Below are 144,179 nucleotides of genomic sequence, written 5' to 3' on the forward strand. Positions count from 1 at the left end.
GGGATGTGGGGATATGGAGATATGCAGATATGGGGATATGCGGATATGGAGATATGGGGATCTGGGGATATGGGGATATGGGGACATGGGGGATATGGAGATATGGCATATGGGGATGTGGGGACATGGGGATATGGGGATATGGAGACATGGGGATATGGGGATATGGGGATATGGGGATATGGAGATATGGGGATATGGGGATATGGGGATATGGGGACATGGGGATATGGGGAGATGGGGACATGGGGATATGGGGACATGGGGATATGGGGATATGGGGACACGGAGGCACAGGGACACGGGGACACGGGGACACGGGGACATGGGGACATGGGGATATAGGGACATGGGGACATGGGGATATGGGGACATGGGGATATGGCGACATGCGGATATGGGGATATAGGGACATGGGGACATGGGGACATGGGGATATGGGGATATAGGGACATGGGAACATGGGGACTTGTGGATATGGGGATATGCGGATATAGGGACATGGGGATATGGGGACAAGGGGATATGGGGATATGGGGACATGGGGATATGGGGATATGGGGATATGGGGATATGGGGATATGGGGAAATGGGGACACGGGGACATGAGGATATGGGGGATATGCGGATATGGGGATATTTGGATATTGGGATATGTGGATATAGGGACATGGGAACATGGGGACATGGGGATATGGGGATATGGGGATAATGGGACATGGGGATATGTGGACAAGGGGATATGGGGATAAGGGGACATGGGGATATGGGGATATGGGGATATGGGGATATGGGGATATGGGGACACGGGGGCACAGGGACACGGGGGCACGGGGACAGGAGGATTTGGGGGATATGGGGATATGGGGACACGGGGGCACAGGGACACGGGGACACGGGGGCACGAGGACATGTGGATATGGGGATTTGTGGACATGGGGACATGGGGATATGGGGACATGGGGATATGGCGACATGCGGATATGGGGATATGGGGATATGGGGATATGGGGACATGGGGATATGGGGATATGGGGATATGGGGGATATGGTGACATGGGGATATGGGGACATGGGGATATGGGGATATGGGGACATGGGGACATGGGGATATGGGTATATGGGGACATGGGGATATGGGGATATGGGGATATAGGGACATGGTGATATGGGGATATGGGGACTTGGGGATATGGGGACACGGGGTCACAGGGACACGGGTACACGGGGACATGGGGACATGGCGATATGGGGACATGGGGACATGGGGACATGGGGATATGGGGACATGGGGATATGGCGACATGCGGATATCGAGATATGGGGATATGGGGATATGGGGACATGGGGATATGGGGATATGGCGATATGGGGGATATGTGGACATGGGGGATATGGGGACATGGGGACATGGGGATATGGGGATATGGGGATATGGGGATATGGGGACATGGGGACATGGGGAGATGGGGATATGGGGACATGGGGATATGGGGATATGGGGGTATGGGGACATGGGGATATGGGGATATGGGGATATGGGGATATGGGGACATGGGGACATGGGGACATGGGGACATCGGGATATGGGGACATGGGGATATGGGGACACGGGGGCACAGGTACACGGGGACACGGGGACACGGGGACATGGGGATATAGGGACATGCGGACATGGGGATATAGGGACATGCGGACATGGGGATATGGGGACATGGGGATATGGCGAGATGCGGATATGGGGATATAGGGACATGGGGATATGGGGACATGGGGACATGGGGATATAGGGACATGGGAACATGGGGACATGGGGATATGGGGATATGGGGATATGGGGACATGGGGACATGGGGATATGGGGATATGGGGATATGGGGACATGGGGATATGGGGATATGGGGATATGGGGGCATGGGGATATGGGGATTTGGGGATGTGGGGATATGGAGATATGCAGATATGGGGATATGCGGATATGGAGATATGGGGATCTGGGGATATGGGGATATGGGGACATGGGAATATGTGGATATGGGGACATGGGGGATATGGAGATATGGCATATGGGGATGTGGGGACATGGGGATATGGGGATATGGAGACATGGGGATATGGGGATATGGGGATATGGGGATATGGAGATATGGGGATATGGGGATATGGGGATATGGGGACATGGGGATATGGGGAGATGGGGACATGGGGATATGGGGACATGGGGATATGGGGATATGGGGACACGGAGGCACAGGGACACGGGGACACGGGGACACGGGGACATGGGGATATGGGGATATAGGGACATGGGGACATGGGGATATGGGGACATGGGGATATGGCGACATGCGGATATGGTGATATAGGGACATGGGGACATGGGGACATGGGGATATGTGGATATAGGGACATGGGAACATGGGGACATGTGGATATGGGGATATGCGGATATGGGGACATGGGGATATGGGGACAAGGGGATATGGGGATATGGGGACATGGGGATATGGGGATATGGGGATATGGGGAAATGGGGACACGGGGACATGAGGATATGGGGGATATGCGGATATGGGGATATTTGGATATTGGGATATGTGGATATAGGGACATGGGAACATGGGGACATGTGGATATGGGGATATGTGGATATGGGGACATGGGGATATGGGGACAAGGGGATATGGGGATATGGGGACATGGGGATATGGGGATATGGGGATATGGGGATATGGGGATATGGGGAAATGGGGACACGGGGACATGAGGATATGGGGGATATGCGGATATGGGGATATTTGGATATTGGGATATGTGGATATAGGGACATGGGAACATGGGGACATGGGGATATGGGGATATGGGGATAATGGGACATGGGGATATGTGGACAAGGGGATATGGGGATAAGGGGACATGGGGATATGGGGATATGGGGATATGGGGATATGGGGACACGGGGGCACAGGGACACGGTGGCACGGGGACAGGAGGATTTGGGGGATATGGGGATATGGGGACACGGGGGCACAGGGACACGGGGACACGGGGGCACGAGGACATGGGGATATGGGGATTTGTGGACATGGGGACATGGGGATATGGGGACATGGGGATATGGCGACATGCGGATATGGGGATATGGGGATATGGGGATATGGGGACATGGGGATATGGGGATATGGGGATATGGGGGATATGGTGACATGGGGATATGGGGACATGGGGATATGGGGATATGGGGATATGGGGATATGAATACATGGGGATATGGGTATATGGGGATATGGGGGCAAAGGGGATATGGGGATATGGGGATATGGGGACATGGGGACATGGGGATATGGGGATATGGGGATATGGGGACATGGGGATATGGGGATATGGGGATATGGGGACATGGGGATATGGGGATATGGGGATATGGGGATATGGGGACATGGGGATATGGGGATATGGGGATATGGGGGATATGGTGACATGGGGATATGGGGACATGGGGATATGGGGATATGGGGACATGGGGACATGGGGATATGGGTATATGGGGACATGGGGATATGGGGATATGGGGATATAGGGACATGGTGATATGGGGATATGGGGACTTGGGGATATGGGGACACGGGGTCACAGGGACACGGGTACACGGGGACATGGGGACATGGCGATATGGGGACATGGGGACATGGGGACATGGGGATATGGGGACATGGGGATATGGCGACATGCGGATATCGAGATATGGGGATATGGGGATATGGGGACATGGGGATATGGGGATATGGCGATATGGGGGATATGTGGACATGGGGGATATGGGGACATGGGGACATGGGGATATGGGGATATGGGGATATGGGGATATGGGGACATGGGGACATGGGGAGATGGGGATATGGGGACATGGGGATATGGGGATATGGGGGTATGGGGACATGGGGATATGGGGATATGGGGATATGGGGATATGGGGACATGGGGACATGGGGACATGGGGACATCGGGATATGGGGACATGGGGATATGGGGACACGGGGGCACAGGTACACGGGGACACGGGGACACGGGGACATGGGGATATAGGGACATGCGGACATGGGGATATAGGGACATGCGGACATGGGGATATGGGGACATGGGGATATGGCGAGATGCGGATATGGGGATATAGGGACATGGGGATATGGGGACATGGGGACATGGGGATATAGGGACATGGGAACATGGGGACATGGGGATATGGGGATATGGGGATATGGGGACATGGGGACATGGGGATATGGGGATATGGGGATATGGGGACATGGGGATATGGGGATATGGGGATATGGGGGCATGGGGATATGGGGATTTGGGGATGTGGGGATATGGAGATATGCAGATATGGGGATATGCGGATATGGAGATATGGGGATCTGGGGATATGGGGATATGGGGACATGGGAATATGTGGATATGGGGACATGGGGGATATGGAGATATGGCATATGGGGATGTGGGGACATGGGGATATGGGGATATGGAGACATGGGGATATGGGGATATGGGGATATGGGGATATGGAGATATGGGGATATGGGGATATGGGGATATGGGGACATGGGGATATGGGGAGATGGGGACATGGGGATATGGGGACATGGGGATATGGGGATATGGGGACACGGAGGCACAGGGACACGGGGACACGGGGACACGGGGACATGGGGATATGGGGATATAGGGACATGGGGACATGGGGATATGGGGTCATGGGGATATGGCGACATGCGGATATGGTGATATAGGGACATGGGGACATGGGGACATGGGGATATGTGGATATAGGGACATGGGAACATGGGGACATGTGGATATGGGGATATGCGGATATGGGGACATGGGGATATGGGGACAAGGGGATATGGGGATATGGGGACATGGGGATATGGGGATATGGGGATATGGGGAAATGGGGACACGGGGACATGAGGATATGGGGGATATGCGGATATGGGGATATTTGGATATTGGGATATGTGGATATAGGGACATGGGAACATGGGGACATGTGGATATGGGGATATGTGGATATGGGGACATGGGGATATGGGGACAAGGGGATATGGGGATATGGGGACATGGGGATATGGGGATATGGGGATATGGGGATATGGGGATATGGGGAAATGGGGACACGGGGACATGAGGATATGGGGGATATGCGGATATGGGGATATTTGGATATTGGGATATGTGGATATAGGGACATGGGAACATGGGGACATGGGGATATGGGGATATGGGGATAATGGGACATGGGGATATGTGGACAAGGGGATATGGGGATAAGGGGACATGGGGATATGGGGATATGGGGATATGGGGATATGGGGACACGGGGGCACAGGGACACGGGGGCACGGGGACAGGAGGATTTGGGGGATATGGGGATATGGGGACACGGGGGCACAGGGACACGGGGACACGGGGGCACGAGGACATGGGGATATGGGGATTTGTGGACATGGGGACATGGGGATATGGGGACATGGGGATATGGCGACATGCGGATATGGGGATATGGGGATATGGGGATATGGGGACATGGGGATATGGGGATATGGGGATATGGGGGATATGGTGACATGGGGATATGGGGACATGGGGATATGGGGATATGGGGATATGGGGATATGAATACATGGGGATATGGGTATATGGGGATATGGGGGCAAAGGGGATATGGGGATATGGGGATATGGGGACATGGGGACATGGGGATATGGGGATATGGGGATATGGGGACATGGGGATATGGGGATATGGGGATATGGGGACATGGGGACATGGGGACATGGGGACATCGGGATATGGGGACATGGGGATATGGGGACACGGATGCACAGGTACACGGGGACACGGGGACACGGGGACATGGGGATATAGGGACATGCGGACATGGGGATATGGGGACATGGGGATATGGCGAGATGCGGATATGGGGATATAGGGACATGGGGATATGGGGACATGGGGATATGGGGATATAGGGACATGGGAACATGGGGACATGGGGATATGGGGATATGGGGATATGGGGACATGGGGACATGGGGATATGGGGATATGGGGATATGGGGACATGGGGATATGGGGATATGGGGATATGGGGGCATGGGGATATGGGGATTTGGGGATGTGGGGATATGGAGATATGCAGATATGGGGATATGCGGATATGGAGATATGGGGATCTGGGGATATGGGGATATGGGGACATGGGGATATGTGGATATGGGGACATGGGGGATATGGAGATATGGCATATGGGGATGTGGGGACATGGGGATATGGGGATATGGAGACATGGGGATATGGGGATATGGGGATATGGGGATATGGAGATATGGGGATATGGGGATATGGGGATATGGGGACATGGGGATATGGGGAGATGGGGACATGGGGATATGGGGACATGGGGATATGGGGATATGGGGACACGGAGGCACAGGGACACGGGGACACGGGGACACGGGGACATGGGGATATGGGGATATAGGGACATGGGGACATGGGGATATGGGGACATGGGGATATGGCGACATGCGGATATGGGGATATAGGGACATGGGGACATGGGGACATGGGGATATGGGGATATAGGGACATGGGAACATGGGGACTTGTGGATATGGGGATATGCGGATATAGGGACATGGGGATATGGGGACAAGGGGATATGGGAATATGGGGACATGGGGATATGGGGATATGGGGATATGGGGATATGGGGATATGGGGAAATGGGGACACGGGGACATGAGGATATGGGGGATATGCGGATATGGGGATATTTGGATATTGGGATATGTGGATATAGGGACATGGGAACATGGGGACATGGGGATATGGGGATATGGGGATAATGGGACATGGGGATATGTGGACAAGGGGATATGGGGATAAGGGGACATGGGGATATGGGGATATGGGGATATGGGGATATGGGGAATTGGGGACACGGGGGCACAGGGTCACGGGGGCACGGGGACAGGAGGATTTGGGGGATATGGGGATATGCGGACACGGGGGCACAGGGACACGGGGACACGGGGGCACGAGGACATGTGGATATGGGGATTTGTGGACATGGGGACATGGGGATATGGGGACATGGGGATATGGCGACATGCGGATATGGGGATATGGGGATATGGGGATATGGGGACATGGGGATATGGGGATATGGGGATATGGGGGATATGGTGACATGGGGATATGGGGACATGGGGATATGGGGATATGGGGACATGGGGACATGGGGATATGGGTATATGGGGACATGGGGATATGGGGATATGGGGATATAGGGACATGGTGATATGGGGATATGGGGACTTGGGGATATGGGGACACGGGGTCACAGGGACACGGGTACACGGGGACATGGGGACATGGCGATATGGGGACATGGGGACATGGGGACATGGGGATATGGGGACATGGGGATATGGCGACATGCGGATATGGGGATATGGGGATATGGGGATATGGGGACATGGGGATATGGGGATATGGCGATATGGGGGATATGTGGACATGGGGGATATGGGGACATGGGGACATGGGGATATGGGGATATGGGGATATGGGGATATGGGGACATGGGGACATGGTGAGATGGGGATATGGGGACATGGGGATATGGGGATATGGGGGTATGGGGACATGGGGATATGGGGATATGGGGATATGGGGATATGGGGACATGGGGACATGGGGACATGGGGACATCGGGATATGGGGACATGGGGATATGGGGACACGGGGGCACAGGTACACGGGGACACGGGGACACGGGGACATGGGGATATAGGGACATGCGGACATGGGGATATGGGGACATGGGGATATGGCGAGATGCGGATATGGGGATATAGGGACATGGGGATATGGGGACATGGGGATATGGGGATATAGGGACATGGGAACATGGGGACATGGGGATATGGGGATATGGGGACATGGGGACATGGGGATATGGGGATATGGGGATATGGGGACATGGGGGCATGGGGATATGGGGATTTGGGGATGTGGGGATATGGAGATATGCAGATATGGGGATATGCGGATATGGAGATATGGGGATCTGGGGATATGGGGATATGGGGACATGGGAATATGTGGATATGGGGACATGGGGGATATGGAGATATGGCATATGGGGATGTGGGGACATGGGGATATGGGGATATGGAGACATGGGGATATGGGGATATGGGGATATGGGGATATGGAGATATGGGGATATGGGGATATGGGGATATGGGGACATGGGGATATGGGGAGATGGGGACATGGGGATATGGGGACATGGGGATATGGGGATATGGGGACACGGAGGCACAGGGACATGGGGACACGGGGACACGGGGACATGGGGATATGGGGATATAGGGACATGGGGACATGGGGATATGGGGACATGGGGATATGGCGACATGCGGATATGGTGATATAGGGACATGGGGACATGGGGACATGGGGATATGTGGATATAGGGACATGGGAACATGGGGACATGTGGATATGGGGATATGCGGATATGGGGACATGGGGATATGGGGACAAGGGGATATGGGGATATGGGGACATGGGGATATGGGGATATGGGGATATGGGGAAATGGGGACACGGGGACATGAGGATATGGGGGATATGCGGATATGGGGATATTTGGATATTGGGATATGTGGATATAGGGACATGGGAACATGGGGACATGGGGATATGGGGATATGGGGATAATGGGACATGGGGATATGTGGACAAGGGGATATGGGGATAAGGGGACATGGGGATATGGGGATATGGGGATATGGGGATATGGGGACACGGGGGCACAGGGACACGGGGGCACGGGGACAGGAGGATTTGGGGGATATGGGGATATGGGGACACGGGGGCACAGGGACACGGGGACACGGGGGCACGAGGACATGGGGATATGGGGATTTGTGGACATGGGGACATGGGGATATGGGGACATGGGGATATGGCGACATGCGGATATGGGGATATGGGGATATGGGGATATGGGGACATGGGGATATGGGGATATGGGGATATGGGGGATATGGTGACATGCGGATATGGGGACATGGGGATATGGGGATATGGGGACATGGGGACATGGGGATATGGGTATATGGGGACATGGGGATATGGGGATATGGGGATATAGGGACATGGTGATATGGGGATATGGGGATATGGGGATATGGGGACACGGGGTCACAGGGACACGGGTACACGGGGACATGGGGACATGGCGATATGGGGACATGGGGACATGGGGACATGGGGATATGGGGACATGGGGATATGGCGACATGCGGATATGGGGATATGGGGAGATGGGGATATGGGGACATGGGGATATGGGGATATGGCGATATGGGGGATATGTGGAAATGGGGGATATGGGGACATGGGGACATGGGGATATGGGGATATGGGGATATGGGGATATGGGGACATGGGGACATGGGGAGATGGGAATATGGGGACATGGGGATATGGGGATATGGGGGTATGGGGACATGGGGATATGGGGATATGGGGATATGGGGATATGGGGACATGGGGATATGGGGATATGGGGATATGGGGATATGGGGATATGGGGATATGAAGACATGGGTATATGGTGATATGGGCATATGGGGGACCTGGGGATATGGGGACATGGGGGATATGGGGATATGGGAGATATGTTGATATAGGGATCTGGGGACATGGGAATATGGGGACATGGGGATATGGGGATATGGGGATATGGGGATATGTGGATATGGGGATATGGGAATATGGGGACATGGGGACATGGGGACATGGGGACATGGGGATTTGGGTATATTGGGACATGGGGATATGGGCATATGCGGATATGGGGATATGGGGACATGGGGATATGGAGATATGGGGACATGGGGATATGGGGACATGGGGACATGGGGACTTGGGTATATGGGGACATGGGTATATGGGGATATGGGGATATGGGGACATGGGGAGATGGGGATATCGGGATATGGGGACATGGGAACATGGGGATATGGGGATATGGGGATATGGGGGCATGGGGATATGGGGATATGGGGATATGGGGACATGGGGATATGGGTATATGGGGATATGGGGGATATGGGGACATGGGGAAATGGGGACTTGGGGACATGGGGACATGGGGATATGGGGATATGGGGATATGGGGATATGTGGACATGGGGATATGGGGATATGGGTATATGGGGACATGGGGATCTGGGGATATGAGGATATGGGGATATGGGGACATGGGGACATGGGGAGATGGGGGTATGGGGATATGGGGATATGGGGATATGGGGACATGTGGATATGAGGATTTGGGTATATGGGGACATGGGTATATGGGGTTATGGGGACATGGGGAAATGGGGTTATGGGGATATGGGGATATGGGGATATGGGGATATGGGGATATGGGGACATGGGGGATATGGGGACATGGGAACATGGGGATATGGGGATATGGGGAATTGGGGCATGGGGATATGGGGATATGGGGATATGGGGACATGGGGATATGGGTATATGGGGATAAGGGGATATGGGGACATGGGGAAATGGGGACATGGGGACATGGGGACATGGGGATATGGGGATATGGGGATATGGGGATATGGGAATATGGGGATATGTGGATATGGGGATATGGGGATATCGGGATATGGGGTCATGGGGGATATGGGGACATGGGAACATGGGGATAATGGGATATGGGGATATGGGGATATCGGGATATGGGGACATGGGGGATATGGGGACATGGGAACATGGGGATATGGGGATATGGGGATATGGGGACATGGGGACATGGGGATATGGGGATATGGGGATATGGGGAATTGGGGACACGGGAACATGGGGACATGGGGACCTGGGGATATGGGGATATGGGGATATGGGGATATGAGGATATGGGGATATGGGGACATGGGGACATGGGGACGTGGGGACATGGGGACATGGGGACATGGGGACATGTGGACATGGGGATATGGGGATATGGGGATATGGGGATATGGGGATATGGGGATATGGGAATATGGGGATATGGGGATATGGGGATATGGGGATATGGGGATATGGGGATATTGGGATATCGGGATATGGGGACATGGGGGATATGGGGACATGGGAACATGGGGATAATGGGATATGGGGATATGGGGATATCGGGATATGGGGACATGGGGGATATGGGGACATGGGAACATGGGGATATGGGGATATGGGGATATGGGGACATGGGGACATGAGGATATGGGGATATGGGGATATGGGGAATTGGGGACACGGGACCATGGGGACATGGGGACCTGGGGATATGGGGATATGGGGATATGGGGATATGAGGATATGGGGATATGGGGACATGGGGGCATGGGGACGTGGGGACATGGGGATATGGGGATATGGGGACATGGGGACATGGGGACATGGGGATATGGGGATATGGGGATATGGGGACATGGGGATATGGGGATATGGGGATATGAGAATATGGGGACATGGGGACATGGGGTCATGGGGACTTGGGGATATGGGGATATGGGGATATGGGGATATGGGGATATGAGGATATGGGGACATGGGGACATGGGGACATGGGGATATGGGGATATGGGGATATGGGGACATGGGGACATGGGGATATGGGGATATAGGGATATGGGGACATGGGGAATTGGGGACATGGGGACATGGGGACATGGGGAACTGGGGATATGAGGATATGGGGACATGGGGACATGGGGTCATGGGGACTTGGGGACATGGGTATATGGGGATATGGGGATATGGGGACATGGGGATATGGGTATATGGGGATATGGGGGATATGGGGACATGGGAACATGGGGATATGGGGATATGGGGACATGGGGGCATGGGGATATGGGGATATGGGGATATGGGGACATGGGGATATGGGTATATGGGGATATGGGGGATATGGGGACATGGGGAAATGGGGACTTGGGGACATGGGGACATGGGGACATGGGGATATGGGGATATGGGGATATGGGGATATGTGGACATGGGGATATGGGGATATGGGTATATGGGGACATGGGGATCTGGGGATATGAGGATATGGGGATATGGGGACATGGGGACATGGGGAGATGGGGGTATGGGGATATGGGGATATGGGGATATGGGGACATGTGGATATGAGGATTTGGGTATATGGGGACATGGGTATATGGGGTTATGGGGACATGGGGAAATGGGGTTATGGGGATATGGGGATATGGGGATATGGGGATATGGGCATATGGGGACATGGGGGATATGGGGACATGGGAACATGGGGATATGGGGATATGGGGAATTGGGGCATGGGGATATGGGGATATGGGGATATGGGGACATGGGGATATGGGTATATGGGGATAAGGGGATATGGGGACATGGGGAAATGGGGACATGGGGACATGGGGACATGGGGATATGGGGATATGGGGATATGGGGATATGGGAATATGGGGATATGTGGATATGGGGATATGGGGATATCGGGATATGGGGACATGGGGGATATGGGGACATGGGAACATGGGGATAATGGGATATGGGGATATGGGGATATCGGGATATGGGGACATGGGGGATATGGGGACATGGGAACATGGGGATATGGGGATATGGGGATATGGGGACATGGGGACATGGGGATATGGGGATATGGGGATATGGGGAATTGGGGACACGGGAACATGGGGACATGGGGACCTGGGGATATGGGGATATGGGGATATGGGGATATGAGGATATGGGGATATGGGGACATGGGGACATGGGGACGTGGGGACATGGGGACATGGGGACATGGGGACATGTGGACATGGGGATATGGGGATATGGGGATATGGGGATATGGGGATATGGGGATATGGGAATATGGGGATATGGGGATATGGGGATATGGGGATATGGGGATATGGGGATATTGGGATATCGGGATATGGGGACATGGGGGATATGGGGACATGGGAACATGGGGATAATGGGATATGGGGATATGGGGATATCGGGATATGGGGACATGGGGGATATGGGGACATGGGAACATGGGGATATGGGGATATGGGGATATGGGGACATGGGGACATGAGGATATGGGGATATGGGGATATGGGGAATTGGGGACACGGGACCATGGGGACATGGGGACCTGGGGATATGGGGATATGGGGATATGGGGATATGAGGATATGGGGATATGGGGACATGGGGGCATGGGGACGTGGGGACATGGGGATATGGGGATATGGGGACATGGGGACATGGGGACATGGGGATATGGGGATATGGGGATATGGGGACATGGGGATATGGGGATATGGGGATATGAGAATATGGGGACATGGGGACATGGGGTCATGGGGACTTGGGGATATGGGGATATGGGGATATGGGGATATGGGGATATGAGGATATGGGGACATGGGGACATGGGGACATGGGGATATGGGGATATGGGGATATGGGGACATGGGGACATGGGGATATGGGGATATAGGGATGTGGGGACATGGGGAATTGGGGACATGGGGACATGGGGACATGGGGAACTGGGGATATGAGGATATGGGGACATGGGGACATGGGGTCATGGGGACTTGGGGACATGGGGATATGGGGATATGGGGATATGGGGATATGAGGATATGGGGATATGAGGATATGGGTACATGGGGACATGGGGATATGAGGATATGGGGATATGGGGACATGGGGATATGGGGATATGTGGATATGGGGATATGGGGACATGGGGACATGGGGACATGTGGACATGGGGATATGGGGATATGGGGATATGGGGATATGGGGATATGGGGACATGGGGACATGGGGACACGGGGACACGGGGATATGGGGATATGGGGACATGGGGACATGCGGATATGGGGATATGGGGATATGGGGAAATGGGGATATGGGGACATGGGGACATGGGGACATGGGGACATGGGGATATGGGGATCTGGGGATATGGGGATATGAGGATATGGGGATATGGGGAAATGGGGACATGGGGACATGGGGACATGGGGACATGGGGATATGGTGATATGGGGATATGGGGATATAGGGATATGAGGATATGGGGATATGGGGACATGGGGACATGGGGACATGGGGATATGGGGCCATGGGGACATGGGGACATGGGGATATGGGGATATGGGGATATGGGGACATGGGGACATGGGGACATGGGGATATGGGGATGTGGGGACATGGGGATATGGGGATATGGGGATATGAGGATATGGGGACATGGGGATATGGGGATATGGGGATATGGGGATATGGGGATATCGGGATATGGGGACATGGGGATATGGGGATATGGGAACATGGGGATAATGGGATATGGGGATATGGGGATATCGGGATATGGGGACATGGGGGATATGGGGACATGGGAACATGGGGATATGGGGATATGGGGATATGGGGACATGGGGAAATGGGGACATGGGGACATGGGGACATGGGGACATGGGGACATGGGGATATTGGGATATGGGGATATCGGGATATGGGGACATGGGGACTTGGGGACATGGGGACATGGGGATATGGGGATATGGGGATATGGGGACATAGGGACATGGGGATATGGGGATATCGGGATATGGGGACATGGGGGATATGGGGATATGGGAACATGGGGATAATGGGATATGGGGATATGGGGATATCGGGATATGGGGACATGGGGGATATGGGGACATGGGAACATGGGGATATGGGGATATGGGGACATGGGGACTTGGGGACATGGGGACATGGGGACATGGGGACATGGGGACATGGGGATATTGGGATATGGGGATATGGGGATATGGGGACATGGGGACTTGGGGACATGGGGACATGGGGATATGGGGATATCGGGATATGGGGACATGGGGGATATGGGGATATGGGAACATGTGGATAATGGGATATGGGGATATGGGGATATCGGGATATGGGGACATGGGGGATATGGGGACATGGGAACATGGGGATATGGGGATATGGGGATATGGGGACATGGGGACATGGGGACATGGGGATATGGGGATATGGGGAAATGGGGATATGGATATATGGGGATATGGGGATATGGGGACATGGGGAAATGGGGACATGGGGACATGGAGACATGGGGATATGGGGATATGGGGATATGGGGATATCGGGATATGGGGACATGGGGACTTGGGGACATGGGGACATGGGGATATGGGGAAATAGGGATATGGGGATATGGGAATATGGGGACATGTGGACATGGGGACATGGGGACATGGGGAAATGGGGACATGGGGACATGGGGACATGGGGACATGGGGATATGGGGATATGGGGATATCGGGATATGGGGACATGGGGACTTGGGGACATGGGGACATGGGGATATGGGCATATGGGGATATGGGGATATGGGGATATGGGGACATGGGCACATGGGGATATGGGGATATGGGGATATCGGGATATGGGGACATGGGGGATATGGGGATATGTGAACATGGGGATAATGGGATATGGATATATGGGGATATGGGGATATGGGGACATGGGGAAATGGGGACATGGGGACATGGGGACATGGGGATATGGGGATATGGGGATATGGGGATATCGGGATATGGGGACATGGGGACTTGGGGACATGGGGACATGGGGACATGGGGACATGGGGATATGGGGATATGGGGATATCGGGATATGGGGACATGGGGATATAGGGATATGGGGATATGGGAATATGGGGACATGGGGACATGGGGATATGGGGACATGGGGATATGGGCATATGCGGATATGGGGATATGGGGACATGGGGATATGGGGATATGGGGACATGGGGATATGGGGACATGGGGACATGGGGATTTGGGTATATGGGGACATGGGTATATGGGGATATGGGGATATGGGGACATGGGGAGATAGGGAGAATGGGATATGGGGATATGGGGATATGGGGATATCGGGATATGGGGAACATGGGGGATATGGGGACATGGGAACATGGGGATATGGGGATATGGGGATATGGGAACATGGGGACATGGGGATATGGGGATGTGGGGATATGGGGATATGGGGACATGGGGACATGGGGACATGGGGATATGGGGATATGGGGATATGGGGATATCGGGATATGCGGACATGGGGACTTGGGGACATGGGGACATGGGGATATGGGGATATGGGGATATGGGGATATGGGGATATGGGGTTATGGGGACATGTGGACATGGGGACATTGGGACATGGGGACCTGGGGATATGGGGATATGGCGATATGGGGATATGAGGATATGGGGATATGGGGACATGGGGACGTGGGGACGTGGGGATATGGGGACATGGGGACATGGGGACATGGGGATATGGGGATATGGGGATATGAGGATATGGGGACATGGGGATATGGGGACATGGGGACTTGGGGACATGGGGACATGGGGATATGGGGATGTGGGGATATGGGGATATGGGGACATGGGGACATGGGGACATGGGGACATGCGGATATGGGGATATGGGGATATGGGGATATGGGGATATGAGGATATGGGAATATGGGGACATCGGGATATGGGGACATTGGGATATGGGGATATAGGGATATGGGGACATGGGAATATGGGGACATGGGGATATGGAGATATGGGGATATGGGGATATGTGGATATGGGGATATGGGGATATGGGGATATGGGGATATGGGGATATGGGGTTATGGGGACATGTGGACATGGGGACATTGGGACATGGGGACCTGGGGATATGGGGATATGGCGATATGGGGATATGAGGATATGGGGATATGGGGACATGGGGACGTGGGGACGTGGGGATATGGGGACATGGGGACATGGGGACATGGGGATATGGGGATATGGGGATATGAGGATATGGGGACATGGGGATATGGGGACATGGGGACTTGGGGACATGGGGACATGGGGATATGGGGATGTGGGGATATGGGGATATGGGGACATGGGGACATGGGGACATGGGGACATGCGGATATGGGGATATGGGGATATGGGGATATGGGGATATGAGGATATGGGAATATGGGGACATCGGGATATGGGGACATTGGGATATGGGGATATAGGGATATGGGGACATGGGAATATGGGGACATGGGGATATGGAGATATGGGGATATGGGGATATGTGGATATGGGGATATGGGAATATGGGGACATGGGGATATGGGGACATGGGGACATGGGGATTTGGGTATATGGGGACATGGGGATATGGGCATATGCGGATATGGGGATATGGGGACATGGGGATATGGGGATATGGGGACATGGGGATATGGGGATATGGGGGCATGGGGATTTGGGTATATGGGGACATGGGTATATGGGGATATGGGGATATGGGGACATGGGGAGATGGGGAGAATGGGATATGGGGATATGGGGACATGGGGACATGGGGAAATGAGGACATGGGGACATGGGGACATGGGGATATGGGGATATGGGGATATGGTGACATGGGGACATGGGGATATGGGGATATGGGGATATGGGGATATGGGGATATGGGGACATGGGGACATGGGGACATGAGGATATGGGGATATGGGGACATGGGGACATGGGGATATGGGGATATGGGGATATGGGGATATGGGGATATGGGGATATGAGGATATGGGGATATGGGGACATGGGGACATGGGGACATGAGGACATGGGGAAATGGGGACATGGGGACATGGGGATATGGGGATATAGGGATATGGGGTCATGGGGACATGGGGATATGGGGATATGGGGATATGGGGACATGGGGATATGGGGATATTGGGATATGAGGATATGGGGACATGGGGATATGGGGACATGGGGACTTGGCGACATGGGGATATGGGGATATGGGGATATGGGGATATGGGGATATGAGGATATGGGGACATGGGGACATGGGGACATGAGGACATGGGGATATGGGGGCATGGGGAGATGGGGATATGGGGATATGGGGATATGGGGACATGGGGACATGGGGACATGGGGATATGGGGATATGGGGATATGGGGACATGGGGACATGGGGATATTGGGATATGGGGATATGGGGACATGGGGATATGGGGATATGGGGATAAGAGGATATGGGGACATGGGGATATGGGGATATGAGACCATGGGGATATGGGGACATGGGGACATGGGATATGGGAATATGGTGATATGGGGACATGGGGATATGAGGATATGGGGATATGGGGACATGGCGACATGGGGATATGGGGATATGGGGACATGGGATATGGGAATATGGGGATATGGGGACATGGGGACATGATGATATGGGGATATGGGGACATGGGGACATGGGGATATGGGGATATGGGGATATGTGGATATGGGGATATCGGGACATGGGGACATGGGGACATAGGGATATGGGGACATGGGGACATGGGGATATGGGGATATGGGGACATGGGGATATGGGGATATGGGGATATGTGGATATGGGGACATGGGGACATGGGGATATGAGGATATGGGGATATGGGGACATGGAGACATGGGGATATGGGGATATGTGGATATGGGGATATGGGGATATGGGGATATGGGGACATGGGGACATGGGGACATGGGAATATGGGGACATGGGGATATGGGGAGATGGGGACATGGGGATATGGGGATATGGGGATATGAGAATATGGGGACATGGGGACCTGGGGATATGGGGATATGGGGATATGGGGACATGGGGACATGGGGACGTGGGGACATGGGGACATGGGGACATGGGGACATGTGGACATGGGGATATGGGGATATGGGGATATGGGGATATGGGGATATGGGGACATGGGGGCATGGGGACGTGGGGACATGGGGATATGGGGATATGGGGACATGGGGACATGGGGACATGGGGATATGGGGATATGGGGATATGGGGACATGGGGACATGGGGACATGGGGACATGGGGATATGGGGATATGGGGATATGAGAATATGGGGACATGGGGACATGGGGTCATGGGGACTTGGGGACATGGGGATATGGGGATATGGGGATATGGGGATATGAGGATATGGGGACATGGGGATATGGGGATATGGGGATATGGGGAATTGGGGACACGGGAACATGGGGACATGGGGACCTGGGGATATGGGGATATGGGGATATGGGGATATGAGGATATGGGGATATGGGGACATGGGGACATGGGGACGTGGGGACATGGGGACATGGGGACATGGGGACATGTGGACATGGGGATATGGGGATATGGGGATATGGGGATATGGGGATATGGGGATATGGGAATATGGGGATATGGGGATATGGGGATATGGGGATATGGGGATATGGGGATATTGGGATATCGGGATATGGGGACATGGGGGATATGGGGACATGGGAACATGGGGATAATGGGATATGGGGATATGGGGATATCGGGATATGGGGACATGGGGGATATGGGGACATGGGAACATGGGGATATGGGGATATGGGGATATGGGGACATGGGGACATGAGGATATGGGGATATGGGGATATGGGGAATTGGGGACACGGGACCATGGGGACATGGGGACCTGGGGATATGGGGATATGGGGATATGGGGATATGAGGATATGGGGATATGGGGACATGGGGGCATGGGGACGTGGGGACATGGGGATATGGGGATATGGGGACATGGGGACATGGGGACATGGGGATATGGGGATATGGGGATATGGGGACATGGGGATATGGGGATATGGGGATATGAGAATATGGGGACATGGGGACATGGGGTCATGGGGACTTGGGGATATGGGGATATGGGGATATGGGGATATGGGGATATGAGGATATGGGGACATGGGGACATGGGGACATGGGGATATGGGGATATGGGGATATGGGGACATGGGGACATGGGGATATGGGGATATAGGGATGTGGGGACATGGGGAATTGGGGACATGGGGACATGGGGACATGGGGAACTGGGGATATGAGGATATGGGGACATGGGGACATGGGGTCATGGGGACTTGGGGACATGGGGATATGGGGATATGGGGATATGGGGATATGAGGATATGGGGATATGAGGATATGGGTACATGGGGACATGGGGATATGAGGATATGGGGATATGGGGACATGGGGATATGGGGATATGTGGATATGGGGATATGGGGACATGGGGACATGGGGACATGTGGACATGGGGATATGGGGATATGGGGATATGGGGATATGGGGATATGGGGACATGGGGACATGGGGACACGGGGACACGGGGATATGGGGATATGGGGACATGGGGACATGCGGATATGGGGATATGGGGATATGGGGAAATGGGGATATGGGGACATGGGGACATGGGGACATGGGGACATGGGGATATGGGGATCTGGGGATATGGGGATATGAGGATATGGGGATATGGGGAAATGGGGACATGGGGACATGGGGACATGGGGACATGGGGATATGGTGATATGGGGATATGGGGATATAGGGATATGAGGATATGGGGATATGGGGACATGGGGACATGGGGACATGGGGATATGGGGCCATGGGGACATGGGGACATGGGGATATGGGGATATGGGGATATGGGGACATGGGGACATGGGGACATGGGGATATGGGGATGTGGGGACATGGGGATATGGGGATATGGGGATATGAGGATATGGGGACATGGGGATATGGGGATATGGGGATATGGGGATATGGGGATATCGGGATATGGGGACATGGGGATATGGGGATATGGGAACATGGGGATAATGGGATATGGGGATATGGGGATATCGGGATATGGGGACATGGGGGATATGGGGACATGGGAACATGGGGATATGGGGATATGGGGATATGGGGACATGGGGAAATGGGGACATGGGGACATGGGGACATGGGGACATGGGGACATGGGGATATTGGGATATGGGGATATCGGGATATGGGGACATGGGGACTTGGGGACATGGGGACATGGGGATATGGGGATATGGGGATATGGGGACATAGGGACATGGGGATATGGGGATATCGGGATATGGGGACATGGGGGATATGGGGATATGGGAACATGGGGATAATGGGATATGGGGATATGGGGATATCGGGATATGGGGACATGGGGGATATGGGGACATGGGAACATGGGGATATGGGGATATGGGGACATGGGGACTTGGGGACATGGGGACATGGGGACATGGGGACATGGGGACATGGGGATATTGGGATATGGGGATATGGGGATATGGGGACATGGGGACTTGGGGACATGGGGACATGGGGATATGGGGATATCGGGATATGGGGACATGGGGGATATGGGGATATGGGAACATGTGGATAATGGGATATGGGGATATGGGGATATCGGGATATGGGGACATGGGGGATATGGGGACATGGGAACATGGGGATATGGGGATATGGGGATATGGGGACATGGGGACATGGGGACATGGGGATATGGGGATATGGGGAAATGGGGATATGGATATATGGGGATATGGGGATATGGGGACATGGGGAAATGGGGACATGGGGACATGGAGACATGGGGATATGGGGATATGGGGATATGGGGATATCGGGATATGGGGACATGGGGACTTGGGGACATGGGGACATGGGGATATGGGGAAATAGGGATATGGGGATATGGGAATATGGGGACATGTGGACATGGGGACATGGGGACATGGGGAAATGGGGACATGGGGACATGGGGACATGGGGACATGGGGATATGGGGATATGGGGATATCGGGATATGGGGACATGGGGACTTGGGGACATGGGGACATGGGGATATGGGCATATGGGGATATGGGGATATGGGGATATGGGGACATGGGCACATGGGGATATGGGGATATGGGGATATCGGGATATGGGGACATGGGGGATATGGGGATATGTGAACATGGGGATAATGGGATATGGATATATGGGGATATGGGGATATGGGGACATGGGGAAATGGGGACATGGGGACATGGGGACATGGGGATATGGGGATATGGGGATATGGGGATATCGGGATATGGGGACATGGGGACTTGGGGACATGGGGACATGGGGACATGGGGACATGGGGATATGGGGATATGGGGATATCGGGATATGGGGACATGGGGATATAGGGATATGGGGATATGGGAATATGGGGACATGGGGACATGGGGATATGGGGACATGGGGATATGGGCATATGCGGATATGGGGATATGGGGACATGGGGATATGGGGATATGGGGACATGGGGATATGGGGACATGGGGACATGGGGATTTGGGTATATGGGGACATGGGTATATGGGGATATGGGGATATGGGGACATGGGGAGATAGGGAGAATGGGATATGGGGATATGGGGATATGGGGATATCGGGATATGGGGAACATGGGGGATATGGGGACATGGGAACATGGGGATATGGGGATATGGGGATATGGGAACATGGGGACATGGGGATATGGGGATGTGGGGATATGGGGATATGGGGACATGGGGACATGGGGACATGGGGATATGGGGATATGGGGATATGGGGATATCGGGATATGCGGACATGGGGACTTGGGGACATGGGGACATGGGGATATGGGGATATGGGGATATGGGGATATGGGGATATGGGGTTATGGGGACATGTGGACATGGGGACATTGGGACATGGGGACCTGGGGATATGGGGATATGGCGATATGGGGATATGAGGATATGGGGATATGGGGACATGGGGACGTGGGGACGTGGGGATATGGGGACATGGGGACATGGGGACATGGGGATATGGGGATATGGGGATATGAGGATATGGGGACATGGGGATATGGGGACATGGGGACTTGGGGACATGGGGACATGGGGATATGGGGATGTGGGGATATGGGGATATGGGGACATGGGGACATGGGGACATGGGGACATGCGGATATGGGGATATGGGGATATGGGGATATGGGGATATGAGGATATGGGAATATGGGGACATCGGGATATGGGGACATTGGGATATGGGGATATAGGGATATGGGGACATGGGAATATGGGGACATGGGGATATGGAGATATGGGGATATGGGGATATGTGGATATGGGGATATGGGGATATGGGGATATGGGGATATGGGGATATGGGGTTATGGGGACATGTGGACATGGGGACATTGGGACATGGGGACCTGGGGATATGGGGATATGGCGATATGGGGATATGAGGATATGGGGATATGGGGACATGGGGACGTGGGGACGTGGGGATATGGGGACATGGGGACATGGGGACATGGGGATATGGGGATATGGGGATATGAGGATATGGGGACATGGGGATATGGGGACATGGGGACTTGGGGACATGGGGACATGGGGATATGGGGATGTGGGGATATGGGGATATGGGGACATGGGGACATGGGGACATGGGGACATGCGGATATGGGGATATGGGGATATGGGGATATGGGGATATGAGGATATGGGAATATGGGGACATCGGGATATGGGGACATTGGGATATGGGGATATAGGGATATGGGGACATGGGAATATGGGGACATGGGGATATGGAGATATGGGGATATGGGGATATGTGGATATGGGGATATGGGAATATGGGGACATGGGGATATGGGGACATGGGGACATGGGGATTTGGGTATATGGGGACATGGGGATATGGGCATATGCGTATATGGGGATATGGGGACATGGGGATATGGGGATATGGGGACATGGGGATATGGGGATATGGGGGCATGGGGATTTGGGTATATGGGGACATGGGTATATGGGGATATGGGGATATGGGGACATGGGGAGATGGGGAGAATGGGATATGGGGATATGGGGACATGGGGACATGGGGAAATGAGGACATGGGGACATGGGGACATGGGGATATGGGGATATGGGGATATGGTGACATGGGGACATGGGGATATGGGGATATGGGGATATGGGGATATGGGGATATGGGGACATGGGGACATGGGGACATGAGGATATGGGGATATGGGGACATGGGGACATGGGGATATGGGGATATGGGGATATGGGGATATGGGGATATGGGGATATGAGGATATGGGGATATGGGGACATGGGGACATGGGGACATGAGGACATGGGGAAATGGGGACATGGGGACATGGGGATATGGGGATATAGGGATATGGGGTCATGGGGACATGGGGATATGGGGATATGGGGATATGGGGACATGGGGATATGGGGATATTGGGATATGAGGATATGGGGACATGGGGATATGGGGACATGGGGACTTGGCGACATGGGGATATGGGGATATGGGGATATGGGGATATGGGGATATGAGGATATGGGGACATGGGGACATGGGGACATGAGGACATGGGGATATGGGGGCATGGGGAGATGGGGATATGGGGATATGGGGATATGGGGACATGGGGACATGGGGACATGGGGATATGGGGATATGGGGATATGGGGACATGGGGACATGGGGATATTGGGATATGGGGATATGGGGACATGGGGATATGGGGATATGGGGATAAGAGGATATGGGGACATGGGGATATGGGGATATGAGACCATGGGGATATGGGGACATGGGGACATGGGATATGGGAATATGGTGATATGGGGACATGGGGATATGAGGATATGGGGATATGGGGACATGGCGACATGGGGATATGGGGATATGGGGACATGGGATATGGGAATATGGGGATATGGGGACATGGGGACATGATGATATGGGGATATGGGGACATGGGGACATGGGGATATGGGGATATGGGGATATGTGGATATGGGGATATCGGGACATGGGGACATGGGGACATAGGGATATGGGGACATGGGGACATGGGGATATGGGGATATGGGGACATGGGGATATGGGGATATGGGGATATGTGGATATGGGGACATGGGGACATGGGGATATGAGGATATGGGGATATGGGGACATGGAGACATGGGGATATGGGGATATGTGGATATGGGGATATGGGGATATGGGGATATGGGGACATGGGGACATGGGGACATGGGAATATGGGGACATGGGGATATGGGGAGATGGGGACATGGGGATATGGGGATATGGGGATATGAGAATATGGGGACATGGGGACCTGGGGATATGGGGATATGGGGATATGGGGACATGGGGACATGGGGACGTGGGGACATGGGGACATGGGGACATGGGGACATGTGGACATGGGGATATGGGGATATGGGGATATGGGGATATGGGGATATGGGGACATGGGGGCATGGGGACGTGGGGACATGGGGATATGGGGATATGGGGACATGGGGACATGGGGACATGGGGATATGGGGATATGGGGATATGGGGACATGGGGACATGGGGACATGGGGACATGGGGATATGGGGATATGGGGATATGAGAATATGGGGACATGGGGACATGGGGTCATGGGGACTTGGGGACATGGGGATATGGGGATATGGGGATATGGGGATATGAGGATATGGGGACATGGGGACATGGGGACATGGGGATATGGGGATATGGGGATATGGGGACATGGGGACATGGGGATATGGGGATATAGGGATATGGGGACATGGGGAATTGGGGACATGGGGACATGGGGACATGGGGAACTGGGGATATGAGGATATGGGGACATGGGGACATGGGGTCATGGGGACTTGGGGACATGGGGATATGGGGATATGGGGATATGGGGATATGAGGATATGGGGATATGAGGATATGGGGACATGGGGACATGGGGATATGAGGATATGGGGATATGGGGACATGGGGATATGGGGATATGTGGATATGGGGATATGGGGACATGGGGACATGGGGACATGTGGACATGGGGATATGGGGATATGGGGATATGGGGATATGGGGATATGGGGACATGGGGACATGGGGACACGGGGACACGGGGATATGGGGATATGGGGACATGGGGACATGCGGATATGGGGATATGGGGATATGGGGAAATGGGGATATGGGGACATGGGGACATGGGGACATGGGGACATGGGGATATGGGGATCTGGGGATATGGGGATATGAGGATATGGGGATATGGGGAAATGGGGACATGGGGACATGGGGACATGGGGACATGGGGATATGGTGATATGGGGATATGGGGATATAGGGATATGAGAATATGGGGATATGGGGACATGGGGACATGGGGACATGGGGATATGGGGCCATGGGGACATGGGGACATGGGGATATGGGGATATGGGGATATGGGGACATGGGGACATGGGGACATGGGGATATGGGGATGTGGGGACATGGGGATATGGGGATATGGGGATATGAGGATATGGGGACATGGGGATATGGGGATATGGGGATATGGGGATATGGGGATATCGGGATATGGGGACATGGGGATATGGGGATATGGGAACATGGGGATAATGGGATATGGGGATATGGGGATATCGGGATATGGGGACATGGGGGATATGGGGACATGGGAACATGGGGATATGGGGATATGGGGATATGGGGACATGGGGACATGGGGATATGGGGAAATGGGGATATGGATATATGGGGATATGGGGATATGGGGACATGGGGAAATGGGGACATGGGGACATGGGGACATGGGGACATGGGGACATGGGGATATGGGGATATGGGGATATCGGGATATGGGGACATGGGGACTTGGGGACATGGGGACATGGGGATATGGGGATATGGGGATATGGGGATATGGGGACATAGGGACATGGGGATATGGGGATATGGGGATATGGGGATATCGGGATATGGGGACATGGGGGATATGGGGATATGGGAACATGGGGATAATGGGATATGGGGATATGGGGATATCGGGATATGGGGACATGGGGGATATGGGGACATGGGAACATGGGGATGTGGGGATATGGGGACATGGGGACTTGGGGACATGGGGACATGGGGACATGGGGACATGGGGACATGGGGATATTGGGATATGGGGATATGGGGATATGGGGACATGGGGACTTGGGGACATGGGGACATGGGGATATGGGGATATCGGGATATGGGGACATGGGGGATATGGGGAAATGGGGACATGGGGACATGGAGACATGGGGATATGGGGATATGGGGATATGGGGATATCGGGATATGGGGACATGGGGACTTGGGGACATGGGGACATGGGGATATGGGGAAATAGGGATATGGGGATATGGGAATATGGGGACATGTGGACATGGGGACATGGGGACATGGGGAAATGGGGACATGGGGACATGGGGACATGGGGATATGGGGATATGGGGATATCGGGATATGGGGACATGGGGACTTGGGGACATGGGGACATGGGGATATGGGCATATGGGGATATGGGGATATGGGGATATGGGGACATGGGCACATGGGGATATGGGGATATGGGGATATCGGGATATGGGGACATGGGGGATATGGGGATATGGGAACATGGGGATAATGGGATATGGATATATGGGGATATGGGGATATGGGGACATGGGGAAATGGGGACATGGGGACATGGGGACATGGGGATATGGGGATATGGGGATATGGGGATATCGGGATATGGGGACATGGGGACTTGGGGACATGGGGACATGGGGACATGGGGACATGGGGATATGGGGATATCGGGATATGGGGACATGGGGATATAGGGATATGGGGAATTGGGAATATGGGGACATGGGGACATGGGGATATGGGGACATGGGGATATGGGCATATGCGGATATGGGGATATGGGGCCATGGGGATATGGGGATATGGGGACATGGGGATATGGGGACATGGGGACATGGGGATTTGGGTATATGGGGACATGGGTATATGGGGATATGGGGATATGGGGACATGGGGAGATGGGGAGAATGGGATATGGGGATATGGGGATATGGGGATATCGGGATATGGGGAACATGGGGGATATGGGGACATGGGAACATGGGGATATGGGGATATGGGGATATGGGAACATGGGGACATGGGGATATGGGGATGTGGGGATATGGGGATATGGGGACATGGGGACATGGGGACATGGGGATATGGGGATATGGGGATATGGGGATATCGGGATATGCGGACATGGGGACTTGGGGACATGGGGACATGGGGATATGGGGATATGGGGATATGGGGATATGGGGATATGGGGATATGGGTACATGTGGACATGGGGACATTGGGACATGGGGACCTGGGGATATGGGGATATGGCGATATGGGGATATGAGGATATGGGGATATGGGGACATGGGGACGTGGGGACGTGGGGACATGGGGACATGGGGACATGGGGACATGGGGATATGGGGATATGGGGATATGAGGATATGGGGACATGGGGATATGGGGACATGGGGACTTGGGGACATGGGGACATGGGGATGTGGGGATGTGGGGATATGGGGATATGGGGACATGGGGACATGGGGACATGGGGACATGCGGATATGGGGATATGGGGATATGGGGATATGGGGATATGAGGATATGGGAATATGGGGACATCGGGATATGGGGACATTGGGATATGGGGATATAGGGATATGGGGACATGGGAATATGGGGACATGGGGATATGGAGATATGGGGATATGGGGATATGTGGATATGGGGATATGGGAATATGGGGACATGGGGATATGGGGACATGGGGACATGGGGATTTGGGTATATGGGGACATGGGGATATGGGCATATGCGGATATGGGGATATGGGGACATGGGGATATGGGGATATGGGGACATGGGGATATGGGGACATGGGGACATGGGGATTTGGGTATATGGGGACATGGGTATATGGGGATATGGGGATATGGGGACATGGGGAGATGGGGAGAATGGGATATGGGGATATGGGGACATGGGGACATGGGGAAATGAGGACATGGGGACATGGGGACATGGGGATATGGGGATATGGGGATATGGTGACATGGGGACATGGGGATATGGGGATATGGGGATATGGGGATATGGGGATATGGGGACATGGGGACATGGGGACATGAGGATATGGGGATATGGGGACATGGGGACATGGGGACATGGGGATATGGGGATATGGGGATATGGGGATATGGGGATATGAGGATATGGGGATATGGGGACATGGGGACATGGGGACATGAGGACATGGGGAAATGGGGACATGGGGACATGGGGATATGGGGATATAGGGATATGGGGTCATGGGGACATGGGGATATGGGGATATGGGGATATGGGGACATGGGGATATGGGGATATTGGGATATGAGGATATGGGGACATGGTGATATGGGGACATGGGGACTTGGGGACATGGGGATATGGGGATATGGGGATATGGGGATATGGGGATATGAGGATATGGGGCATGGGGACATGGGGACATGAGGACATGGGGATATGGGTATATGGGGATAAGGGGATATGGGGACATGGGGAAATGGGGACATGGGGACATGGGGACATGGGGATATGGGGATATGGGGATATGGGGATATGGGAATATGGGGATATGTGGATATGGGGATATTGGGATATCGGGATATGGGGACATGGGGGATATGGGGACATGGGAACATGGGGATAATGGGATATGGGGATATGGGGATATCGGGATATGGGGACATGGGGGATATGGGGACATGGGAACATGGGGATATGGGGATATGGGGATATGGGGACATGGGGATATGAGGATATGGGGATATGGGGATATGGGGAATTGGGGACACGGGACCATGGGGACATGGGGACCTGGGGATATGGGGATATGGGGATATGGGGATATGAGGATATGGGGATATGGGGACATGGGGGCATGGGGACGTGGGGACATGGGGATATGGGGATATGGGGACATGGGGACATGGGGACATGGGGATATGGGGATATGGGGATATGGGGACATGGGGATATGGGGATATGGGGATATGAGAATATGGGGACATGGGGACATGGGGTCATGGGGACTTGGGGATATGGGGATATGGGGATATGGGGATATGGGGATATGAGGATATGGGGACATGGGGACATGGGGACATGGGGATATGGGGATATGGGGATATGGGGACATGGGGACATGGGGATATGGGGATATAGGGATATGGGGACATGGGGAATTGGGGACATGGGGACATGGGGACATGGGGAACTGGGGATATGAGGATATGGGGACATGGGGACATGGGGTCATGGGGACTTGGGGACATGGGGACATGGGGATATGGGGATATGGGGATATGAGGATATGGGGATATGAGGATATGGGGACATGGGGACATGGGGATATGAGGATATGGGGATATGGGGACATGGGGATATGGGGATATGGGGATATGGGGACATGGGGACATGGGGACACGGGGACACGGGGATATGGGGATATGGGGACATGCGGATATGGGGATATGGGGATATGGGGAAATGGGGATATGGGGACATGGGGACATGGGGACATGGGGACATGGGGATATGGGGATCTGGGGATATGGGGATATGAGGATATGGGGATATGGGGAAATGGGGACATGGGGACATGGGGACATGGGGACATGGGGATATGGTGATATGGGGATATGGGGATATAGGGATATGAGGATATGGGGATATGGGGACATGGGGACATGGGGACATGGGGATATGGGGCCATGGGGACATGGGGACATGGGGATATGGGGATATGGGGATATGGGGACATGGGGACATGGGGACATGGGGATATGGGGATGTGGGGACATGGGGATATGGGGATATGGGGATATGAGGATATGGGGACATGGGGATATGGGGATATGGGGATATGGGGATATGGGGATATCGGGATATGGGGACATGGGGATATGGGGATATGGGAACATGGGGATAATGGGATATGGGGATATGGGGATATCGGGATATGGGGACATGGGGGATATGGGGACATGGGAACATGGGGATATGGGGATATGGGGATATGGGGACATGGGGACATGGGGATATGGGGAAATGGGGATATGGATATATGGGGATATGGGGATATGGGGACATGGGGAAATGGGGACATGGGGACATGGGGACATGGGGACATGGGGACATGGGGATATGGGGATATGGGGATATCGGGATATGGGGACATGGGGACTTGGGGACATGGGGACATGGGGATATGGGGATATGGGGATATGGGGATATGGGGACATAGGGACATGGGGATATGGGGATATGGGGATATGGGGATATCGGGATATGGGGACATGGGGGATATGGGGATATGGGAACATGGGGATAATGGGATATGGGGATATGGGGATATCGGGATATGGGGACATGGGGGATATGGGGACATGGGAACATGGGGATATGGGGATATGGGGACATGGGGACTTGGGGACATGGGGACATGGGGACATGGGGACATGGGGACATGGGGACATTGGGATATGGGGATATGGGGATATGGGGACATGGGGACTTGGGGACATGGGGACATGGGGATATGGGGATATCGGGATATGGGGACATGGGGGATATGGGGATATGGGAACATGTGGATAATGGGATATGGGGATATGGGGATATCGGGATATGGGGACATGGGGGATATGGGGACATGGGAACATGGGGATATGGGGATATGGGGATATGGGGACATGGGGACATGGGGACATGGGGATATGGGGATATGGGGAAATGGGGATATGGATATATGGGGATATGGGGATATGGGGACATGGGGAAATGGGGACATGGGGACATGGAGACATGGGGATATGGGGATATGGGGATATGGGGATATCGGGATATGGGGACATGGGGACTTGGGGACATGGGGACATGGGGATATGGGGAAATAGGGATATGGGGATATGGGAATATGGGGACATGTGGACATGGGGACATGGGGACATGGGGAAATGGGGACATGGGGACATGGGGACATGGGGACATGGGGATATGGGGATATGGGGATATCGGGATATGGGGACATGGGGACTTGGGGACATGGGGACATGGGGATATGGGCATATGGGGATATGGGGATATGGGGATATGGGGACATGGGCACATGGGGATATGGGGATATGGGGATATCGGGATATGGGGACATGGGGGATATGGGGATATGGGAACATGGGGATAATGGGATATGGATATATGGGGATATGGGGATATGGGGACATGGGGAAATGGGGACATGGGGACATGGGGACATGGGGATATGGGGATATGGGGATATGGGGATATCGGGATATGGGGACATGGGGACTTGGGGACATGGGGACATGGGGACATGGGGACATGGGGATATGGGGATATGGGGATATCGGCATATGGGGACATGGGGATATAGGGATATGGGGATATGGGAATATGGGGACATGGGGACATGGGGATATGGGGACATGGGGATATGGGCATATGCGGATATGGGGATATGGGGACATGGGGATATGGGGATATGGGGACATGGGGATATGGGGACATGGGGACATGGGGATTTGGGTATATGGGGACATGGGTATATGGGGATATGGGGATATGGGGACATGGGGAGATAGGGAGAATGGGATATGGGGATATGGGGATATGGGGATATCGGGATATGGGGAACATGGGGGATATGGGGACATGGGAACATGGGGATATGGGGATATGGGGATATGGGAACATGGGGACATGGGGATATGGGGATGTGGGGATATGGGGATATGGGGACATGGGGACATGGGGACATGGGGATATGGGGATATGGGGATATGGGGATATCGGGATATGCGGACATGGGGACTTGGGGACATGGGGACATGGGGATATGGGGATATGGGGATATGGGGATATGGGGATATGGGGTTATGGGGACATGTGGACATGGGGACATTGGGACATGGGGACCTGGGGATATGGGGATATGGCGATATGGGGATATGAGGATATGGGGATATGGGGACATGGGGACGTGGGGACGTGGGGATATGGGGACATGGGGACATGGGGACATGGGGATATGGGGATATGGGGATATGAGGATATGGGGACATGGGGATATGGGGACATGAGGACTTGGGGACATGGGGACATGGGGATATGGGGATGTGGGGATATGGGGATATGGGGACATGGGGACATGGGGACATGGGGACATGCGGATATGGGGATATGGGGATATGGGGATATGGGGATATGAGGATATGGGAATATGGGGACATCGGGATATGGGGACATTGGGATATGGGGATATAGGGATATGGGGACATGGGAATATGGGGACATGGGGATATGGAGATATGGGGATATGGGGATATGTGGATATGGGGATATGGGAATATGGGGACATGGGGATATGGGGACATGGGGACATGGGGATTTGGGTATATGGGGACATGGGGATATGGGCATATGCGGATATGGGGATATGGGGACATGGGGATATGGGGATATGGGGACATGGGGATATGGGGACATGGGGGCATGGGGATTTGGGTATATGGGGACATGGGTATATGGGGATATGGGGATATGGGGACATGGGGAGATGGGGAGAATGGGATATGGGGATATGGGGACATGGGGACATGGGGAAATGAGGACATGGGGACATGGGGACATGGGGATATGGGGATATGGGGATATGGTGACATGGGGACATGGGGATATGGGGATATGGGGATATGGGGATATGGGGATATGGGGACATGGGGACATGGGGACATGAGGATATGGGGATATGGGGACATGGGGACATGGGGATATGGGGATATGGGGATATGGGGATATGGGGATATGGGGATATGAGGATATGGGGATATGGGGACATGGGGACATGGGGACATGAGGACATGGGGAAATGGGGACATGGGGACATGGGGATATGGGGATATAGGGATATGGGGTCATGGGGACATGGGGATATGGGGATATGGGGATATGGGGACATGGGGATATGGGGATATTGGGATATGAGGATATGGGGACATGGGGATATGGGGACATGGGGACTTGGCGACATGGGGATATGGGGATATGGGGATATGGGGATATGGGGATATGAGGATATGGGGACATGGGGACATGGGGACATGAGGACATGGGGATATGGGGGCATGGGGAGATGGGGATATGGGGATATGGGGATATGGGGACATGGGGACATGGGGACATGGGGATATGGGGATATGGGGATATGGGGACATGGGGACATGGGGATATTGGGATATGGGGATATGGGGACATGGGGATATGGGGATATGGGGATAAGAGGATATGGGGACATGGGGATATGGGGATATGAGACTATGGGGATATGGGGACATGGGGACATGGGATATGGGAATATGGTGATATGGGGACATGGGGATATGAGGATATGGGGATATGGGGACATGGCGACATGGGGATATGGGGATATGGGGACATGGGATATGGGAATATGGGGATATGGGGACATGGGGACATGATGATATGGGGATATGGGGACATGGGGACATGGGGATATGGGGATATGGGGATATGTGGATATGGGGATATCGGGACATGGGGACATGGGGACATAGGGATATGGGGACATGGGGATATGGGGATATGGGGACATGGGGATATGGGGATATGGGGATATGTGGATATGGGGACATGGGGACATGGGGATATGAGGATATGGGGATATGGGGACATGGAGACATGGGGATATGGGGATATGTGGATATGGGGATATGGGGATATGGGGATATGGGGACATGGGGACATGGGGACATGGGAATATGGGGACATGGGGATATGGGGAGATGGGGACATGGGGATATGGGGATATGGGGATATGAGAATATGGGGACATGGGGACCTGGGGATATGGGGATATGGGGATATGGGGACATGGGGACATGGGGACGTGGGGACATGGGGACATGGGGACATGGGGACATGTGGACATGGGGATATGGGGATATGGGGATATGGGGATATGGGGATATGGGGACATGGGGGCATGGGGACGTGGGGACATGGGGATATGGGGATATGGGGACATGGGGACATGGGGACATGGGGATATGGGGATATGGGGATATGGGGACATGGGGACATGGGGACATGGGGACATGGGGATATGGGGATATGGGGATATGAGAATATGGGGACATGGGGACATGGGGTCATGGGGACTTGGGGATATGGGGATATGGGGATATGGGGATATGGGGATATGAGGATATGGGGACATGGGGACATGGGGACATGGGGATATGGGGATATGGGGATATGGGGACATGGGGACATGGGGATATGGGGATATAGGGATATGGGGACATGGGGAATTGGGGACATGGGGACATGGGGACATGGGGAACTGGGGATATGAGGATATGGGGACATGGGGACATGGGGTCATGGGGACTTGGGGACATGGGGATATGGGGATATGGGGATATGGGGATATGAGGATATGGGGATATGAGGATATGGGGACATGGGGACATGGGGATATGAGGATATGGGGATATGGGGACATGGGGATATGGGGATATGTGGATATGGGGATATGGGGACATGGGGACATGGGGACATGTGGACATGGGGATATGTGGATATGGGGATATGGGGATATGGGGATATGGGGACATGGGGACATGGGGACACGGGGACACGGGGATATGGGGATATGGGGACATGGGGACATGCGGATATGGGGATATGGGGATATGGGGAAATGGGGATATGGGGACATGGGGACATGGGGACATGGGGACATGGGGATATGGGGATCTGGGGATATGGGGATATGAGGATATGGGGATATGGGGAAATGGGGACATGGGGACATGGGGACATGGGGACATGGGGATATGGTGATATGGGGATATGGGGATATAGGGATATGAGAATATGGGGATATGGGGACATGGGGACATGGGGACATGGGGATATGGGGCCATGGGGACATGGGGACATGGGGATATGGGGATATGGGGATATGGGGACATGGGGACATGGGGACATGGGGATATGGGGATGTGGGGACATGGGGATATGGGGATATGGGGATATGAGGATATGGGGACATGGGGATATGGGGATATGGGGATATGGGGATATGGGGATATCGGGATATGGGGACATGGGGATATGGGGATATGGGAACATGGGGATAATGGGATATGGGGATATGGGGATATCGGGATATGGGGACATGGGGGATATGGGGACATGGGAACATGGGGATATGGGGATATGGGGATATGGGGACATGGGGACATGGGGATATGGGGAAATGGGGATATGGATATATGGGGATATGGGGATATGGGGACATGGGGAAATGGGGACATGGGGACATGGGGACATGGGGACATGGGGACATGGGGATATGGGGATATGGGGATATCGGGATATGGGGACATGGGGACTTGGGGACATGGGGACATGGGGATATGGGGATATGGGGATATGGGGATATGGGGACATAGGGACATGGGGATATGGGGATATGGGGATATGGGGATATCGGGATATGGGGACATGGGGGATATGGGGATATGGGAACATGGGGATAATGGGATATGGGGATATGGGGATATCGGGATATGGGGACATGGGGGATATGGGGACATGGGAACATGGGGATGTGGGGATATGGGGACATGGGGACTTGGGGACATGGGGACATGGGGACATGGGGACATGGGGACATGGGGATATTGGGATATGGGGATATGGGGATATGGGGACATGGGGACTTGGGGACATGGGGACATGGGGATATGGGGATATCGGGATATGGGGACATGGGGGATATGGGGATATGGGAACATGTGGATAATGGGATATGGGGATATGGGGATATCGGGATATGGGGACATGGGGGATATGGGGACATGGGAACATGGGGATATGGGGATATGGGGATATGGGGATATGGGGATATCGGGATATGGGGACATGGGGACTTGGGGACATGGGGACATGGGGATATGGGGAAATAGGGATATGGGGATATGGGAATATGGGGACATGTGGACATGGGGACATGGGGACATGGGGAAATGGGGACATGGGGACATGGGGACATGGGGACATGGGGATATGGGGATATGGGGATATCGGGATATGGGGACATGGGGACTTGGGGACATGGGGACATGGGGATATGGGCATATGGGGATATGGGGATATGGGGATATGGGGACATGGGCACATGGGGATATGGGGATATGGGGATATCGGGATATGGGGACATGGGGGATATGGGGATATGGGAACATGGGGATAATGGGATATGGATATATGGGGATATGGGGATATGGGGACATGGGGAAATGGGGACATGGGGACATGGGGACATGGGGATATGGGGATATGGGGATAGGGGGATATCGGGATATGGGGACATGGGGACTTGGGGACATGGGGACATGGGGACATGGGGACATGGGGATATGGGGATATCGGGATATGGGGACATGGGGATATAGGGATATGGGGAATTGGGAATATGGGGACATGGGGACATGGGGATATGGGGACATGGGGATATGGGCATATGCGGATATGGGGATATGGGGCCATGGGGATATGGGGATATGGGGACATGGGGATATGGGGACATGGGGACATGGGGATTTGGGTATATGGGGACATGGGTATATGGGGATATGGGGATATGGGGACATGGGGAGATGGGGAGAATGGGATATGGGGATATGGGGATATGGGGATATCGGGATATGGGGAACATGGGGGATATGGGGACATGGGAACATGGGGATATGGGGATATGGGGATATGGGAACATGGGGACATGGGGATATGGGGATGTGGGGATATGGGGATATGGGGACATGGGGACATGGGGACATGGGGATATGGGGATATGGGGATATGGGGATATCGGGATATGCGGACATGGGGACTTGGGGACATGGGGACATGGGGATATGGGGATATGGGGATATGGGGATATGGGGATATGGGGATATGGGGACATGTGGACATGGGGACATTGGGACATGGGGACCTGGGGATATGGGGATATGGCGATATGGGGATATGAGGATATGGGGATATGGGGACATGGGGACGTGGGGACGTGGGGACATGGGGACATGGGGACATGGGGACATGGGGATATGGGGATATGGGGATATGAGGATATGGGGACATGGGGATATGGGGACATGGGGACTTGGGGACATGGGGACATGGGGATATGGGGATGTGGGGATATGGGGATATGGGGACATGGGGACATGGGGACATGGGGACATGCGGATATGGGGATATGGGGATATGGGGATATGGGGATATGAGGATATGGGAATATGGGGACATCGGGATATGGGGACATTGGGATATGGGGATATAGGGATATGGGGACATGGGAATATGGGGACATGGGGATATGGAGATATGGGGATATGGGGATATGTGGATATGGGGATATGGGAATATGGGGACATGGGGATATGGGGACATGGGGACATGGGGATTTGGGTATATGGGGACATGGGGATATGGGCATATGCGGATATGGGGATATGGGGACATGGGGATATGGGGATATGGGGACATGGGGATATGGGGACATGGGGACATGGGGATTTGGGTATATGGGGACATGGGTATATGGGGATATGGGGATATGGGGACATGGGGAGATGGGGAGAATGGGATATGGGGATATGGGGACATGGGGACATGGGGAAATGAGGACATGGGGACATGGGGACATGGGGATATGGGGATATGGGGATATGGTGACATGGGGACATGGGGATATGGGGATATGGGGATATGGGGATATGGGGATATGGGGACATGGGGACATGGGGACATGAGGATATGGGGATATGGGGACATGGGGACATGGGGATATGGGGATATGGGGATATGGGGATATGGGGATATGAGGATATGGGGATATGGGGACATGGGGACATGGGGACATGAGGACCTGGGGAAATGGGGACATGGGGACATGGGGATATGGGGATATAGGGATATGGGGTCATGGGGACATGGGGATATGGGGATATGGGGATATGGGGACATGGGGATATGGGGATATTGGGATATGAGGATATGGGGACATGGGGATATGGGGACATGGGGACTTGGGGACATGGGGATATGGGGATATGGGGATATGGGGATATGGGGATATGAGGATATGGGGCATGGGGACATGGGGACATGAGGACATGGGGATATGGGGGCATGGGGAGATGGGGATATAGGGATATGGGGTCATGGGGACATGGGGATATGGGGATATGGGGATATGGGGACATGGGGATATGGGGATATTGGGATATGAGGATATGGGGACATGGGGATATGGGGACATGGGGACTTGGGGACATGGGGATATGGGGATATGGGGATATGGGGATATGGGGATATGAGGATATGGGGCATGGGGACATGGGGACATGAGGACATGGGGATATGGGGGCATGGGGAGATGGGGATATGGGGATATGGGGATATGGGGACATGGGGACATGGGGACATGGGGATATGGGGATATGGGGATATGGGGACATGGGGACATGGGGATATTGGGATATGGGGATATGGGGACATGGGGATATGGGGATATGGGGATAACAGGATATGGGGACATGGGGATATGGGGATATGAGACTATGGGGATATGGGGACATGGGGACATGGGATATGGGAATATGGTGATATGGGGACATGGGGATATGAGGATATGGGGATATGGGGACATGGCGACATGGGGATATGGGGATATGGGGACATGGGATATGGGAATATGGGGATATGGGGACATGGGGACATGATGATATGGGGATATGGGGACATGGGGACATGGGGATATGGGGATATGGGGATATGTGGATATGGGGATATCGGGACATGGGGACATGGGGACATAGGGATATGGGGACATGGGGACATGGGGATATGGGGATATGGGGACATGGGGATATGGGGATATGGGGATATGTGGATATGGGGACATGGGGACATGGGGATATGAGGATATGGGGATATGGGGACATGGAGACATGGGGATATGGGGATATGTGGATATGGGGATATGGGGATATGGGGATATGGGGACATGGGGACATGGGGACATGGGAATATGGGGACATGGGGATATGGGGAGATGGGGACATGGGGATATGGGGATATGGGGATATGAGAATATGGGGACATGGGGACCTGGGGATATGGGGATATGGGGATATGGGGACATGGGGCCATGGGGACATGGGGATATGGGTATATGGGGATATGGGGATATGGGGACATGGGGACATGGGGACATGGGATATGGGAATATGGGGATATGGGGACATGGGGATATGGGGATATGGAGATATGGGGATATGGGGACATGGGGACATGGGGATATGCGGACATGGGGATAAGGGAATATGGGGATATGGGGATATGTGGAAATGGGGACATGGGGATATGGGGATATGGGGATATGGGGACATGGGGACATGGCGACATGGGGATATGAGGACATGTTGACATGGGGATATGGGGCATGGGGACATGGGGATATGGGGATATGGGGATATGGGGACATGGGGACATGGTGATATGGGGATATGGGGACATGGCGATATGGGGATATGGGGATATGGGGGCATGGGGATATGGGGATATGGGGATATGGGGATATGGGGATATGGGGGATATGGGGATATGGGGATATGGGAATATGGGGATATGGGGATATGGGGACATGGGGACATGGGGATATGGCGATATGGGGATACGGGGACATGGGGATATGGGGATTTGGGGATATGGGGATATGTGGATATGGGGATATGCGGACATGGGGATATGGGGATATGGATATATGGCGATATGGGGATATGGGGACATGGGGATATGGGGATATGCGGGTATGGGAAATTGGGGACATGGGGACATGGGGATATGGGGACATGGAGAAGTGGGGCTATGGGGATATGGGGATATGGGGATATGGGGGATATGGGGATATGGGGGATATGGGGATATGGGGACATGGGGATATGGGGATATGGGGATATGGGGACATGGGGACATGGGGACATGGGGATTTGGTTATCTGGGGATATGGGGATATGGGGATATGGGGACATGGGAACATGGGGATATGGGGACATGGGGACATGGCGACATGGAGACATGTGGATATGGGGATATGGGGATATGGGGACCTGGGGACATGGGGATATGGGGGATATGGGGATATGGGGGATATGGGGATATGGGGACATGGGGATAAGGGGATATGGGGATATGGGGATATGGGGATATGTGGATATGGGGACATGGGTACATGGCGACATGGGGACATGGGGATATGGGGATATGGGGATATGGGGATATGGGGACATGGAAACATGGGGACATGGGGATATGGGGATATGGGGATATGTGGGTATGGGGATATGGGAATATGGGGACATGGGGATATGGGGACATGGGGACATTGGGATTTGGGTATATGGGGACATGGGGATATGGGCATATGCGGATATGGGGATATGGGGACATGGGGATATGGGGATATGGGGACATGGGGATATGGGGACAAGGGGACATGGGGATTTGGGTATATGGGGACATGGGTATATGGGGATATGGGGATATGGGGACATGGGGAGATGGGGAGAATGGGATATGGGGATATGGGGACATGGGGACATGGGGAAATGAGGACATGGGGACATGGGGACATGGGGATATGGGGATATGGGGATATGGTGACATGGGGACATGGGGACATGGGGATATGGGGATATGGGGATATGGGGATATGGGGATATGGGGACATGGGGACATGGGGACATGAGGATATGGGGATATGGGGACATGGGGACATGGGGATATGGGGATATGGGGATATGGGGATATGGGGATATGGGGATATGAGGATATGGGGATATGGGGACATGGGGACATGGGGATATGAGGACATGGGGAAATGGGGACATGGGGACATGGGGACATGGGGATATGGGGATATAGGGATATGGGGTCATGGGGACATGGGGATATGGGGATATGGGGATATGGGGACATGGGGATATGGGGATATTGGGATATGAGGATATGGGGACATGGGGATATGGGGACATGGGGACTTGGGGACATGGGGATATGGGGATATGGGGATATGGGGATATGGGGATATGAGGATATGGGGACATGGGGACATGGGGACATGAGGATATGGGGATATGGGGACATGGGGAGATGGGGATATGGGGATATGGGGATATGGGGACATGGGGACATGGGGACATGGGGATATGGGGACCTGGGGACATGGGGATATTGGGATATGGGGATATGGGGACATGGGGATATGGGGATATGGGGATAAGAGGATATGGGGACATGGGGATATGGGGATATGAGACTATGGGGACATGGGGATATGGGGATTTGGGGATATGGGGATATGTGGATATGGGGATATGCGGACATGGGGATATGGGGATATGGATATATGGCGATATGGGGATATGGGGACATTGGGATATGGGGATATGCGGATATGGGAAATTGGGGACATGGGGACATGGGGATATGGGGACATGGAGAAGTGGGGCTATGGGGATATGGGGATATGGGGATATGGGGGATATGGGGATATGGGGGATATGGGGATATGGGGACATGGGGATATGGGGATATGGGGATATGGGGACATGGGGACATGGGGACATGGGGATTTGGTTATCTGGGGATATGGGGATATGGGGATATGGGGACATGGGAACATGGGGATATGGGGACATGGGGACATGGCGACATGGAGACATGTGGATATGGGGATATGGGGATATGGGGACCTGGGGACATGGGGATATGGGGGATATGGGGATATGGGGGATATGGGGATATGGGGACATGGGGATAAGGGGATATGGGGATATGGGGATATGGGGATATGGGGACATGGGTATATGTGGATATGGGGACATGGGTACATGGCGACATGGGGACATGGGGATATGGGGATATGGGGATATGGGGATATGGGGACATGGAGACATGGGGACATGGGGATATGGGGATATGGGGATATGTGGGTATGGGGATATGGGAATATGGGGACATGGGGATATGGGGACATGGGGACATTGGGATTTGGGTATATGGGGACATGGGGATATGGGCATATGCGGATATGGGGATATGGGGACATGGGGATATGGGGATATGGGGACATGGGGATATGGGGACATGGGGACATGGGGATTTGGGTATATGGGGACATGGGTATATGGGGATATGGGGATATGGGGACATGGGGAGATGGGGAGAATGGGATATGGGGATATGGGGACATGGGGACATGGGGAAATGAGGACATGGGGACATGGGGACATGGGGATATGGGGATATGGGGATATGGTGACATGGGGACATGGGGACATGGGGATATGGGGATATGGGGATATGGGGATATGGGGATATGGGGACATGGGGACATGAGGATATGGGGACATGGGGACATGGGGATATGGGGATATGGGGATATGGGGATATGGGGATATGGGGATATGAGGATATGGGGATATGGGGACATGGGGACATGGGGATATGAGGACATGGGGAAATGGGGACATGGGGACATGGGGACATGGGGATATGGGGATATAGGGATATGGGGTCATGGGGACATGGGGATATGGGGATATGGGGATATGGGGACATGGGGATATGGGGATATTGGGATATGAGGATATGGGGACATGGGGATATGGGGACATGGGGACTTGGGGACATGGGGATATGGGGATATGGGGATATGGGGATATGGGGATATGAGGATATGGGGACATGGGGACATTGGGGACATGAGGATATGGGGATATGGGGACATGGGGAGATGGGGATATGGGGATATGGGGATATGGGGACATGGGGACATGGGGACATGGGGATATGGGGACCTGGGGACATGGGGATATTGGGATATGGGGATATGGGGACATGGGGATATGGGGATATGGGGATAAGAGGATATGGGGACATGGGGATATGGGGATATGAGACTTTGGGGATATGGGGACATGGAGACATGGGGATATGGAGATATGTGTATATGGGGATATGGGGATATGGGGATATGGGGACATGGGGACATGGGGACATGGGATATGGGAATATGGTGATATGGGGACATGGGGATATGAGGATATGGGGATATGGGGACATGGCGACATGGGGATATGGGGATATGGGGACATGGGATATGGGAATATGGGGATATGGGGACATGGGGACATGATGATATGGGGATATGGCGACATGGGGACATGGGGATATGGGGATATGGGGATATGTGGATATGGGGATATGGGGACATGGGGACATGGGGACATGGGGATATGGGGACATGGGGACATGGGGATATGGGGATATGGGGACATGGGGATATGGGGATATGGGGATATGTGGATATGGGGACATGGGGACATGGGGATATGAGGATATGGGGATATGGGGACATGGAGACATGGGGATATGGGGATATGTGGATATGGGGATATGGGGATATGGGGATATGGGGACATGGGGACATGGGGACATGGGAATATGGGGACATGGGGATATGGGGAGATGGGGACATGGGGATATGGGGATATGGGGATATGAGAATATGGGGACATGGGGACCTGGGGATATGGGGATATGGGGATATGGGGACATGGGGCCATGGGGACATGGGGATATGGGTATATGGGGATATGGGGATATGGGGACATGGGGATATGGGGACATGGGATATGGGAATATGGGGATATGGGGACATGGGGATATGGGGATATGGAGATATGGGGATATGGGGACATGGGGACATGGGGATATGAGGATATGGGGATATGGGGACATGGAGACATGGGGATATGGGGATATGTGGATATGGGGATATGGGGATATGGGGATATGGGGACATGGGGACATGGGGACATGGGAATATGGGGACATGGGGATATGGGGAGATGGGGACATGGGGATATGGGGATATGGGGATATGAGAATATGGGGACATGGGGACCTGGGGATATGGGGATATGGGGACATGGGGCCATGGGGACATGGGGATATGGGTATATGGGGATATGGGGATATGGGGACATGGGGATATGGGGACATGGGATATGGGAATATGGGGATATGGGGACATGGGGATATGGGGATATGGAGATATGGGGATATGGGGACATGGGGACATGGGGATATGCGGACATGGGGATATGGGAATATGGGGATATGGGGATATGTGGAAATGGGGACATGGGGATATGGGGATATGGGGATATGGGGACATGGGGACATGGCGACATGGGGATATGAGGACATGTTGACATGGGGATATGGGGCATGGGGTCATGGGGATATGGGGATATGGGGATATGGGGACATGGGGACATGGTGATATGGGGATATGCGGACATGGCGATATGGGGATATGGGGATATGGGGGCATGGGGATATGGGGATATGGGGATATGGGGATATGGGGATATGGGGATATGGGGGATATGGGGATATGGGGATATGGGAATATGGGGATATGGGGATATGGGGACATGGGGACATGGGGATATGGCGATATGGGGATACGGGGACATGGGGATATGGGGATTTGGGGATATGGGGATATGTGGATATGGGGATATGCGGACATGGGGATATGGGGATATGGATATATGGCGATATGGGGATATGGGGACATGGGGATATGGGGATATGCGGATATGGGAACTTGGGGACATGGGGACATGGGGATATGGGGACATGGAGAAGTGGGGCTATGGGGATATGGGGATATGGGGATATGGGGGATATGGGGATATGGGGGATATGGGGATATGGGGACATGGGGATATGGGGATATGGGGATATGGGGACATGGGGACATGGGGACATGGGGATTTGATTATCTGGGGATATGGGGATATGGGGATATGGGGACATGGGGACATGGGGATATGGGGACATGGGGACATGGCGACATGGAGACATGGGGATATGGGGATATGGGGATATGGGGACCTGGGGACATGGGGATATGGGGGATATGGGGATATGGGGGATATGGAAATATGGGGACATGGGGATAAGGGGATATGGGGATATGGGGATATGGGGACATGGGTATATGTGGATATGGGGACATGGGGACATGGCGACATGGGGACATGGGGATATGGGGATATGGGGATATGGGGATATGGGGACATGGGGACATGGGGACATGGGGATATGGGGATATGGGGATATATGGGTATGGGGATATGGGAATATGGGGACATGGGGATATGTGGACATGGGGACATGGGGATTTGGGTATATGGGGACATGGGGATACGGGCATATGCGGAAATGGGGATGTGGAGACATGGGGATATGGGGATATGGGGACATGGGGATATGGGGACATGGGGAGTTGGGGATATGGAGATATGGGGATATGGGGACATGGGGACATGGGGATATGCGGACATGGGGATATGGGAATATGGGGATATGGGGATGTGTGGAAATGGGGACATGGGGATATGGGGATATGGGGATATGGGGACATGGGGACATGGGGACATGGGAATATGGGGACATGGGGATATGGGGAGATGGGGACATGGGGATATGGGGATATGGGGATATGAGAATATGGGGACATGGGGACCTGGGGATATGGGGATATGGGGATATGGGGACATGGGGCCATGGGGACATGGGGATATGGGTATATGGGGATATGGGGATATGGGGACATGGGGATATGGGGACATGGGATATGGGAATATGGGGATATGGGGACATGGGGATATGGGGATATGGAGATATGGGGATATGGGGACATGGGGACATGGGGATATGAGGATATGGGGATATGGGGACATGGAGACATGGGGATATGGGGATATGTGGATATGGGGATATGGGGATATGGGGATATGGGGACATGGGGACATGGGGACATGGGAATATGGGGACATGGGGATATGGGGAGATGGGGACATGGGGATATGGGGATATGGGGATATGAGAATATGGGGACATGGGGACCTGGGGATATGGGGATATGGGGATATGGGGCCATGGGGCCATGGGGACATGGGGATATGGGTATATGGGGATATGGGGATATGGGGACATGGGGATATGGGGACATGGGATATGGGAATATGGGGATATGGGGACATGGGGATATGGGGATATGGAGATATGGGGATATGGGGACATGGGGACATGGGGATATGCGGACATGGGGATATGGGAATATGGGGATATGGGGATATGTGGAAATGGGGACATGGGGATATGGGGATATGGGGATATGGGGACATGGGGACATGGCGACATGGGGATATGAGGACATGTTGACATGGGGATATGGGGCATGGGGTCATGGGGATATGGGGATATGGGGACATGGGGCCATGGGGACATGGGGATATGGGTATATGGGGATATGGGGATATGGGGACATGGGGATATGGGGACATGGGATATGGGAATATGGGGATATGGGGACATGGGGATATGGGGATATGGAGATATGGGGATATGGGGACATGGGGACATGGGGATATGCGGACATGGGGATATGGGAATATGGGGATATGGGGATATGTGGAAATGGGGACATGGGGATATGGGGATATGGGGATATGGGGACATGGGGACATGGCGACATGGGGATATGAGGACATGTTGACATGGGGATATGGGGCATGGGGTCATGGGGATATGGGGATATGGGGATATGGGGACATGGGGACATGGTGATATGGGGATATGCGGACATGGCGATATGGGGATATGGGGATATGGGGGCATGGGGATATGGGGATATGGGGATATGGGGATATGGGGATATGGGGATATGGGGGATATGGGGATATGGGGATATGGGAATATGGGGATATGGGGATATGGGGACATGGGGACATGGGGATATGGCGATATGGGGATACGGGGACATGGGGATATGGGGATTTGGGGATATGGGGATATGTGGATATGGGGATATGCGGACATGGGGATATGGGGATATGGATATATGGCGATATGGGGATATGGGGACATGGGGATATGGGGATATGCGGATATGGGAACTTGGGGACATGGGGACATGGGGATATGGGGACATGGAGAAGTGAGGCTATGGGGATATGGGGATATGGGGATATGGGGGATATGGGGATATGGGGGATATGGGGATATGGGGACATGGGGATATGGGGATATGGGGATATGGGGACATGGGGACATGGGGACATGGGGATTTGATTATCTGGGGATATGGGGATATGGGGATATGGGGACATGGGGACATGGGGATATGGGGACATGGGGACATGGCGACATGGAGACATGGGGATATGGGGATATGGGGATATGGGGACCTGGGGACATGGGGATATGGGGGATATGGGGATATGGGGGATATGGGAATATGGGGACATGGGGATAAGGGGATATGGGGATATGGGGATATGGGGACATGGGTATATGTGGATATGGGGACATGGGGACATGGCGACATGGGGACATGGGGATATGGGGATATGGGGATATGGGGATATGGGGACATGGGGACATGGGGACATGGGGATATGGGGATATGGGGATATATGGGTATGGGGATATGGGAATATGGGGACATGGGGATATGTGGACATGGGGACATGGGGATTTGGGTATATGGGGACATGGGGATACGGGCATATGCGGAAATGGGGATGTGGAGACATGGGGATATGGGGATATGGGGACATGGGGATATGGGGACATGGGGAGATGGGGATATGGAGATATGGGGATATGGGGACATGGGGACATGGGGATATGCGGACATGGGGATATGGGAATATGGGGATATGGGGATGTGTGGAAATGGGGACATGGGGATATGGGGATATGGGGATATGGGGACATTGGGACATGGCGACATGGGGATATGAGGACATGTTGACATGGGGATATGGGGCATGGGGACATGGGGATATGGGGATATGGGGATATGGGGACATGGGGACATGGTGATATGGGGATATGGGGACATGGCGATATGGGGATATGGGGATATGGGGACATGGGGAGATGGGGAGAATGGGATATGGGGATATGGGGACATGGGGACATGGGGAAATGAGGACATGGGGACATGGGGACATGGGGATATGGGGATATGGGGATATGGTGACATGGGGACATGGGGACATGGGGATATGGGGATATGGGGATATGGGGATATGGGGATATGGGGACATGGGGACATGGGGACATGAGGATATGGGGATATGGGGACATGGGGACATGGGGATATGGGGATATGGGGATATGGGGATATGGGGATATGGGGATATGAGGATATGGGGATATGGGGACATGGGGACATGGGGATATGAGGACATGGGGAAATGGGGACATGGGGACATGGCGACATGGGGATATGGGGATATAGGGATATGGGGTCATGGGGACATGGGGATATGGGGATATGGGGATATGGGGACATGGGGATATGGGGATATTGGGATATGAGGATATGGGGACATGGGGATATGGGGACATGGGGACTTGGGGACATGGGGATATGGGGATATGGGGATATGGGGATATGGGGATATGAGGATATGGGGACATGGGGACATGGGGACATGAGGATATGGGGATATGGGGACATGGGGAGATGGGGATATGGGGATATGGGGATATGGGGATATGGGGACATGGGGACATGGGGACATGGGGGTATGGGGACCTGGGGACATGGGGATATTGGGATATGGGGATTTGGGGACATGGGGATATGGGGATATGGGGATAAGAGGATATGGGGACATGGGGATATGGGGATATGAGACTATGGGGATATGGGGACATGGAGACATGGGGATATGGAGATATGAGGATATGGGGATATGGGGATATGGGGATATGGGGACATGGGGACATGGGGACATGGGATATGGGAATATGGTGATATGGGGACATGGGGATATGAGGATATGGGGATATGGGGACATGGCGACATGGGGATATGGGGATATGGGGACATGGGATATGGGAATATGGGGATATGGGGACATGGGGACATGATGATATGGGGATATGGCGACATGGGGACATGGGGATATGGGGATATGGGGATATGTGGATATGGGGATATGGGGACATGGGGACATGGGGACATGGGGATATGGGGACATGGGGACATGGGGATATGGGGATATGGGGACATGGGGATATGGGGATATGGGGATATGTGGATATGGGGACATGGGGACATGGGGATATGAGGATATGGGGATATGGGGACATGGAGACATGGGGATATGGGGATATGTGGATATGGGGATATGGGGATATGGGGATATGGGGACATGGGGACATGGGGACATGGGAATATGGGGACATGGGGATATGGGGAGATGGGGACATGGGGATATGGGGATATGGGGATATGAGAATATGGGGACATGGGGACCTGGGGATATGGGGATATGGGGATATGGGGACATGGGGCCATGGGGACATGGGGATATGGGTATATGGGGATATGGGGATATGGGGACATGGGGATATGGGGACATGGGATATGGGAATATGGGGATATGGGGACATGGGGATATGGGGATATGGAGATATGGGGATATGGGGACATGGGGACATGGGGATATGAGGATATGGGGATATGGGGACATGGAGACATGGGGATATGGGGATATGTGGTTATGGGGATATGGGGATATGGGGATATGGGGACATGGGGACATGGGGACATGGGAATATGGGGACATGGGGATATGGGGAGATGGGGACATGGGGATATGGGGATATGGGGATATGAGAATATGGGGACATGGGGACCTGGGGATATGGGGATATGGGGATATGGGGACATGGGGCCATGGGGACATGGGGATATGGGTATATGGGGATATGGGGATATGGGGACATGGGGATATGGGGACATGGGATATGGGAATATGGGGATATGGGGACATGGGGATATGGGGATATGGAGATATGGGGATATGGGGACATGGGGACATGGGGATATGCGGACATGGGGATATGGGAATATGGGGATATGGGGATATGTGGAAATGGGGACATGGGGATATGGGGATATGGGGATATGGGGACATGGGAACATGGCGACATGGGGATATGAGGACATGTTGACATGGGGATATGGGGCATGGGGTCATGGGGATATGGGGATATGGGGACATGGGGCCATGGGGACATGGGGATATGGGTATATGGGGATATGGGGATATGGGGACATGGGGATATGGGGACATGGGATATGGGAATATGGGGATATGGGGACATGGGGATATGGGGATATGGAGATATGGGGATATGGGGACATGGGGACATGGGGATATGCGGACATGGGGATATGGGAATATGGGGATATGGGGATATGTGGAAATGGGGACATGGGGATATGGGGATATGGGGATATGGGGACATGGGGACATGGCGACATGGGGATATGAGGACATGTTGACATGGGGATATGGGGCATGGGGTCATGGGGATATGGGGATATGGGGATATGGGGACATGGGGACATGGTGATATGGGGATATGCGGACATGGCGATATGGGGATATGGGGATATGGGGGCATGGGGATATGGGGATATGGGGATATGGGGATATGGGGATATGGGGATATGGGGGATATGGGGATATGGGGATATGGGAATATGGGGATATGGGGATATGGGGACATGGGGACATGGGGATATGGCGATATGGGGATACGGGGACATGGGGATATGGGGATTTGGGGATATGGGGATATGTGGATATGGGGATATGCGGACATGGGGATATGGGGATATGGATATATGGCGATATGGGGATATGGGGACATGGGGATATGGGGATATGCGGATATGGGAACTTGGGGACATGGGGACATGGGGATATGGGGACATGGAGAAGTGGGGCTATGGGGATATGGGGATATGGGGATATGGGGATATGGGGATATGGGGGATATGGGGATATGGGGACATGGGGATATGGGGATATGGGGATATGGGGACATGGGGACATGGGGACATGGGGATTTGATTATCTGGGGATATGGGGATATGGGGATATGGGGACATGGGGACATGGGGATATGGGGACATGGGGACATGGCGACATGGAGACATGGGGATATGGGGATATGGGGATATGGGGACCTGGGGACATGGGGATATGGGGGATATGGGGATATGGGGGATATGGGAATATGGGGACATCGGGATAAGGGGATATGGGGATATGGGGATATGGGGACATGGGTATATGTGGATATGGGGACATGGGGACATGGCGACATGGGGACATGGGGATATGGGGATATGGGGATATGGGGATATGGGGACATGGGGACATGGGGACATGGGGATATGGGGATATGGGGATATATGGGTATGGGGATATGGGAATATGGGGACATGGGGATATGTGGACATGGGGACATGGGGATTTGGGTATATGGGGACATGGGGATACGGGCATATGCGGAAATGGGGATGTGGAGACATGGGGATATGGGGATATGGGGACATGGGGATATGGGGACATGGGGAGATGGGGATATGGAGATATGGGGATATGGGGACATGGGGACATGGGGATATGCGGACATGGGGATATGGGAATATGGGGATATGGGGATGTGTGGAAATGGGGACATGGGGATATGGGGATATGGGGATATGGGGACATTGGGACATGGCGACATGGGGATATGAGGACATGTTGACATGGGGATATGGGGCATGGGGACATGGGGATATGGGGATATGGGGATATGGGGACATGGGGACATGGTGATATGGGGATATGGGGACATGGCGATATGGGGATATGGGGATATGGGGGCATGGGGATATGGGGATAGGGGATATGGGGATATGGGGATATGGGGATATGGGGGATATGGGGATATGGGGATATGGGAATATGGGGATATGGGGATATGGGGACATGGGGATATGGCGATATGGGGATATGGGGATACGGGGACATGGGGATATGGGGATTTGGGGATATGGGGATATGTGGATATGGGGATATGCGGACATGGGGATATGGGGATATGGATATATGGCGATATGGGGATATGGGGACATGGGGATATGGGGATATGCGGATATGGGAAATTGGGGACATGGGGACATGGGGATATGGGGACATGGAGAAGTGGGGCTATGGGGATATGGGGATATGGGGATATGGGGGATATGGGGATATGGGGGATATGGGGATATGGGGACATGGGGATATGGGGATATGGGGATATGGGGACATGGGGACATGGGGACATGGGGATTTGGTTATCTGGGGATATGGGGATATGGGGATATGGGGACATGGGGACATGGGGATATGGGGACATGTGGACATGGCGACATGGAGACATGGGGATATGGGGATATGGGGATATGGGGACCTGGGGACATGGGGATATGGGGGATATGGGGATATGGGGGATATGGGGATATGGGGACATGGGGATAAGGGGATATGGGGATATGGGGATATGGGGATATGGGGACATGGGTATATGTGGATATGGGGACATGGGGACATGGCGACATGGGGACATGGGGATATGGGGATATGGGGATATGGGGATATGGGGACATGGGGACATGGGGACATGGGGATATGGGGATATTGGGATATGTGTGTATGGGGATATGGGAATATGGGGACATGGGGATATGTGGACATGGGGACATGGGGATTTGGGTATATGGGGACATGGGGATACGGGCATATGCGGAAATGGGGATGTGGAGACATGGGGATATGGGGATATGGGGACATGGGGATATGGGGACATGGGGACATGGGGATTTGGGTATATGGGGACATGGATATATGGGGCTATGGGGATATGGGCATATGGGGATATGGGGACATGGGGACATGGGGACATAGGGACATGGGGATTTGCTTATATGGGGATATGGGGATATGGGGATATGGGGATATGGGGATCTGGGGACCTGGGGACATGGGGATATGGTGGATATGGGGATATGGGGATATGGGTGATATGGGGATATGGGGACATGGGGACATGGGGACATGGGGGATATGGGGATATGGGGACATGGGGATATGGGGTTATGGGGATATGGGGACATGGGGATATGGGGATATGGGGACATGGGGACATGGGGGATATGGGGATATGGGGACAGCGGGGATATGGGGATATGGGGATATGGGGATATGGGGACATGGGGATATGGGGATATGAGGATATGGGGATATGGGGACATGGGGACATGGGGACATGGGGATATGGGGATATGCGGATATGGGGATATGGGGATATGAGGATATGGGGACATGCGGACATGGGGACATGGGGATATGAGGATATGGGGACATGGGGACATGGGGACATGGGCACAAGAGGATATGCGGACATGGGGATATGGGGATATGGGGATATGGGGACATGGGTATATGGGGATATGGGGGATATGGGGATATGGGGACATGAGGACATGGGGGATATGGGGATATGGGGACTTGGGGATATGGGGTTATGGGGATATGGGGACATGGGGATATGGGGATATGTGGACATGGGGACATGGGGGATTGGGGATATGGGGACATCGGGGCTATGGGGATATGAGGATATGGGGATATGGGGACATGGGGATATGGGGATATGAGGATATGGGGATATGGGGTCATGGGGACATGGGGATATGGGGATATGGGGATATGGGGATATGGGGATATGGGGATATGGGGATATGAGGATATGGGGACATGGGGACATGGGGACATGGGTATATGAGGATATGGGGACATGGGGACATGGGGATATGGGGATATGGGTACATTGGGACATGGGGATATGGGAATATGGGGATATGGGGACATGGGGATATGGGGACATGGGGACATGGGGACATGGGGTCATGGGGACATGGGGATATGGGGATATGGGGACATCGGGGATATGGTGATATGGGGACATGGGGATATGGGGATATGAGGATATGGGGAAATGGGGTCATGGGGACATGGGGATATGGGGATATGGGGATATGGGGATATGGGGATATGAGTATATGGGGACATGGGGACATGGGGACATGGGGACATGGGGTCATGGGGACATGGGGATATGGGGATATGGGGATATGGGGATATGAGGATATGGGGACATGAGGATATGGGAATATAAGGATATGGGGACATGGGGACATGGGGATATGGGGATATGGGGATATGGGGATATGGGGATATGGGGATATGGGACATGGGGACATGGGGACATGGGGATATGAGGACATGGGGACATGGGGACATGGGGACATGGGGATATGGGGATATGGGGAAATGGGGATATGGGGATATGAGGATATGGGGATATGTGGACATGGGGACATGGGGATATGGGGATATGGGGATATGGGGATATGGGGATATGGGGATATGGGGACATGGGGACATGGGGGATATGGGGATATGGGGACATCGGGGATATGGGGACATGGGGACATGGGGACATGGGGATATGGGGACATGGGGATATGGGGACATGGGGACATGGGGATATTGGGATATGGGGATATGGGGACATGGGGATATGGGGATATGGGGATATGAGGATATGGGGACATGGGGATATGGGGATATGAGAATATGGGGATATGGGGACATGGAGACATGGGGATATGGGGATATGAGGATATGGGGATATGGGGATATGGGGATATGGGGACATGGGGATATGGGGACATGGGATATGGGAATATGGTGATATGGGGACATGGGGATATGAGGATATGGGGATATGGGGACATGGCGACATGGGGATATGGGGATATGGGGACATGGGGATATGAGGATATGTGGATATGGGGACATGGAGTCATGGGGATATGGGGATATGGGGATATGGGGATATGGGGATATGGGTCATGGGGACATGGGGATATGCGGATATGGGGACATGGGGACATGGGGACATGGGGATATGGGGACATGGAGATATGGGGATATGGGGATATGGGTATATGGGGACATGGGTATATGGGGATATGGGGGATATGGGGATATGGGTACATGGGGACATGGGGGATATGGAGATATGCGGACATGGGGATATGGGGATATGGGGACATGGGGACATGGGGGATATGGGGATATGGGGACATCGGGGATATGGGGACATGGGGACATGGGGACATGGGCATATGGGGATATGGGGATATGGGGACATGGGGACATGGGGATATTGGGATATGGGGATATGGGGACATGGGGATATGGGGATATGGGGATATGAGGATATGGGGACATGGGGATATGGGGATATGAGAATATGGGGATATGGGGACATGGAGACATGGGGATATGGGGATATGAGGATATGGGGATATGGGGATATGGGGATATGGGGACATGGGGATATGGGGACATGGGATATGGGAATATGGTGATATGGGGACATGGGGATATGAGGATATGGGGATATGGGGACATGGCGACATGGGGATATGGGGATATGTGGACATGGGATATGGGAATATGGGGATATGGGGACATGGGGACATGATGATATGGGGATATGTGGACATGGGGACATGGGGATATGGGGATATGGGGATATGTGGATATGGGGATATGGGGACATGGGGACATGGGGATATGGGGATATGGGGACATGGGGACATGGGGATATGGGGATATGGGGACATGGGGATATGGGGATATGGGGATATGTGGATATGGGGACATGGGGATATGGGGATATGAGGATATGGGGATATGGGGACATGGAGACATGGGGATATGGGGATATGAGGATATGGGGATATGGGGATATGGGGATATGGGGACATGGGGACATGGGGACATGGGAATATGGGGACATGGGGATATGGGGAGATGGGGACATGGGGATATGGGGATATGGGGATACGAGAATATGGGGACATGGGGACCTGGGGATATGGGGATATGGGGATATGGGGACATGGGGACAAGGGGACATGGGGATATGGGTATATGGGGATATGGGGATATGGGGACATGGGGATATGGGGAAATGGGATATGGGAATATGGGGATATGGGGACATGGGGATATGGGGATATGGAGATATGGGGATATGGGGACATGGGGACATGGGGATATGCGGACATGGGGATATGGGAATATGGGGATATGGGGATATGGGGATATGGGGACATGGGGACATGGCGACATGGGGATATGAGGACATGTTGACATGGGGATATGGGGCATGGGGACATGGGGATATGGGGATATGGGGATATGGGGATATGGGGACATGGGGACATGGTGATATGGGGATATGGGGACATGGCGATATGGGGATATGGGGATATGGGGGCATGGGGATATGGGGATATGGGGATATGGGGATATGGGGATATGGGGATATGGGGGATATGGGGATATGGGGATATGGGAATAAGGGGATATGGGGATATGGGGACATGGGGACATGGGGATATGGGGATATGGGGATACGGGGACATGGGGATATGGGGATTTGGGGATATGGGGATATGTGGATATGGGGATATGCGGACATGGGGATATGGGGATATGGATATATGGCGATATGGGGATATGGGGACATGGGGATATGGGGATATGCGGATATGGGAACTTGGGGACATGGGGACATGGGGATATGGGCACATGGAGAAATGGGGTTATGGGGATATGGGGATATGGGGATATGGGGGATATGGGGATATGGGGGATATGGGGATATGGGGACATGGGGATATGGGGATATGGGGATATGGGAACATGGGGACATGGGGACATGGGGATTTGATTATCTGGGGATATGGGGATATGGGGATATGGGGACATGGGGACATGGGGATATGGGGACATGGGGACATGGCGACATGGAGACATGGGGATATGGGGATATGGGGATATGGGGACCTGGGGACATGGGGATATGGGGGATATGAGGATATGGGGATATGGGGGATATGGGGATATGGGGACATGGGGATAAGGGTATATGGGGATATGGGGATATGGGGACATGGGTATATGTGGATATGGGGACATGGGGACATGGCGACATGGGGACATGGGGATATGGGGATATGGGGATATGGGGATATGGGGACATGGGGACATGGGGACATGGGGATATGGGGATATGGGGATATGTGGATATGGGGATATGGGAATATGGGGACATGGGGATATGGGGACATGGGGACATGGGGATTTGGGTATATGGGGACATGGGGATACGGGCATATGCGGAAATGGGGATGTGGAGACATGGGGATATGGGGATATGGGGACATGGGGATATGGGGACATGGGGACATGGGGATTTGGGTATATGGGGACATGGGTATATGGGGCTATGGGGATATGGGCATATGGGGATATGGGGACATGGGGACATGGGGACAAAGGGACATGGGGATTTGCTTATATGGGGATATGGGGATATGGGGATATGGGGATATGGGGATCTGGGGACCTGGGGACATGGGGATATGGTGGATATGGGGATATGGGGATATGGGTGATATGGGGATATGGGGACATGGGGACATGGGGACATGGGTGATATGGGGATATGGGGACATGGGGATATGGGGTTATGGGGATATGGGGACATGGGGATATGGGGATATGGGGACATGGGGACATGGGGATATGGGAATATGGGTCATCGGGGATATGGGGATATGGGGATATGGGGATATGGGGATATGGGGACATGGGGATATGGGGATATGAGGATATGGGGATATGGGGACATGGGGACATGGGGATATGGGGATATGGGGATATGGGGATATGGGGATATGGGGATATGAGGATATGGGGACATGCGGACATGGGGACATGGGGATATGAGGATATGGGGACATGGGGACATGGGGACATGGGCACAAGAGGATATGGGGACATGGGGATATGGGGATATGGGGATATGGGGACATGGGTATATGGGGATATGGGGGATATGGGGATATGGGGACATGAGGACATGGGGGATATGGGGATATGGGGACTTGGGGATATGGGGTTATGGGGATATGGGGACATGGGGATATGGGGATATGTGGACATGGGGACATGGGGGATTGGGGATATGGGAACATCGGGGCTATGGGGATATGAGGATATGGGGATATGGGGACATGGGGATATGAGGATATGGGGATATGGGGTCATGGGGACATGGGGATATGGGGATATGGGGATATGGGGATATGGGGATATGGGGATATGGGGATATGAGGATATGGGGACATGGGGACATGGGGACATGGGGATATGAGGATATGGGGACATGGGGACATGGGGATATGGGGATATGGGTACATTGGGACATGGGGATATGGGGATATGGGGATATGGGGACATGGGGATATGGGGACATGGGGACATGGGGACATGGGGTCATGGGGACATGGGGATATGGGGATATGGGGACATCGGGGATATGGTGATATGGGGACATGGGGATATGGGGATATGAGGATATGGGGATATGGGGTCATGGGGATATGGGGATATGGGGATATGGGGATATGAGGGTATGGGGACATGGGGACATGGGGATATGAGGATATGGGGATATGGGGATATGGGGATATGAGGATATGGGGATATGGGGTCATGGGGATATGGGGATATGGGGATATGGGGATATGAGGGTATGGGGATATGGGGATATGGGACATGGGGACATGGGGACATGGGGATATGAGGATATGGGGACATGGGGACATGGGGACATGGGGATATGGGGATATGGGGACATGGGGATATGGGGATATGAGGATATGGGGATATGGGGACATGGGGACATGGGGATATGGGGATATGGGGATATGGGGATATGGGGATATGGAGATATGGGGATATGAGGGTATGAGGACATGGGGACATGGGGACATGGGGATATGAGGATATGGGGACATGGGGACATGGGGACATGGGCACATGAGGATATGGGGACATGGGGATATGGGGATATGGGCATATGGGGACATGGGTATATGGGGATATGGGGGATATGGGGATATGGGGACATGAGGACATGGGGGATATGGGGAGATGGGGACATGGGGATATGGGGTTATGGGGATATGGGGACATGGGGATATGGGGATATGTGGACATGGGGACATGGGGGATTGGGGATATGGGGACATCGGGGCTATGGGGATATGGGGATATGGGGATATGGGGACATGGGGATATGGGGATATGAGGATATGGGGATATGGGGTCATGGGGACATGGGGACATGGGGATATGGGGATATGGGGATATGGGGATATGGGGATATGGGGATATGAGGATATGGGGACATGGGGACATGGGGACATGAGGATATGGGGACATGGGGACATGGGGATATGGGGATATGGGTACATGGGGACATGGGGATATGGGGATATGGGGATATGGGGACATGGGGATATGGGGACATGGGGACATGGGGACATGGGGTCATGGGGACATGGGGATATGGGGATATGGGGACATCGGGGATATGGTGATATGGGGATATGGGGATATGGGGACATGGGGATATGGGGATATGAGGATATGGGGATATGGGGTCATGGGGACATGGGGATATGGGGATATGTGGATATGGGGATATGGGGATATGAGTATATGGGGACATGGGGACATGGGGACATGGGGACATGGGGTCATGGGGACATGGGGATATGGGGATATGGGGATATGGGGATATGGGGATATGAGGATATGGGGACATGGGGATATGGGAATATAAGGATATGGGGACATGGGGACATGGGGACATGGGGATATGGGGATATGGGGATATGGGGATATGGGGATATGGGGATATTGGACATGGGGACATGGGGACATGGGGATATGAGGATATGGGGACATGGGGACATGGGGACATGGGGACATGGGGATATGGGGACATGGGGATATGGGGATATGGGGATATGGGGACATGGGGATTTGGGGATATGGGGATATGAGGATATGGGGACATGGGGATATGGGGATATGAGGATATGTGGATATGGGGACATGGAGTCATGGGGATATGGGGATATGGGGATATGGGGATATGGGGATATGGGGACATGGGGATATGGGGATATGCGGATATGGGGACATGGGGACATGGGGACATGGGGATATGGGGACATGGAGATAATGGGATATGGGGATATGGGGATATGGGGACATGGGTATATGGGGATATGGGGGATATGGGGATATGGGTACATGGGGACATGGGGGATATGGAGATATGGGGACATGGGGATATGGGGATATGGGGACATGGGGACATTGGGGATATGGGGACATCGGGGATATGGGGATATGGGGATAAGGGGATATGGGGATATGGGGATATGGGGACATGGGAATATGGGGATATGGGGATATGGGGATATGGGGATATGGGGATTTGGGGATATGGGGATATGGGGATATGGGGTTACGGGGACATGGGGACATGGGATATGGGAATATGGGGATATGCGGACATGGGGATATGGGGATATGGGGATATGGGGACATGGGGATATGGGGATATAGGGATATGCGGGCATGGGGATATGCGGATATGGGGATATGGGGGCATGGGGGATATGGGTACATGGGGACATGGGGATATGGGGATATGGGGACATGGGGACATGGCGACATGGGGATATGAGGACATGTGGACATGGGGATATGGGGCATGGGGACATGGGGATATGGGGATATGGGGATATGGGGACATTGGGATATGGGGATATGGGGATATGGGGATATGGGGACATGGGGATATGGGAATATGGGTATATGGGGATATGGGGACATGGGGATATGGGGATATATGGAAATGGGGACATGGGGATATGGGGATATGGGGATATGGGGACATGGGGATATGGGGATATGGGGACATGGGTATATGGGGATATGGGGATATGGGGACATGGGGATATGGGGATATGGGGATATGGGGACATGGGGACATGGGGATATGGGGATATGGGGATATGGGGATATGAAGACGTGGGGATATGGTGATATGGGGATATGGGGGACATGCGGATATGGGGACATGGGGGATATGGGGATATGGGGGATATGGGGATATAGGGATATGGGGACATGGGGATATGGGGACATGGGGATTTGGGGATATGGGGATATGGGGATATGGGGATATGTGGATATGGGGATATGGGAATATGGGGACGTGGGGATATGGGGACATGGGGGCATTGGGATTTGGGTATATGGGGACATGGGGATATGGGCATATGCGGATATGGGGATATGGGGACATGGGGATATGGGGATATGGGGACATGGGGATATGGGGACATGGGGACACGGGGATTTGGGTATATGGGGACATGGGTATATGGGGATATGGGGATATGGGGATATGGGGACATGGGGACATAGGGACATGGGGATATGGGGGATATGGAGATATGGCTACATGGGGACATGGGGGATATGGGGATATGTGCACATGGGGATATGGGGATATGGGGATATGGGGACATGGGGACATGGGGATATTGGGATATGGGGATATGGGGATATAGGGATATGGGGATATGGGGACATGGGGATATGGGGATATGGGGATATGGGGACATGGGGACATGGGGACATGGGGATTTGGTTATCTGGGGATATGGGGATATGGGGATATGGGGACATGGGGACATGGGGATATGGGGACATGGGGACATGGCGACATGGAGACATGGGGATATGGGGATATGGGGATATGGGGACCTGGGGACATGGGGATATGGGGGATATGGGGATATGGGGGATATGGGGATATGGGGACATGGGGATAAGGGGATATGGGGATATGGGGATATGGGGATATGGGGACATGGGTATATGTGGATATGGGGACATGGGGACATGGCGACATGGGGACATGGGGATATGGGGATATGGGGATATGGGGATATGGGGACATGGGGACATGGGGACATGGGGATATGGGGATATGGGGATATGTGGGTATGGGGATATGGGAATATGGGGACATGGGGATATGTGGACATGGGGACATGGGGATTTGGGTATATGGGGACATGGGGATACGGGCATATGCGGAAATGGGGATGTGGAGACATGGGGATATGGGGATATGGGGACATGGGGATATGGGGACATGGGGACATGGGGATTTGGGTATATGGGGACAGGGATATATTGGGCTATGGGGATATGGGCATATGGCGATATGGGGACATGGGGACATGGGGACATAGGGACATGGGGATTTGCTTATATGGGGATATGGGGATATGGGGATATGGGGATATGGGGATCTGGGGACCTGGGGACATGGGGATATGGTGGATATGGGGATATGGGGATATGGGTGATATGGGGATATGGGGACATGGGGACATGGGGACATGGGGGATATGGGGATATGGGGACATGGGGATATGGGGTTATGGGGATATGGGGACATGGGGAAATGGGGATATGGGGACATGGGGACATGGGGGATATGGGGATATGGGGACATCGGGGATATTGGGATATGGGGATATGGGGACATGGGGACATGGGGATATGGGGATATGAGGATATGGGGATATGGGGACATGGGGACATGGGGATATGGGGATATGGGGATATGGGGATATGGGGATATGGGGATATGGGGATATGAGGATATGGGGACATGCGGACATGGGGACATGGGGATATGAGGATATGGGGACATGGGGACATGGGGACATGGGCACAAGAGGATATGCGGACATGGGGATATGGGGATATGGGGATATGGGGACATGGGTATATGGGGATATGGGGGATATGGGGATATGGGGACATGAGGACATGGGGGATATGGGGATATGGGGACTTGGGGATATGGGGTTATGGGGATATGGGGACATGGGGATATGGGGATATGTGGACATGGGGACATGGGGGATTGGGGATATGAGGACATCGGGGCTATGGGGATATGAGGATATGGGGATATGGGGACATGGGGATATGGGGATATGAGGATATGGGGATATGGGGTCATGGGGACATGGGGATATGGGGATATGGGGATATGGGGATATGGGGATATGGGGATATGAGGATATGAGGATATGGGGACATGGGGACATGGGGACATGGGGATATGGGGACATGGGGACATGGGGATATGGGGATATGGGTACATTGGGACATAGGGATATGGGAATATGGGGATATGGGGACATGGGGATATGGGGACATGGGGACATGGGGACATGGGGTCATGGGGACATGGGGATATGGGGATATGGGGACATCGGGGATATGGTGATATGGGGACATGGGGATATGGGGATATGAGGATATGGGGAAATGGGGTCATGGGGACATGGGGATATGGGGATATGGGGATATGAGTATATGGGGACATGGGGACATGGGGACATGGGGACATGGGGTCATGGGGACATGGGGATATGGGGATATGGGGATATGGGGATATGGGGATATGAGGATATGGGGACATGAGGATATGGGAATATAAGGATATGGGGACATGGGGACATGGGGATATGGGGATATGGGGATATGGGGATATGGGGACATGGGGATATGGGGATATGAGGATATGGGGATATGGGGTCATGGGGACATGGGGATATGGGGATATGTGGATATGGGGATATGGGGATATGAGTATATGGGGACATGGGGACATGGGGACATGGGGACATGGGGTCATGGGGACATGGGGATATGGGGATATGGGGATATGGGGATATGGGGATATGAGGATATGGGGACATGGGGATATGGGAATATAAGGATATGGGGACATGGGGACATGGGGACATGGGGATATGGGGATATGGGGATATGGGGATATGGGGATATGGGGATATTGGACATGGGGACATGGGGACATGGGGATATGAGGATATGGGGACATGGGGAAATGGGGACATGGGGACATGGGGATATGGGGACATGGGGACATGGGGATATGGGGATATGGGGACATGGGGATTTGGGGATATGGGGATATGAGGATATGGGGACATGGGGATATGGGGATATGAGGATATGTGGATATGGGGACATGGAGTCATGGGGATATGGGGATATGGGGATATGGGGATATGGGGATATGGGGACATGGGGATATGGGGATATGCGGATATGGGGACATGGGGACATGGGGACATGGGGATATGGGGACATGGAGATATGGGGATATGGGGATATGGGGATATGGGGACATGGGTATATGGGGATATGGGGGATATGGGGATATGGGTACATGGGGACATGGGGGATATGGAGATATGGGGACATGGGGATATGGGGATATGGGGACATGGGGACATTGGGGATATGGGGACATCGGGGATATGGGGATATGGGGATAAGGGGATATGGGGATATGGGGATATGGGGACATGGGAATATGGGGATATGGGGATATGGGGATATGGGGATATGGGAATTTGGGGATATGGGGATATGGGGATATGGGGTTACGGGGACATGGGGACATGGGATATGGGAATATGGGGATATGCGGACATGGGGATATGGGGATATGGGGATATGGGGACATGGGGATATGGGGATATAGGGATATGCGGGCATGGGGATATGCGGATATGGGGATATGGGGGCATGGGGGATATGGGTACATGGGGACATGGGGATATGGGGATATGGGGACATGGGGACATGGCGACATGGGGATATGAGGACATGTGGACATGGGGATATGGGGCATGGGGACATGGGGATATGGGGATATGGGGATATGGGGACATTGGGATATGGGGATATGGGGATATGGGGATATGGGGACATGGGGATATGGGAATATGGGTATATGGGGATATGGGGACATGGGGATATGGGGATATATGGAAATGGGGACATGGGGATATGGGGATATGGGGATATGGGGACATGGGGATATGGGGATATGGGGACATGGGTATATGGGGATATTGGGATATGGGGACATGGGGATATGGGGATATGGGGATATGGGGACATGGGGACATGGGGATATGGGGATATGGGGATATGGGGATATGAAGACGTGGGGATATGGTGATATGGGGATATGGGGGACATGCGGATATGGGGACATGGGGGATATGGGGATATGGGGGATATGGGGATATAGGGATATGGGGACATGGGGATATGGGGACATGGGGATTTGGGGATATGGGGATATGGGGATATGGGGATATGTGGATATGGGGATATGGGAATATGGGGACGTGGGGATATGGGGACATGGGGGCATTGGGATTTGGGTATATGGGGACATGGGGATATGGGCATATGCGGATATGGGGATATGGGGACATGGGGATATGGGGATATGGGGACATGGGGATATGGGGACATGGGGACACGGGGATTTGGGTATATGGGGACATGGGTATATGGGGATATGGGGATATGGGGATATGGGGACATGGGGACATAGGGACATGGGGATATGGGGGATATGGAGATATGGCTACATGGGGACATGGGGGATATGGGGATATGTGCACATGGGGATATGGGGATATGGGGATATGGGGACATGGGGACATGGGGATATTGGGATATGGGGATATGGGGATATAGGGATATGGGGATATGGGGACATGGGGATATGGGGATATGGGGATATGGGGACATGGGGACATGGGGACATGGGGATTTGGTTATCTGGGGATATGGGGATATGGGGATATGGGGACATGGGGACATGGGGATATGGGGACATGGGGACATGGCGACATGGAGACATGGGGATATGGGGATATGGGGATATGGGGACCTGGGGACATGGGGATATGGGGGATATGGGGATATGGGGGATATGGGGATATGGGGACATGGGGATAAGGGGATATGGGGATATGGGGATATGGGGATATGGGGACATGGGTATATGTGGATATGGGGACATGGGGACATGGCGACATGGGCACATGGGGATATGGGGATATGGGGATATGGGGATATGGGGACATGGGGACATGGGGACATGGGGATATGGGGATATGGGGATATGTGGGTATGGGGATATGGGAATATGGGGACATGGGGATATGTGGACATGGGGACATGGGGATTTGGGTATATGGGGACATGGGGATACGGGCATATGCGGAAATGGGGATGTGGAGACATGGGGATATGGGGATATGGGGACATGGGGATATGGGGACATGGGGACATGGGGATTTGGGTATATGGGGACATGGATATATTGGGCTATGGGGATATGGGCATATGGCGATATGGGGACATGGGGACATGGGGACATAGGGACATGGGGATTTGCTTATATGGGGATATGGGGATATGGGGATATGGGGATATGGGGATCTGGGGACCTGGGGACATGGGGATATGGTGGATATGGGGATATGGGGATATGGGTGATATGGGGATATGGGGACATGGGGACATGGGGACATGGGGGATATGGGGATATGGGGACATGGGGATATGGGGTTATGGGGATATGGGGACATGGGGAAATGGGGATATGGGGACATGGGGACATGGGGGATATGGGGATATGGGGACATCGGGGATATGGGGATATGGGGATATGGGGATATGGGGATATGGGGACATGGGGATATGGGGATATGAGGATATGGGGATATGGGGACATGGGGACATGGGGATATGGGGATATGGGGATATGGGGATATGGGGATATGGGGATATGGGGATATGAGGATATGGGGCCATGCGGACATGGGGACATGGGGATATGAGGATATGGGGACATGGGGACATGGGGACATGGGCACAAGAGGATATGCGGACATGGGGATATGGGGATATGGGGATATGGGGACATGGGTATATGGGGATATGGGGGATATGGGGATATGGGGACATGAGGACATGGGGGATATGGGGATATGGGGACTTGGGGATATGGGGTTATGGGGATATGGGGACATGGGGATATGGGGATATGTGGACATGGGGACATGGGGGATTGGGGATATGGGGACATCGGGGCTATGGGGATATGAGGATATGGGGATATGGGGACATGGGGATATGGGGATATGAGGATATGGGGATATGGGGTCATGGGGACATGGGGATATGGGGATATGGGGATATGGGGATATGGGGATATGGGGATATGAGGATATGAGGATATGGGGACATGGGGACATGGGGACATGGGGATATGGGGACATGGGGACATGGGGATATGGGGATATGGGTACATTGGGACATGGGGATATGGGAATATGGGGATATGGGGACATGGGGATATGGGGACATGGGGACATGGGGACATGGGGTCATGGGGACATGGGGATATGGGGATATGGGGACATCGGGGATATGGTGATATGGGGACATGGGGATATGGGGATATGAGGATATGGGGAAATGGGGTCATGGGGACATGGGGATATGGGGATATGGGGATATGAGTATATGGGGACATGGGGACATGGGGACATGGGGACATGGGGTCATGGGGACATGGGGATATGGGGATATGGGGATATGGGGATATGGGGATATGAGGATATGGGGACATGAGGATATGGGAATATAAGGATATGGGGACATGGGGACATGGGGATATGGGGATATGGGGATATGGGGATATGGGGATATGGGGATATGGGGATATGGGACATGGGGACATGGGGACATGGTGATATGAGGACATGGGGACATGGGGACATGGGGACATGGGGATATGGGGATATGGGGAAATGGGGATATGGGGATATGAGGATATGGGGATATGGGGACATGGGGACATGGGGATATGGGGATATGGGGATATGGGGATATGGGGATATGGGGATATGAGGATATGGGGACATGGGGACATGGGGACATGGGGATATGAGGATATGGGGACATGGGGACATGGGGACATGGGCACATGAGGATATGGGGACATGGGGATATGGGGATATGGGTATATGGGGACATGGGTATATGGGGATATGGGGGATATGGGGACATGTGGACATGGGGGATATGGGGATATGGGGACATGGGGATATGGGGTTATGGGGATATGGGGACATGGGGATATGGGGATATGTGGACATGGTGACATGGGGGATTGGGGATATGGGGACATCGGGGCTATGGGGATATGGAGATATGGGGATATGGGGACATGGGGATATGGGGATATGAGGATATGGGGATATGGGGTCATGGGGACATGGGGATATGGGGATATGGCGATATGGGGATAAGGGGATATGGGGATATGGGGATATGAGGATATGGGGACATGGGGACATGGGGACATGGGGATATGAGGATATGGGGACATGGGGACATGGGGATATGGGGATATGGGGACATGGGGACATGGGGATATGGGGATATGGGGACATGGGGATTTGGGGATATGGGGATATGAGGATATGGGGACATGGGGATATGAGGATATGTGGATATGGGGACATGGAGTCATGGGGATATGGGGATATGGGGATATGGGGATATGGGGACATGGGGATATGGGGATATGCGGATATGGGGACATGGGGACATGGGGACATGGGGATATGGGGACATGGAGATATGGGGATATGGGGATATGGGGATATGGGGACATGGGTATATGGGGATATGGGGGATATGGGGATATGGGTACATGGGGACATGGGGGATATGGAGATATGCGGACATGGGGATATGGGGATATGGGGACATGGGGACATGGGGGATATGGGGATATGGGGACATCGGGGATATGGGGACATGGGGACATGGGGACATGGGGATATGGGGATATGGGGATATGGGGACATGGGGACATGGGGATATTGGGATATGGGGATATGGGGACATGGGGATATGGGGATATGGGGATATGAGGATATGGGGACATGGGGATATGGGGATATGAGAATATGGGGATATGGGGACATGGAGACATGGGGATATGGGGATATGAGGATATGGGGATATGGGGATATGGGGATATGGGGACATGGGGATATGGGGACATGGGATATGGGAATATGGTGATATGGGGACATGGGGATATGAGGATATGGGGATATGGGGACATGGCGACATGGGGATATGGGGATATGGGGACATGGGGATATGAGGATATGTGGATATGGGGACATGGAGTCATGGGGATATGGGGAGATGGGGATATGGGGATATGGGGATATGGGGACATGGGGATATGGGGATATGCGGATATGGGGACATGGGGACATGGGGACATGGGGATATGGGGACATGGAGATATGGGGATATGGGGATATGGGTATATGGGGACATGGGTATATGGGGATATGGGGGATATGGGGATATGGGTACATGGGGACATGGGGGATATGGAGATATGCGGACATGGGGATATGGGGATATGGGGACATGGGGACATGGGGGATATGGGGATATGGGGACATCGGGGATATGGGGACATGGGGACATGGGGACATGGGCATATGGGGATATGGGGATATGGGGACATGGGGACATGGGGATATTGGGATATGGGGATATGGGGACATGGGAATATGGGGATATGGGGATATGAGGATGTGGGGACATGGGGATATGGGGATATGAGAATATGGGGATATGGGGACATGGAGACATGGGGATATGGGGATATGAGGATATGGGGATATGGGGATATGGGGATATGGGGACATGGGGATACGGGGACATGGGATATGGGAATATGGTGATATGGGGACATGGGGATATGAGGATATGGGGATATGGGGACATGGCGACATGGAGATATGGGGATATGGGGACATGGGATATGGGAATATGGGGATATGGGGACATGGGGACATGATGATATGGGGATATGTGGACATGGGGACATGGGGATATGGGGATATGGGGATATGTGGATATGGGGATATGGGGACATGGGGACATGGGGATATGGGGATATGGGGACATGGGGACATGGGGATATGGGGATATGGGGACATGGGGATATGGGGATATGGGGATATGTGGATATGGGGACATGGGGATATGGGGATATGAGGATATGGGGACATGGAGACATGGGGATATGGGGATATGAGGATATGGGGATATGGGGATATGGGGATATGGGGACATGGGGACATGGGGACATGGGAATATGGGGACATGGGGATATGGGGAGATGGGGACATGGGGATATGGGGATATGGGGATATGAGAATATGGGGACATGGGGACCTGGGGATATGGGGATATGGGGATATGGGGACATGGGGACAAGGGGACATGGGGATATGCGGACATGGGGATATGGGGATATGGGGACATGGGGATATGGGGACATGGGATATGGGAATATGGGGATATGGGGACATGGGGATATGGGGATATGGAGATATGGGGATATGGGGACATGGGGACATGGGGATATGCGGACATGGGGATATGGGAATATGGGGATATGGGGATATGGGGATATGGGGACATGGGGACATGGCGACATGGGGATATGAGGACATGTTGACATGGGGATATGGGGCATGGGGACATGGGGATATGTGGATATGGGGATATGGGGATATGGGGACATGGGGACATGGTGATATGGGGATATGGGGACATGGCGATATGGGGATATGGGGATATGGGGATATGGGGATATGGGGATATGGGGATATGGGGGATATGGGGACATGGGGATATGGGGATATGGAGAGATGGGGATATGGGGACATGGGGACATGGGGATATGCGGACATGGGGATATGGGAATATGGGGATATGGGGATATGGGGATATGGGGACATGGGGACATGGCGACATGGGGATATGAGGACATGTTGACATGGGGATATGGGGCATGGGGACATGGGGATATGGGGATATGGGGATATGGGGATATGGGGACATGGGGACATGGTGATATGGGGATATGGGGACATGGCGATATGGGGATATGGGGATATGGGGGCATGGGGATATGGGGATATGGGGATATGGGGATATGGGGATATGGGGATATGGGGGATATGCGGATATGGGGATATGGGAATATGGGGATATGGGGATATGGGGACATGGGGACATGGGGATATGGGGATATGGGGATACGGGGACATGGGGATTTGGGGATATGGGGATATGTGGATATGGGGATATGCGGACATGGGGATATGGGGATATGGATATATGGCGATATGGGGATATGGGGACATGGGGATATGGGGATATGCGGATATGGGAAATTGGGGACATGGGGACATGGGGATATGGGCACATGGAGAAATGGGGTTATGGGGATATGGGGATATGGGGATATGGGGGATATGGGGATATGGGGGATATGGGGATATGGGGATATGGGGATATGGGAACATGGGGACATGGGGACATGGGGATTTGATTATCTGGGGATATGGGGATATGGGGATATGGGGACATGGGGACATGGTAATATGGGGACATGGGGACATGGCGACATGGAGACATGGGGATATGGGGATATGGGGATATGGGGACCTGGGGACATGGGGATATGGGGGATATGGGGATATGGGGATATGGGGGATATGGGGATATGGGGACATGGGGATAAGAGTATATGGGGATATGGGGATATGGGGACATGGGTATATGTGGATATGGGGACATGGGGACATGGCGACATGGGGACATGGGGATATGGGGATATGGGGATATGTGGATATGGGGACATGGGTACATGGGGACATGGGGATATGGGGATATGGGGATATGTGGATATGGGGATATGGGAATATGGGGACATGGGGATATGGGGACATGGGGACATGGGGATTTGGGTATATGGGGACATGGGGATACGGGCATATGCGGAAATGGGGATGTGGAGACATGGGGATATGGGGATATGGGGACATGGGGATATGGGGACATGGGGACATGGGGATTTGGGTATATGGGGACATGGGTATATGGGGCTATGGGGATATGGGCATATGGGGATATGGGGACATGGGGACATGGGGACAAAGGGACATGGGGATTTGCTTATATGGGGATATGGGGATATGGGGATATGGGGATATGGGGATCTGGGGACCTGGGGACATGGGGATATGGTGGATATGGGGATATGGGGATATGGGTGATATGGGGATATGGGGACATGGGGACATGGGGACATGGGGGATATGGGGATATGGGGACATGGGGATATGGGGTTATGGGGATATGGGGACATGGGGATATGGGGATATGGGGACATGGGGACATGGGGGATATGGGGATATGGGTCATCGGGGATATGGGGATATGGGGATATGGGGATATGGGGACATGGGGATATGGGGATATGAGGATATGGGGATATGGGGACATGGGGACATGGGGATATGGGGATATGGGGATATGGGGATATGGGGATATGGGGATATGAGGATATGGGGACATGCGGACATGGGGACATGGGGATATGAGGATATGGGGACATGGGGACATGGGGACATGGGCACAAGAGGATATGGGGACATGGGGATATGGGGATATGGGGATATGGGGACATGGGTATATGGGGATATGGGGGATATGGGGATATGGGGACATGAGGACATGGGGGATATGGGGATATGGGGACTTGGGGATATGGGGTTATGGGGATATGGGGACATGGGGATATGGGGATATGTGGACATGGGGACATGGGGGATTGGGGATATGGGGACATCGGGGCTATGGGGATATGAGGATATGGGGATATGGGGACATGGGGACATGGGGATATGGGGATATGAGGATATGGGGATATGGGGTCATGGGGACATGGGGATATGGGGATATGGGGATATGGGGATATGAGGATATGGGGACATGGGGACATGGGGACATGGGGATATGAGGATATGGGGACATGGGGACATGGGGATATGGGGATATGGGTACAGTGGGACATGGGGATATGGGGATATGGGGATATGGGGACATGGGGATATGGGGACATGGGGACATGGGGTCATGGGGACATGGGGATATGGGGATATGGGGACATCGGGGATATGGTGATATGGGGACATGGGGATATGGGGATATGAGGATATGGGGATATGGGGTCATGGGGATATGGGGATATGGGGATATGGGGATATGAGGGTATGGGGACATGGGGATATGGGGATATGAGGATATGGGGATATGGGGTCATGGGGATATGGGGATATGGGGATATGGGGATACGAGGGTATGGGGATATGGGGATATGGGACATGGGGACATGGGGACATGGGGATATGAGGATATGGGGACATGGGGACATGGGGATATGGGGATATGGGGACATGGGGATATGGGGATATGAGGATATGGGGATATGGGGACATGCGGACATGGGGATATGGGGATATGGGGATATGGGGATATGGGGATATGGGGATATGGAGATATGAGGGTATGGGGACATGGGGACATGGGGACATGGGGATATGAGGATATGGGGACATGGGGACATGGGGACATGGGCACATGAGGATATGGGGACATGGGGATATGGGGATATGGGCATATGGGGACATGGATATATGGGGATATGGGGGATATGGGGATATGGGGACATGAGGACATGGGGGATATGGCGAGATGGGGACATGGGGATATGGGGTTACGGGGATATGGGGACATGGGGATATGGGGATATGTGGACATGGGGACATGGGGGATTGGGGATATGGGGACATCGGGGCTATGGGGATATGGGGATATGGGGATATGGGGACATGGGGATATGGGGATATGAGGATATGGGGATATGGGGTCATGGGGACATGGGGACATGGGGATATGGGGATATGGGGATATGGGGATATGGGGATATGGGGATATGAGGATATGGGGACATGGGGACATGGGGATATGAGGATATGGGGACATGGGGACATGGGGATATGGAGATATGGGTACATGGGGACATGGGGATATGGGGATATGGGGATATGGGGACATGGGGATATGGGGACATGGGGACATGGGGACATGGGGTCATGGGGACATGGGGATATGGGGATATGGGGACATCGGGGATATGGTGATATGGGGATATGGGGATATGGGGACATGGGGATATGGGTATATGAGGATATGGGGATATGGGGTCATGGGGACATGGGGATATGGGGATATGTGGATATGGGGATATGGGGATATGAGTATATGGGGACATGGGGACATGGGGACATGGGGACATGGGGTCATGGGGACATGGGGATATGGGGTTATGGGGATATGGGGATATGGGGATATGAGGATATGGGGACATGGGGATATGGGAATATAAGGATATGGGGACATGGGGACATGGGGATATGGGGATATGGGGATATGGGGATATGGGGATATGGGGATATTGGACATGGGGACATGGGGACATGGGGATATGAGGATATGGGGGATATGGGGACATGGGGACATGGGGACATGGGGACATGGGGACATGGGGACATGGGGATATGGGGACATGGGGATTTGGGGATATGGGGATATGAGGATATGGGGACATGGGGATATGGGGATATGAGGATATGTGGATATGGTGACATGGAGTCATGGGGATATGGGGATATGGGGATATGGGGATATGGGGATATGGGGACATGGGGATATGGGGATATGCGGATATGGGGACATGGGGACATGGGGACATGGGGATATGGGGACATGGAGATATGGGGATATGGGGACATGGGGATATGGGGACATGGGGACATGGGGACATGGGGTCATGGGGACATGGGGATATGGGGATATGGGGACATCGGGGATATGGTGATATGGGGACATGGGGATATGGGGATATGAGGATATGGGGATATGGGGTCATGGGGATATGGGGATATGGGGATATGGGGATATGAGGGTATGGGGACATGGGGATATGGGGATATGAGGATATGGGGATATGGGGTCATGGGGATATGGGGATATGGGGATATGGGGATACGAGGGTACGGGGATATGGGGATATGGGACATGGGGACATGGGGACATGGGGATATGAGGATATGGGGACATGGGGACATGGGGACATGGGGATATGGGGATATGGGGACATGGGGATATGGGGATATGAGGATATGGGGATATGGGGACATGCGGACATGGGGATATGGGGATATGGGGATATGGGGATATGGGGATATGGGGATATGGAGATATGAGGGTATGGGGACATGGGGACATGGGGACATGGGGATATGAGGATATGGGGACATGGGGACATGGGGACATGGGCACATGAGGATATGGGGACATGGGGATATGGGGATATGGGCATATGGGGACATGGATATATGGGGATATGGGGGATATGGGGATATGGGGACATGAGGACATGGGGGATATGGCGAGATGGGGACATGGGGATATGGGGTTACGGGGATATGGGGACATGGGGATATGGGGATATGTGGACATGGGGACATGGGGGATTGGGGATATGGGGACATCGGGGCTATGGGGATATGGGGATATGGGGATATGGGGACATGGGGATATGGGGATATGAGGATATGGGGATATGGGGTCATGGGGACATGGGGACATGGGGATATGGGGATATGGGGATATGGGGATATGGGGATATGGGGATATGAGGATATGGGGACATGGGGACATGGGGATATGAGGATATGGGGACATGGGGACATGGGGATATGGAGATATGGGTACATGGGGACATGGGGATATGGGGATATGGGGATATGGGGATATGGGGACATGGGGACATGGGGACATGGGGTCATGGGGACATGGGGATATGGGGATATGGGGACATCGGGGATATGGTGATATGGGGATATGGGGATATGGGGACATGGGGATATGGGTATATGAGGATATGGGGATATGGGGTCATGGGGACATGGGGATATGGGGATATGTGGATATGGGGATATGGGGATATGAGTATATGGGGACATGGGGACATGGGGACATGGGGACATGGGGTCATGGGGACATGGGGATATGGGGATATGGGGATATGGGGATATGGGGATATGAGGATATGGGGACATGGGGATATGGGAATATAAGGATATGGGGACATGGGGACATGGGGATATGGGGATATGGGGATATGGGGATATGGGGATATGGGGATATGGGGATATTGGACATGGGGACATGGGGACATGGGGATATGAGGATATGGGGGATATGGGGACATGGGGACATGGGGACATGGGGACATGGGGACATGGGGACATGGGGATATGGGGACATGGGGATTTGGGGATATGGGGATATGAGGATATGGGGACATGGGGATATGGGGATATGAGGATATGTGGATATGGGGACATGGAGTCATGGGGATATGGGGATATGGGGATATAGGGATATGGGGTTATGGGGACATGGGGATATGGGGATATGCGGATATGGGGACATGGGGACATGGGGACATGGGGATATGGGGACATGGAGATATGGGGATATGGGGATATGGGGATATGGGGACATGGGTATATGGGGATATGGGGGATATGGGGATATGGGTACATGGGGACATGGGGGATATGGAGATATGGGGACATGGGGATATGGGGATATGGGGACATGGGGACATGGGGGATATGGGGATATGGGGACATCGGGGATATGGGGATATGGGGATAAGGGGATATGGGGATATGGGGATATGGGGACATGGGAATATGGGGATATGGGGATATGGGGACATGGGGATATGGGGATTTGGGGATATGAGGATATGGGGATATGGGGTTATGGGGACATGGGGACATGGGATATGGGAATATGGGGATATGCGTACATGGGGATATGGGGATATGGGGATATGGGGACATGGGGATATGGGGATATAGGGATATGGGGGCATGGGGATATGCGGATATGGGGATATGGGGGCATGGGGGATATGGGTACATGGGGACATGGGGATATGGGGATATGGGGACATGGGGACATGGCGACATGGGGATATGAGGACATGTGGACATGGGGATATGGGGCATGGGGACATGGGGATATGGGGATATGGGGATATGCGGACATTGGGATATGGGGATATGGGGATATGGGGATATGGGGACATGGGGATATGGGAATATGGGTATATGGGGATATGGGGACATGGGGATATGGGGATATATGGAAATGGGGACATGGGGATATGGGGATATGGGGATATGGGGATATGGGGACATGGGGATATGGGGATATGGGGACATGGGTATATGGGGATATGGGGATATGGGGACATGGGGATATGGGGATATGGGGATATGGGGACATGGGGACATGGGGATATGGGGATATGGGGATATGGGGATATGAAGACGTGGGGATATGGTGATATGGGGATATGGGGGACATGCGGATATGGGGACATGGGGGATATGGGGATATGGGGGATATGGGGATATAGGGATATGGGGACATGGGGATATGGGGACATGGGGATTTGGGGATATGGGGATATGGGGATATGTGGATATGGGGATATGGGAATATAGGGACGTGGGGATATGGGGACATGGGGGCATTGGGATTTGGGTATATGGGGACATGGGGATATGGGCATATGCGGATATGGGGATATGGGGACATGGGGATATGGGGATATGGGGACATGGGGATATGGGGACATGGGGACACGGGGATTTGGGTATATGGGGACATGGGTATATGGGGATATGGGGATATGGGGATATGGGGACATGGGGACATAGGGACATGGGGATATGGGGGATATGGAGATATGGCTACATGGGGACATGGGGGATATGGGGATATGGGGACATGGGGATATGGGGATATGGGGATATGGGGACATGGGGACATGGGGATATTGGGATATGGGGATATGGGGATATAGGGATATGGGGTTATGGGGACATGGGGATCTGGGGATATGGGGATATGGGGATATGGGGACATGGGGATATGGGAATATGGGGATATGGGGATATGGGGATATGGGGACATGGGGATATGGGGACATGGGGACATGGGGATTTGGGTATATGGGGATATGGGGATATGGGGACATGGGGACATGGGGATATGGGGATATGGGGATATCGGGACATGGGGATATGGGGATATGGGGATATGGGGTCATGGGGATATGGGGATATGGGGATATGGGGGACCTGGGGATATGGGAACATGGGGGATATGGGGATATGGGGGATATGGGGATATAGGAATATGGGGACATGGGGATATGGGGACATGGGGATATGGGGATAAGGGGATATGGGGATATGGGGATATGAGGACATGGGGATATGGGGATATGGGGATATGGGGACATGGGGATATGGGGATATGGGGATATGTGGATATGGGGACATGGGGATATGGGAATATGGGGATATGGGGATATGGGGACATGGGGATATGGGGATATGGGGATATATGGAAATGGGGACATGGGGATATGGGGATATGGGGACATGGGGATATGGGGACATGGGGACATGGGGATTTGGGTATATGGGGACATGGGTATATGGGGATTTGGGGATATGGGGATATGGGGACATGGGGACATAGGGACATGGGGATATGGGGGATATGGAGATATGGCTACATGGGGACATAGGGGATATGGGGATATGGGGACATGGGGATATGGGGATATGGGGACATGGCGACATGGGGTCATGGGGGATATGGGGATATGGGGACATGGGGATATGGGGATATGGGGACATGGGAATATGGGGATATGGGGATATGGGGACATGGGGATATGGGGATATGGGGATATGGGAATATGGGGAGTTGGTGATATGGGGATATGGGGATATGGGGATATGGGGATATGGGGATATGGTGATATGGGGATATGGGGATATGGGGACATGGGGAGATGGGGATATGGGGATATGGGGACATGGGGACATGGGGATATGGGGACATGGGGATATGGGGATATGGGGATATGGGGACATGGGGATATGGGGACATGGGGATATGAGGATATGGGGACATGGGGATATGGGAATATGGGGATATGGGGATATGGGGATATGGGGACATGGGGATATGGGGACATGGGGACATGGGGATATGGGTATATGGGGATATGGGGATATGGGGAAATGGGGACATGGGGATATGGGGATATGGGGATATGGGGACATGGGGATATGGGGATATGGGGATCTGGGGACATGGGGATATGGGGATATGGGGATATGGGGGACATGGGGATATGAGGACATTGGGGATATGGGGATATGGGGGATATGGGGATATAGGAATATGGGGACATGGGGATATGGGGACATGGGGATATGGGGATAAGGGGATATGGGGATATGGGGATATGGGGATATGTGGATATGCGGATATGGGAATATGGGGACGTGGGGATATGGGGACATGGGGACATGGGGATTTGGGTATATGGGGACTTGGGGATATGGGCATATGCAGATATGGGGATATGGGGACATGGGGATATGGGGATATGGGGACATGGGGATATGGGGACATTGGGACATGGGGATTTGGGTATATGGGGACATGGGTATATGGGGATTTGGGGATATGGGGACATGGGGACATGGGGACAGAGGGACATGGGGATTTGGTTATATGGGCATATGGGGATATGGGGATATGGGGATATGGCGAGATGGGTACCTGGGGACATGGGGATATGGGGGATATGTGGATATGGAGATATGGGGGATATGGGGATATGGGGACATGGGGATAAGTGGATATGGGGATATGGGGATATGGGGACATGGGGCTATGGGGACATGGGACATGGCGACATGGGGACATGGGGATATGGGGATATGGGGATATGGGGACCTGGGGACATGGGGATATGAGGGATATGGGGATATGGGGATATGGGGGATATGGGGACATGGGGATAAGGGGGTATGGGGATATGGGGATATGGGGATATGGGGATATGGGGACATGGGGATATTGGTATATGGGGAAATGGGGACATGGCGACATGGCGACATGGGGACATGGGGATATGGGGATATGGGGATATGGGGATATGGGGACATGGGGATATGGGAATATGGGGACATGGGGATATGGGGATAAGGGGGTATGGGGATATGGGGATATGGGGATATGGGGATCTGGGGACATGGGGATATGGGGACATGGGGACATGGCGACATGGGGATATGAGGACATGTGGACATGGGGATATGGGGCATGGGGACATGGGGATATGGGGATATGGGGATATGCGGATATGGGGACATGGGGACATGGGGATATGGGGACATGGGGACATGGGGATATGGGGATATGCGGACATGGAGAAATGGGGATATGTGGATATGGGGATATGGGGACATGGGTATATGGGGATATGGGGGATATGGGGATATGGGGACATGGGGACATGGGGACATGGGGATATGGGGATATGGGGACAGGGGACATGGGGATATGGGGATATGGGGACATGGGGATATGGGGACATGGGGATATGGGGATATGGGGACATGGGGATATGGGGATATGGGGATATGGGGACATGGGGATATGGGGACATGGGGATATGGGGATATGGGGATATGTGGAAATGGGGACGTGGGGATATGGGGATATGGGGATATTGGGATATGGGGACATGGGGATATGGGGATATGGGGACATGGGTTATGGGGATATGGGGATATGGGGACATGGGGATATGGGGATATGGGGACATGGGGACATGGGGATATGGGGATATGGGGATATGGGGATATGGCGATATGAAGACGTGGGGATATGGTGATATGGGGATATGGGGGACATGCGGATATGGGGACATGGGGGATATGGGGATATGGGGGATATGGGGATATAGGGATATGGGGACATGGGGATATGGGGACATGGGGATTTGGGGATATGGGGATATGGGGATATGGGGATATGTGGATATGGGGATATGGGAATATGGGGACGTGGGGATATGGGGACATGGGGGCATTGGGATTTGGGTATATGGGGACATGGGGATATGGGCATATGCGGATATGGGGATATGGGGACATAGGGATATGGGGATATGGGGACATGGGGATATGGGGACATGGGGACATGGGGATTTGGGTATATGGGGACATGGGTATATGGGGATATGGGGATATGGGGATATGGGGACATGGGGACATAGGGACATGGGGATATATGGGGATATGGAGATATGGCGACATGCGGACATGGGGGATATGGGGATATCGGGACATGGGGATATGGGGATATGGGGACATGGCGACATGGGGACATGGGGGATATGGTGATATGGGGACATGGGGATATGGGGATATGGGGATATGTGGACATGGTGATATGGGGATATGGGGATATGGGGACCTGGGGATATGGGGATATGGTGATATGGGGATATGGGGATATGGGGACATGGGGAGATGGGGATATGGGGATATGGGGACATGGGGACATGGGGATATGGGGACATGGGGACATGGGGACATGGGGATATGGGGATATGGGGACATGGGGATATGGGGATATGGGGATATGGGGATATGGGGACATGGGGATATGGGAATATGGGGATATGGGGATATGGGGATATGGGGACATGGGGATATGGGGACATGGGGACATGGGGATATGGGTATATGGGGATATGGGGATATGGGGACATGGGGACATGGGGATATGGGGATATGGGGATATGGGGACATGGGGATATGGGGATATTTTGATATGGGGACATGGGGATATGGGGATATGGGGATATGGGGGACATGGGGATATGGGGACATGGGGGATATGGGGATATGGGGGATATGGGGATATAGGAATATGGGGACATGGGGATATGGGGACATGGGGATATGGGGATAAGGGGATATGGGGATATCGGGATATGGGGATATGTGTATATGGGGATATGGGAATATGGGGACGTGGGGGATATGGGGATATGGGGAAATGGGGGATATGGGGATATGGGGGATATGTGGATAAAGGAATATGGGGACATGGGGATATGGGGACATGGGGATATTGGGATAAGGGGATATGGGGATATGGGGATATGGGGATATGTGGATATGGGGATATGGGAATATGGGGACGTGGGGATATGGGGACATGGGGACATGGGGATTTGGGTATATGGGGACATGGGGATATGGGCATATGCGGATATGGGGATATGGGGACATGGGGATATGGGGATATGGGGACATGGGGATATGGGGACATGGGGACATGGGGATTTGGGTATATGGGGACATGGGTATATGGGGATATGGGGACATGGGGACATGGGGACAGAGGAACATGGAGATTTGGTTATATGGGCATATGGGGATATGGGGATATGGGGATATGGCGATATGGGGACATGGGGATAAGTCGATATGGGGATATGGGGATATGTGGATATGGGTAATGGGGAAATGGGGCTATGGGGATATGGGGACATGGGGACATGGGGATATGGGGACATGGGGACATGGGGACATGGGGATATGGGGATATGCGGACATGGAGAAATGGGGATATGTGGATATGGGGATATGGGGACATGGGTATATGGGGATATGGGGGATATGGGGATATGGGGACATGGGGACATGGGGACATGGGGATATGGGGACATGGGGACAGGGGACATGGGGATATGGGGATATGGGGACATGGGGATATGGGGATATGGGGGATATGTGGATATGGAGATATGGGGGATATGGGGATATGGGGACATGGGGATAAGTCGATATGGGGATATGGGGATATGGGGATATGGGTAATGGGGAAATGGGGCTATGGGGACATGGGGACATGGCGACATGGGGACATGGGGATATGGGGATATGGGGATATGGGGACCTGGGGACATGGGGATATGGGGTATATGGTGATATGGGGATATGGGGGATATGGGGATATGGGGACATGGGGATAAGGGGGTATGGGGATATGGGGATATGGGGATATGGGGATATGGGGACATGGGGACATTGGGATATGGGGACATGGGGACATGGCGACATGGGGATATGAGGATATGGGGATATGGTGACATGGAGACATGGGGATATGGGGATATGGGGATATGAGGATATGGGGATATGGGGACATGGGGACATGGGGACGTAGGGATATGGGGACATGGGGTCATGGGGACATGAGGATATGGGGATATGGGGATATGGGGACATGGGGATATGAGGATATGGGGACATGGGGACATGGGGACATGGGGATATGGGGATATGGGTACATGGGGATATGGGGATATGGGGATATGGGGATATGGGGACATGGGGATATGGGGACATGGGGACATGGGGACATGGGGTCATGGGGACATAGGGATATGGGGATATGGGGACATCGGGGATATGGGGATATGGGGATATGGGGACATGGGGATATGGGGATATGAGGATATGGGGATATGGGGACATGGGGACATGGGCATATGGGGATATGGGGATATGAGGATATGGGGATATGGGGATATGGGGATATGGGGATCTGGGGACATGGGGATATGGGGATATGGGGATATGGGGGACATGGGGATATGGGGACATTGGGGATATGGGGATATGGGGGATATGGGGATATAGGAATATGGGGACATGGGGATATGGGGACATGGGGATATGGGGATAAGGGGATATGGGGATATGGGGATATGGGGATATGTGGATATGCGGATATGGGAATATGGGGACGTGGGGATATGGGGACATGTGGACATGGGGATTTGGGTATATGGGGACTTGGGGATATGGGCATATGCAGATATGGGGATATGGGGACATGGGGATATGGGGATATGGGGACATGGGGATATGGGGACATTGGGACATGGGGATTTGGGTATATGGGGACATGGGTATATGGGGATTTGGGGATATGGGGACATGGGGACATGGGGACAGAGGGACATGGGGATTTGGTTATATGGGCATATGGGGATATGGGGATATGGGGATATGGGGATATGGCGAGATGGGGACCTGGGGACATGGGGATATGGGGGATATGTGGATATGGAGATATGGGGGATATGGGGATATGGGGACATGGGGATAAGTGGATATGGGGATATGGGGATATGGGGATATGGGTAATGGGGACATGGGGCTATGGGGACATGGGACATGGCGACATGGGGACATGGGGATATGGGGATATGGGGATATGGGGACCTGGGGAAATGGGGATATGAGGGATATGGGGATATGGGGATATGGGGGATATGGGGACATGGGGATAAGGGGGTATGGGGATATGGGGATATGGGGATATGGGGATATGGGGACATGGGGATATTGGTATATGGGGAAATGGGGACATGGCGACATGGCGACATGGGGACATGGGGATATGGGGATATGGGGATATGGGGATATGGGGATATGGGGACATGGGGATATGGGAATATGGGGACATGGGGATATGGGGATAAGGGGGTATGGGGATATGGGGATATGGGGATATGGGGATCTGGGGACATGGGGATATGGGGACATGGGGACATGGCGACATGGGGATAAGAGGACATGTGGACATGGGGATATGGGGCATGGGGACATGGGGATATGGGGATATGGGTATATGCGGATATGGGGACATGGGGACATGGGGATATGGGGACATGGGGACATGGGGATATGGGGATATGCGGACATGGAGAAATGGGGATATGTGGATATGGGGATATGGGGACATGGGTATATGGGGATATGGGGGATATGGGGATATGGGGACATGGGGACATGGGGACATGGGGATATGGGGACATGGGGACAGGGGACATGGGGATATGGGGATATGGGGACATGGGGATATGGGGATATGGGGATATGGGGACATGGGGATATGGGGATATGGGGACATGGGGACATGGGGATATGGGGATATGGGGATATGGGGACATGGGGATATGGGGACATGGGGATATGGGGATATGGGGATATGTGGAAATGGGGATATGGGGATATGGGGATATGGGGATATTGGGATATGGGGACATGGGGATATGGGGATATGGGGACATGGGGATATGGGGATATGGGGATATGGGGACATGGGGATATGGGGATATGGGGATATGGGGACATGGGGACATGGGGATATGGGGATATGGGGATATGGGGATATGGGGATATGAAGACGTGGGGATATGGTGATATGGGGATATGGGGGACATGCAGATATGGGGACATGGGGGATATGGGGATATGGGGGATATGGGGATATGGGGACATGGGGATATGGGGACATGGGGATTTGGGGATATGGGGATATGGGGATATGGGGATATGTGGATATGGGGATATGGGAATATGGGGACGTGGGGATATGGGGACATGGGGGCATTGGGATTTGGGTATATGGGGACATGGGGATATGGGCATATGCGGATATGGGGATATGGGGACATGGGGATATGGGGATATGGGGACATGGGGATATGGGGACATGGGGACATGGGGATTTGGGTATATGGGGACATGGGTATATGAGGATATGGGGATATGGGGATATGGGGACATGGGGACATAGGGACATGGGGATATATGGGGATATGGAGATATGGCGACATGCGGACATGGGGGATATGGGGATATCGGGACATGGGGATATGGGGATATGGGGACATGGCGACATGGGGACATGGGGGATATGGGGATATGGGGACATGGGGATATGGGGATATGGTGACATGGGGACATGGGGGATATGGGGATATGGGGACATCGGGGATATGGGGATATGGGGATATGGGGATATGGGGACATGGGAATATGGGGATATGGGGATATGGGGACATGGGGATATGGGGATATGGGGACATGGTGATATGGGGATATGGGGATATGGGGACCTGGGGATATGGGGATATGGTGATATGGGGATATGGGGATATGGGGACATGGGGAGATGGGGATATGGGGATATGGGGACATGGGGACATGGGGATATGGGGACATGGGGACATGGGGATATGGGGATATGGGGATATGGGGACATGGGGATATGGGGATATGGGGATATGGGGATATGGGGACATGGGGATATGGGAATATGGGGATATGGGGATATGGGGATATGGGGACATGGGGATATGGGGACATGGGGACATGGGGATATGGGTATATGGGGATATGGGGATATGGGGACATGGGGACATGGGGATATGGGGATATGGGGATATGGGGACATGGGGATATGGGGATATGGGGATATGGGGACATGGGGATATGGGGATATGGGGATATGGGGGACATGGGGATATGGGGACATGGGGGATATGGGGATATGGGGGATATGGGGATATAGGAATATGGGGACATGGGGATATGGGGACATGGGGATATGGGGATAAGGGGATATGGGGATATCGGGATATGGGGATATGTGGATATGGGGATATGGGAATATGGGGACGTGGGGGATATGGGGATATGGGGAAATGGGGGATATGGGGATATGGGGGATATGTGGATAAAGGAATATGGGGACATGGGGATATGGGGACATGGGGATATTGGGATAAGGGGATATGGGGATATGGGGATATGGGGATATGTGGATATGGGGATATGGGAATATGGGGACGTGGGGATATGGGGACATGGGGACATGGGGATTTGGGTATATGGGGACATGGGGATATGGGCATATGCGGATATGGGGATATGGGGACATGGGGATATGGGGATATGGGGACATGGGGATATGGGGACATGGGGACATGGGGATTTGGGTATATGGGGACATGGGTATATGGGGATATGGGGACATGGGGACATGGGGACAGAGGAACATGGAGATTTGGTTATATGGGCATATGGGGATATGGGGATATGGGGATATGGCGATATGGGGACCTGGGGACATGGGGATATGGGGGATATGTGGATATGGAGATATGGGGGATATGGGGATATGGGGACATGGGGATAAGTCGATATGGGGATATGGGGATATGGGGATATGGGTAATGGGGAAATGGGGCTATGGGGACATGGGGACATGGCGACATGGGGACATGGGGATATGGGGATATGGGGATATGGGGACCTGGCGACATGGGGATATGGGGGATATGGGGATATGGGGATATGGGGGATATGGGGATATGGGGACATGGGGATAAGGGGGTATGGGGATATGGGGATATGGGGATATGGGGATATGGGGACATGGGGACATTGGGATATGGGGACATGGCGACATGGGGACATGGGGATATGGGGATATGGGGATATGGGGATATGGGGACATGGGGACATGGGAATATGGGGACATGGGGATATGGGGATAAGGGGGTATGGGGATATGGGGATATGGGGATATGGGGATATGGGGACATGGGGATATGGGGATATGGGGACATGGGGACATGGCGACTTGGGGACATGGGGACATGGGGATATGGGGATATGAGGATATGGGGACATGGGGACATGGGGATATGAGGATATGGGGATATGGTGACATGGGGACATGGGGATATGGGGATATGGGGATATGAGGATATGGGGATTTGGGGACATGGGGACATGGGGACGTAGGGATATGGGGACATGGGGTCATGGGGACATGGGGATATGGGGATATGGGGATATGGGGACATGGGGATATGAGGATATGGGGACATGGGGACATGGGGACATGGGGATATGGGGATATGGGTACATGGGGATATGGGGATATGGGGATATGGGGATATGGGGACATGGGGATATGGGGACATGGGGACATGGGGACATGGGGTCATGGGGACATAGGGATATGGGGATATGGGGACATCGGGGATATGGGGATATGGGGATATGGGGACATGGGGATATGGGGATATGAGGATATGGGGATATGGGGACATGGGGACATGGGCATATGGGGATATGGGGATATGAGGATATGGGGATATGGGGACATGGGGACATGGGGATATGAGGATATGGGGACATGGGGACATGGGGACATGGGGACATGGGGATATGGGGATATGGGGACATGGGGATATGGGGACATGGGGAGATGGGGATAAGGGGATATGGGGATATGGGGATATGGGGATATGTGGATATGGGGATATGGGAATATGGGGACGTGGGGATATGGGGACATGGGGACATGGGGATTTGGGTATATGGGGACATGGGGATATGGGCATATGCGGATATGGGGATATGGGGACATGGGGATATATGGATATGGGGACATGGGGATATGGGGACATGGGGACATGGGGATTTGGGGAAATGGGGACATGGGTATATGGGGATATGGGGATATGGGGACATTGGGACATGGGGACAGAGGGACATGGGGATTTGGTTATATGGGCATATGGGGATATGGGGATATGGGGATATGGCGATATGGGGACATGGGGATATGGGGGATATGTGGATATGGAGAAATGGGGGATATGGGGATATGGGGACATGGGGATAAGTGGATATGGGGATATGGGGATATGGGGATATGGGTAATGGGGACATGGGGCTATGGGGACATGAGGACATGGCGACATGGGGACATGGGGATATGGGGATATGGGGATATGGGGACCTGGGGACATGGGGATATGGGGGATATGGGGATATGGGGGATATGGGGATATGGGGACATGGGGATAAGGGGGTATGGGGATATGAGGATATGTGGATATGGGGATATGGGGACATGGGGAAATTGGGATATGGGGACATGGGGACATGGCGACATGGGGACATGGGGATATGGGGATATGGGGATATGGGGACATGGGGACATGGGAATATGACGACATGGGAATATGGGGATAAGGGGGTATGGGCATAATGGGGATATGGGGATATGGGGATATGGGGACATGGGGACATGGGGATATGTGGATATGGTGACATGGGGAAATGGGGATATGGTGACATGGGGACATGGGGATATGGGGATATGGGGATATGGGGATATGAGGATATGGGGATATGGGGACATGGGGATATGGGGACGTAGGGATATGGGGACATGGGTATATGAGGATATGGGGACATGTGGACATGGGGACATGGGGATATGGGGATATGGGTACATGGGGATATGGGGATATGGGGATATGGGGATACGGGGACATGGGGATATGGGGACATGGGGACATGGGGACATGGGGTCATGGGGACATGGGGATATGGGGATATGGGGACATCGGGGATATGGGGATATGGGGATATGGGGACATGGGGATATGGGGATATGAGGATATGGGGATATGGGGACATGGGGACATGGGGACATGGGGATATGGGGATATGGGGATATGGGGACATGGGGACATGGGGACATGGGGATATGAGGATATGGGGACATGGGGACATGGGGACACGGGGATATGGGGATATGGGGATATGGGGACATGGGGATATGGGGATATGGTGATATGGGACCATGGGGATATGGGGATATGGGGATATGAGGACATGGGGACATGGGGATATGGGGATATGAGGATATGTGGATATGGGGACATGGAGTCATGGGGATATGGGGATATGGGGATATGGGGATATGGGGATATGGGGACATGGGGATATGGGGATATGCGGATATGGGGACATGCGGACATGGGGACATGGGGATATGGGGATATGGGGATATGGGGATATGGGGACATGGGTATATGGGGAAATGGGGGATATGGGGATATGGGTACATGGGGACATGGGGGATATGGAGATATGGGGACATGGGGATATGGGGATATGGGGACATGGGGACATGGGGGATATGGGGATATGGGGACATCGGGGACATCGGGGATACGGGGATATGGGGATATGGGGATATGGGGACATGGGAATATGGGGATATGGGGATATGGGGACATAGGGATATGGGGATTTGAGGATATGGGGATATGGGGATATGGGGATATGGGGACATGGGGACATGGGATATGGGAATATGGGGACATGGGGATATGGGGATATGGGGATATGGGGACATGGGGATATGGGGATATGGGGATATGGGGGCATGGGGATATGCGGATATGGAGATATGGGGGCATGGGGGATATGGTTACATGGGGACATGGGGATATGGGGATATGGGGACATGGGGACATGGGGATATGGGGATATGGGGATATGGGGATATGGGGACATGGGGACATGGGGATATGGGGACATGGGGACATGGGGATATGGGGATATGGGGACATGGAGATATGGGGATTTGTGGATATGGGGATATGGGGACATGGGTATATGGGGATATGGGGGATATGGGGATATGGGGACATGGGGACATGGGGATATGGGGATATGGGGACATGGGGACATGGGGATATGGGGATATGCCGACATGGGGATATGGGGATATGGGGATATGGGGATATGGGGACATGGGTATAAGGGGATATGGGGATATGGGGACATGGGGATATGGGAATATGGGGATATGGGGATATGGGGACATAGGGATATGGGGATATGGGGATGTGTGGAAATGGGGACATGGGGATATGGGGACATGGGGACATGGGGATATGGGGACATGGGGATATGGGGATATGGGGACATGGGGATATGGGGATATGGGGATATGGGGACATGGGGATATGGGGATATGGGGATATGGGGACATGGGGACATGGGGATATGGGGATATGGGGATATGGGGATATGAAGACGAGGGGATATGGTGATATGGGGATATGGGGGACATGCGGATATGGGGACATGGGGGATATGGGGATATGGGGGATATGGGGATATAGGGATATGGGGATATGGGGATATGTGGATATGGGGATATGGGAATATAGTGACGTGGGGATACGGGGACATGGGGGCATTGGGATTTGGGAATATGGGGACATGGGGATATGGGCATATGCGGATATGGGGATATGGGGACATGGGGATATGGGGATATGGGGACATGCGGATAAGGGGACATGGGGACATGGGGATTTGGGTATATGGGGACATGGGTATATGGGGATATGGGGATATGGGGATATGGGGACATGGGGACATAGGGACATGGGGATATGGGGGATATGGAGATATGGCGACATGGGGACATGGGGGATATGGGGATATGGGGACATGGGGATATGGGGATATGGGGACATGGCGACATGGGGACATGGGGGATATGGGGATATGGGGACATGGGGATATGGGGATATGGGGACATGGGGACATGGGGGATATGGGGATATGGGGACATCGGGGATATGGGGATATGGGTATATAGGGATATGGGGACATGGGAATATGGGGATATGGGGATATGGGGACATGGGGATATGGGGATATGGGGATATGGGGATATGGGGACATGGTGATATGGGGATATGGGGATATGGGGATATGGGGACATGGGGATATGGGGATATGGTGATATGGGGATATGGGGATATGGGGACATGGGGAGATGGGGATATGGGGATATGGGGACATGGGGACATGGGGATATGGGGATATGCGGATATGGGGACATGGGGATATGGGGACATGGGGACATGGGGATATGGGTATATGGGGATATGGGGATATGGGGACATGGGGACATGGGGACATGGGGATATGGGGATATGGGGACATGGGGATATGGGGATATGGGGACATGGGGATATGGGGATATGGGGATATGGGGGACATGGGGATATGGGGACATGGGGGATATGGGGATATTGGGGATATGGGGATATAGGAATATGGGGACATGGGGATATGGGGACATGGGGATATGGGGATAAGGGAATATGGGGATATGGGGATATGTGGATATGGGGATATGGGAAAAATGAAGACGTGGGGATATGGGGACATGGGGACATGGGGATTTGGGTATATGGGGACATGGGGATATGGGCATATGCGGATATGGGGATATGGGGACATGGGGATATGGGGATATGGGGACATGGGGATATGGGGACATGGGAATATGGGGATTTGGTTATATGGGCATATGGGGAAATGGGGATATGGGGATATGGCGATATGGGGACCTGGGGACATGGGAATATGGGGGATATGTGGATATGGGGACATGGGGATATGGGGATATGGGGACATGGGGATATGGGGATATGGGGATATTGGGACATGGGGATATGGGGATATGGGGATATGGGGACATGGGGACATGGGGAAATGGGGATATGGGGACATGGGGGATATGGGGATATGGGGGATATGGGGATATAGGGATATGGGGACATGGGGATATGGGGACATGGGGATTTGGGGATATGGGGATATGGGGATATGTGGATATGTGGATATGGGGATATGGGAATATGGGGACGTGGGGATATGGGGACATGGGCGCATTGGGATTTGGGTATATGGGGACATGGGGATATGGGCATATGCGGATATGGGGATATGGGGACATGGGGATATGGGGATATGGGGACATGGGGATATGGGGACATTGGGATATGGGGATATGGGGATATGGGGACATGGTGATATGGGGATATGGGGATATGGGGATATGGGGACATGGGGATATGGGGATATGGTGATATGGGGATATTGGGATATGGGGATATGGGGAGATGGGGATATGGGGATATGGGGACATGGGGACATGGGGATATTGGGACATGGGGATATGGGGATATGTGGATATGGGGATATGGGGACATGGGGATATGGGGATATGGGGATATGGGGATATGGGGACATGAGAATATGGGGATATGGGGATATGGGGACATGGGGATATGGGGATTTGCGGATATGGGGATATGGGGATATGGGGATATGGGGACATGGGGACATGGGATATGGGAATATGGGGATATGGGGACATGGGGATATGGGGATATGGGGATATGGGGACATGGGGATATGGGGATATGGGGATATGGGGGCATGGGGATATGCGGATATGGGGATATGGGGGCATGGGGGATATGGGTACATGGGGACATGGGGATATGGGGATATGGGGACATGGGGACATGGCGACATGGGGATATGAGAACATGTGGACATGGGGATATGGGGCATGGGGACATGGGGATATGGGGATATGGGGATATGGGGATATGGGGACATGGGGACATGGGGATATGGGGACATGGGGACATGGGGATATGGGGATATGGGGACATGGAGATATGGGGATATGTGGATATGGGGATATGGGGACATGGGTATATGGGGATATGGGGGATATGGGGCTATGGGGATATGGGGACATGGGGATATGGGGATATGGGGATATGGGGACATGGGGATATGGGAATATGGGGATATGGGGATATGGGGATATGTGGAAATGGGGACATGGGGATATGGGGATATGGGGATATGGGGATATGGGGACATGGGGATATGGGGATATGGGGACATGGGGATATGGGGATATGGGGATATGGGGACATGGGGATATGGGGATATGGGGATATGGGGGCATGGGGACATGGGGATATGGGGATATGGGGATATGGGGATATGAAGACGAGGGGATATGGTGATATGGGGATATGGGGGAGATGCGGATATGGGGACATGGGGGATATGGGGATATGGGGGATATGGGGATATAGGGATATGGGGACATGGGGATATGGGGACATGGGGATTTGGGGATATGGGGATATGGGGATATGGGGATATGTGGATATGGGGATATGGGAATATGGGGACGTGGGGATATGGGGACATGGGGGCATTGGGATTTGGGTATATGGGGACATGGGGATATGGGCATATGCGGATATGGGGATATGGGGACATGGGGATATGGGGATATGGGGACATGGGGATATGGGGACATGGGGACATGGGGATTTGGGTATATGGGGACATGGGTATATGGGGATATGGGGATATGGGGATATGGGGATATGGGGACATAGGGACATGGGGATATGGGGGATATGGAGATATGGCGACAGGGGGACATGGGGGATATGGGGATATGAGGACATGGGGATATGGGGATATGGGGACATGGCGACATGGGGACATGGGGGATATGGGGATATGGGGACATGGGGATATGGGGATATGGGGACATGGGGACATGGGGGATATGGGGATATGGGGACATCGGGGATATGGGGATATGGTAATATGGGGATATGGGGATATGGGGACATGGGAATATGGGGATATTGGGATATGGGGACATGGGGATATGGGGATATGGGGATATGGGGACATGGTGATATGGGGATATGGGGATATGGGGATATGGGGACATGGGGATATGGGTATATGGGGATATGGGGATATGGGGACATGGGGACATGGGGATATGGGAATATGGGGATATGGGGACATGGGGATATGGGGATATGGGGACATGGGGATATGGGGATATGGGGATATGGGGGACATGGGGGATATGGGGATATGGGGGATATGGGGATATAGGAATATGGGGACATGGGGATATGGGGACATGGGGATATGGGGATAAGGGGGTATGGGGATATGGGGATATGGGGATATGTGGATATGGGGATATGGGAATATGGGGACGTGGGGATATGGGGACATGGGGACATGGGTATTTGGGTATATGGGGACATGGGGATATGGGCATATGCGGATATGGGGATATGGGGACATGGGGATATGGGGATATGGGGACATGGGGATATGGGGACATGGGGACATGGGGACATGGGGATTTGGGTATATGGTGACATGGGTATATGGGGATATGGGGATATGAGGACATGGGGACATGGGGACAGAGGGACATGGGGATTTGGTTATATGGGCATATGGGGATATGGGGATATGGGGATATGGCGATATGGGGACCTGGGGACATGGAGATATGGGGGATATGTGGATATGGAGATATGGGGGATATGGGGATATGGGGATATGGGTAATGGGGACATGGGGCTATGGGGACATGGGGACATGGCGACATGGGGACATGGGGATATGGGGATATGGGGATATGGGGACCTGGGGACATGGGGATATGGGGGATATGGGGATATGGGGATATGGGGGATATGGGGATATGGGGACATGGGGATAAGGGGGTATGGGGATATGGGGATATGGGGATATGGGGACATGGGGATATTGGGATATGTGGACATGGGGACATGGCGACATGGGGACATGGGGATATGGGGATATGGGGATATGGGGACATGGGGATATGGGAATATGGGGACATGGGGATATGGGGATAAGGGGTCATGGGGATATGAGGATATGGGGATATGGGGATATGGGGACATGGGGATATGGGGATATGGGGACATGGGGACATGGCGACTTGGGGACATGGGGATATGGGGATATGGGGATATGAGGATATGGGGACATGGGGACATGGGGACATGAGGATATGGGGATATGGGGACATGGGGACTTGGGGACATGGGGACATGGGGATATGGGGATATGGGGATATGAGGATATGGGGACATGGGGACATGGGGATATGAGGATATGGGGATATGGGGACATGGGGACATGGGGACATGGGGATATGGGGATATGGGGACATGGGGACATGGGGACATGGGGACATGAGGACATGGGGATATGGGGATATGAGGATATGGGGACATGGGGATATGGGGACATGGGGACTTGGGGACATGGGGACATGGGGATATGGGGATATGGGGATATGGGGATATGAGGATATGGGGACATGGGGACATGGGGATATGAGGATATGGGGATATGGGGACATGGGGACATGGGGATATGGGGATATGGGGATATGGGGATATGGGGACATGTGGACATGGGGATATGGGGCTATGGGGATATGGGGACATGGGGACAGGGGGATATGGGGATATAGGGATGTGGGGATATGGGGATATGGGGACATGGGGACATGGGGATTTGGGAATATGGGGACATGGGTAATGGGGATATTGGGATATGAGGATATGGAGACATGGGGATATGGGGACATGGGGACTTGGGGACATGGGGATATGGGGATCTGGGGATATGGGGATATGGGGATATGAGGATATGGGGACATGGGGATATGGGGACATGGGGGCATGGGAATATGGGGACATGGGGATATGGGGAAATGGGGATATGGGGATATGGGGATATGGGGATATGGGCATATGCGGATATGGGGATTTGGGGACATGGGGATATGGGGATATGGGGACATGGGGATATGGGGCCATGGGGACATGGGGATTTGGGTATATGGGGACATGGGTATATTGGGATATGGGGACATGGGGACATGGGGAGATGGGGAGAATGGGATAAGGGGATATGGGGATATGGGGATATCGGTATATGGGGAACATGGGGGATATGGGGACATGGGAACATGGGGATATGGGGATATGGGGATATGGGGACATGGGGACATGGGGATATGGGGATATGGGGATATGGGGACATGGGGATATGGGTATATGGGGATATGGGGATATGGGGACATGGAGAAATGGGGACATGGGGACATGGGGACATGGGGATATGGGGATATGGGGATATGGGGATATGGGGATATGGGGACATGGGGACATGGGGACATGGGGATATGGGGATATGGGGATATGGGGACATGGGGACATGGGGACATGGGGACATGAGGATATGGGGATATGGGGACATGGGGACATGGGGACATGGGGACATGGGGATATGGAGATATGGGGATATGGGGATATGAGGATATGGGGATATGGGGACATGGGGACATGGGGACATGAGGACATGGGGATATGGGGACATGGGGACATGGGGACATGGGGATATGGGGATATGGGGATATGGGGTCATGGGGACATGGGGATATGGGGATTTGGGAATATGGGAACATGGGGATATGGGGATATTGGGATATGAGGATATGGGGACATGGTGATATGGGGACATGGGGACTTGGGGACATGGGGATATGGGGATATGGGGATATGGGGATATGGGGATATGAGGATATGGGGACATGGGGACATGGGGATATGAATATATGGGGATATGGGGACATGGGGACATGGGGATATGGGGATATGGGGATATGGGGAGATGGGGATATGGGGATATGGGGACATGGGGACATGGGGACATGGGGATATGGGGATATGGGGACATGGGGATATGGGGATATGGGGATATGAGGATATGGGGACATAGGGACATGGGGATATGAGGATATGGGGATATGGGGACATGGAGACATGGGGATATGAGGATATGGGGATATGGGGATATGGGGACATGGGGATATGGGGACATGGGATATGGGTATATGGGGATATGGGGACATGGGGATATGAGGATATGGGGATATGGGGACATGGCGACATGGGGATATGGGGATATGGGGACATGGGATATGGGGATATGGGGATATGGTGCTATGGGGACATGGGGACATGGGGACATGGGGACATGGGGATATGGGGATATGGGGACATGGGGACATGGGGATATGGGGATATGGGGATATGGGGACATGGGGATATGGGGATATGGGGATATGAGGAATGGGGACATAGGGACATGGGGATATGAGGATATGGGGATATGGGGATATGGGGATATGGGGATATGGGGACCTGGGGACATGGGGATATGGGGGATATGGGGATATGGGAATATGGGGATATGGGGACATGGGGATATGGGGACATGGGGACATGGGGATATGGGGATATGGGGATATGGGGACATGGGGACATGGGGATATGGGGATATGGGGATATGGGGACATGGGGATATGAGGATATGGGGATATGGGGATATGGGCATATGCGGATATGGGGATTTGGGGACATGGGGATTTGGGGATATGGGGACATGGGGATATGGGGACATGGGGACATGGGGATTTGGGTATATGGGTACATGGGTATATGGGGATATGGGGATATGAGGATATTGGGAGATGGGGAGAATGGGATAAGGGGATATGGGGATATGGGGATATCGGGATATGGGGAACATGGGGGATATGGGGACATGGGAACATGGCGATATGGGGATATGGGGATATGGGGACATGGGGACATGGGGATATGGGGATATGGGGATATGGGGATATGGGGACATGGGGATATGGGTATATGGGGATATGGGGATATGGGGACATGGAGAAATGGGGACATGGGGACATGGGGACATGGGGATATGGGGATATGGGGATATGGGGATATGGGGACATGGGGACATGGGGATATGGGGATATGGGGATATGGGGATATGGGGACATGGGGACATGGGGACATGAGGATATGGGGATATGGGGACATGGGGACATGGGGACATGGGGATATGGGGATATGGGGATATGGGGATATGGGGATATGGGGATATGGGGATATGAGGATATGGGGACATGGGGACATGGGGACATGGGGACATGAGGACATGGGGACATGGGGACATGGGGGCATGGGGACATGGGGATATGGGGACATGGGGACATGGGGATATGGGGATATGGGGATATGGGGACATGGGGATATGGGGATATTGGGATATGAGGATATGGGGACATGGGGATATGGGGACATGTGGATATGGGGATATGGGGACATGGGGACATGGGGATATGGGGATATGGGGATATGGGGACATGGGGATATGGGGATATGGGGATATGAGGATATGGGGACATAGGGACATGGGGATATGAGGATATGGGGATATGGGGACATGGAGACATGGGGATATGGGGATATGAGGATATGGGGATATGGGGATATGGGGACATGGGGATATGGGGACATGGGATATGGGAATATGGGGATATGGGGACATGGGGATATGAGGATATGGGGATATGGGGACATGGCGACATGGGGATATGGGGATATGGGGACATGGGATATGGGAATATGGGGATATGGGGACATGGGGACATGAGGATATACGGATATGGGGACATGGGGGCATGGGGACATGGGGATATGGGGATATGGGGATATGGGGACATGGGGACATGGGGATATGGGGATATGGGGACATGGGGACATGGGGATATGGGGATATGGGGACATGGGGATATGGGGATATGGGGATTTGAGGATATGAGGACATGGGGATATGGGGATATGAGGATATGGGGATATGGGGACATGGAGACATGGGGATATGGGGATATGAGGATATGGGGATATGGGGATATGGGGACATGGGGACATGGGGACATGGGAATATGGGGAGATGGGGATATGGGGAGATGGGGACATGGGGATATGGGGATATGGGGATATGAGAATATGGGGACATGGGGACATGGGGATATGGGGATATGGGGATATGGGGACATGGGGACATGGGGACATGGGGATATGGGTATATGGGGATAAGGGGATATGGGGACATGGGGATATGGGGACATGGGATATGGGAATATGGGGATATGGGGACATGGGGATATGGGGATATGGAGATATGGGGATATGGGGATATGGGGATATGGGGACATGGGGACATGGGGATATGGGGATATGGCGATATGGGGACATGGGGACATGGCGACATGGGGATATGAGGACATGTTGACATGGGGATATGGGGCATGGGGACATGGGGATATGGGGATATCGGGATATGGGGATATGGGGACATGGGGACATGGTGATATGGGGATATGGGGACATGGCGATATGGGGATATGGGGATATGAGGACATGGGGATATGGGGATATGGGGATATGGGGATATGGGGATATGGGGATATGGGGGATATGGGGATATGGGGATATGGGAATATGGGGATATGGGGATATGGGGACATGGGGACATGGGGATATGGCGATATGGGGATACGGGGACATGGGGATATGGGGATATGGGGATATGGGGATATGTGGATATGGGGATATGCGGACATGGGGATATGGGGATATGGATATATGGCGATATGGGGATATGGGGACATGGGGATATGGCGATATGCGGATATGGGAACATGGGGACATGGGGACATGGGGATATGGGGACATGGAGATATGGGGATATGGGGATATGGGGATATGGGGACATGGGGATATGGGGATATGGGGGATATGGGGATATGGGGACATGGGGATATGGGGATATGGGGATATGGGGATATGGGGACATGGGGACATGGTGACATGGGGACATGGGGATTTGGTTATCTGGGGATATGGGGATATGGGGATATGGGGACATGGGGACATGGGGATATGGGTCATGGGGACATGGCGACATGTGGACATGGGGGTATGGGGATATGGGGATATGGGGACCTGGCGACATGGGGATATGGGGGATATGGGGATATGGGGATATGGGGGATATGGGGATATGGGGACATGGGGATAAGGGGATATGGGGATATGGGGATATGGGGATATGGGGACATGGGGATATGTGGATATGGGGACATGGGGACATGGCGACATGGCGACATGGGGATATGGGGATATGGGGATATGGGGATATGGGGACATGGGGACATGGGGATATGGGGATATGGGGATATGGGGATATGTGGATATGGGGCTATGGGAATATGGGGACATGGGGATATGGGGACATGGGGACATGGGGATTTGGGTATATTGGGACATGGGGATACGGGCATATGCGTAAATGGGGATGTGGAGACATGGGGATATGTGGATATGGGGACATGGGGATATGGGGACATGGGGACATGGGGATTTGGGTATATGGGGACATGAGTATATGGGGCTATGGGGATATGGGCATATGGGGATATGGGGATATGGGGACATGGGGACTTGGGAATATGGGGATATGGGGATATGGGGACATGGGGATATGGGGATATGGGGATATGTGGAAATGGGGACATGGGGATATGGGGATATGGGGATATGGGGACATGGGGACATGGGGACATGGGGATATGGGTATATGGGGATAAGGGGATATGGGGACATGGGGATATGGGGACATGGGATATGGGAATATGGGGATATGGGGACATGGGGATATGGGGATATGGAGATATGGGGATATGGGGACATAGGGACATGGGGATATGCGGACATGGGGATATGGAAATATGGGGATATGGGGATATGGGGACATGGGGACATGGGGATATGGCGATATGGGGACATGGGGACATGGCGACATGGGGATATGAGGACATGTTGACATGGGGATATGGGGCATGGGGACATGGGGATATGGGGATATCGGGATATGGGGATATGGGGACATGGGGACATGGTGATATGGGGATATGGGGACATGGCGATATGGGGATATGGGGATATGAGGACATGGGGATATGGGGATATGGGGATATGGGGATATGGGTATATGGGGATATGGGGGATATGGGGATATGGGGATATGGGAATATGGGGATATGGGGATATGGGGACATGGGGACATGGGGATATGGCGATATGGGGATACGGGGACATGGGGATATGGGGATATGGGGATATGGGGATATGTGGATATGGGGATATGCGGACATGGGGATATGGGGATATGGATATATGGCGATATGGGGATATGGGGACATGGGGATATGGGGATATGCGGATATGGGAACATGGGGACATGGGGACATGGGGATATGGGGACATGGAGATATGGGGATATGGGGATATGGGGATATGGGGACATGGGGATATGGGGATATGGGGGATATGGGGATATGGGGACATGGGGATATGGGGATATGGGGATATGGGGATATGGGGACATGGGGACATGGGGACATGGGGACATGGGGATTTGGTTATCTGGGGATATGGGGATATGGGGATATGGGGACATGGGGACATGGGGATATGGGTCATGGGGACATGGCGACATGTGGACATGGGGATATGGGGATATGGGGATATGGGGACTTGGCGACATGGGGATATGGGGGATATGGGGATATGGGGATATGGGGGATATGGGGATATGGGGACATGGGGATAAGGGGATATGGGGATATGGGGATATGGGGATATGGGGACATGGGGATATGTGGATATGGGGACATGGGGACATGGCGACATGGCGACATGGGGATATGGGGATATGGGGATATGGGGATATGGGGACATGGGGACATGGGGATATGGGGATATGGGGATATGGGGATATGTGGATATGGGGCTATGGGAATATGGGGACATGGGGATATGGGGACATGGGGACATGGGGATTTGGGTATATTGGGACATGGGGATACGGGCATATGCGTAAATGGGGATGTGGACACATGGGGATATGTGGATATGGGGACATGGGGATATGGGGACATGGGGACATGGGGATTTGGGTATATGGGGACATGAGTATATGGGGCTATGGGGATATGGGCATATGGGGATATGGGGATATGGGGACATGGGGACTTGGGAATATGGGGATATGGGGATATGGGGACATGGGGATATGGGGATATGGGGATATGTGGAAATGGGGACATGGGGATATGGGGACATGGGGACATGGGGATATGGGGACATGGGGATATGGGGATATGGGGACATGGGGATATGGGGACATGGGAATATGGGGATATGGGGATATGGGGACATGGGGATATGGGGATATGGGGATATGTGGAAATGGGGACATGGGGATATGGGGACATGGGGACATGGGGATATGGGGACATGGGGATATGGGGATATGGGGACATGGGGATATGGGGATATGGGGATATGGGGACATGGGGATATGGGGATATGGGGATATGGGGACATGGGGACATGGGGATATGGGGATATGGGGATATGGGGATATGAAGACGAGGGGATATGGTGATATGGGGATATGGGGGACATGCGGATATGGGGACATGGGGGATATGGGGATATGGGGGATATGGGGATATAGGGATATGGGGACATGGGGATATGGGGACATGGGGATATGGGGATATGGGGATATGGGGATATGTGGATATGGGGATATGGGAATATGGGGACGTGGGGATACGGGGACATGGGGGCATTGGGATTTGGGTATATGGGGACATGGGGATATGGGCATATGCGGATATGGGGGTATGGGGACATGGGGATATGGGGATATGGGGACATGCGGATATGGGGACATGGGGACATGGGGATTTGGGTATATGGGGACATGGGTATATGGGGATATGGGGATATGGGGACATGGGGACATAGGGACATGGGGATATGGGGGATATGGAGATATGGCGACATGGGGACATGGGGGCTATGGGGATATGGGGACATGGGGATATGGGGATATGGGGACATGGCGACATGGGGACATGGGGGATATGGGGATATGGGGACATGGGGATATGGGGATATGGGGACATGGGGACATGGGGGATATGGGGATATGGGGACATCGGGGATATGGGGACATGGTGATATGGGGACATGGTGATATGGGGATATGGGGATATGGGGATATGGGGATATGGGGACATGGGAATATGGGGATATGGGGATATGGGGACATGGGGATATGGGGATATGGGGACATGGTGATATGGGGACATGGTGATATGGGGATATGGGGATATGGGGACATGGGGATATGGGGACATGGGGACATGGGGGACATGGGGATATGGGGATATGGGGATATGGGGATATGGGGACATGGGAATATGGGGATATGGGGATATGGGGACATGGGGATATGGGGATATGGGGACATGGTGATATGGGGACATGGTGATATGGGGATATGGGGATATGGGGATATGGGGACATGGGGATATGGGGATATGGTGATATGGGGATATGGGGATATGGGGACATGGGGAGATGGGGATATGGGGATATGGGGACATGGGGACATGGGGATATGGGGACATGGGGATATGGGGATATGGGGATATGGGGATATGGGGACATGGGGATATGGGGATAAGGGGATATGGGGATATGGAGACATGGGGATATGGGAATATGGGGATATGGGGATATGGGGATATGGGGACATGGGGATATGGGGACATGGGGACATGGGGATATGGGTATATGGGGATATGGGGATATGGGGACATGGGGACATGGGGACATGGGGATATGGGGATATGGGGACATGGGGATATGGGGATATGGGGACATGGGGATATGGGGATATGGGGATATGGGGACATGGGGATATGGGGACATGGGGGATATGGGGATATGGGGGATATGGGGATATAGGAATATGGGGACATGGGGATATGGGGACATGGGGATATGGGGATAAGGGGATATGGGGATATGGGGATATGGGGATATGTGGATATGGGGATATGGGAAAATCGGGACGTGGGGATATGGGGACATGGGGACATGGGGATTTGGGTATATGGGGACATGGGGATATGGGCATATGCGGATATGGGGATATGGGGACATGGGGATATGGGGATATGGGGACATGGGGATATGGGGACATGGGAATATGGGGATTTGGTTATATGGGCATATGGGGAAATGGGGATATGGGGATATGGCGATATGGGGACCTGGGGACATAGGGATATGGGGGATATGTGGATATGGGGACATGGGGATATGGGGATATGGGGACATGGGGATATGGGGATATGGGGATATTGGGACATGGGTATATGGGGATATGGGGATATGGGGACATGGGGACATGGGGAAATTGGGATATCGGGATATGGGGATATGGGGATATGAAGACATGGGGACATGGGGAAATGGGGATATGGGGACATGGGGGATATGGGGATATGTGGGATATGGGGATATGGGGATATGGGGATATGTGGATATGTGGATATGGGGATATGGGAATATGGGGACGTGGGGATATGGGGACATGGGGGCATTGGGATTTGGGTATATGGGGACATGGGTATATGGGGATATGGGGATATGGGGATATGGGGACATGGGGACATAGTAACATGGGGATATGGTGGATATGGAGATATGGCGACATGGGGACATGGGGGATATGGGGATATGGGGACATGGGGATATTGGGATATGGGGACATGGCGACATGGGGACATGGGGGATATGGGGATATGGGGACATGGGGATATGGGGATATGGGGACATGGGGACATGGGGGATATGGGGATATGGGGACATCGGGGATATGGGGATATGGAGATATGAGGATATGGGGATATGGGGACATGGGAATATGGGGATATGTGGATATGGGGACATGGGGATATGGGGATATGGGGATATGGGGATAAGGGGACATGGTGATATGGGGATATGGGGCTATGGGGATATGGGGACATGGGGATATGGGGATATGGTGATATGGGGATATGGGGACATGGGGAGATGGGGATATGGGGATATGGGGACATGGGGACATGGGGATATGGGGACATGGGGATATGGGGATATGGGGATATGGGGATATGGGGACATGGGGATATGGGGATATGGGGATATGGGGATATGGGGACATGGGAATATGGGGATATGGGGATATGGGGACATGGGGATATGGGGATTTGCGGATATGGGGATATGGGGATATGGGGATATGGGGACATGGGGACATGGGATATGGGAATATGGGGATATGGGGACATGGGGATATGGGGATATGGGGACATGGGGATATGGGGATATGGGGATATGGGGGCATGCGGATATGGGGATATGGGGGCATGGGGGATATGGGTACATGGGGACATGGGGATATGGGGATATGGGGACATGGGGACATGGCGACATGGGGATATGAGGACATGTGGACATGGGGATATGGGGCATTGGGACATGGGGATATGGGGATATGGGGATATGGGGATATGGGGACATGGGGACATGGGGATATGGGGACATGGGGACATGGGGATATGGGGATATGGGGACATGGAGATATGGGGATATGTGGATATGGGGATATGGGGACATGGGTATATGGGGATATGGGGGATATGGGGATATGGGGACATGGGGACATGGGGATATGGGGATATGGGGACATGGGGACATGGGGATATGGGGATATGGGGACATGGGGATATGGGGATATGGGGATATGGGGATATGGGGACATGGGGATATGGGGATATGGGGATATGGGGACATGGGGATATGGGAATATGTGGATATGGGGATATGGGGATATGTGGAAATGGGGACATGGGGATATGGGGATATGGGGATATGGGGATATGGTGACATGGGGATATGGGGATATGGGGACATGGGGATATGGGGATATGGGGATATGGGGACATGGGGATATGGGGATATGGGGATATGGGGGCATGGGGACATGGGGATATGGGGATATGGGGATATGGGGATATGGGGATATGAAGACGAGGGGATATGGTGATATGGGGATATGGGGGACATGCGGATATGGGGACATGGGGGATATGGGGATATGGGGGATATGGGGATATAGGGATATGGGGACATGGGGATATGGGGACATGGGGATTTGGGGATATGGGGATATGGGGATATGGGGATATGTGGATATGGGGATATGGGGGATATGGCGATATGGCGACATGGGGACATGGGGGATATAGGGATATGAGGACATGGGGATATGGGGATATGGGGACATGGCGACATGGGGACATGGGGGATATGGGGATATGGGGACATGGGGATATGGGGATATGGGGACATGGGGACATGGGGGATATGGGGATATGGGGACATCGGGGATATGGGGATATGGTAATATGGGGATATGGGGATATGGGACATGGTGATATGGGGATATGGGGATATGGGGATATGGGGACATGGGTATATGGTGATATGGGGATATGGGGATATGGGGACATGGGGATATGGGGACATGGGGATATGGGGACATGGGGATATGGGTATATGGGGATATGGGGATATGGGGACATGGGGACATGGGGATATGGGGATATGGGGATATGGGGACATGGGGATATGGGGATATGGGGACATGGGGATATGGGGATATGGGGATATGGGGATATGGGGATATGGGGATATGTGGATATGGGGATATGGGAATATGGGGACGTGGGGATATGGGGACATGGGGACATGGGTATTTGGGTATATGGGGACATGGGGATATGGGCATATGCGGATATGGGGATATGGGGACATGGGGATATGGGGATATGGGGACATGGGGATATGGGGACATGGGGACATGGGGATTTGGGTATATGGTGACATGGGTATATGGGGACATGGGGATTTGGGTATATGCGGATATGGGGATATGGGGACATGGGGATATGGGGATATGGGGACATGGGGATATGGGGACATGGGGACATGGGGATTTGGGTATATGGGGACATGGGTATATGGGGATATGGGGATATGGGGATATGGGGACATGGGGACATAGGGACATGGGGATATGGGGGATATGGCGATATGGCGACATGGGGACATGGGGGATATAGGGATATGAGGACATGGGGATATGGGGATATGGGGACATGGCGACATGGGGACATGGGGGATATGGGGATATGGGGACATGGGGATATGGGGATATGGGGACATGGGGACATGGGGGATATGGGGATATGGGGACATCGGGGATATGGGGATATGGTAATATGGGGATATGGGGATATGGGACATGGTGATATGGGGATATGGGGATATGGGGATATGGGGACATGGGTATATGGTGATATGGGGATATGGGGATATGGGGACATGGGGATATGGGGACATGGGGATATGGGGACATGGGGATATGGGTATATGGGGATATGGGGATATGGGGACATGGGGACATGGGGATATGGGGATATGGGGATATGGGGACATGGGGATATGGGGATATGGGGACATGGGGATATGGGGATATGGGGATATGGGGATATGGGGATATGGGGATATGTGGATATGGGGATATGGGAATATGGGGACGTGGGGATATGGGGACATGGGGACATGGGTATTTGGGTATATGGGGACATGGGGATATGGGCATATGCGGATATGGGGATATGGGGACATGGGGATATGGGGATATGGGGACATGGGGATATGGGGACATGGGGACATGGGGATTTGGGTATATGGTGACATGGGTATATGGGGATATGGGGATATGGGGACATGGGGACATGGGGACAGAGGGACATGGGTATTTGGTTATATGGGCATATGGGGATATGGGGATATGGGGATATGGCGATATGGGGACCTGGGGACATGGAGATATGGGGGATATGTGGATATGGAGATATGGGGGATATGGGGATATGGGGATATGAGTAATGGGGACATGGGGCTATGGGGACATGGGGACATGGCGACATGGGGACATGGGGATATGGGGATATGGGGATATGGGGACCTGGGGACATGGGGATATGGGGGATATGGGGATATGGGAATATGGGGGATATGGGGATATGGGGATATGGGGATATGGGGACATGGGTATATGGTGATATGGGGATATGGGGATATGGGGACATGGGGATATGGGGACATGGGGATATGGGGACATGGGGATATGGGTATATGGGGATATGGGGATATGGGGACATGGGGGATATGGGGATATGGGGGATATGGGGATATAGAAATATGGGGACATGGGGATATGGGGACATGGGGATATGGGGATAAGGGGATATGGGGATATGGGGATATGTGGATATGTGGATATGGGGATATGGGAATATGGGGACGTGGGGATATGGGGACATGGGGACATGGGTATTTGGGTATATGGGGACATGGGGATATGGGCATATGCGGATATGGGGATATGGGGACATGGGGATATGGGGATATGGGGACATGGGGATATGGGGACATGGGGACATGGGGATTTGGGTATATGGTGACATGGGTATATGGGGATATGGGGATATGGGGACATGGGGACATGGGGACAGAGGGACATGGGTATTTGGTTATATGGGCATATGGGGATATGGGGATATGGGGATATGGCGATATGGGGACCTGGGGACATGGAGATATGGGGGATATGTGGATATGGAGATATGGGGGATATGGGGATATGGGGATATGGGTAATGGGGACATGGGGCTATGGGGACATGGGGACATGGCGACATGGGGACATGGGGATATGGGGATATGGGGATATGGGGACCTGGGGACATGGGGATATGGGGGATATGGGGATATGGGGATATGGGGGATATGGGGATATGGGGACATGGGGATAAGGGGGTATGGGGATATGGGGATATGGGGATATGGGGACATGGGGACATGGGTTATGGGGATATGCGGATATGGGGACATGGGGACATGGGGATATGGGGATATGGGGATATGGGGACATGGCGACATGGGGATATGGGGATATGGGGACATGGGGATATGGGGATATGGGGACATGGGGATATGGGGACATGTGAATATGGGGATTTGGTTATATGGGCATATGGGGAAATGGGGATATGGGGATATGGCGATATGGGGACCTGGGGACATAGGGATATGGGGGATATGTGGATATGGGGACATGGGGATATGGGGATATGGGGACATGGGGATATGGGGATATGGGGATATTGGGACATGGGTATATGGGGATATGGGGATATGGGGACATGGGGACATGGGGAAATTGGGATATGGGGATATGGGGATATGGGGATATGAAGACATGGGGACATGGGGAAATGGGGATATGGGGACATGGGGGATATGGGGATATGGGGGATATGGGGATATGGGGATATGGGGATATGTGGATATGTGGATATGGGGATATGGGAATATGGGGACGTGGGGATATGGGGACATGGGGGCATTGGGATTTGGGTATATGGGGACATGGGTATATGGGGATATGGGGATATGGGGATATGGGGACATGGGGACATAGTAACATGGGGATATGGGGGATATGGAGATATGGCGACATGGGGACATGGGGGATATGGGGATATGGGGACATGGGGATATTGGGATATGGGGACATGGCGACATGGGGACATGGGGGATATGGGGATATGGGGACATGGGGATATGGGGATATGGGGACATGGGGACATGGGGGATATGGGGATATGGGGACATCGGGGATATGGGGATATGGAGATATGAGGATATGGGGATATGGGGACATGGGAATATGGGGATATGTGGATATGGGGACATGGGGATATGGGGATATGGGGATATGGGGATAAGGGGACATGGTGATATGGGGATATGGGGCTATGGGGATATGGGGACATGGGGATATGGGGATATGGTGATATGGGGATATGGGGATATGGGGACATGGGGAGATGGGGATATGGGGATATGGGGACATGGGGACATGGGGATATGGGGACATGGGGATATGGGGATATGGGGATATGGGGATATGGGGACATGGGGATATGGGGATATGGGGATATGGGGATATGGGGACATGGGAATATGGGGATATGGGGATATGGGGACATGGGGATATGGGGATTTGCGGATATGGGGATATGGGGATATGGGGATATGGGGACATGGGGACATGGGATATGGGAATATGGGGATATGGGGACATGGGGATATGGGGATATGGGGATATGGGGACATGGGGATATGGGGATATGGGGATATGGGGGCATGGGGATATGCGGATATGGGGATATGGGGGCATGGGGGATATGGGTACATGGGGACATGGGAATATGGGGATATGGGGACATGGGGACATGGCGACATGGGGATATGAGGACATGTGGACATGGGGATATGGGGCATTGGGACATGGGGATATGGGGATATGGGGATATGGGGATATGGGGACATGGGGACATGGGGATATGGGGACATGGGGACATGGGGATATGGGGATATGGGGACATGGAGATATGGGGATATGTGGATATGGGGATATGGGGACATGGGTATATGGGGATATGGGGGATATGGGGATATGGGGACATGGGGACATGGGGATATGGGGATATGGGGACATGGGGACATGGGGATATGGGGATATGGGGACATGGGGATATGGGGATATGGGGATATGGGGATATGGGGACAAGGGGATATGGGGATATGGGGATATGGGGACATGGGGATATGGGAATATGTGGATATGGGGATATGGGGATATGTGGAAATGGGGACATGGGGATATGGGGATATGGGGATATGGGGATATGGTGACATGGGGATATGGGGATATGGGGACATGGGGATATGGGGATATGGGGATATGGGGACATGGGGATATGGGGATATGGGGATATGGGGGCATGGGGACATGGGGATATGGGGATATGGGGATATGGGGATATGGGGATATGAAGACGAGGGGATATGGTGATATGGGGATATGGGGGACATGCGGATATGGGGACATGGGGGATATGGGGATATGGGGGATATGGGGATATAGGGATATGGGGACATGGGGATATGGGGACATGGGGATTTGGGGATATGGGGATATGGGGATATGGGGATATGTGGATATGGGGATATGGGAATATGGGGACGTGGGGATATGGGGATATGGGGGCATTGGGATTTGGGTATATGGGGACATGGGGATATGGGCATATGCGGATATGGGGATATGGGGACATGGGGATATGGGGATATGGGGACATGGGGATATGGGGACATGGGGACATGGGGATTTGGGTATATGGGGACATGGGTATATGGGGATATGGGGATATGGGGATATGGGGACATGGGGACATAGGGACATGGGGATATGGGGGATATGGCGATATGGCGACATGGGGACATGGGGGATATGGGGATATGAGGACATGGGGATATGGGGATATGGGGACATGGCGACATGGGGACATGGGGGATATGGGGATATGGGGACATGGGGATATGGGGATATGGGGACATGGGGACATGGGGGATATGGGGATATGGGGACATCGGGGATATGGGGATATGGTAATATGGGGATATGGGGATATGGGGACATGGTGATATGGGGATATGGGGATATGGGGACATGGGTATATGGTGATATGGGGATATGGGGATATGGGGACATGGGGATATGGGGACATGGGGATATGGGGACATGGGGATATGGGTATATGGGGATATGGGGATATGGGGACATGGGGACATGGGGATATGGGGATATGGGGATATGGGGACATGGGGATATGGGGATATGGGGACATGGGGATATGGGGATATGGGGATATGGGGATATGGGGATATGGGGATATGTGGATATGGGGATATGGGAATATGGGGACGTGGGGATATGGGGACATGGGGACATGGGTATTTGGGTATATGGGGACATGGGGATATGGGCATATGCGGATATGGGGATATGGGGACATGGGGATATGGGGATATGGGGACATGGGGATATGGGGACATGGGGACATGGGGATTTGGGTATATGGTGACATGGGTATATGGGGATATGGGGATATGGGGACATGGGGACATGGGGACAGAGGGACATGGGTATTTGGTTATATGGGCATATGGGGATATGGGGATATGGGGATATGGCGATATGGGGACCTGGGGACATGGAGATATGGGGGATATGTGGATATGGAGATATGGGGGATATGGGGATATGGGGATATGAGTAATGGGGACATGGGGCTATGGGGACATGGGGACATGGCGACATGGGGACATGGGGATATGGGGATATGGGGATATGGGGACCTGGGGACATGGGGATATGGGGGATATGGGGATATGGGAATATGGGGGATATGGGGACATGGGGATATGGGGATATGGGGACATGGGTATATGGTGATATGGGGATATGGGGATATGGGGACATGGGGATATGGGGACATGGGGATATGGGGACATGGGGATATGGGTATATGGGGATATGGGGATATGGGGACATGGGGGATATGGGGATATGGGGGATATGGGGATATAGAAATATGGGGACATGGGGATATGGGGACATGGGGATATGGGGATAAGGGGATATGGGGATATGGGGATATGGGGATATGTGGATATGGGGATATGGGAATATGGGGACGTGGGGATATGGGGACATGGGGACATGGGTATTTGGGTATATGGGGACATGGGGATATGGGCATATGCGGATATGGGGATATGGGGACATGGGGATATGGGGATATGGGGACATGGGGATATGGGGACATGGGGACATGGGGATTTGGGTATATGGTGACATGGGTATATGGGGATATGGGGACATGGGGACATGGGGACAGAGGGACATGGGTATTTGGTTATATGGGCATATGGGGATATGGGGATATGGGGATATGGCGATATGGGGACCTGGGGACATGGAGATATGGGGGATATGTGGATATGGAGATATGGGGGATATGGGGATATGGGGATATGGGTAATGGGGACATGGGGCTATGGGGACATGGGGACATGGCGACATGGGGACATGGGGATATGGGGATATGGGGATATGGGGACCTGGGGACATGGGGATATGGGGGATATGGGGATATGGGGATATGGGGGATATGGGGATATGGGGACATGGGGATAAGGGGGTATGGGGATATGGGGATATGGGGATATGGGGACATGGGGACATGGGTTATGGGGATATGGGGATATGGGGACATGGGGACATGGGGATATGGGGATATGGGGATATGGGGACATGGCGACATGGGGATATGGGGATATGGGGACATGGGATATGGGAATATGGGGATATGGGGACATGGGGACATGAGGATATACGGATATGGGGACATGGGGACATGGGGATATGGGGATATGGGGATATGGGGATATGGGGACATGGGGACATGGGGATATGGGGATATGGGGACATGGGGATATGGGGATATGGGGACATGGGGATATGAGGATATGAGGACATGGGGATATGGGGATATGAGGATATGGGGATATGGGGACATGGAGACATGGGGATATGGGGATATGAGGATATGGGGATATGGGGATATGGGGACATGGGGACATGGGGACATGGGAATATGGGGACATGGGGATATGGGGAAATGGGGACATGGGGATATGGGGATATGGGGATATGAGAATATGGGGACATGGGGACATGGGGATATGGGGATATGGGGATATGGGGACATGGGGACATGGGGACATGGGGATATGGGTATATGGGGATATGGGGATATGGGGACATGGGGATATGGGGACATGGGATATGGTAATATGGGGATATGGGGACATGGGGATATGGGGATATGGACATATGGGGATATGGGGACATGGGGACAAGGGGATATGCGGACATGGGGATATGGAAATATGGGGATATGGGGATATGGGGACATGGGGACATGGGGATATGGGGATATGGGGATATGGGGACATGGGGACATGGCGACATGGGGATATGAGGACATGTTGACATGGGGATATGGGGCATGGGGCCATGGGGATATGGGGATATCGGGATATGGGGATATGGGGACATGGGGATATGGGGGATATGGGGATATGGGGATATGGGAATATGGGGATATGGGGATATGGGGACATGGGGACATGGGGATATGGCGATATGGGGATACGGGGACATGGGGATATGGGGATATGGGGATATGGGGATATGTGGATATGGGGATATGCGGACATGGGGATAAGAGGATATGGATATATGGCGATATGGGGATATGGGGACATGGGGATATGGGGATATGCGGATATGGGAACATGGAGACATGGGGATATGGGGACATGGAGATATGGGGATATGTGGATATGGGGATATGGGGACATGGGGATATGGGGATATGGGGATATGGGGACATGGGGACCTGGGGATATGGCGATATGGGGATACGGGGACATGGGGATATGGGGATATGGGGATATGGGGATATGTGGATATGGGGATATGCGGACATGGGGATATGGGGATATGGATATATGGCGATATGGGGATATGGGGACATGGGGATATGGGGATATGCGGATATGGGAACATGGGGACATGGGGACATGGGGATATGGGGACATGGAGATATGGGGATATGGGGATATGGGGATATGGGGACATGGGGATATGGGGATATGGGGGATATGGGGATATGGGGATATGGGGACCTGGGGACATGGGGATATGGGGGATATGGGGATATGGGGATATGGGGGATATGAGGATATGGGGACATGGGGATAAGGGGATATGGGGATATGGGGATATGGGGATATGGGGACATGGGGATATGTGGATATGGGGACATGGGGACATGGGGATATGGGGACATGGGGACATGGCGACATGTGAACATGGGGATATGGGGATATGGGGATATGGGGACCTGGGGACATGGGGATATGGGGGATATGGGGATATGGGGATATGGGGGATATGAGGATATGGGGACATGGGGATAAGGGGATATGGGGATATGGGGATATGGGGATATGGGGACATGGGGATATGTGGATATGGGGACATGGGGACATGGCGACATGGGGACATGGGGATATGGGGATATGGGGATATGGGGATATGGGGACATGGGGACATGGGGATATGGGGATATGGGGATATGGGGATATGTGGATATGGGGATATGGGAATATGGGGACATGGGGATATGGGGACATGGGGACATGGGGATTTGGGTATATTGGGACATGGGGATACGGGCATATGCGGAAATGGGGATGTGGAGACATGGGGATATGTGGATATGGGGACATGGGGATATGGGGACATGGGGACATGGGGATTTGGGTATATGGGGACATGAGTATATGGGGCTATGGGGATATGGGCATATGGAGATATGGGGATATGGGGCCATGGTGACATGGGGATATGGGGATATGGGGATTTGGGGATATGGGGACATGGGGATATGGGTATATGGGGATATGGGGATATGGGGACATGGAGAAATGGGGACATGGGGACATGGGGACATGGGGATATGGGGATATGGGGATATGGGGATATGGGGACATGGGGACATGGGGATATGGGGATATGGGGATATGGGGATGTGGGGATATGGGGACATGGGGACATGGGGACATGAAGATATGGGGACATGGGGACATGGGGACATGGGGATATGGGGATATGGGGATATGGGGATATGGGGACATGGGGATATGGGGATATGAGGATATGGGGACATGGGGACATGGGGACATGGGGACATGAGGAGATGGGGACATGGGGACATGGGGGCATGGGGACATGGGGATATGGGGACATGGGGACATGGGGATATGGGGATATGGGGATATGGGGACATGGGGATATGGGGATATTGGGATATGAGGATATGGGGATATGGGGATATGGGGACATGGGGATATGGGGATATGGGGACATGGGGACATGGGGATATGGGGATATGGGGATATGGGGGCATGGGGATATCGGGATATGGGGATATGAGGATATGGGGACATAGGGACATGGGGATATGAGGATATGGGGATATGGGGACATGGAGACATGGGGATATGGGGATATGAGGATATGGGGATATGGGGATATGGGGATATGGGGACATGGGGATATGGGGACATGGGATATGGGAATATGGGGATATGGGGACATGGGGATATGAGGATATGGGGATATGGGGACATGGCGACATGGGGATATGGGGATATGGGGACATGGGATATGGGAATATGGGGATATGGGGACATGGGGACATGAGGATATGCGGATATGGGGACATGGGGACATGGGGATATGGGGATATGGGGATATGGGGATATGGGGACATGGGGACATGGGGATATGGGGATATGGGGACATGGGGACATGGGGACATGGGGATATGGGGACATGGGGATATGGGGATATGGGGATATGAGGATATGGGGACATGGGGATATGGGGATATGAGGATATGGGGATATGGGGACATGGAGACATGGGGATATGGGGATATGAGGATATGGGGACCTGGGGACATGGTGATATGGGGGATATGGGGATATGGGGGATATGGGAATATGGGGACATGGGGACATGGCGACATGGGGACATGGGGATAGGGGATATGGGGATATGGGGACATGGGGATATGGGAATATGGGGATATGGGGATATGGGGATATAGGGACATGGGGACATGGGGATATGGGGATATGCGGATATCGGGACATGGTGAAATTGGGATATGGGGACATGGGGATATGGGGACATGGGGACATGGGGACATGGGGATATGGGGATATAGGGATATGGGGACATGTGGATATGGGGATATGGGGATATGGGGATATAGGTATATGGGGACATGGGTATATGGGGATATGGGGATATGGGGATATGGGGACATGGGGACATGGGGACATGGGGATATGGGGATATGGGGACATGGGGATATGGGGATATTGGGATATGAGGATATGGGGACATGGGAATATATGGGGACATGGGGACTTGGGGACATGGGGATATGGGGACAAGGAGATATGGGGATATGGGGATATGGGGATATGGGGACATGGGTATATGGGGATATGGGGGATATGGGGATATGGGTACATGGGGACAAGGGGGATATGGAGATATGGGGACATGGGGATATGGGGATATGGGGACATGGGGACATGGGGGATAAGGGGATATGGGGACATCGGGGATATGGGGATATGGGGATATGGGGATATGGGGATATGGGAACATGGGAATATGGGGATATGGGGACATGGGGATATGGGGATTTGGGGATATGGGGATATGGGGATATGGGGACATGGGGACATGGGATATGAGAATATGGGGATATGGGGACATGGGGACATGGGGACATGGGGATATGGGGACATGGGGACATGGGGTTATGGGGATATGGGGACATTGGGACATGGGGATATGGGGATATGTGGATATGGGGACATGGGGATATGGGGATATGGGGACATGGGGACATGGGGATATGGTGATATGGGGATATGGGGGACATGGGGATATGGGGACATGGGGGATATGGGGATATGGGGGATATGGGGATATAGGAATATGGGGACATGGGGATATGGGGACATGGGGATATGGGGATAATGGGATATGGGGATATGGGGATATAGGAATATGGGGACGTGGGGACATGTGGACATGGCGACATGGGGATTTGGGTATATGGGGACATGGGGATATGGGCATATGCGGATATGGGGATATGGGGACATGGGGATATGGGGATATGGGGACAAGGGGACATGGGGACAGAGGGACATGGGGATTTGGTTATATGGGCATATGGGGATATGGGGATATGGCGATATGGGGACCTGGGGATATGGGGATATGGGGGATATGTGGATATGGAGATATGGGGGATATGGGGATATGGGTAATGGGGACATGGGGCTATGGGGACATGGGGACATGGCGACATGGGGACATGGGGTTATGGGGATATGGGGATATGGGGACCTGGGGACATGGGGATATGGGGGATATGGGGATATGGGGATATGGGGGATATGGGGATATGGGGACATGGAGACAAGGGGGTATGGGGATATGGGGATATGGGTATATGGGGATATGGGGATATGGGGACATGGGGATATGGGGATATGGGGACATGGGGACATGGCGATATGGGGACATGGGGATATGGGGATATGGGGATATGGGGACATGGGGATATGGGAATATGGGGACATGGGGATATGGGGATAAGGGGGTATGGGGATATAGGGATATGGGGATATGGGGATATGGGGATATGGGGACATGTGGACATGGGGATATGGGTCATGGGGACATGGCGACATGGGGACATGGGGATATGGGGATATGGGGATATGGGGATATAGGGATATGGGTAATGGGGACATGGGGATATGGGGACATGGGGACATGGCGACATGGGGACATGGGGATATGGGGATATGGGGATATGGGGACCTGGGGACATGGGGATATGGGGGATATGGGGATATGGGGGATATGGGGATATGGGGACATGGGGACATGGCGACATGGGGACATGGGGATAGGGGATATGGGGACATGGGGACATGGGGATATGGGAATATGGGGATATGGGGATATGGGGATATGGGTATATGGGGATATGGGGACATGGGGACATGGGGATATGGGGATATGCGGATATAGGGACATGGTGACATGGGGATATGGGGACATGGGGACATGGGGACATGGGGACATGGGGATATGGGGATATGGGGATATAGGGATATGGGGACATGGGGATATGGGGATATGGGGATATGGGGATATAGGTATATGGGGACATGGGTATATGGGGATATAGGGATATGGGGATATGGGGACATGGGGACATGGGGACATGGGGATATGGGGATATGGGGACATGGGGATATGGGGATATTGGGATATGAGGATATGGGGACATGGGGATATGGGGACATGGGGACTTGGGGACATGGGGATATGGGGACATGGAGATATGGGGATATGGGGATATGGGGATATGGGGACATGGGTATATGGGGATATAGGGGATATGGGGATATGGGTACATGGGGACATGGGGGATATGGAGATATGGGGACATGGGGATATGGGGACATGGGGACATGGGGATATGGGGATATGGGTACATCGGGGATATGGGGATATGGGGATATGGGGATATGGGGACATGGGAATATGGGGATATGGGGATATGGGGACATGGGGATATGGGGATTTGGGGATATGGGGATATGGGGATATGGGGATAAGGGGATATGGGGACATTGGCACATGGGATATGGGAATATGGGGATATGGGGACATGGGGATATGGGGATATGGGGATATGGGGACATGGGGATATGGGGATAAGGGGATACGGGGGCATGGGGATATGCGGATATGGGGATATCGGGGCATGGGGGATATGGCTACATGGGGACATGGGGATATGGGGATATGGGGACATGGGGACATGGCGACATGGGGATATGAGGACATGTGGACATGGGGATATGGGGCATGGGGACATGGGGATATGGGGATATGGGGCTATGGGGATATGGGGACATGGGGACATGGGGATATGGGGACATGGGGGCATGGGGATATGGGGATATGGGGACATGGAGATATGGGGAGATGTGGATATGGGGATATGGGGACATGGGTATATGGGGATATGGGGGATATGGGAATATGGGGACATGGGGACATGGGGATATGGGGATATGGGGACATGGGGACATGGGGATATGGGGATATGGGGACATGGGGATATGGGGATATGGGGATATGGGGATATGGGGATATGGGGACATGGGGATATGGGGATATGGGGATATGGGGACATGGGGACATGGGGATATGGGAATATGGGGATATGGGGATATGGGGATATGGGGACATGGGGATATGGGGATATGGGGATATGTGGAAATGGGGACATGGGGATATGGGGATATGGGGATATGGGGATATGGGGACATGGGGATATGGGGATATGGGGACATGGGGACATGGGGATATGGGGATATGGGGACGTGGGGATATGGGGATATGGGGATATGGGGACATGGGGACATGGGGACATGGGGATATGGGGATATGGGGACATGGGGACATAGGGACATGGGGATATGGGGGATATGGAGTTATGGCGACATGGGGACATGGGGGATATGGGGATATGGGGACATGGGGATATGGGGATATGGGGACATGGCGACATGGGGACATGGGGTATATGGGGATATGGGGACATGGGGATATGGGGATATGGGGACATGGGGACATGGGGGATATGGGGATATGGGGACATCGGGGATATGGGGATATTGGGATATGGGGATATGGGGATATGGGGACATGGGAATATGGGGATCTGGGGACATGGGGATATGGGGATATGGGGACATGGTAATATGGGGATATGGGGATATGGGGATATGGGGACATGGGGATATGGGGATATGGTGATATGGGGATATGGGGATATGGGGACATGGGGACATGGGGATATGGGGATATGGGGATATGGGGACATGGGGACATGGGGATATGGGGACATGGGGATATGGGGATATGGGGATATGGGGACATGGGGATATGGGAATATGGGGATATGGGATATGGGGATGTGGACACATGGGGATATGGGGACATGGGGACATGGGGACATGGGGACATGGGGATATTGGGATATGGGGATATAGGGATATGGGGACATGGGGATATGGGGATATGGGGATATGGGGATATAGGTATATGGGGACATGGGTATATGGGGATATGGGGATATGGGGATATGGGGACATGGGGACATGGGGACATGGGGACATGGGGATATGGGGACATGGGGATATGGGGATATTGGGATATGAGGATATGGGGACATGGGGATATGGGGAAATGGGGACTTGGGGACATGGGGATATGGGGACATGGAGATATGGGGATATGGGGATATGGGGATATGGGGACATGGGTATATGGGGATATAGGGGATATGGGGATATGGGTACATGGGGACATGGGGGATATGGAGATATGGGGACATGGGGATATGGGGACATGGGGACATGGGGGATATGGGGATATGGGGACATCGGGGATATGGGGATATGGGGATATGGGAATATGGGGATATGGGGATATGGGGACATGGGGATATGGGGATTTGGGGATATGGGGATATGGGGATATGGGGATATGGGGACATTGGGACATGGGATATGGGAATATGGGGATATGGGGACATGGGGATATGGGGATATTGGGATATGGGGACATGGGGATATGGGGATATGGGGATATGGGGGCATGGGGATATGCGGATATGGGGATATCGGGGCATGGGGGATATGGGTACATGGGGACATGGGGATATGGGGATATGGGGACATGGGGACATGGCGACATGGGTATATGAGGACATGTGGACATGGGGATATGGGGCATGGGGACATGGGGATATGGGGATATGGGGATATGGGGATATGGGGACATGGGGACATGGGGATATGGGGACATGGGGGCATGGGGATATGGGGATATGGGGACATGGAGATATGGGGCTATGTGGATATGGGGATATGGGGACATGGGTATATGGGGATATGGGGGATATGGGGATATGGGGACATGGGGACATGGGGATATGGGGATATGGGTATATGGGGACATGGGGATATGGGGATATGGGGACATGGGGATATGGGGATATGGGGATATGGGGATATGGGGACATGGGGATATGTGGATATGGGGATATGGGGACATGGGGACATGGGGATATGGGAATATGGGGATATGGGGATATGGGGATATGGGGACATGGGGATATGGGGATATGGGGATATGTGGAAATGGGGACATGGGGATATGGGGATATGAGAATATGGGGACATGGGGATATGGGGATATGGGGACATGGGGACATGGGGATATGGGGATATGGGGACATGGGGATATGGGGATATGGGGACATGGGGACATGGGGATATGGGGATATGGGGATATGGGGACATGGGGACATAGGGACATGGGGATATGGGGGATATGGAGATATGGCGACATGGGGACATGGGGGTTATGGGGATATGGGGACATGGGGATATGGGGATATGGGGACATGGCGACATGGGGACATGGGGTATATGGGGATATGGGGACATGGGGATATGGGGATATGGGGACATGGGGACATGGGGGATATGGGGATATGGGGACATCGGGGATATGGGGATATTGGGATATGGGGATATGGGGATATGGGGTTATGGGGACATGGGAATATGGGGATATGGGGATCTGGGGACATGGGGATATGGGGATATGGGGACATGGTAATATGGGGATATGGGGATATGGGGATATGGGGACATGGGGATATGGGGATATGGTGATATGGGGATATGGGGATATGGGGACATGGGGACATGGGGACATGGGGACATGGGGATATGGGGACATGGGGACATGGGGATATGGGGATATGGGGATATGGGGATATGGGGACATGGGGATATGGGAATATGGGGATATGGGATATGGGGATGTGGACACATGGGGATATGGGGACATGGGGACATGGGGAAATGGTGATATGGGGATATGGGGATATGGGGACATGGGGACATGTGGATATGGGGATATGGGGATATGGGGACATGGGGATATGGGGATATGGGGACATGGGGATATGGTGATATGGGGATATGGGGGACATGGGGATATGGGGGATATGGGGATATGGGGGATATGGGGATATAGGAATATGGGGACATGGGGATATGGGGACATGGGGATATGGGGATAAGGGGATATGGGGATATGGGGATATGGGAATATGGGGACGTGGGGACATGGGGACATGGGGACATGGGGATTTGGGTATATGGGGACATGGGGATATGGGCATATGCGGATATGGGGATATGGGGAAATGGGGATATGGGGATATGGGGACAAGGGGATATGGGGACATGGGGACATTGGGGATTTGGGTATATGGGGACATGGGTATATGGGGATATGTGGATATGGGGACATGGGGACATGGGGACAGAGGGACATGGGGATTTGGTTATATGGGCATATGGGGATATGGGGATATGGGGATATGGCGATATGGGTACCTGGGGACATGGGGATATGGGGGATATGTGGATATGGAGATATGGGGGATATGGGGATATGGGGACATGGGGATAATTGGATATGGGGATATGAGGATATGGGGATTTGGGGATATGGGTAATGGGGACATGGGGCTATGGGGACATGGGGACATGGCGACATGGGGACATGGGGTTATGGGGATATGGGGATATGGGGACCTGGGGACATGGGGATATGGGGGATATGGGGATATGGGGATATGGGGGATATCGGGATATGGGGACATGGGGACAAGGGGGTATGGGGATATGGGGATATGGGTATATGGGGATATGGGGATATGGGGACATGGGGATATGGGGATATGGGGACATGGGGTCATGGCGACATGGGGTATATGGGGATATGGGGACATGGGGATATGGGGATATGGGGACATTGGGACATGGGGGATATGGGGATATGGGGACATCGGGGATATGGGGATATTGGGATATGGGGATATGCGGATATGGGGACATGGGAATATGGGGATATGGGGATCTGGGGACATGGGGATATGGGGATATGGGGACATGGTAATATGGGGATATGGGGATATGGGGATATGGGGACATGGGGATATGGGGATATGGTGATATGGGGATATGGGGATATGGGGACATGGGGACATGGGGATATGGGGACATGGGGACATGGGGATATGGGGATATGGGGACATGGGGACATGGGGATATGGGGATATGGGGACATGGGGACATGGGGACATAGGGACATGGGGATATGGGGGATATGGAGATATGGCGACATGGGGAAATGGTGGATATGGGGATATGGGGACATGGGGATATGGGGATATGGGGACATGGCGACATGGGGACATGGGGTATATGGGGATATGGGGACATGGGGATATGGGGATATGGGGACATGGGGACATGGGGGATATGGGGATATGGGGACATCGGGGATATGGGGATATTGGGATATGGGGATATGGGGATATGGGGACATGGGAATATGGGGATATGGGGATCTGGGGACATGGGGATATGGGGATATGGGGACATGGTAATATGGGGATATGGGGATATGGGGATATGGGGACATGGGGATATGGGGATATGGTGATATGGGGATATGGGGATATGGGGACATGGGGACATGGGGACATGGGAATATGGGGATATGGGGATCTGGGGACATGGGGATATGGGGATATGGGGATATGGGGACATGGGGACATGGGGATATGGGGATATGGGGACATGGGGATATGGGGATATGGGGACATGGGGACATGGGGATATGGGGATATGGGAATATGGGGATATGGGGATCTGGGGACATGGGGATATGGGGATATGGGGATATGGGGACATGGGGACATGGGGATATGGGGATATGGGGACATGGGGATATGGGGATATGGGGACATGGGGACATGGGGATATGGGGATATGGCGATATGGGGACATGGGGACATAGGGACATGGGGATATGGGGGATATTGAGATATGGCGACATGGGGAAATGGTGGATATGGGGATATGGGGACATGGGGATATGGGGATATGGGGACATGGCGACATGGGGACATGGGGTATATGGGGATATGGGGACATGGGGATATGGGGATATGGGGACATGGGGACATGGCGGATATGGGGATATGGGGACATCGGGGATATGGGGATATTGGGATATGGGGATATGGGGATATGGGGACATGGGAATATGGGGATATGGGGATCTGGGGACATGGGGATATGGGGATATGGGGACATGGTAATATGGGGATATGGGGATATGGGGATATGGGGACATGGGGATATGGGGATATGGTGATATGGGGATATGGGGATATGGGGACATGGGGACATGGGGACATGGGGATATGGGGACATGGGGACATGGGGATATGGGGATATGGGGATAGGGGGACATGGGGACATAGGGACATGGGGATATGGGGGATATGGAGATATGGGGAAATGGGGGATATGGGGATATGGGGACATGGGGACATGGGGATATGGGGATATGGGGACATGGCGACATGGGGACATGGGGTATATGGGGATATGGGGACATGGGGATATGGGGATATGGGGACATGGGGACATGGGGGATATGGGGATATGGGGACATCGGGGATATGGGGATATTGGGATATGGGGATATGGGGATATGGGGACATGGGAATATGGGGATATGGGGATCTGGGGACATGGGGATATGGGGATATGGGGACATGGTAATATGGGGATATGGGGATATGGGGATATGGGGACATGGGGATATGGGGATATGGTGATATGGGGATATGGGGATATGGGGATATTGGGACATGGGGACATGGGGATATGGGGATATGGGGACATGGGGACATGGGGATATGGGGACATGGGGATATGGGGATATGGGCATATGGGGATATGGGGACATGGGGATATGGGGATATGGGGATATGGGGATATGGGGACATGGGGATATGGGAATATGGGGATATGGGATATGGGGATGTGGACACATGGGGATATGCGGACATGGGGACATGGGGATATAGGGATATGGGGACATGGGGACATGGCGACATGGGGATATGAGGACATGTGGACATGGGGATATGGGGCATGGGGACATGGGGATATGGGGATATGGGGATATGGGGATATGGGGACATGGGGACATGGGGATATGGGGTCATGGGGGCATGGGGATATGGGGATATGGGGACATGGAGATATGGGGATATGTGGATATGGGGATATGGGGACATGGGTATATGGGGATATGGGGGATATGGGGATATGGGGACATGGGGACATGGGGATATGGGGATATGGGGACATGGGGACATGGGGATATGGGGATATGGGGACATGGGGATATGGGGATATGGGGATATGGGGATATGGGGATATGGGGACATGGGGATATGGGGATATGGGGACATGGGGACATGGGGATATGGGGATATGGGGACAAGGGGATATGGGGATATGGGGACATGGGGACATGGGGATATGGGGATATGGGGATATGGGGACATGGGGACATAGGGACATGGGGATATGGGGGATATGGAGATATGGCGACATGGGGACATGGGGGATATGGGGATATGGGGATATGGGGATATGGGGATATGGGGACATGGCGACATGGGGACATGGGGTATATGGGGATATGGGGACATGGGGATATGGGGATATGGGGACATGGGGACATGGGGGATATGGGGATATGGGGACATCGGGGATATGGGGATATTGGGATATGGGGATATGGGGATATGGGGACATGGGAATATGGGGATATGGGGATCTGGGGACATGAGGATATGGGGATATGGGGACATGTTAATATGGGGATATGGGGATATGGGGATATGGGGACATGGGGATATGGGGATATGGTGATATGGGGATATGGGGATATGGGGACATGGGGACATGGGGACATGGGGATATGGGGATATGGGGACATGGGGACATGGGGATATGGGGACTTGGGGATATGGGGATATGGGGATATGGGGATATGGGGACATGGGGATATGGGGATATGGGGATATGGGGATATGGGGACATGGGGATATGGGAATATGGGGATATGGGATATGGGGATGTGGACACATGGGGATATGGGGACATGGGGACATGGGGATATGGGGATATGGGGATATGGGGATATGGGGACATGGGGACATGGGGATATGGGGATATGGGGATATGGGGACATGGGGATATGGGGATATGGGGACATGGGGATATGGTGATATGGGGATATGGGGGAGATTGGGATATGGGGACATGGGAGATATGGGGATATGGGGGATATGGGGATATAGGAATATGGGGACATGGGGATATGGGGACATGGGGATATGGGGATATGGGGATAAGGGGATATGGGGATATGGGGATATGGGAATATGGGGACGTGGGGACATGGGGACATGGGGACATGGGGATTTGGGTATATGGGGACATGGGGATATGGGCATATGCGGATATGGGGATATGGGGAAATAGGGATATGGGGATATGGGGACAAGGGGATATGGGGACATGGGGACATTGGGGATTTGGGTATATGGGGACATGGGTATATGGGGATATGTGGATATGGGGACATGGGGACATGGGGACAGAGGGACATGGGGATTTGGTTATATGGGCATATGGGGATATGGGGATATGGGGATATGGCGATATGGGTACCTGGGGACATGGGGATATGGGGGATATGTGGATATGGAGATATGGGGGATATGGGGATGTGGGGACATGGGGATAATTGGATATGGGGATATGAGGATATGGGGATTTGGGGATATGGGTAATGGGGACATGGGGCTATGGGGACATGGTGACATGGCGACATGGGGACATGGGGTTATGGGGATATGGGGATATGGGGACCTGGGGACATGGGGATATGGGGGATATGGGGATATGAGGATATGGGGGATATCGGGATATGGGGACATGGGGACAAGGGGGTATGGGGATATGGGGATATGGGGATATGGGGACATGGGGATATGGGGATATTGGGACATGGGGTCATGGCGACATGGGGACATGGGGATATGGGGATATGGGGATATGGGGACATGGGGATATGGGAATATGGGGACATGGGGATATGGGGATAAGGGGGTATGGGGATATGGGGATATGGGGATATGGGGATATGGGGACATGGGGACATGGGGATATGGGAATATGGGGACATGGGGATATGGGCATATGTGGATATGGGGATAAGTGGATATGGAGATATGGGGATATGGGGATATGGGTATATGGGTAATGGGGACATGGGGATATAGGGACATGGGGACATGGCGACATGGGGACATGGGGATATGGGGATATGGGGATATGGGGACCTGGGGACATGGGGATATGGGGGATATGGGGATATGGGGGAAATGGGGATATGGGGACATGGGGACATGGCGACATGGGGACATGGGGATAGGGGATATGGGGACATGGGGATATGGGAATATGGGGATATAGGGACATGGGGATATGGGGACATGGGGACATGGGGACATGGGGAAATGGGGATATGGGGATATAGGGATATGGTGACATGGGGATATGGGGAAATGGGGATATGGGGATATCGGTATATGGGGACATGGGTATATGGGGATATGGGGATATGGGGATATGGGGACATGGGGACATGCGGACATGGGGATATGGGGATATGGGGACATGGGGATATGGGGATATTGGGATATGAGGATATGGGGACCTGGGGACATGGGGATATGGGGGATATGGGGATATGGGGGATATGGGGATATGGGGACATGGGGACATGGCGACATGGGGACATGGGGATAGGGGATATGGGGATATGGGGACATGGGGATATGGGAATATGGGGATATGGGGATATGGGGATATGGGGATATAGGGACATGGGGACATGGGGATATGGGGATATGCGGATATAGGGACATGGTGAAATTGGGATATGGGGACATGGGGATATGGGGACATGGGGACATGGGGACATGGGGATATGGGGATATAGGGATATGGGGACATGTGGATATGGGGATATGGGGACATGGGGATATAGGTATATGGGGACATGGGTATATGGGGATATGGGGATATGGGGATATGGGGACATGGGGACATGGGGACATGGGGACATGGGGATATGGGGACATGGGGATATGGGGATATTGGGATATGAGGATATGGGGACATGGGGATATGGGGACATGGGGACTTGGGGACATGGGAATATGGGGACAAGGAGATATGGGGATATGGGGACATGGGTATATGGGGATATGGGGGATATGGGGATATGGGTACATGGGGACATGGGGGATATGGAGATATGGGGACATGGGGATATGGGGATATGGGGACATGGGGACATGGGGGATATGGGGACATCGGGGATATGGGGATATGGGGATATGGGGATATGGGGATATGGGAACATGGGAATATGGGGATATGGGGACATGCGGATATGGGGATTTGGGGATATGGGGATATGGGGATATGAGGACATGGGGACATGGGATATGGGAATATGGGGATATGGGGACATGGGGATATGGGGATATGGGGATATGGGGACATGGGGATATGGGGATATGGGGATATGGGGGCATGGGGATATGCGGATATGGGGATATGGGGGCATGGGGGATATGGGTATATGGGGACATGGGGACATGGGGACATGGGGACATGGCGACATGGGGATATGAGGACATGTGGACATGGGGATATGGGGCATGGGAACATGGGGATATGGCGATATGGGGATATGGGGATATGGGGACATGGGGACATGGGGATATGGGGACATGGGGGCATGGGGATATGGGGATATGGGGACATGGAGATATGGGGATATGTGGATATGGGGAAGTGGGGACATGGGTATATGGGGATATGGGGGATATGGGGATATGGGGACATGGGGACATGGGGATATAGGGATATGGGGACATGGGGACATGGGGATATGGGGATATGGGGACATGGGGATATGGGGACATGGGGACATGGCGACATGGGGATATGAGGACATGTGGACATGGGGATAAGGGGCATGGGGACATGGGGATATGGGGATATGGGGATATGGGGATATGTGGACATGGGGACATGGGGATATGGGGACATGGGGGCATGGGGATATGGGGATATGGGGACATGGAGATATGGGGATATGTGGATATGGGGATATGGGGACATGGGTATATGGGGATATGGGGGATATGGGGATATGGGGACATGGGGACATGGGGATATGGGGATATGGGGACATGGGGACATGGGGACATGGGGATATGGGGACATGGGGATATGGGGAAATGGGGACATGGGGATATGGGGACATGGGGATAAGGGGATATGGGGATATGGGGACATGGTGACAATGGGATATAGGAATATGTGGATATGGGGATATGGGGATATGGGGACATGGGGATATGGGGATATGGGGATATGTGGAAATGGGGACATGGGGATATGGGGATATGGGGACATGGGGATATGGGGACATGGGGATTATGGGGATATGGGGACATGGGGATTATGGGGATATGGGGATATGGGGATATGGGGATATGGGGATATGGGGACATGGGGATATGGGGATATGGGGACATGGGGACATGGGGATATGGGGATATGGGGATATGGGGATATGGGGACATGGGGACATGGGGATATGGGGACATGGGGATATGGGGATATGGGGACATGGGGATATGGGGATATGGGGACATGGGGACATGGGGATATGGGGATATGGGGATATGTGGATATGGGGACATGGGGACATGGGGACATGGGGATATGGGGATATGGGGATATGGGGACATGGGGACATGGGGATATGGGGATAAGGGGACATGGGGATATGGGGATATGGGGATATGGGGACATGGGGATATGGGGATATGGGGATATGGGGACATGGGGACATGGGGATATGCGGATATGGGGATATGGGGATATGGGGATATGAAGACATGGGGATATGGTGATATGGGGATATGGGGGACATTGGGATATGGGGACATGGGGGATATGGGGATATGGGGGATATGGGGATATCGGGATATGGGGACATGGGGATATGGGGACATGGGGGCATGGGGATTTGGGTATATGGGGACATGGGGATATGGGCATACGCGGCTTTGGGGTTATGGGGACATGGGAATATGGGGACATGGGGATACGGGGACATGGGGACATGGGGATTTGGGTATATGGGGACATGGGTATATGGGGATATGGGGATATGGGGATATGGGGATATGGGGACATGGGGACATGGGGACATAGGGACATGGGGATATGGGGGATATGGGGATATGGGGACATGGGGACATGGGGATATGGGGATATTGGGACATGGGGACATGGGTGATATGCGGATATGGGGACATCGGGGATATGGGGATGTGCGGATATTGGGATATGGGGATATGGGGATATGGGGATATGGGGACATGGGTTATGGGGATATGGGGATATGGGGATATGGGGATATGGGGATATGGGGATATGGGGATATGGGGACATGGGGATATGGGGATATGGGGATATGGGGATATAGGGATATGGGGGACATGGGGATATGGGGACATGGGGGATATGGGGATATGGGGGATATGGGGACATAGGGATATGGGGACATGGGGATATGGGGACATGGGGATATGGGGATATGGGGATCTGGGGATATGGGGATATGTGGATATGGGGATATGGCAATATGGGGACGTGGGGATATGGGGATATGGGGACATGGGGACATGGGGATTTGGGTATATGGGGACATGGGGATATGGGCAAATGCGGATATGGGGATATGGGGACATGGGGATATGGGGACATGGGGACATGGGGACATGGGGACATGGGGACATGGGGACTTGGATATATGGGGACATGGGTATATGGGGAGATGGGGATATGGGGACAGGGGGACATGGGGACATAGGGACATGGGGATTTGGTTATATGGGGATATGGGGATATGGGGAAACGGCGATATGGGGACCTGGGGATATGGGGTTATGTGGATATGGGGATATGGGGGATATGGGGGATATGGGGATATGGGGACATGGGAATAAGTGGATATGGGGATATGGGGATATGGGGATATGGGTAATGGGGACATGGGGATATGGGGACATGGGGACATGGCGACATGGGGACATGGGGATATGGGGATATGGGGACCTGGGGACATGGGGATATGGGGGATATGGGGATATGGGGATATGGGGGATATGGGTAAAGGGGACATGGGGATAAGGGGATATGGGGATATGGGGATATGGGGACATGGGGATATGGGGACATGGGGACATGGCGACATGGGGACATGGGGATATGGGGATATGGGGATATTGGGATATGGGGACATGGGGACATGTGGATATGGGAATATGGGGATATGGGGATATGGGGATATGGGGATATGGGGACATGGGGACATGGGGATATGGGGATATGCGGATATAGGGACATGGTGATATGGGGATATGGGGACATGGGGATATGTGGACATGCGGATATGGGGACATGGGGATATGGGGACATGGGGACGTGGGGATATGAGGACATGGGGATATAGGTATATGGGGACATGGGGACATGGGGACATGGGGATATGGCGATATGGGGATATGGGGATATGGGGACATGGGGACATGGGGATATGGGGACATGGGGACATGGGTACATGGGGATATGGGGACATGGGAACATGGGGACATGGGGACATGGGGACATGGGGACATGGGGATATGGGGACATGGGTATATGGGGATATGGGGACATGGGGACATGGGGGATATGGGGACATGGGGATATGTTGATATGGGGATATGGGGATATGGGGATATGGAGACATGGGGATATGGGGATCTGGGGACATGGGGACATGGGGATATGGGGACATGGGTATATGGGGATATGGGGACATGGGGATATGGGTACATGGGGATATGGGGACATGGGGACATGGAGATATGGGGACATGGGGACATAGTGATATGGGGGCATGGGTATATGGGTACATGGGGACATGGAGATATGGGGGCATGGAGATATGGGGACATGGGGATATGGGGTTATGGGGAAATGGGGATATGGGGACATGGGATTATGGTGATATGGGGACATGGGGATATGGGGACATGGGGATATGGGGTTATGGGGATATGGGGATATGGCGACATGGGGATACGGGGACATGGGGATATGGGGGCATGGGAATATGGGGACATGGGAATATGGGGTTATGGGATATGGGAATATGGGGACATGGGGATATGGGGATATGGGGACATGGGGATATGGGGACATGGGGATATGGGGATATGGGGACATGGGGATATGGGGACATGGAGATGTGGGACATGGGGACATGGGCATATGGGGGCATGGGAATATGGGGACATCGGGTTATGGGGTTATGGGGACATGGGTACATGGGGATATGGGGGCATGGGAATATGGGGACATGGGGATATGGGGACACGGGGGCACAGGGATATGGGGACATGTGGATATGGGGACATGGGGATATGGGGACACGGTCGCACAAGGATATGGGGACATGGGGACATGGGGACAAGGGGATATGGGGATATGGGGATATAGGGATATGGGGACATGGGGATATGGGGATATGGGGACATGGGGATATCGGTACATGGGGACATGGGGACATGGGGATATGGGGATATGGGGACATGGGGATATGGGGATATGGGGATATGGGGATATGGGATATAGGTATATGGGTGATATGGGGATATGGGGGATATGGGGATATAGGGATATGGGGACATGGGGATATGGGGACATGGGGATATGGGGATATGGGGATATGGGGATATGGGGATATGGGGACATGGGTTATGGGGATATGGGGATATGGGGATATGGGGATATGGGGATATGGGGATATGGGGACATGGGGATATGGGGATATGGGGACATGGGGATATGGGGATATGGGGATATGGGGATATGGGGATATGGGGGACATGGGGATATGGGGACATGTGGGATATGCGGATATGGGGGATATGGGGATATAGGGATATGGGGACATGGGGATATGGGGACATGGGGATATGGGGATATGGGGATATGGGGATATGTGGATATGGGAATATGAGGACGTGGGGATATGGGGACATGGGGACATGGGGATTTGGGTATATGGGGACATGGGGATATGGGCATATGCGGATATTGGGATATGGGGACATGGGGATATGGGGATATGGGGACATGGGGATATGGGGACATGGGGACATGGGGACTTGGGTATATGGGGACATGGGTATATGGGGATTTGGTTATATGGGGATATGGGGATATGGGGACATGGCGATATGGGGACCTGGGGATATGGGGTTATGTGGATATGGGGGATATGGGGGATATGGGGATATGGGGACATGGGGATAAGTGGATATGGGGATATGGGGATATGGGGATATGGGGATATGGGTAATGGGGACATGGGGATATGGGGACATGGGGACATGGCGACATGGGGACATGGGGATATGGGGATATGGGGATATGGGGACCTGGGGACATGGGGATATGGGGGATATGGGGATATGGGGATATGGGGGATATGGGGATATGGGGACATGGGGATAAGGGGATATTGGGATATGTGGATATGGGGATATGGGGACATGGGGATATGGGGATATGGGGACATGGGGACATGGCGACATGGGGATATGGGGATATGGGGATATGGGGATATGGGGACATGGGGACATGGGGATATGGGGATATGCGGATATGGGGACATGGGGATATGGGGACATGGGAACATGGGGACATGGGGATATGGGGACATGGGGACATGGGGATATGGGGACATGGGGATATAGGTATATGGGGACATGGGGATATAGGTATATGGGGACATGGGGATATGGGGATATGGGGATATGGGGATATGGGGAAATGGGGATATGGGGGATATGGGGATATGGGGACATGGGGATAAGGGGATATGGGGATATGGGGATATGGGGATATGGGGACATGGGGATATGTGAATAAGGGGTCATGAGGACATGGCGACATGGGGATATGGGGATATGGGGATATGGGGATATGGGGACATGGGGACATGTGGATATGGGAATATGGGGATATGGGGATATGGGGATATGGAGATATGGGGACATGGGGACATGGGGATATGGGGATATGCGGATATAGGGACATGGTGACATGCGGATATGGGGACATGGGGATATGGGGACATGGGGACATGGGGATATGAGGACATGGGGATATAGGTATATGGGGACATGGGGATATAGGTATATGGGGACATGGGGACATGGGGACATTTGGCTATGGGGATATGGGGATATGGGGACATGGGGACTTGGGGATATGGGGATATGGGATATGGGGATATGGGGACATGGGGATAGGGGACATGGGGATATGGGGATCTGGGGACATGGGGATATTGGGATATGGGGACATGGGGACATGGGGACATGGGGACATGGGGACATGGGGACATGGGGATATGGTGACATGGGGATATGGGGATATGGGTACATGGGGATATGGGGATATGGGGATATGGGGACATGGGGATATGGGGATATGGGGATATGGGGACATGGGGATATGGGGATATGGGGACATGGGGACATGGGGATATGGGGACATGGGGATATGGGGATATGGGGACATGGGGATATGGGGATATGGGGACATGGGGACATGGGGATATGGGGACATGGGGACATGGGGACATGGGATATGGGAATATGGGGACATGGGGATATGGGGATATGGGGACATGTGGATATGGGGACATGGGGACATGGGGATATGGGGATATGGGGACATGGGGATATGGGGACATGGAGATGTGGGACATGGGGATATGGGGATCTGGGGACATGGGGATATTGGGATATGGGGACATGGGGACATGGGGACATGGGGACATGGGGACATGGGTATATGTTGACATGGGGACATGGGGACATGGGGACATGGGGACATGGTGACATGGGGAAATGGGGATATGGGTACATGGGGATATGGGGATATGGGGATATGGGGACATGGGGATATGGGGATATAGGGACATGGGGATATGGTGATATGGGGACATGGGTATATGGGGATATGGGGACATGGGGATATGGGGATATGGGGACATGGGGACATGGGGATATGGGGATATCGGGATATGGGGACATGGGGATATGGGGATATGGGGACATGGGGATATGGGGACATGGGGACATGGGGATATGTGGACATGGAGATGTGGGACATGGGGACATGGGCATATGGGGGCATGGGAATATGGGGACATGGTGTTATGGGGTTATGGGGACATGGAGATATGGGGACATGGGGACATGGTGATATGGGGGCATGGGTATATGGGGACATGGGGACATGGAGATATGGGGGCATGGAGATATGGGGACATGGGGATATGAGGTTATGGGGAAATGGGGATATGGGGACATGGGATTATGGGGATATGGGGACATGGGGATATGGGGACATGGGGATATGAGGGCATGGGAATATGGGGACATGGGGATATGGGGTTATGGGATATGGGAATATGGGGACATGGGGATATGGGGATATGGGGACATGGGGATATGGGGATATGGGGACATGGGGATATGGGGATATGGGGACATGGGGATATGTGGACATGGAGATGTGGGACATGGGGACATGGGCATATGTGGGCATGGGAATATGGGGACATGGTGTTATGGGGTTATGGGGACATGGGTACATGGGGATATGGGGGCATGGGAATATGGGGACATGGGGATATGTGGACACGGGGGCACAGTGATATGGGGACATGTGGATATGGGGACATGGGGATATGGGGACACGGTCGCACAAGGATATGTGGACATGGGGACATGGGGACAAGGGGATATGGGGATATGGGGATATAGGGATATGGGGACATGGGGATATGGGAATATGGGGACATGGGGATATCGGTACATGGGGACATGGGGACATGGGAATATGGGGATATGGGGACATGGGGATATGGGGATATGGGCATATGGGGATATGGGATATAGGTATATGGGGGATATGGGGATATGGGGGATATGGGGATATAGGGATATGGGGACATGGGGATATGGGGACATGGGGATATGGAGATATGGGGATATGGGGATATGGGGACATGGATCATGGGGATATGGGGATATGGGGATATGGGGATATGGGGATATGGGGATATGGGGACATGGGGATATGGGGATATGGGGACATGGGGATATGGGGATATGGGGATATGGGGGACATGGGGATATGGGGACATGGGGGATATGGGGACATGGGGGATATGGGGACATGGGGATATGGGGACATGGGGATATGGAAATATGGGTATATGGGGATATGTGGATATGTGGATATGGGGATATGTGGATATGTGGATATGGGGATATGGGAATATGGGGACGTGGGGATATGGGGACATGGGGACATGGGGATTTGGGTATATGGGGACATTGGTATATGGGCATATGCGGATATGGGGATATGGGGACATGGGGATATGGGGATATGGGGACATGGGGATATGGGGACATGGGGACATGGGGACTTGGGTATATGGGGACATGGGTATATGGGGATATGGGGATATGGGGATATGGAGACATGGGGACATGGGGACATAGGGACATGGGGATTTGGTTATATGGGGATATGGGGATATGGGCACATGTCGATATGGGGACCAGGGGATATGGGGTTATGTGGATATGGGGTTATGGGGGATATGGGGGATATGGGTAATGGGGACATGGGGATATTGGGACATGGGGACATGGCGACATGGGGATATGGGGACATGGGGATATCGGTACATGGGGACATGGGGACATGGGGATATGGGGATATGGGGACATGGGGATATGGGGATATGGGGATATGGGGATATGGGATATAGGTATATGGGTGATATGGGGATATGGGGGATATGGGGATATAGGGATATGGGGACATGGGGATATGGGGACATGGGGATATGGGGATATTGGGATATGGGGATATGGGGATATGGGGATATGGGGACATGGGGATATGGGGATATGGGGATATGGGGATATGGGGATATGGGGGACATGGGGATATGGGGACACGTGGGATATGCGGATCTGGGGGATATGGGGATATAGGGATATGGGGACATGGGGATATGGGGACATGGGGATATGGGGATATGGGGATATGGGGATATGTGGATATGGGAATATGAGGACGTGGGGATATGGGGACATGGGGACATGGGGATTTGGGTATATGGGGACATGGGGATATGGGCATATGCGGATATGGGGATATGGGGACATGGGGATATGGGGATATGGGGACATGGGGATATGGGGACATGGGGACATGGGGACTTGGGTATATGGGGACATGGGTATATGGGGATTTGGTTATATGGGGATGTTGGGGATATGGGGACATGGCGATATGGGGACCTGGGGATATGGGGTTATGTGGATATGGGGATATGGGGGATATGGGGGATATGGGGATATGGGGACATGGGGATAAGTGGATATGGGGATATGGGGATATGGGGATATGGGGATATGGGTAATGGGGACATGGGGATATGTGGACATGGGGACATGGCGACATGGGGACATGGGGATATGGGGATATGGGGATATGGGGACCTGGGGACATGGGGGATATGGGGATATGGGGATATGGGGGATATGGGGATATGGGGACATGGGGATAAGGGGATATTGGGATATGTGGATATGGGGATATGGGGACATGGGGATATGGGGATATGGGGACATGGGGACATGGCGACATGGGGATGTGGGGATATGGGGATATGGGGATATGGGGACATGGGGACATGGGGATATGGGGATATGCGGATATGGGGACATGGGGATATGGGGACATGGGAACATGGGGACATGGGGATATGGGGACATGGGGACATGGGGATATGGGGACATGGGGATATAGGTATATGGGGACATGGGGATATAGGTATATGGGGACATGGGGATATGGGGATATGGGGATATGGGGATATGGGGAAATGGGGATATGGGAGATATGGGGATATGGGGACATGGGGATAAGGGGATATGGGGATATGGGGATATGGGGATATGGGGACATGGGGATATGGGGATAAGGGGTCATGAGGACATGGCGACATGGGGATATGGGGATATGGGGATATGGGGATATGGGGACATGGGGATATGAGGACATGGGGATATGGGATATGGGGATATGGGGACATGGGGATAGGGGACATGGGGATATGGGGATCTGGGGACATGGGGATATTGGGATATGGGGACATGGGGACATGGGGACATGGGGACATGGGGACATGGGGACATGGGGATATGGTGACATGGGGATATGGGGATATGGGTACATGGGGATATGGGGATATGGGGATATGGGGACATGGGGATATGGGGATATGGGGATATGGGGACATGGGGATATGGGGATATGGGGACATGGGGACATGGGGATATGGGGACATGGGGATATGGGGATATGGGGACATGGGGATATGGGGATATGGGGACATGGGGACATGGGGATATGGGGACATGTGGACATGGGGACATGGGATATGGGAATATGGGGACATGGGGATATGGGGATATGGGGACATGTGGATATGGGGACATGGGGACATGGGGACATGGGGATATGGGGACATGGGGATATGGGGACATGGAGATGTGGGACATGGGGATATGGGGATCTGGGGACATGGGGATATTGGGATATGGGGACATGGGGACATGGGGACATGGGGACATGGGGACATGGGTATATGGGGACATGGGGACATGGGGACATGGGGACATGGGGACATGGTGACATGGGGATATGGGGATATGGGTACATGGGGATATGGGGATATGGGGATATGGGGACATGGGGATATGGGGATATAGGGACATGGGGATATGGTGATATGGGGACATGGGGATATGGGGATATGGGGACATGGGGATATGGGGATATGGGGACATGGGGACATGGTGATATGGGGATATCGGGATATGGGGACATGGGGATATGGGGATATGGGGACATGGGGATATGGGGATATGGGGACATGGGGATATGTGGACATGGAGATGTGGGACATGGGGACATGGGCATATGGGGGCATGGGAATATGGGGACATGGTGTTATGGGGTTATTGGGACATGGGTACATGGGGATATGGGGGCATGGGAATATGGGGACATGGGGATATGTGGACACGGGGGCACAGTGATATGGGGACATGTGGATATGGGGACATGGGGACATGGGTATATGGGGACATGGGGACATGGGGACATGGGGACATGGGGACATGGGGATATGGGGATATGGGGATATGGGTACATGGGGATATGGGGATATGGGGACATGGGATTATGGGGATATGGGGACATGGGGATATGGGGACATGGGGATATGAGGGCATGGGAATATGGGGACATGGGGATATGGGGTTATGGGATATGGGAATATGGGGACATGGGGATATGGGGATATGGGGACATGGGGATATGGGGATATGGGGACATGGGGATATGGGGATATGGGGACATGGGGATATGTGGACATGGAGATGTGGGACATGGGGACATGGGCATATGTGGGCATGGGAATATGGGGACATGGTGTTATGGGGTTATGGGGACATGGGTACATGGGGATATGGGGGCATGGGAATATGGGGACATGGGGATATGTGGACACGGGGGCACAGTGATATGGGGACATGTGGATATGGGGACATGGGGATATGGGGACACGGTCGCACAAGGATATGTGGACATGGGGACATGGGGACAAGGGGATATGGGGATATGGGGATATAGGGATATAGGGACATGGGGATATGGGGATATGGGGACATGGGGATATCGGTACATGGGGACATGGGGACATGGGAATATAGGGATATGGGGACATGGGGATATGGGGATATGGGCATATGGGGATATGGGATATAGGTATATGGGGGATATGGGGATATGGGGGATATGGGGATATAGGGATATGGGGACATGGGGATATGGGGACATGGGGATATGGAGATATGGGGATATGGGGATATGGGGATATGGGGACATGGATCATGGGGATATGGGGATATGGGGATATGGGGATATGGGGATATGGGGATATGGGGACATGGGGATATGGGGATATGTGGACATGGGGATATGGGGATATGGGGATATGGGGATATGGGGATATGGGGGACATGGGGATATGGGGACATGGGGGATATGGGGACATGGGGGATATGGGGACATGGGGATATGGGGACATGGGGATATGGAAATATGGGTATATGGGGATATGTGGATATGTGGATATGGGGATATGGGAATATGGGGACGTGGGGATATGGGGACATGGGGACATGGGGATTTGGGTATATGGGGACATTGGGATATGGGCATATGCGGATATGGGGATATGGGGACATGGGGATATGGGGATATGGGGACATGGGGATATGGGGACATGGGGACATGGGGACTTGGGTATATGGGGACATGGGTATATGGGGATATGGGGATATGGGGATATGGAGACATGGGGACATGGGGACATAGGGACATGGGGATTTGGTTATATGGGGATATGGGGATATGGGGACATGTCGATATGGGGACCTGGGGATATGGGGTTATGTGGATATGGGGATATGGGGGATATGGGGGATATGGGTAATGGGGACATGGGGATATTGGTACATGGGGACATGGCGACATGGGGATATGGGGATATGGGGGATATGGGGATATGGGGACATGGGGATAAGGGGTTTTGGGGATATGGGGATATGGGGACATGGGGACATGGGGACATGGGGACATGGGGATATGGGGACATGGGGACATGGGGATATGGGGACATGGGGATATAGGTATATGGGGACATGGGGATATAGGTATATGGGGACATGGGGAAATGGGGACATGGAGATATGGGGATATGGGGATATGGGGACATGGGGACTTGGGGATATGGGATATGGGGATATGGGAACATGGGGATAGGGGACTTGTGGATATGGGGATCTGGGGACATGGGGATATTGGGATATGGGGACATGGGGACATGGGGACATGGGGACATGGGGACATGGGGACATGGGGACATGGGGATATGGTGACATGGGGATATGGGGATATGGGTACATGGGGATATGGGGATATGGGGATATGGGGACATGGGGATATGGGGATATGGGGACATGGGGACATGGGGATATGGGGACATGGGGATATGGGGATATGGGGACATGGGGACATGGGGATATGGGGACATGGGGACATGGGGATATGGGGATATGGGGACATGGGGACATGGGGATATGGGGACATGGTAACATGGGGACATGGTGACATGGGGACATGGGGACATGGGGACATGGGGATATGGGGATATGGGGACATGGGGACATGGGGGATATGGGGACATGGGGATATGGTGATATGGGGATATGGGGATATGGGGATATGGGGACATGGGGATATGGGGATCTGGGGACATGGGGATATGGGGATATGGGGATATGGGGACATGGGGGATATGGGGATATGGGGGATATGGGGATATAGGGATATGGGGACATGGGGATATGGGGACATGGGGATATGGGGATATGGGGATATGGGGATATGGGGATATGTGGATATGTGGATATGGGAATATGGGGACGTGGGGATATGGGGACATGGGGATTTGGGTATATGGGGACATGTGGATATGGGCATATGCGGATTTTGGGATATGGGGACATGGGGATATGGGGATATGGGGACATGGGGATATGGGGACATGGGGACATGGGGACTTGGGTATATGGGGACATGGGTATATGGGGATATGGGGATATGGGGACATGGGGACATGGGGACATGGGGACATAGGGACATGGGGATTTGGTTATATGGGGATATGGGGATA

This window comes from Pristiophorus japonicus, unplaced genomic scaffold, assembly GCF_044704955.1.
Source record: "Pristiophorus japonicus isolate sPriJap1 unplaced genomic scaffold, sPriJap1.hap1 HAP1_SCAFFOLD_134, whole genome shotgun sequence".
In the NCBI taxonomy this organism is placed as follows: domain Eukaryota; kingdom Metazoa; phylum Chordata; class Chondrichthyes; family Pristiophoridae; genus Pristiophorus; species Pristiophorus japonicus.